At 37.7% G+C, this 141318-nt stretch overlaps 15 protein-coding genes and 1 pseudogene across 17 annotated transcripts; 11 read left to right on the forward strand and 5 right to left on the reverse strand.

Annotated features, from left to right (window-relative positions):
* Window positions 1-3889, forward strand: part of LOC125475455 — a 5186-nt pseudogene extending 1297 nt beyond the window's left edge.
* A 19182-nt stretch (window positions 3890-23071) lies between these two features.
* LOC103944631 (probable LRR receptor-like serine/threonine-protein kinase At4g31250) lies at window positions 23072-26104 on the forward strand. Its single transcript, XM_018646809.2, has 3 exons — window positions 23072-23756; window positions 24484-25065; window positions 25399-26104. Exons 1-3 carry the CDS (start codon window positions 23072-23074, stop codon window positions 26067-26069), a joined length of 1938 nt encoding a protein of 645 aa, XP_018502325.1. The 3' UTR covers window positions 26070-26104.
* Window positions 26105-26960: 856 nt separating this feature from the next.
* On the forward strand, window positions 26961-30073 carry LOC103944575. Its single transcript, XM_048580367.1, has 8 exons — window positions 26961-27184; window positions 27266-27325; window positions 27408-27512; window positions 28274-28338; window positions 28866-28944; window positions 29151-29226; window positions 29361-29454; window positions 29721-30073. The coding sequence occupies exons 1-8, from the start codon at window positions 27136-27138 to the stop codon at window positions 29730-29732; spliced, it is 540 nt and encodes a 179-aa protein (XP_048436324.1). The 5' UTR covers window positions 26961-27135; the 3' UTR covers window positions 29733-30073.
* Window positions 30074-30595: 522 nt separating this feature from the next.
* Window positions 30596-33311, forward strand: LOC103944576 (probable nucleoredoxin 3). Of its 2 annotated transcripts, none has more exons than XM_009355054.3 (4): window positions 30596-30753; window positions 31739-31849; window positions 32075-32554; window positions 32637-33311. In XM_009355054.3, the coding sequence occupies exons 2-4, from the start codon at window positions 31772-31774 to the stop codon at window positions 33216-33218; spliced, it is 1140 nt and encodes a 379-aa protein (XP_009353329.1). In that variant the 5' UTR covers window positions 30596-30753; window positions 31739-31771; the 3' UTR covers window positions 33219-33311. The 2 variants fall into 2 exon arrangements, with proteins under 2 accessions (XP_009353329.1, XP_048436323.1); XM_048580366.1 differs by having other exon boundaries at window positions 30633-30753; window positions 31742-31849.
* Window positions 33312-35764: 2453 nt separating this feature from the next.
* LOC103944572 (U-box domain-containing protein 35-like) lies at window positions 35765-39327 on the forward strand. The gene is made up of 10 exons (XM_009355043.3): window positions 35765-36012; window positions 36153-36253; window positions 36390-36511; window positions 36694-36899; window positions 36986-37043; window positions 37160-37466; window positions 37558-37659; window positions 37733-38161; window positions 38350-39108; window positions 39217-39327. The coding sequence occupies exons 1-10, from the start codon at window positions 35805-35807 to the stop codon at window positions 39253-39255; spliced, it is 2331 nt and encodes a 776-aa protein (XP_009353318.2). The 5' UTR covers window positions 35765-35804; the 3' UTR covers window positions 39256-39327.
* Window positions 39328-39545: 218 nt separating this feature from the next.
* LOC103944633 (casein kinase 1-like protein 1) lies at window positions 39546-40655 on the reverse strand. The gene has a single exon (XM_048580581.1). It carries the CDS (start codon window positions 40200-40202, stop codon window positions 39555-39557), a length of 648 nt encoding a protein of 215 aa, XP_048436538.1. The 5' UTR covers window positions 40203-40655; the 3' UTR covers window positions 39546-39554.
* A 4795-nt stretch (window positions 40656-45450) lies between these two features.
* LOC103944569 (BURP domain protein RD22) lies at window positions 45451-45924 on the forward strand. Its single transcript, XM_009355041.2, has one exon. It carries the CDS (start codon window positions 45451-45453, stop codon window positions 45922-45924), a length of 474 nt encoding a protein of 157 aa, XP_009353316.2.
* A 1956-nt stretch (window positions 45925-47880) lies between these two features.
* Window positions 47881-52754, reverse strand: LOC103944568 (RNA-binding protein 208-like). The gene is made up of 13 exons (XM_009355039.3): window positions 52612-52754; window positions 52097-52231; window positions 51637-51698; window positions 51336-51438; window positions 50915-50991; window positions 50726-50787; window positions 50525-50612; window positions 50162-50237; window positions 49808-49838; window positions 49592-49711; window positions 48973-49058; window positions 48700-48873; window positions 47881-48422 (listed from the first exon to the last, which is right to left on the reverse strand). Exons 2-13 carry the CDS (start codon window positions 52214-52216, stop codon window positions 48165-48167), a joined length of 1257 nt encoding a protein of 418 aa, XP_009353314.2. The 5' UTR covers window positions 52217-52231; window positions 52612-52754; the 3' UTR covers window positions 47881-48164.
* Window positions 52755-55087: 2333 nt separating this feature from the next.
* Window positions 55088-65679, reverse strand: LOC103944634 (DNA topoisomerase 1). 2 transcript variants are annotated; one of them, XM_048580368.1, is made up of 22 exons: window positions 65537-65679; window positions 64368-65147; window positions 63860-64278; window positions 63068-63722; window positions 62251-62337; window positions 61643-61689; window positions 61171-61280; window positions 60939-61039; window positions 60082-60174; window positions 59471-59554; window positions 59186-59269; window positions 58862-58930; window positions 58491-58550; window positions 58109-58180; window positions 57820-57927; window positions 57260-57336; window positions 57047-57130; window positions 56514-56628; window positions 56313-56402; window positions 55974-56039; window positions 55788-55883; window positions 55088-55677 (listed from the first exon to the last, which is right to left on the reverse strand). In XM_048580368.1, exons 1-22 carry the CDS (start codon window positions 65651-65653, stop codon window positions 55558-55560), a joined length of 3534 nt encoding a protein of 1177 aa, XP_048436325.1. In that variant the 5' UTR covers window positions 65654-65679; the 3' UTR covers window positions 55088-55557. The 2 variants fall into 2 exon arrangements, with proteins under 2 accessions (XP_048436325.1, XP_048436326.1); XM_048580369.1 differs by lacking the exon at window positions 65537-65679 and adding an exon at window positions 65319-65485.
* Window positions 65680-67194: 1515 nt separating this feature from the next.
* LOC103944566 (calcium homeostasis endoplasmic reticulum protein) lies at window positions 67195-70506 on the forward strand. The gene is made up of 3 exons (XM_048580370.1): window positions 67195-68232; window positions 69200-69474; window positions 69591-70506. Exons 1-3 carry the CDS (start codon window positions 67244-67246, stop codon window positions 70355-70357), a joined length of 2031 nt encoding a protein of 676 aa, XP_048436327.1. The 5' UTR covers window positions 67195-67243; the 3' UTR covers window positions 70358-70506.
* Window positions 70507-74719: 4213 nt separating this feature from the next.
* LOC103944630 (UDP-galactose/UDP-glucose transporter 7-like) lies at window positions 74720-78369 on the forward strand. The gene is made up of 7 exons (XM_048580582.1): window positions 74720-75217; window positions 75419-75524; window positions 75695-75931; window positions 76725-76833; window positions 76933-77093; window positions 77713-77856; window positions 77983-78369. Exons 1-7 carry the CDS (start codon window positions 75171-75173, stop codon window positions 78145-78147), a joined length of 969 nt encoding a protein of 322 aa, XP_048436539.1. The 5' UTR covers window positions 74720-75170; the 3' UTR covers window positions 78148-78369.
* Window positions 78370-84416: 6047 nt separating this feature from the next.
* Window positions 84417-88479, forward strand: LOC103944582 (probable xyloglucan glycosyltransferase 5). Its single transcript, XM_009355061.3, has 5 exons — window positions 84417-85805; window positions 86376-86684; window positions 86769-87059; window positions 87266-87379; window positions 87467-88479. Exons 1-5 carry the CDS (start codon window positions 85083-85085, stop codon window positions 88109-88111), a joined length of 2082 nt encoding a protein of 693 aa, XP_009353336.2. The 5' UTR covers window positions 84417-85082; the 3' UTR covers window positions 88112-88479.
* A 2701-nt stretch (window positions 88480-91180) lies between these two features.
* Window positions 91181-93677, reverse strand: LOC103944564 (serine/arginine-rich splicing factor RSZ22A-like). Its single transcript, XM_009355034.3, has 6 exons — window positions 93541-93677; window positions 93280-93396; window positions 93057-93145; window positions 92083-92326; window positions 91751-91864; window positions 91181-91504 (listed from the first exon to the last, which is right to left on the reverse strand). Exons 2-6 carry the CDS (start codon window positions 93366-93368, stop codon window positions 91468-91470), a joined length of 573 nt encoding a protein of 190 aa, XP_009353309.2. The 5' UTR covers window positions 93369-93396; window positions 93541-93677; the 3' UTR covers window positions 91181-91467.
* A 9407-nt stretch (window positions 93678-103084) lies between these two features.
* LOC103944563 (probable sarcosine oxidase) lies at window positions 103085-104592 on the forward strand. The gene has a single exon (XM_009355033.3). It carries the CDS (start codon window positions 103221-103223, stop codon window positions 104424-104426), a length of 1206 nt encoding a protein of 401 aa, XP_009353308.2. The 5' UTR covers window positions 103085-103220; the 3' UTR covers window positions 104427-104592.
* A 1146-nt stretch (window positions 104593-105738) lies between these two features.
* LOC103944585 (protein lava lamp-like) lies at window positions 105739-117203 on the reverse strand. The gene is made up of 10 exons (XM_048580371.1): window positions 116957-117203; window positions 116435-116571; window positions 115580-116207; window positions 109464-115453; window positions 107869-108757; window positions 107095-107771; window positions 106844-106985; window positions 106643-106724; window positions 106394-106541; window positions 105739-106163 (listed from the first exon to the last, which is right to left on the reverse strand). The coding sequence occupies exons 2-9, from the start codon at window positions 116483-116485 to the stop codon at window positions 106439-106441; spliced, it is 8562 nt and encodes a 2853-aa protein (XP_048436328.1). The 5' UTR covers window positions 116486-116571; window positions 116957-117203; the 3' UTR covers window positions 105739-106163; window positions 106394-106438.
* An 18444-nt stretch (window positions 117204-135647) lies between these two features.
* LOC103944586 (probable WRKY transcription factor 17) lies at window positions 135648-137424 on the forward strand. The gene is made up of 3 exons (XM_009355066.3): window positions 135648-136471; window positions 136827-136952; window positions 137067-137424. Exons 1-3 carry the CDS (start codon window positions 135705-135707, stop codon window positions 137215-137217), a joined length of 1044 nt encoding a protein of 347 aa, XP_009353341.2. The 5' UTR covers window positions 135648-135704; the 3' UTR covers window positions 137218-137424.
* Window positions 137425-141318: the final 3894 nt, after the last annotated feature.

Raw genomic sequence — 141318 nt, forward strand, 5'->3', positions numbered from 1 at the left:
TTTTGAGGTTGTTTATATGAAAGAAGGAGAAAACAATTCAGATTACTACTCTCGACTACTTGAAATTATGAATGAAATGAAAAAGAATGACAAAAAGCTTGACGATGTTCGTGTCATGGAGAAAATCCTTCGATCCCTCACATCCAACTTTAAGCATGTTGTGACTATTATTAAGGAATCCAAAGAATTGGAAACTATGAGCGCAAAAGATCTGCACTAGGATCCTTCCTAGTTCACGAGCCACACATTCAGAAGAATGCAAGCCCCACAATGTTAGAGCAAGCTTTGGAGTGAAAACTAAATATTAACAAGTCAAGTAGAGGTCGTGGACAACATAACTCATGACATGGGAGTTCATCCAACCGTATCTAGCGACAAGGTAGAGAAAAAGACTGAGGCTATGCACAAAATCGAGGTCAGTCTCAAGAGTGGAGATTGCTCGAGGAAAAACACATATCTAGTGTCACAACTGCAAGCAATATGGACATTACGCCAATAAATGTTCATATAAAAATGGTGAGCATATCAACATGGCAGAATTAAGTAGATATGCTAGTGAGTAACTTACAATTTTACTAGCACACTATGATTCCAACAGCCAATAAGATATTTGGTATTTGGATTATGGTGTAAGCAACCACATGTGTAGGAAGAAAGAGTTCTTTTTCGAACTTAAAGATGGGGCCTATGGATCTGTGAGTCTTGGTGACTCTCATAGCTGCCAGTTGAAGGCAAATGGAAGATCAAGATCATCCAGAAGGATGGTAGATAAGAATACATCTTTGATACTTACTACATACCAGGTATGAAGATCAACATTCTGAGCATTGGTCAGTTGCTTCAAAAATGGTTCATTATACATATGAAGAATATGTTTCTCACTCTCAGAAATGCAAGGAGAAAACTTATTGCACATGTTCGAATGTCAAAGAACTGAATATTCCCATTAAATTTGAGCACAAGGATTGGAAGCTGCCACATAGAGGTGATGGAAGATGAGTCATGGAAATGACATCTTCGCTTTGGCCATCTTCATTTCAATGGTCTAAAGTTGTTGTCAAGTGGAGGAATAGTTCATGGTCTACCTCATATAGAAACCACAAACCATGTATGTGAAAGTTGCGTGCTTGGTAAGCAAGCACGACTCTAATTCCCTCTTGGTGATGCATGGAGAGCAAAGGCACAACTGCAGTTGATGCACACAAATATATGTGGTACATTGGATCCTATGTCCTATGGAGGTAATATGTATTTTATTACTTTCATTGATGATTTCAATAGGAAGACTTGGGTTTATTTTCTTAAGGTGAATTCAGTTGCCTTAAGAGTTTTCAAGGAGTTTATGGCACTTATAGAGGCTGAAAGCAACCACAAGCTTGTGGTTGTCAAATCAGACCGAGGTGAAGAGTACACCTACAATGCTTTCCAAGCATACTGCAAGGAGCAAAGGATTAGGCATTGTTGGAAATGTGCCCTAAAACCAATCATATGATGATACTTTATGGACATTTCACATGTTAAACTAATCTAGTTTAATATTAAGGGCAAACATTATTGTTTGAGCCGTCTCATATAAATGTTATATGCTTAAACGATAAGTCCAAGGAATATGTGATTGGAAGAATGCGATCTAAAGAAGTTAGATTCATGAGACCATTCTTTCGTTGACACATCCTAAACGTTCCTGATCATAGGATTGTCAATTGGGCATTGACAGTCCGTTAAGATCAGTACGTGTTATGTCTTCTCTCAGGGAGAGTGACTAGTCTCGAGTCATTGGTGTGTGTGACATCAAGACAAGTACGTAGGTGCTCAATAGAGAATGAGTTCACTGAACACGATCAACGAAGAGTTCTCATATTCATGTCACATGAGAACTCATGGTTGGGATAATGCAAATTAGTCTTTTGACCTGAGGCATCACAGTTGTCTTGTGGTTAGGTCCTTAATCTTTGATTATGTCAAAGTCACTCCATTAGGAGGGTGTCCATGGCATCGTTGGGGTTAAGCCACTTAGCCATGGAGGCAAGTGAATGCGCAACAAGGGATCTCTAACCTTCAAACTGTTTGAGGGAGAATACTCTATGATATGATTAAAAATCTTTGGCCAAAGTATGAATGAGATTTAGGAATGTGTTCCAAATCACATTCAAGGTAATCATATAAGCACAAGACTCACATTAGATAGTAGACATGAATAAACTATCAAACCAAACAATGTGGTCAAGAGTATTGTATTAGAGAAAGACCGTATTGCATTTGTAATCCTAAAACTGAATAGGTTCTCCACCTCTTCTGATTAGCTTGGGTAACCATGACATGCTGCTAGGCGTCAACCATGGTTTGTGGAAGCCCTAAAAGTGTATTATCACTAACGGGAGAATTAAAAGTAAGTTTCAATTCACAATCGATTAGAAAGAGTTTTAATCGCCCACTGCCTCGCTAAAAGGAACCTAATGGATCGTTCACCGAGTAAGGTAGAGTTTGAAGAAACAACGGAGATGAGTAAGAATAATTAAATGGTTTAATTGTTTATCTAAGGCTAGGATTAATTAATATGTTAATTAATCAAACGAATAAGTTCGTTAAAGACCTCGGGTTAGTTTTGGGCTGCAAGGCCCAATGGGATTTGAATGTCAAGCCCATTAACTCAAGTTGTATGACAACTTGAATAAACAAAGGGCTTGAAAGCCCAATAAACCCTATAGGTTTGCCATGTTAGAAGAATAGGGCTTTTGGTCCATTAGGTCACTTATTTGAAGGGACTATATAAAGGACTTTATAGCCTAAAATTTACATATGGTAATTTTTGGGGAAAGGATGAGAACACAAGCTCTCCTTTCTCTCTAAAATTTAGGCCACCTTGGAGGGATCATCTAGCAATCAAACTCCTCCAAGGTCACTCATTTCTTCTTCATTATGCCTTGGTGATGAATAATTAGAGGTTCTCAATTTTGGGAACTTGGAGAAACCTTTTCATCCATCCAAATCCATGGATCTAAGATGCAAGGAATGAAGGCCCTCTCTTTGGGTGATTAGCCTTTGCTTATGCAAAGAGGAATCTACAAAGGTATTGATTTCTCAACTCACTTTGTTTTGAGTTGAGTCTTGGTTCACCTATCTACTAGGCTTTGAATTTCATGGGTAAATGTTTTGTTTTTAAGTGCATACAAGCATGATTCCGCCTTTAATTGTTAAATGCATGCTATTGATGTTGCTTAAATGAACATGTTTTTCACAAATCTTCCTTCAGGCATCAACTGATTGTTGCCTATACCCCACAAGAAAATGGGATATCGGATAGTAATAATTATACTATCCTAGACATGACAAGGTCCATGATTAAAGAGAAGAATTTTCCAAAAGAATTGTGGGCATAAACTGTAGCTTGTTTGATTTATTTATTGAATCGACGTCTAACAAAAAGTATCAAAAGGATGACAACACAAGAAGCTTGGAGTGGGTACAAGTTGAATGTTGCATACCTAAGAGTTTTTAGGTGTGTTGCATATGCTCAAGTTGCAGAAGCCAAAAGGAGAAAGCTTAATGATTGAGGTGAAAGTGTGTGTTTGTAGGTTATAGTGAAGAGTCCAAGGCATATAAGCTACACAACCCGCTAACAGGCAAATCAGTTGTTAGTAGAGATGTCATCTTTAGTGAAGATGAGACATGGAGATGGAACGACAAAGAAGTTAGTGAGGAGAAGATTGTTTCCATTGATTTTGAAAAACTAGAAGTTGTATCACCTGTTGAGCAACAACCTGCTCAATCAATCATAACAACTCCGTTACACAGAACTACAATGAGTGGTCCTACATCTAATAAAGAAAGCAGCTGCTTAACTCTAGTGAGGCTAAGACTTCTCACCGAGATATATGGACAAGAATAAGAAACCCACATTTTCTACTTATATGCAAACCACGAGCCTTTCTCATTCAATGAAGCTGTGGAAGACCATTGAAGAATAGCCATGGAGGAAGAAATACATGCCATCAAGAAGAATGACACTTGGGAGTTGACAATGCTCCCACAAAATCAAAAGGTTATTGGTGTCAAGTGAGTGTACAAGATCAAGCACATGGAAGTATGGATCTGTACAAATCTAGGCTTATAGCAAAAGGCTACAAACAGAAATATGTAATGGACTATGATGAAGTCTATGCTCTAATTACAAGACATGACACGGTAAGATTGCTAATCTTTCTTGTCACTTACAAATGGAAAATTTATCAACTGGATGTCAAGTCAACCTTCCTTAATGGAGTTCTTGAAGAAGAAATGTACGTGGACCAACCAAAATGCTTCCGAGTACAAAGAGAAGAAGATAAGGTTTATCGTTTGAAGAATGCTTTATATGGCCTCAAGCAAGCACCACGAGCTTGGAACTCAAGGATTGAAAACTACCTTCACCAAAATGAATTTCAGAAATGTCCATACGAGCATTCAATTTATATGAAGAATGGTGCAAAAGAGGAATTCTTAATTCATTGTCTCTATGTAGATGACTTGTTGTTTACAGGAAACAATGAAGCAGTGTTCTGTGAGTTCAAGCAATCCATGTTCAGTGATTCGAGATGACTAACAATGGATTAATGTCATACTTTCTTTGAATGAGAATGTGAGTTTGTAAACTTAACCGTGTACAAAAGCCTCGTTGGAAGCCTAAGGTACCCTACAATCACAAGATTGGAGATCATTTATGGTGTTGGACTCGTGAGTCTCTACATGGAAACACCAAGAGAGTCTCATTAGCTGGCTATGAAGAGAATTTTGAGATGCAGAAGAGGTACTCTAAACTATGGTCTGTTTTATAATTTTGGTGAAGGTGCAAAATTATTTGGTTATTCAGATATGATTGGGGAGGTGACCAAGATGAAAGGAAAAACACAACTGGCTATGTGTTCTTTCTAAGATCAACAACTTTCTCATGGACTTCAAAGAAGTAATCAATTGTTTCTTTGTTATCGTGTGAAGACGAGTACATTGTTGCAGCCTCAATCGTGTGTGAGGCAATTTGGTTAAGAAATTTGTTGAAATCTTTATGTCATCCATAAGTGGAATCAATTTTGAATCATGTGGATAACAAATCAGCAATCAAGCTTGCAAAGAATCCTATTCAACATTGAAGAAGCAAGTGTATTGATACCAGGTTCTATTTTTTGAGGGACCATGTGAAGCAAAAGACAATCGAGCTTGTGTACTCATCTTCATTAAGCCACTGCTAATTGAATCATTTCGGCTGTTGCGTGAAATGCTAGGAATAAAGGCGTTTTGATTTGAGAAAGTGTTGGAAGTTCAAATAAAAGCATGTTTTCAATGGTTGTGTGCTGCTAGCTATTTTTTTTCACTCATGCTTCCTGCAACTACTAAAATTAAAGTTTCCCATGTGCTGGCCGAAATTATGGATTGCAACCAATGGAATAACGCAGAGTGTGTGTGTGTGTGTGTGCGCGCGCGCGCAGAAGTCTAAAGCTACTACATGTCTTTAAAGGGTGTAAAGACTTTGAACACCTTCATTTATTTTGTATGTGTTAGTCTTTGTTTTGTTTTGTTTATTAAAACCACTTGTGTGGATCTTTATTTTCTACATGTATAAGTAAATCTTCCTCATAAGACTTTTGTAGTCAATCCCATTTCTAGCAATAAGAGTTGTAAACTCTTTTAACATATCAAGTGTGTATTTTCCAAGCAGCTTGCTTTTCCTTTCTTTTCTTTCTTTCTATATGTCCAACTTCGTAGAAAGTGGAAAATAAGTGTGAAAGGTGTGATAGAGTTCTTAAACTTATCACCCACATATTTTGGTATTGAGTTAATCAACTTTTAATTACCAATAGATGAGGTCCTCGAGCTTGCAGTTGGGGAGAATTGGTCCTCGAGCTTGTAGCTGGGGAGAATGATAAGGAGAAGAATCAAGCTTCCTAGGGAATTTTGTTTTACCTTGTTCGTGTTTGACCATGTTTGATGGACTCTCCTTTTGATACATTGGGTAGTAGTTACTCTATCTTTTGTTTAAAATTTAGTTTACTATTTTCCTAAAAAAATGTTGGTAGAAACACATCTAGAGGGTCTAGCTCAAATACAAAAGGACTAAAGCAACAAAAGGATACAACAAGAAGACGTAACTCAAAAGCAAGAGGATCGAGCTCAAATGCAAGGGTAACAACTTGTATCAAATACTTATATTACGTTTGACCCTACTATGCACTTGTATGAAATTAGTAATTAGCTGTAAATGGTTTTGATGTAGGAAAGTGGTGCACGTCACCACTTTGGAGCTGCTCCATCTCAAACTAGGCCACAAAGAAATTCTAAACTACAGGTAATAACAAAAATCAATAAATATAAAATATAAAATCTATTGTTTAGATCACTTTTGTTGCCTTAGGTTTGCTAACATTTGTGTTGCTTTGGGTCTTAAATTGAAATAGGTGAACCGAGGTGTTCATGTGAATCAGGTCATAAGAAAGGCTAATGAAATGACATCAACCCCAACATGTTGCTGAAAAAGCAAGACCATGGAGAGTCTAACTATGATGTGTTAAAGGGCTTTCTTACTATTATTGAAGAGCTTTGGTGTTGAGATTAAGTTGCTCATTTAATAGGATTATCCTGCATAACTATGTAATTGATAGGTTTCTTTGATTTTGGCACTAGATGCAAGACTATTGCATATCTTTTGTGTATTTTGTTAACTTTTTCAAAATACTCGAAGTGCAAAACTAATTGTCGTAAGAATCGTTGATTTTGTTTTGGTAAATTGGGCTCAAAGCCAATACTTTTCAATTATTAATTAGACTTTAATGACTAATTCAAACAAAAAATGTATGGAGTGAACTAGTGGACGAGAAGAAGCTAAAAAAATAGATATTCTACATTACGGATAAAATAAAGTTCATAGGAAAATTGGCAGCTCCTTACAAGTTCAAGTACAAAATTGACAAATATCCCTATACATTAAGATGCACTGTAACATGTGTAATCGTTTACAAACTGTTGGAACTTTGTGTTTATTTTAAAACCTAATTATTGTTTTTTTTTTATCAAAAACCTATCTCTCCTATTTTTGTGGAAACCACTTCCTGATTCTTTGCCCACTCTTTCCTCAGCCTCCTCAACGTTAAACTTTGATTTTCCTTCATAAATAGTAGGGTTTTTCATTAGTCAAAAGTACAAGCAAGAAGTGAAAAAAAAAAATGAAGCTGTAAACACTTGAGTTTTATGAGCAACTAAAGGGTAACAGAATTCAGATCATCCTAATTGTAGGGAGGGTCTTGACAGAGAGATTTTAATAATTGAATGAAAAATAGTGTTAACCATATTTCTTAGAAAAGTTACGTTATTTAGGTGCATTCTCTTGTCAAATGATGTATACTTATAGATGAAAAGTTACATCTTTTTAACAATAAGTATTCGAGTTTTATTTAAACTCATGAAACCATTATCATTAATATAGAAAATCAAGGTTAATTTTTACTCTTGAGAAATAGGGTTTCCTCACTTTGTTTCTCTCATTCTCCGTTTGTCAAAGTCCAAGTAGTGTCTTGAGAGTACGGAATATAAAGTTCGCTAGAGTCCGAAGATTGAAGTGCTTCGACTTCGAATTATAGATTGTTGAATCCTGGGAGACGAACGTCTACCGAACTACAAGCACAAGAGTAGGGGTGAAATTCTATCTTTAAGACATTGCATTTATGCAAGTCTCAATCTCCAAGTTTGTCAGTCTTTCTTACTTTTTCTCTACGTTGTTTATATTAATTTTCTACACATTTATATTGTGATTTTTTTTATGCTTATTATTGTTGAAATTCTTTTATTATTTTCATATTTTTAATATTGCTCAAACAATGTCTACTACAAAATCGAGTATTTTATTATGCTCGTGCCAAGAAACAACATATACCAATGAATAGACAACAAGGAACCCAGATCCTGTGCGGATCTAAAAAATCTGAGCCTAAGGATCAAATGATCTGGGCCGTTGAAATTTGATTCAACGGCTACAATTATTATTATTTTTAGAGGAGTTCCCTGTTTGTAGCCGTTGGATCAAACTTCAACAGCTAGATCTGTGTGGGTTAATATTTGAACTTTGGGCTTTATGGTTATGGAGGTCCAAGAGCACAAATACAAAGGAAGACTGGGCTCAGACAAGCTCCAACCCATAAAAGGATCTAGAAGCCTTTTTTTTTTTTTTTTTTTTTTTTTTTTTTTCAGAAAAACAAAGACCACTTGCCTTTGTGATGAATGGTAAATGACAGAAGGGCAGACAACATCCTGAAATTAATACCTTTCGAGTGTATTAATGGTAAATTAAATGGTGAATCACTATCTACTGAAGGCTATCAATAGAAAGCAAAGCTGGATAGGCAGGCTAAAATGTCTATAAAAACAACAAGAAGCAACAGAGACAAGGACACTCAATCAATCAATCAAAATACATACAAACTTTGCTCTCAGCCAAGCCTCGTACCCAGAAAACTACTCTGCATGCAAACCTTGCATCTATTAGTCTTAGAAAGCCTTTCTTTCTTCAAGTTTAGAAGCTCTGCTACTTCTTTCTAGTGTTGTAGCATCGATTCCCTTTAGTTATTTCCTGGTTATTTGTCATTTTCCTTACTTTGCAAACCTTCGTAAACATAAAGAATGATGGCTGCAAGAGGTTGAACCTTGCCCGACAAGGTGCAATCTAACCCGACTTCCTTCTATTTGTACTTGCATGTTGTGTTTTTGTTGTTTATTGCATTAACCTTCATGTTTTATTTCTCTTTCTACTTCTTTCCTTTCTAAATCTCATTTTTAGTCAAGTTTAAATTAAACTAATTAACTTACTCTTTTCAAGTAATTAACTACAATCTGAGAATTGAACAAAAGGGCCCTGGACTCCCTTCGACTTAAACATATGAAACTATGAGTAAAAGTCCTTGTTTTCAAGGCAAGAAAAAGAACTTAATGCAAACTTAACCCATTTGTGGCAGTCCATTGAATCAAGAAGTCTAAGTAAATTGGGGCGCAAGTAACCAATTTAACACACAACTAAAAAGAACAGTTTGTTTTATAAAGATAACAGTCACACGCCTAAATCCTTGTTAGTGTTGATTGTGAGCCTTAGGGCCCATACCAAAGGCCCTACAAAGATACCTTTCAAACTAACTCTGAACACTTCTTGTAGCACACCAAGCAGCAAGAAGTCGACCGACAACCAACATCAACCAAAGTGCCATACCCCTGGGGAGCCATGCGAAGGATGCAAATCTAGCCCGAACAGGATCATTTGATCTTTAAGTTTGAATTTTTTTAATCCAGAGAGGATCTGGGTTTGACATCAAGCTATGAATTTGACGGGTAGCAAGTAAACCATTCTAATAATAAAGTGTTGCGAGTTTAGAAACAGTGGAGAATCTGTTTTGTTAATTATTTTGTTAATTATCGATGTTATGAAAGACATATATACATTGAAATTTTAGTTATATTTTATGCAGCTTTTTTATTTGAGTATGTCATGGCAGCATTATGAGAATCACTGTTTAGAACAGGTAATACTCTTTAACTACTAAAGTAATAGTTTATATAGTGCACATGACTCATTTTTTTTCAAATAAAATACGTGTAATCACTTGCAAATTCACATCTTATATATATAATTACACAAGTTCATGACCTATGTATGTGTATATTCCATGAAAGTGACGTTACCGTCTACATCACAAAAAATTTTAGCTAAGCCAAGAATGAAGTTCACGATCGTCATTAACAAGAACAAAAGAGCAACCTAGCTAGGAGCACTCACCAAGCTGGAAAACTTATTAGTATACATAATAAAGAAACGTTGGATCCAGGTTTAATCCAAATAAATTAAAATTTAAATAAGACAAACTACCCAATTGATAAATAAATAAATAAATAAAAAGAAAAAGAAAAAAAAAAAAAAGAAGCAGAGCATTATGCAGCTAATTAACCTGCGACAATTACAAATATGTTGTTGGTCTATTTTACTGAGGAATTACAGAGAGGAGGCTAGTGGCAAGAGAGAGAAAAGTGAGAATTTGCTTAATTCACTACCAACAAATATGGTTCTCCCTACAAAATCTTGATGACAAACCATATTTCATCGGATAAAGGCTATTTACCCGACAAATTTTTTAGTAGGTAGGGCAAAGCTGTTAACATTTAAGGTTTATCAAAAACTTTACAAGACGGAAAAGGGTCATAGGGTAAGGTTAAATTCATTGAGAAAGTTTTTGGCACCAAAATAAATAAAATGGCTCATAATACCTAAAGGTTTGCACAATGCTTGTGTTTGTTGGCTAGGTCACCTTTACCCGACAGACATCTTCGTTGGCCACTATTTCGCATCATTGGACAAAGGCCCACGATGATGTATTAAAAAATCCAATGACAGTCTTTACTCAATGAATTTAAAAACTTCTGTCACGCAATGGCGTAATTAGGTCTTAGGCTTAATTAGGTATCAGGGTGTAGGATGACCAACCTTTCCCAACGAACTTCCATCAAACTGCCACTACTATTTGTTTCAATTATGGAGGTCGAGGGAATAGTAATGGTGGTAAAAATCAGAGGAGTAAGTGCGAGAGGAGGAAGGAGTGGTAGCTACTTGTGGGGCTTTCGCAACGTACATCTATAAGATTTCTAATGGGGCTTTCGCAACGTACATCTATAAGATTTCTAATGGTAATATTAGAACTAGTGGTAGCCAACAGTCAAACATGTTTGCATATACTTTGAGATCTCCTACACCAAAAATCACAACAACAAAAAAAAGTTTGGAGATTAGGTAATAAGACAAAATCATTCAACGGTTAGAAAAGAAAATTCTTGATTTAACGATCATTTTAACTCCGATTTTTTTAATTTTTTACAAATACAATCCTCAACCCTAGAAGAACACGATGAATGAACCCATCAATTTAAAATATTTACACTAGTGACACAACAAAAGCTTATATTCTACTTAATGGAAGTGTAAAATAAACTCTAAGTGTTTTGAAATCCATTCTTTTGACGAGACACATTCTATGAAATTAAATTCAACAATCCAACATCAAACATGTTTTCATATACTTTGAGATCTCCTATGCCAAAAAAAAGTTTGGAGTTTAGGTGAATGGACAAATCATTCGATGGTTAGATACAAAAAATCACAATTTAAAGGTTGTTTTAATTCCGATTTTGTTGATTTTTTACAAATACAATCCTCAACCCTAGAAGAATACGATAAACAAACCCGATCATCTATTAAAATATTTACACTAGCGGATACAACTAAAGCTTCCATAGAATAAACTTTAAGTGTTTTGGAATCCACTCTTTTGACGAGAATCGTATTCTATGAAACTAGTTTCCATGATCCAACCGACAAACATGTTGCATATAATTCGATGTCTCCTACCCCAAAAATCATAAAAAAAAAATTCGTAGATTAGGTAACAGGTCAAAATCATTCAACGGTTAAGAAACAAAAAATCACAATTTAATGATCATTTTAAACTCTGATTTTGTTGATTTTTTACAAAGCCCCTACGTGAGAGTAAAATCACACACTAATCATCAAATTTTGATGATCTTTTGAATTATTGTTCAAAATTTGAGAATTTTTTTTTTAAATGTGTCCGACGGAAACTGTGTATTTGTCAGGTCAACTTTCAAAGTTTCGTTGAGTAGCAACACAATTTTGTTGAGCAAAGTATAAAAAATAAAAAATAAAAAAAAATCACTGCCACCCTAGCCCAAATTTTTCCCAAAAGAAAATTTTGCCCCCAAAAAATAGGTAACCTGGTGAAGTATTTAAAAATTTCGTCGAGCATACTTTATTCCCCACCAATTATTTCACCAAAATAAAATATTTCAGAGGACCTTGCTTGACGAACTATTGGGGTTTGCCCAACGAACTTTTAGGTTTTCAACATGTGTCATAATTTCAAAAGCCTTTTCCTAACAAACCTTCAGTCGGGCAAAGTTTTAAAATGTTACAAACCCCCAGACCTTTCTTCTTTCTTTCTGCTCACACTGTGTTTGTGCAAGCTCTCTCTTTCTCTAACCTTTCTGTCTCTCTAACCTCTCTCTCTTAAACCTCACTCCAACCCCGTGAGGGGCCCGGGTAGTGGGGTGGGATGGTGGTGGTGATCTAGGAGATTGGGTGGGTGGGCGGTTACGGGGGTGTTTTTATGTGGGTAGGGTGGGGGGTGGGGGTTGGTACGGTGGGGGTGAGGTAGGGGTTTCGGGGTATTAAATTGTTAATTTGGAAAATTGTAAAACGGTGAAATTTGATTTTGGATGGTTAGTTTGTGAAATTGTAAAATTGTTAAATGGTGAAATGGTTAAATATTTGTGAAATTGTTGAAAAATGTGAAAATTGTAGTAAAGTGATGAAAATTTGTGAAATGGTAGTAAATTTAAGAAAATTTGTGAAATTTGTAAGAAAATATGAAAATTTTGTGAAATTGTAGTAAAGTTATTAAAAAGGAATTGTTATTAGCATTCCACAAATCTCATTTTGTACTTCAAATTTTTTATAATTATAAAGAAAAATACACTTGTGAGAAGTGTAGAATAAGATTTTTGGAGTGCTAATACTAGTTCCTTATGAAAATATGTGAAATTATGATTCTTTTCACAAAATGTCATCACGTTTGACCACCAGTGGCTTCCGCTTTACTCAGAGTGAGCGGTCAACCCCGAACGCCACCCAAGTGGGAACTATCGAATTGGCGGCCAGCTTGTATTTTTGCATCATTAGGGTAGATGGCCTGACCATCCATGCATCCTCATAGCCGCAGACACCATGAGCTTGTGGCAACCCCAACCTCACCCTCATCTCACCATTCTCATAATAGCCCTATCGCATAAGCCGATTGGCGGTCATGTAGCAAGTGGAAGATAATGAGTTTCCCACCAAGCTACCAAGAAAAAAAACTCAGAGGATTTATAGGAGATTGACGAGCAACCGGATCACCCGAGTCACACAGAAGCGGATCCACTTTGTATACCTCCCGGGTCACCAGTGAGTGAGTTACAAAGTCAACAATTTGTTAACTTACGACATGTGTGGCATCATCCGCACCAAATGCCCCATCATAGGCGATTCCTGGAAAAAACAAAATTCCGAGGTCAGTGCTGAAATTGACAGACTGATTACGATAGGTATAAAGCGTTTTTAATTAATTTATTTTTTCCTGTACTTAATTGTGGTTTTAAACCTTTTTTTTTTTTTTTTTTGGAATTTGAGGCCAACTATTAGTGATTACAACAAACAAAGCTTGTGTCAAGTATATGACTGAGTGTGGAGGGAACAGTATAAGAAATGGAAGTACGAGCTGCACAAAATACTTATGTGTCGCCTGAGGTAGCTCCGACAGATCCACCCAATGAATTTACGGGGAGGATGTGTGAACCAAAAAATTTAAGATAAGTTTCATTTATATTTTAATTTTAGTTTAATTTTGATAATTTTTTTAGTTAAGTTTAATTAATATTTTTTTAATTTACAAAAAAAACAAAAAAAAAAAAAGGGCGATAAATAAAGGTAATTAGGAAAAGAAGCCATACCTTCATCATTCTGGTTTTTGACCCCTATATTACTGGATCAAGGAACAGCATGTGTAACATCCCACATCGCCCAGGGGTGATCCTTAAATGTATATTCCCATCCCTACCTAGCACAAGGCCTTTTGGGAGCTCACTAGCTTCGGGTTCCATGGGAACTCCGAAGTTAAGCGAGTAGCGCACAAGAGCACTCCCAGGATGGGTGACCCATCGGGAAGTTCTCGTGTGAGTTTCCAGAAACAAAACCGTGAGGGCGTGGTTGGGGCCCAAAGCTGACAATATCGTGCTACGGTAGTGGAGCGGGCCCGGGAAGTGGTCCCACCCGGGCCGGGATGCGACATTGGTATCAGAGCCTAACCCTGGTCGCGAGTGTGCCGATGAGGACGTCGGGCCCCTAAGGGGGGTGGATTGTAACATCCCACATCGCCCAGGGGTGATTCTTAAATGTATATTCCCATCCCTACCTAGCACGAGGCCTTTTGGGAGCTCACTAGCTTCGGGTTCCATGGGAACTCCGAAGTTAAGCGAGTAGCGCACGAGAGCACTCCCAGGATGGGTGACCCATCGGGAAGTTCTCGTGTGAGTTCCCAGAAACAAAACCGTGAGGGCGTGGTTGGGGCCCAAGGCGGACAATATTGTGCTACGGTAGTGGAGCGGGCCCGGGAAGTGGTCCCACCCGGGCCGGGATGCGACAGCATGCGACTGGTCATCATTTTCCAGAGTGGAGGTTTAGAGGGAAGACGCATGCCAATTATGGCAACGAGGTCACGAACGATACTTTTGTAAGTATTTATTTCTGCGTTTTAATTGTAAATTTCATTACAATAAATAAAGTTTAAATTATGATCTTCTATGATGCAAAAGAAAGATCAGTACCTTGCCAACCTCTCATAGTAGAAACCAAACGTGCCCATGGAGGAGCTAACACCTGATCTAGAGGAGTCTCTATAGTTGCTGATGGATGAGATTTGACGATAGAAAAGCAAGGAAGTTCGCGGCCTATGAGCAGGTCGGGTTTGGGAACTCGGAGGTTTTCTTTTTCTATGAACTCTAACCCTTCAACCGAGATGTCTTCCAAACTTTAGTAGGTGGAGATGGAGTTAATGCACCAAAAAGAAGAAGTTGAGAGCCAAAGAGAATAAGCGGCGAGCCGGAGAAAAGTTGGTGTGTGCGACCGAGAATTGGTGTGCTTGTACTTTATAGGATAGCTTAGTCCTTGTTAGCTTCTGGCATAAGCATTCCCGAGCCCCTGATTGACCTTCAAGGGTCATTCCCCCTCCAGCTCAGCACCCAGCAAGTAGTTTAGGTTTATTTGTTTAGTTTTTATTTTTTATTTTTTTAACATAATTGTACAAAAAATTTTATTTTGAATGTACTTAAATAAATTTCTTTATTGTTGACATTAGTTATAACTTTTTAAATTAATATAATTAGAATTAAATATATTATTTAAACATTTTTTTAACTCTATCTTAAGAATTAAAAAATATTAGCCTGACGAACTATTTCATCAAGCAAATATTATATTATTTTAAAATTTTGGTCTCATAGAGTTGGCCCAATGACTTTTTCATCGAGGTCAAGTTTACAACATTATTTAATTTTGTGCAGGGCAATGAAATATCCTTGTCAGGCTAGATAATTTGTTGGGTCAATATGGTCAACACACATTTGCTCGACGAGCATATTCGTTGAGTTAACTCTGTTTCACCAGACAAGACTAATCTTTCCCGACGAACTTCCGTCGGCTAAAGATTATGGCAACAAAATTAGCTTTGATCCGACAAAACTTTTCTATCGGGAGAGGTGTTTCTTTTAGTAGTGATTATGTGATGTGTCTTCTCAACCCATCGTTAAAGAGAGAATCCTTGTCTTTCAAATAATATATTACAAATTTACAATTAGAATTTAGAAAACTATCTAAAAGATATTATAGAATCTCATAAGGATATTCCTAACTAATTTAGGATTGCACAAAATCTTTATATTCATTTTGTAAAAATTTTAAAATGTACGAATTTTTTAATGTAAAATGTACCAATTTTTTTTATATAACTATTGACTTGTTTAATCCATAACATACCAATATTTATTATAAAATGTATCATTGTTTACTTTAAAATGTACTAATATTTAAAAATAAAAAACTTTATCAAAAAAAATTACTACTTGATACTAATCTTTACAAAAAATTTAAAGGGAATTATTAGTTTTCAGTATTAAATTTCCTAATTAATTTTGAAATTTAACATTTAATTCTTCAATCAAAATATTCAAACCAATTATGTTCCCTACCATGGACAAGAACCAAAATTTTTCTCAAATAATTAGTATGAACTCGTTGTAGACATCAAAATTTTGGTAAAATGAATGTTGACCAATAATTAAAATTTCAACGCTCACGTATCACATAAATTTTACATGTAGCGTGTGACTCAACGAAAAATCGAAATAAATTGGAAAAGTCATCAAATAGGACACGTGTCAATACCTGGCAGAAATGATTTATTTCATCTGATTATTTAAATCCAAAAATCAAGTTTTGGAATTCTATAAATAGGAGGCCAAGGCATTCATTTTAGAAAGAAGGAAGAAAGAAAGGAAGAAGGAAAAGAAGAAAAGAAAGAAGGAAGAAAAAAAAAAAGAAGGAAGGAAGGAAGAAAGGAAGGGAAATTGATATCACACCAAAACCTTCAAGCTTCGGAACTCTAAAGCTCTCAAGCAAATCCCGAAGGATCAAGAAAGCACTCTTCGTTCTTCGTCAAATCAACCTTCAAGATCAAGCCCCAACGGCCCTTGAAGAACTTCCACCAACTCAAGATCAAGCCCCGACGGCCCTTGAGGAAAGTGTTCATCGTTCATCATCCATCAACCTTCAAGATCAAGCCCCAACGGCCCTTGAAGAACTTCCACCAACGCAAGATCAAGCCCCGACGGCCCCTTGAAGAAAGTGTTCATCGTTCATCATCCGTTCATCCTAAGTTCAAGCCCCAACGGCCCTTTGGATCAACAACCTCAACAAATCCACACATCCAATCGTTCTTCAAGATTAAGCCCAAAAGCCCTTGAAGATCCGCTCATCCATCAACCTTCAAGATCAAGCCTCAACGGCCCTTGAAGAACTCCCACTAACTCAAGATCAAGCCCCGACGGCCCCTTGAAGAAAGTGTTCATCATTCATCATCCGTTCATCCTGAGATCAAGCCCCAACGGCCCTTTGGATCAACAACCTCAACAAACTCATACACCCATTCTTCAAGACCAAGCCTAACGCCCCTTGAAGATCCATTCATCAACTGTGCATCCTTAGATCAAGCCCCGACGGCCCTTTGGATCAACAACTCATCCACAAACCCACATCGTACGAAGATAGAATCAGAGGATCAAATTACAAAGAGATTGTAACCCCAAAATCATTAATACAAAATATATATTTTGTACACGTATTCTTGTCTCTTGTGTTTCAGGAATTTCTCGTGTTTACACTCGTTTTAAGTCGGCATGCCACATGACGTGGCTACACAAAAAAAAAAAAAAAAAAAAAAAAAACTCTAGTATTGTCGATGGTTAATACAATGATGAATGTATAATTAACGGAATGAAGTAATTAGTGGAAGTAATTAGTGAAAGTGATCTCTGTTGAGCCAAAAATCATGGAACTGACACTTGGATTATCTCCCAAGAAAGAAAAACTACCCTTAGTAAATAAGCAGGGAGCATTCTCATTCACCACGCACAGCTGAGGTAGAGCAGGCAGAGATCAACGACTGCTCAAGGCACCAACGTCTGTAGAAAAGTGAAAGGCATTTATGACAGAATAATCTCTTATTCTTATCATAAATACATTCTTAATCAGAAAAGACCTATTTCAAGTAAGTAATCCTAATTCCATTTAATTAGGATATTTATGTAATTACTCTAAGATATTTATTTATACAAATATCTTGGAATATTCCCACCAAAGATACTGCCTATGGCCAGCCACCCCTAAACCTTAGAGGGGCAGCTCACTTCCTCATTTTCTCCTATAAATATCCATTTTATCTCCAAAATATAGGAGGCTTTTGCTACCCACAAACTTTTAAACACATTCTTTTCAGAATTCTAACTTTGGTATCGGAGATTCTTCCACCAAAACTCCCCCCACCCCAATTCATCGTGGGTGAATGAGGCTTTTGGCCTTATTCTTAGGTGTTATTATTTTGTAAGTGCATTTTCATCAAAGGAAGAGATGGCAGAAATTTGTATCCACAAATTGGTGATTTCATTGAGAGCTCTGATTTGAAGACTCGAAAAAGACTCTCGCTTTCAACTTCCTTCGTTCGTAGATCTATTACTACGATGACAGGAAATTCAAAAATTACAACCAATCGGACCCTTACGTTGAAGGACATGGACTAGCTAATAGAGATCACGACGTGGCTTCATCTGTCGCTCCTCAAGGTTTACCATAACAATGGCCACACCTTGCCTCCACGAGGTACCGTGGTCATGTCAACAACAGGTTACCGCTGTAGTGGCCTACAGGACAGCCTCCATGCATGAAAGGAAACCCTAGAGCAAGAGGCCTACGACGTGAGCAGCCAGCAGGCATAGACCTAGGTAGCTGCTTGGCCTCCACAACAACCCCTGGTGCCTACCACTTTCACTCAGACCGAGGCAACCCAAGCCGCACGAACTGCAATGCAAGTTGCAATCCAAGCTAGCCTGACGCACCTCCAGCTTGAAGTCAAGTAGGATAAACAAAGGCGGCCCAGCGTCCATGCACCCGACCTGCTATCATAACCCTCCAGCATAGTCTTAGACTAGTTCAACCAGCCCAAATCCATGAGGCCGATGGTTGAACCAAAGGTATTTTCACCTCATATTTCTACAGATCTGACCCATCATGGCTCAAGCTTTGCATCCAGGGTCCATTACACTTTCACTACTCAAGTAAATGTCTACTATCTTAACTCTTCTAATCCAAATGGCGAGCAACACATGTACCATCAGGTCACCAAATTGACAAACGCCTTCGTGCAGCAGACTACGTTAGTGAATCAACTCCTACAGCACACCGAGATATAACATGCCCCAGACAAGGTGTCTTGAAGTAAGACAAGGGTAAGCGACGACGTTTATCTCTAGTAGCGTCCCGGCAGGTAGCCACTTCACCAACCGAGCGACGAGCAATCAAGCAGTGTGCACTCCTGCCTAGGCCCTCAAGAAAATGCCTTCTCCCACCTAACCGCGCAGAGGATTATTCATTCTCGTTATCCTCCACTTCACCTCGGAGCAAGCAGCACATCAAACGGAAATAACCAGCCACACAATCAGGCTCGAGTTCAACTGGAAATTTATGTCATGAGCAACCACGAATTCATAAAGAAGTAGAGAGGCTTTTAACTAAGCAATTGCGCAGATTCTAGTGCATTAAGACCACAGACAAGGCCCTTAGCAGAAATGTGACTCATATAGGATTCTGGGAAGGCCCCTAACTAGTGAAACTGGGCATCGTAACCTACATCGAGTGCCAGAAAATTCAATTCCGCATCTTGGGAGGAGAAGTTGGAGATATGAAGTCTGACCAGGCCACGTCCTGACGATGCACAGTACAAATGCTAAAGGAGTCGAGAAGAAGTCTTTCACCCCCGTAAAAGCTATCGAGGTTCAGAAAGACAATCATGCTACCAAATAACAACTACAGCAGACGGATCAAGATGATGACGTTCAAGAGGACACGCCGACAGAAGAAAAAAATTGGAAGCTAGAATAGGACGCTAAATACATCATTTTTGATCCCTAGTAGCCAGAGAAGACTGCTTGAATTGGCTCACAACTAAGCCCAATAGCACTTAAACGTTTTCTCTCGCGATCAACTAGCCGATGCAAATCATTTTTTTCAAGGTCATCAAGAAGGTGCAAAGAGACAAATGAGATTGTGAGTGTGAAAAAGCATTTAAAGACTTACATAGATATTTGACATCCCATCCGTTACTATTCAAGTCAGAAGCAATCGAGGAATTATACATTTACTTGGCAATCTTAGATGTAGTAGTAAGCTCTGCCCTCATACAAGAAGAACTGGGGCTCAACTGCCAGTATTTCACACTTCTAAACCTCTCATCGATATGGAAACAAGACGCTCGAGACTGAAAAGCTAATTTTGTTGTTAATTGCTATAGCTCGAAAAGTCAAAGCAAACTTTCAAGCACATACAGTCGTCGTTATGACTCAATATCCCCTACAATCTATCCTATATGGTCCAAACGCTTTTCAACGAGGGATGAAGTAGGCATTGGAACTCAGCAAATATGGGTTAGTTTACCAACCCCGCACGACGATAAAAGCTCAGGCCTTAGCAGACTTCATGGCAGAGTTTGCTTCTGCCTGGAAGACACAACAATACAATCCAAAAACACCCTCGAGCACGCCTTGGTCGAACTATCCCTTTCTGAGAAAGACTCTTGGCACTTGCACATCGACGATTCATCCAACTACAAAGGTTCTGGAGCAAGCTTAGTTCTCATCACCATAGACGGCTCGATGTTCTAGCAGGCAATCACTCTAGGTTCAAGGCATCAAACAACAAAGCAGATTATGAGGCCTTATTGGTAGGCCTTCAAATGGCACAAGATCTAGCAGTCAAGAAGTTCGCAATCCATTCTGGTTCTCAACTCATCACCAGCTAGATTACCGGGGAACATGTAACAAAACTTCCAAGGATAACACTATACCTCGAGAAGGTATGAAAGCAACTTAAGGTATTTCAGACTTACACTCTTACATAGGTGTCCTAGGAAAACAATGCTCATGCAGATGTCCTGGTAACCTTAGGCTCCCATTTGGACAACCAGTTCAGAAGCTTTATCCTGATTAAGTTTTTGGAAAAGTCGAGCATAGAAGAAGAACTGGTAGCCAAGGTATTACATGTCAATACAACCTCAAGCTGGCAAGATCTCATCATTGACTACCTAGTCAATGGGACACTCTCTACTAAAAGATTGGAAGCTAGGAAGCTCCAAATAAAGGCGACACGCTGCTACATGTGGAACAACTTCTTGCCCGAAGATTATTTTCAAGCCCACATCTTCGTTGCATGGTGCCTCCTAACAACTTGAAAGTTCTGAGCTCGATCCACGAGTGAGTTTGTGGAAACCACTTAAGAGGTCGATCCTTAGCACAAAAGGTCTTTAACAATGGCTACTACTGGCTCACAATGCATTAAGATGCTTAGGAATTTGTTCAAAAGTGCAATAGCTTCCAACACTTTAAGCTTGTATGCACTGTTTACCAGTGAGCTCCACCCACAAACAAACTCATAGCCATTCATGTAGTGGGTATTCGACCTGGTAAGGCCTATGTTGCCCACTACTAAGGGCAGAGACATGATGATCGTGGCTATCGACTACTTCACCAAATAGGTTAAGGCTAAGCGCATGACCACCACTACTCAATTAGACATAGAGCATTTCATGTGGAAGAACATCATTTGCTGAATGGCATCTCATAATCTATCATCACTGACAATAGCCTGCAGTTCATAGGCAAAAACTTTGGCGAGGTTCTTTCATAAATATGGCTACAAGAAACACATGTATACTGCTAGATATCCTCAAGGCAATAGGCAGGTAGATGCCTCTAATAAGACAACCCTCGACTGCCTCAAGAAATCCCTATCAGATAATAAGGGAAAATGGTCAGACAAACTTCCTAGTGTTTTATGGGCGTACCGCACAACTAAACGAAAAGCAACCGGTGAAACTCTTTTCTTTTTGGCATTCAATTCAGAAGTAATTGTCCTTCTCAATGTTATCGTGTTGAGCATCAACACCCTATTACCAAGCATTGAGCAGAACAAAAATGAGATTGCCACAAACTTAGATCTGGCAGAGGAAGAACGCAAGAAGGTTATAACCATCATTGCAGCCTCCCAGTAACAGCTCCTCTCCAACTACAACAAAAAGGCAAAGATCTAGTAGTTTCAGCCTGGAAACCTAGTCCGAGAAAAGCCTTCATCACTATCCGCAAAGAAGGCTCCAAAAAGATAGATCCCATCTGATAAGGTCAGTACAAGATCGGCAAAATAGGCGTCAAGGTTAGTACTATGCATGACCTTCCACTTCACCTTGAGCCCTGATCAGACGGAATAAAGCTCGAAGACTCAAGTAGCTCGACGAGCACTACCTCGTAAACCGAGGATTATCCAGTTGTTATCAAGTTTCTACCTTTCAACTAAATTCGATATCCTTCATCTCATTTTTCAATGAAGATTTTCGAAGTTATTCATCAATTGGCTCAATTACGTATCTGCAACAGATGTCTACTTCTGCTCTCATTGAAGATCGCACCCAATCAGGGACTTACTACATGAATTGCACCCTCCCTCTCCCCCTTCTCGAGAACAACCATGCTCTCCCCCTAGGAGAGGGTAAAATACACAAACTTAAATAAGTTTTGGTGGCAATTACATTCTCTTTCCTAGAAGAATTTAAATTCCAAGTCAAAAAGGAAATCTACATCAAATTGGGACATAAGCTCTATTTCTACCTATGCAGCTTTGGATTCCCACACCTCTTGTCCTTTCTGCAAGCAGCCTGCGGGCATTTGCTCCGTGGAGCAAAAAAAAATCCCAAAAATCATTAAGCTGACACATAGATTATCTCCCAAGAAACACAAGACTGGCCCTATTAAATGAGCAGGGAGCATTCTCATTCACCACATGCAGTTGAGGTAAAGTAAGCAAAGATAAATGACTGCTTAAGGCATCCCTGCTCGTAGAAAAGTCACAGGCATTTATGATAGAATAATTCCTTATTCTTATCATAAATACATTCCTAATCAAAGAAGACCTATTTCAAGTAAATAATCCTAATTCCATTTATTTAGGATATCTACATTAGAGGGTTGGCCCACTTCCTCCTTTTCTCCTATAAATATCCATCCAAAATTCACGAGGCTTTTGTTGCCCACAAACTTCTAAACACATTCTTTTCAGAATTCTAACTTTGGCATTGAAGATTCTTCGAACAAAACCCCTCATTCATCTGGGTGCATGAGGTTTTTAGCTTTAATCTTAAGTGTTATTATCTTGCAGGTGCATTTTTGTTTAAAAAAAAATGGTGAAGATTTGCATCCACAATCTCCTTGCAAATATGAATCCGATCGGCTGAGCCAACAATGAAATAGTTCCCCGACACCATTAACAAGAACAAAACATCAACCGAACAGCACACACCAAGCAAAAGACAAACAATAAACAAACACGTTTAGCATTGCCAAGGGAAAATCAAATCCAAATCTTTTAATTAGAATATTAATGCCGGCTTTCACCCCAGCTCATAATCCCTCATAGGGAACAATGAACCTTGTCATTCTCGCACCCCCAAATCTTGTATTTCTACCTTTCCGTCTTCCCCTACTCATTTCTGTCATCACATCCACTTAACCGTATCCCATATTTTCCATCCCTCCACCATTCTTCTTCTTCTATCAAACCCTAGTTTCCAAACGGAAAACCCTAATTTTTATGATGGCACATATTCACAAAGCAACATATGATCACCATCACTGGCTTTTCATGCTAGTTTTCTTAGTACTATCATACGTTGCTTCGTCTTCAGATCCGACCGAGCCAGCCATCCTCCTCAAGTTCAAATCATTTCTATCCAACGACAGTGCTTTGGACAACTGGACTAACGCCGCACCTCCCTGCAACGGTACGCAAAACCTCTGGGCTGGTTTGCTTTGTGATGGCAACGGCAATGTGTTCGGGTTGGCTTTAACAAACATGGGTCTCATGGGGATAATCGATATAGACACACTTATGGATTTGTCTGCCCTGAAAACAGTAAGCTTCATGAACAATAGCTTTGAAGGTCCTATCCCTAGTGTGAACAAACTTAGTTCACTTATATCAGTTTACTTGTCGTACAATCAATTCAATGGTGAAATCCCAGATAATTTTTTTGTTGGCATGAATTCCTTGAAGAAAATTTATCTGGATGGGAATGAATTCACCGGTAAAATACCAAAATCGTTGGCTGATTTGACTAAGATTGTGGAAATGGATATTCGGGGAAACCATTTCAGTGGGAAACTACCAAATTTTCCGCAAAATCCAATTGCATGGAAGACTTTGAATGTGTCATACAACAGACTCGAGGGTCGTATTCCGGCCGGCCTGAGAGTTTCCGACGCAAGCACTTTCGTCGGTAAGAAATCAATTCAAGAATTTCATTTTTTTTTCACTATTGTCCACCTTTAGTTTAGAATGCTCTATTTGTTTAGTTTTCAGCCAGTGCACACATGATTTTCCTTTGAAATTTGACAGTTTTGTGCTTTTACCATTATGGGTGAACTAGGAAATTGATGTGCACGATTACTCTATTTCTTTGTCGCAATGAGAACTTTCTTTCAATATTCGTCTATCATGCGATATGATTGTTAGTGATTGATATGTATACGAATTCCATTAGAAATTCACATACATCAACAGTTGACAATCGTTTATGCGCGTGTAAATAACTATTGTTAACACTAACTTAAAATGTATTTAATTGTGCATTTGAGTTTGAGAAGGGGAAATTCGGTCTAAATGTCATGTTAACAAATGAGATATATTAGAAAAATATGTGATCGCATGACTTTGTACTTTCATTTTAGAACTAAAAGTTTGAAACATTAATAGAAAAAGAAAATCAAGACCTAATCAATTTTAAGAAGAAAAAAAGTCGTCGATTCGTTGACAAAAAGATTGAGACATGCTCCTTCATCGTTGAAACTTGATCTCCTCAAACACGATCTTTTATATAATGGAAGCACGTCGATATAATGTCATTATCTTTGTTTATTAAGCAAATTATTTTTATCAAACAAAATGGGTTCTTTCGATTTTTAGTTTCTTGGGCCTAATTATGGGTCTCTTGTGTTGACAAACAGGAAACCCAGACTTATGTGGGAAGCCACTGGCTGCATGCAAGTCCTCAAAGAAGAAAGTAATTATAATCATTGCCATCGTAGTCATCTCAGTTGCTGCAATCTTGTTCTTCATTGTAGTATGCCTCAAACGACCCCGTTCAGCACAATCAAAACAAGTGACAAGAGTACAAAACAAGCTGGGGGCCAACCATGACACAGGCGCAATGGAGGTCGAATTGGCAGCCGAAGAAGAAAATAACAACTTCAAGGACAATGATGAGAGAGGTGGAGGGGAGTTGTATTTTGTGAGGAAGGACATAAATTTTGAGTTGGAAGAGTTGCTGAGGGCCCCAGCTGAGGTTTTGGGAAGTGGGTCCTTTGGGTCATCTTACAAGGCAGGGCTTTTGAGTGGGTCCAAGGTTGTGAAGAGGTTTAAGCAAATGAACCAAGTGAGGAAAGATGACTTTTATGACCACATGAGAAGGCTTGGGAGGTTGTCACACCCTAATTTGCTCCCACTTGTTGCTTTCTATTATAGGAAAGAAGAGAAGCTCTTGGTTCATGATTTTGTTGCAAATGGAAGCTTGGCTAGTCATCTCCATGGTATGTTTGTAACCTTATTATTGTCTGTCATTACATTACTTATTAATCACAAATTTTACAAAGTTGGAATTCAAGTAGAATCTAAATGCATAAGTCGGTATTATTTATGCACAACATATATTAACAATATAATCAGTAAATGTGATACAAATAATCTATTTCTAGATTATTATACAATTAATGATTTAGTATCTACCTCAAGATGAACCCAATTAGCTAGCTATTAGTTGATTGGCCACACTCGTCCAATGTAAAACAACATTGGCTAGCTTCAACTCGACTAACCACATTGCGGATCACATCTGACGCTGTGATGTTTTGCATGCAACTCAGCTAAGCGAGAACCCGGGCAGCCGGGGTTGGATTGGCCAACTCGGTTGATGATCATCAAAGGAGTGGCAAGGGGTTTGGCCTACCTCTACAAAGAGTTCCCCGGACTAACGGTACCCCACGGTCACCTCAAGTCTTCCAACGTGCTCCTAGACCACAACTTCAACCCTCTCTTGGCAGAGTATGCCCTAATACCCCTAGTCAACAGAGACCATGCCCAAAAGTTCATGGTGGCTTTCAAGTCCCCAGAGTTATATCACAACGAACGCATGTCAAAAAAGACCGATGTATGGAGCCTAGGCATACTCATCTTCGAAATGCTCACCGGAAAATTCCCAGCAAACTATCTCCAACCGGGGAAGAGAGCGAACGCGGACTTAGCGGCTTGGGTGAACTCAGTTGTGAGAGAAGAGTGGACGGGTGAAGTGTTTGACAAGGACATGAAGGGGACGACGAACGGAGAAGGTGAAATGCTGAAGTTGCTGAAGATTGGGATGTGTTGCTGTGAGAGCAGTGTAGAGGGGAGGTGGGATTGGAGAGAAGTTGTGGACAAGATTGAAGAGTTAAAGGAGAGGGACAACGACGAAGACTACTCATCTTATGCTAGTGATGGGGATGTGTACTCTTCTAGGGCTATTTCTGAGGATGAATTCTCTTTCTCTGTTAATGCTTGAGAGAGTTTCGAGGGGTTTTGGTGGGGAAACAAAAATGTATTAACGTGTACTGGAAGTTAATTAGGAGGATTCATCTATATAAAGGCGCTAATTTGAGGAACAATGAATAACAACGGCGGACGAAGAAAAGAAAAAGCGCCTTGAATTTTTTTCTCTTTTATCCTATTTTTATTTGAAGGCTTATTTTAAATTTGCAATCAATTTGTATTAGTAATGTGTAAGTATGTGACATGTTTCTATGAACTTCATTCTTTTGAATTTACACATGAATGTATGATCTCCTTTTGATTTATTTTATCGACTTTCAATTTAATTATGAGATCCCTTAATCTTTTAAAACATGCACATTGATGTCAAATTAATCACATTTATTTGTCAGTTTCCCTACATAAATAAAGGGGAAAACCCTTAATTATCAAATTAACTAAATAAAATGATAGGTTTTACAGCAAAAAATCAAAGAGACCACATTTTTATCAAATCAACATTCACTAAAATATATTCATTAATTGACGTAGCATGTACATATCACTTACTACATCAGATCAGATGATACACAAATATGGTACAAAAATGTGATATCTTTAGTATTTTCCTTGTTTAAAGATTTAGAAGGCTCAAACTTTAGTTTTAAGTTTAAGACACACGAGTAAAAATTTTCTCTTTACCGAACACATACACAACGGTAAATGTGGAAGAAGTATTTTAAGTAATTTACATTTTTACTAAGGTTTAATTCTAAATGTATTTTCTCTAAAAGTACTTTCAATCATTTAAAAGCACTTGTCAAACAAGAGTAGGCACTTTAAGTAATTTACATTTTTACTAAAATTTAATTCTAAAAACATTTTATTTAAAAGCGGTTTGAGTTGTGTAAAAGCACTAATCAAACGAGCTATTACTCTCGGAGGGAAACTGACTAACCTCGTATGGACGAAGTAAATCTGGGATTTCCCACTTGATTGGAGATGTCTGAGCTCGCCCAGTTTCTTTCTCCTTCGTTTTCGTTTCGTTTCACTAGCCTTTAGTAACAGCTAGGGTTTAAGGAACGGAAGCTTTCTATTCAATGGCGTGGTGGGAAGGGTTCGAAGAAACCCGTCTTCTCATCGCAGCAGGTAAATTTCTTCCCCAATCTCTCTTTCCCAATTTTCAATTTAGTTTTTCTTCGCACCGCCCTTAAACCCTAAATTCTACAGATACTACTGAATCCGGAGACGACGTCGGACAATTGATTTCGCTCCGCCATCCCAAGTCCGGTATAGCACAATGCAGCATTTAATTTCTTGAAATTTTGGAAATTAGGGCGTCTTTCATGTTTTTTATTCAATTTTTTAACAGGAAACAAAATGTGCTACCTTTTTGTTAATGGGGTGGTACTTCAGGAACTCAATTGGTTTAAGCAATCCTGCACTTTTTGGTGTCTGGGTGAATATGTTACTGCAGGTTGTACCTTTATTGATTTTCCTTTCACTATATTGTTTTCTTCATTTTTTAAAGTTTAATTTTTTTGAAATTTTATTGAATTATTCTGATCATTGGCTAATTTCTGTTGCAATAACATATAGATGCTCGGTTATATACTGCCACTCCAGTTGACCCTGTCTTCATTTCTTGCCCATTTTCGAAGAAGCTAGGATGAAGGTACCCGAAACTCCTTGGTGCTTTAATCCCACACCCTACATAGGAATCTTGTTTTAGGATTTTTTTTTTTTTTTTTACATTATTTTTATCCCGTTTGATCCCAGCAGTTGTTTCATTGATTTAAAAAATGCAGAAAGGGGATGATCCTGGGAAGTTCAGGCTTTTAGATGACATAATCTTCATCGAAGGCTATCCGGGATACCATAAATTACTGTCCATTGCGGAGAACTGTATGCAATTAGTTTTTGGAAAAAAAAGGTGGGGTACTACCCATGCACTTGTAATTCAAATTTTAGGTGGAAGCTTGTAAAATTGATCGATGAACATGTACTGTCGCATGATGGCATCTTACTTTGCTTGTGAAATACGGTTTCAATGTCTAACAGAACTAATGACCTCTAATTTAAGAGGCAATATGTTAGCCTGAGTTTCAATGTACTTGTTTCGTTGGAGTTTCCAATTTAAGTGATTTGAATTCTTAAAAATTTTAGTGTCAAACATTAGAATGGACTGTGTTATAGTATTCAAGTGGATAAGGTTTTTGTTTCCCTCTTTGTGTGCAGAAGTCGGATCCTCCAAATTTTTTAGGCTGGATGATTCCAAGGTTCTGGCTTGGTTGTACCACAAGGTCTGTCTACATCTGATTTCGCTCAATTTTGATGTTTGATGATTAATGATTGTTGATGAATTACTCCCCCATCCCCCCTGTTTTAGTTAGTTTTTGGGTATGAAACCTTGTTGAAAAACAGCGTGATCTATAAAATATGTATTTGACGGACCACACCTTTCAGTTTAAGAACTGCATTTGTACATCATTCGTGCATCAAAGCCATACATGAAGGATAAGCATGGATGTTTACTTTTATACGTTTAACTTTTTGAAGATAAGGCACTTCTTATTACTTGTACGCACATGACACAAGTGACCATCAACACGTTGGTTTACTTATTCCTGCTGGTGTTGTTAAGTTAGTCTTCTGGGACAGTAACACCTCTTCCCCCAATTAATATGGTGAAGGGTAAGTTCTGGGTTTCAAGCAAGTGCAAGTGTTTGTAGCGTGTTGAGGTTATTGAATATATCCATGTATAACCATGTCTATGTCATCCATAGAATGTCGTCCAAAGTTTTTTATAATCTATGTTCTGTGGTGGCAGGTATGTCAGCTAAAACAGACAATATCCACTTTGGACCATAATTATGCTGCACGAGAAGAGAAAGACATGTACAATTTCAGTGAGAGACAATTTATTTATGGCCTTTCTGTTTTTCTCCCCTCTTTCTCTCTAGTGTGTGTTGAATTTTCATCTCTTCAATGTTGAATGGGCTAAGTGAACTCACTTGACAGTCAAGGAATGAGATGTAGCCAAAGACTATAATGGGATGGTAAAAGTAAACCATTTCATAAACAAATAGGTAATTCACCTCTTTTACTGGTGCAGTGACTGATGCAGTTTCAGTATTGGGGGAATACGTGAAGGATGAGCCCTGGTTGAAGCTTTTGATTGACTGTTTGAGGTATTGCATATAGAATGGTTCATAAATCTTATGCTGTTGACATCTGGGAACTATGCATAATGAACATCTTATTGTTGCTAATTGTGATGATTCTTCTTTATGTATTAAATCTGGATTTCTGATTGTGTTTCCAGGATAGATTTTACAGAAGCAACGAGAAAAATGTCAGATATCGAATTTCTCCCGACTGCCACAGGAAGTAACCTGGTGCCTTGTAATGGTTCACAGGTATGACCCCCAGTCCCAGACATAGGACCAGTTTTCTTTACAAATCAGAAAAAGATTAAAATTCACTTGGTTACAGGGTAGAGCCTGGACTCTTTCCTGTGAGCCAAACACACACACACGACATGCACTCAAATGTTTAACCGAGCGTTTTCAAACTAAACAGTTATTAGAGTTGATAAATGCTTTCCATATCTCATGACTAGTAAAAATTTGGGTTAATTCTGATTCGTTTTTAATCTTCATATGCATGCTAAAATTTTTGTCAGGAAAAAGGGTAAGAGTGAGATTAAGCCCACTCAAGCCGGAAGGCAAGCGAAGAAGGTGAAAATGGAGACAGAATCACATAACATCAGAGCTATGTTTACTAGGGCTTCTTCAAGAAGGAAAAAGTGAACCATTTCAAAACGATTGCGTAGATCATGATTCAAGTTGCCAATTGACCAACATGCTGTCTCCTTGTAATGCTTCGACTGTATCGTTGGTTCGTGTCACAGTGATTAGTAACTTGTTTCTCAAGTTTGATCAATTTTCTATTTGTTTTGTAAGAACTAAGCTTACTCAATAGCAACATCTGTATTTGGCACCTGATGTATTGTATCGTGCAGAACTTTTTTGAGTCTGCCGAATGTTTACTGCAATAGCTCAGCACAGTGGGCCCTGTGCGGATGGGTGACTATCAGCCGTCGTCAATGGATGAACGTAGTTCCCACCGAGGAATTCATATTCATTAAGGTTGATTGATTGACATAAGTTTTTCCGTGAAATTTTTGTTCATTAACGGATGACAGTCACATATATGCTGCCTTGCGGCGATGTCCTGCAATACAACTTGCGGTATCAACTCCGCCCCACCCGTCTGGCCCACGAGAGGTTCCAATTTGTCATGCGTTGTTAGACTCGGTCAGGCTTTGAAATCCGTCGACCTTATCCGATCGTTTGAATGTGACATATTCAATTATCTAAGATTCTAAATATTTTTTCAAATAAATTAAATTAAATTTTTTTTTTTTAAATATTTTTTTAGGATTTACCGTCTGTGTAAGAACACGTCTTTCGTGACGCCGAGGACTTACCGTTAGAGTGAGAATCTAAATCTGTGAAATGGATATACCTTCCTAATATTATTTATTCTTATTTATCCAACCTTTTTTTTATTCTATGTATTATTATTATTCCTTGGCATTTGTCATCTTTTTCTCCATACTTCTCTCTCTGAGTACTCTCTGCAGCTTTAATTCCTTGGAATTTGCATAATATATTCAAGCCAGGAGTTCAGGAATAACTTACCAAAATTGTAAGGTACACTCATTTGCTCTAACTTTGATTCACTCGAGGATTATTTTATCTGATTTATAATTATGAATTCCATAATCTTTGTTTCTGTTCATCAACACTCCCACCGGATTATCAACGTAATCTGCAGATTTTCAATTACGACGATGAAAGATTTATGGTTTTTCATGTGCATGCATGTTCGTTTGTTGAGTTTTATATACATGCATTAACAATTGACAATTATCGACATGGATGATGGTCCCAAGCATAGCTCTTAGCGAAATACTTATGAAGTTGTTGTAGGGACTACTAGGGAGCATTTGCCTTCGCTCCTCGTTCCCGAGTTCGAATTCTCCCTCCTTTTGGCCTCCTTTGTGAGTTGTAAGGATAGTTGAGCTAGAATAAGAACATGGTCTGATTCTGCACAGTTGCAAGTTCTTTATTCCATTTATGTAACACGCTTGAGGGCTTGCCGCATCGTGGGCTGCTAAGTTCTAGATCCTCCTATCGAAAACGTCATATGCAAGGCATCTCTCACGAAAGCATAAGTTTTTGGACGCCCTCCGTAGCAAGGAACCATTTGTTGGAATATTCCTTTGTCTAGATGGCATGAAGAGTTGCCAACTAAATCAAACACGGAAGTTAATAAGAAATGTGTATCACATGTGCTTTGATTTATTGGAGAATTATAAAAGAGAGAATAACTAACTAGGCGAATCATCCTCATGTCTATGTCTTCCCCTTATCCGTAGATGAATTACATTTTGGGAGAATAACAAATTACGGATTGATTCGTATCGAAAATGTTTTAAATTCTATCCCCTTGTTGAATATAGATGAAGCATCTCCGCCTCCAAAAGTTTGTAGCTTGAAAACATGATGACGTACACACATATGCGTAATGTGAAGTAGAGATTCTTGTGCAGCAGAGTCTTAGCTACTTTTGTGAATGTCACGCTTTCTTTTCGTTCCATTTGTGACTGTATCTGTGTTTTGGTAAATATAAAAGAAGGGTGGAGGCCATACGTTGCTTGTAGTTCTGATGGCAGTGCATAGCAGCAATATAGCAACCGTCCTCGAATCTGAAGGAGTTGAGTTCCTTCTATCCGGCGACACAAGGGTATGTAGTCTCGAAAAGCTTCTGTTCTTCATTCTCTTGTTTCGATCAGTATTTTTTCATGTTAATTTCTCGGTTGTTGGATGTCAAAATATGTTAATTTCACGAAAATATAGGAACGTGAGGTTCAAATAGTTTTATAGAAACCCTTTTTTGCTTAGAGGTTTAAGTTCTTATTTTGGTTATGATAATTAAAACTTAATCTTGTTTTGATTACGAGATTATTAGGTACCGTTGTTGTCATGTAATGGGAAGACAGTGTGCCTCTACTTCTCTGCAAATTGGTGTCGGCCTTGCAAGGCTCTTACCCCGCAGCTGGTGCGACTTTATGAAGTGCTTAGATTGGAAGGAAAAGAGTTTGAGATAATCTTCATATCCTTCGACCGCGATGAGGAAAAGTTCAATGAACACTTCAAGTGCATGCCGTGGCTGGCAGTGCCATTCGATGCTAATCTTCATAAAAGATTGAGTGACATGTACTGCATAGATCGCATCCCATCACTCATTTCATTAAGTTCAGATGGAATATCAATTGAGGAAGACTTGGTTGGATTAATTGAAGACTATGGAGCTGATGCATTTCCATTCACTAACAAGAGAAGAGAAGAGCTAAAGGCTGCCGATGAAGCAAAGCGTGAGGGGGGAAAAATCGAAGAGTTGTTGACGCATCAAGGACGAAACCATGTCTTGTCTAGTGATGGCAGAGAGGTAGAATTTAGCATACTTCTTTCGGTTGTTAATTTGTTATAGCTTGCATACGCGAAAATTGACATTTGATTGCCGCCTGCAGATACAGGTGTCTGAACTTGTTGGTAAGACAGTAGGCCTTTACTTTGGTGCACATTGGAGCCCTCCTTGCCGTGCTTTTACTTCCAAACTCATAGAAGCATACAAAGAGCTCATGACCTCCGGTGATCAAGGCTTCGAAATCATCCTAGTCTCCACAGACCGAGACCTCAAAGAGTTTGAACTCAACACTAGTAGCATGCCATGGCTTGCCATACCCTACCAGGACAAAACAAGACAAGACCTTTGTAGAATCTTCGACATCAAAGTGATTCCGGCTCTGGTTCTGATAGGACCGAATGGGAAGGCGATTAGCAAAAATGGGAAGGCCATGGTCTCCTTATACGGTGCCAAGGCCTTCCCGTTCACGGAAGCGAGGATCACAGAGCTCGAAGCAGAATTGAGAAAAGAAGGAGAGGCATTGCCTCCTCAATTGAAGGACTTGAAGCATAAACATTTGCTTAAGTTGGAGATGGCCAAAGCATTTGTGTGTGATTATTGCCAAAAACAGGGGAGGTTTTGGGCATTTTCTTGCGGTGTTTGTGATTACGATCTTCATCCAAACTGCGTAGAAAAATCATTGTAAAAATGGGTTTAAGAACTATGAAATTTGGATATTCTCAAAGGTACTGTAAAATATTTGTATTATAATAAAAAATTTGAAAGGTGTGTACTTCTAGCTCTCATCTCAAGTTAGTATGAAATCGTGATCTTGGTGCATAAGTAAATGCTCTTAACTATTACAGTTACGAGCCTCTTGCGGAACATGAGTTTTTATCAATAATAGCCAAAATTTAACACTCAATTTCATAAATGTTACATTTTATAAAATCTTTCAAATATAATAGAAAACTTACTTAAACAAACCTAAATACCCGCAAAATTAAAACCAAATAAAAATTAGTGGCAAAACTCCCCACCCACAACTATATATGTTTAAAATTTTAAAACTTTCTGCACATGGATTAATATTTTTAGCCCCATTTTTGAGAGCAGCATTTTCGCACCCCCTCACTCCATTATTTAGTTTTGATTGGTTAATCCGTTACAATTTTGAACTTGCTAATAGGGTTTATAGATTAATTAGATTTGCGGGGAAGAGAAGCACGAATTTAATTGGAATGATCCGCTTGTGAAAACTGTTATGGTTTTAAATCCCTGTCATCCAACAAATTTAAGGAAAATTTGTAAGCACAGTCGAGTTGGAATTTGGTTTCAATGAGTTAGAATCCTCAACTAATATGACGTCTGCTAAATTGATTGTGCAAATAATATTTTATCGTGATGATATTATATCAACAGTAACAATTGAGTTTGAGTTTTACACATGACCAACAAATTTTCAAGTCGGTACTCAATGAGTTGACAGTTGGACAACACCCGCAACTGCTCCACGACGTTTACCAACTGTCCTCGTGGCCTCCTACTTTGAACAACGATGTAGAGGAGATCTATTCAAGGGCTTTGGCTTTTCTATGCAAATAAGTTTTGGGATTTTGAGGGTATTTAGGTCTATTTACATGAGTTTTTTGCTATATTTGAAAGTTTTTGTAAAATATGACATTTATGAAATGAGATGTCAAATTTTAGCTATTATTGATAAATACTCACGGAGCATGAGTTGTTATATCATATTTAATTTTACATATTGCCACTCTGCCTAACTAGTGTTGCAATAGGGACAAATAAATGATTTGAACATCGGTGACAATAGAGCTACTCTTTTATTATATTGTCATATTCCCAAATAAAACGATATTTGTTGTAGGGGTATTTTAGTGAGGGAATAGGAAAAAGGAGCAGTATGGGGAAAAAGAGAGCATAAAGAGTTGGAGAATTTTTGTGATGTAGTTTCTCACCAATTTATTTCTTTATTTATAATAAACATAGCAGACTTCTTTAGCAATGTATTTTCTCACCAATTTATTTTTTTATTTATAATAAACATAGCAAGCTTCTTTGGCCTACAAGAAAAACAAAATCCAATAAGAAAGATGTGGAACATAATCATAAATACAACTTATGGCCATACACAAAATGTGTGAAAATTTGTACTTTTGTTTTAAAAATTAAAGGAGAGTGGAAGAGTGAGAGAGAACGTTGGAGTGGAGAGGGAGGGAGAGAGGTTTTTTTTTTTTTTTTTTACTTTTTAAAAATTAGAGATGATAAAGTTACATGTAGGTGAGGCTTAAACAGAAAACAGCAAAATTTTGTTTTGTGAAATTACATTACTGTTCTTAACTTTTTTGTTGTGATAGAAGACAAAAATATATTTTCACCCTCTTTTGATTGACAAAGAATATTTCATTAATATGCAGTTTAGATTAAGTTATCTTGTTTGAAGAAATCTTGACTCTTGACTTCTCAAATAATGGTTTCACATTGACTATAACCTATAGAGAATTGCTCAAATGAGTTGCCGATGCACGCATGTGCTCATCCTAACCATTCATTTTTGTGGAATTGACGTGCACGTTGTGAGTTGTGACTGATCTTTCGTAATCTGTGAGTCAATTTGTTGTCCGAATTCTTATAATTTGTTTTAAAAATGAATAACAATTACATTTTTTCATGCATTGTCATTAAGAATGGATCAAATCTTGTCCTTGTGCAGAGTGGGTGAGAATTTGAAGGAGAGGGAGGGTTGACTGAGTGACAAAAATATAGTCATTAGTTAGGGAGAGGTTAAAACACCAAAACAATCCGCAAATGGTGGAGGGTCTCTCATAAAAACAACCCAATTGAAGAGAGAGAGATTTATGGATTCACCAGTGAAAAATCAAAAGAAGTCTGTTATTCCCAAAAGTGCTTTTTCTTCTTCTTGTTTGGTTGCTCTCAAACAACAAAAAAAGTAACATTAAAGTCAACACAAACACAACACATACTTGAAACGCAAATCCTTCTTGTCTCTCTTTAGAGATCCTGCTGCAAAAGAGAGATAAAGAAGCTTAAACAAAGATATAAAATTTAAAATCCCACCAAAAAAAAATTTGAAAACCCTTATTAATTCTGGGATTCTAAGGCTTTGTTTGGTAGTTTGCATTGGATTTTTTGTTTCTTCTTGCTGTTTTTGTTTGGTTTTTTCTTCTTATTTCTTAAGATTAAGAAAGCACAGGAAAAGAAGAGAGAGAGAGAGAGAGAGAGAGAGAGAGAGAGAGAGAGAAAGAAAGAAATGTGGCTACCCAATAATCAAGTGGACAAGAAGGAAGCAGGGAATGGGATTGTGGCAGTGGCAATAGACAGGGACAAGAACAGCCAATGTGCTCTCAAATGGGCAATTGACAGTCTCATCAAACCAGGCCAATCTGTTCTTCTCATCCATGTCAAGGTCAAGCATTCCATAATTTCTCAGTCGCATTCTCTTTCCAATTCCACCCCAAGTACGTACATATTGCCTATGTTTTCATTTTCAGGCCAGTGATTTTTACGCTCCCGTTTTCTTCTTCTGTTGCTTGATATGCAAGTTAAGTTAAATCACACCTCAAGATTTTGCATTGTGGTGTTTGATTTTTGGTTGCAGGATGTAATCCAAATTGGGACCAACAGTTGGTATGCAAAGACCCTGATCCCCAAACCCGGGAATTGTTCCTTCCCTTTCGTGTTTTTTGCACACGTAAAAATGTGAGTTTGATGAACTTATACTTGCATTCTTGAATTATATTCATTTAGGGTTCATGAACAATTACACATCTGTTTAGGATTTGAATATTTTTATTGCTTTTCTACTTGTGTGTTATCTTTTCTTTTTCAAATTCAGATACAATGCAGAGACCTTGTACTAGAAGACTCCGATGTAACGAAAGCATTAGTTGAATACGTTACTCAAACTGCAATCGAGCATTTGGTTGTTGGTGCCTCAGCAAAAACCGGCTTTCTCAGGTAAGTACCTTCGTTTCTAAGTCAGCTGCCCTTGAACAAATTATTTACCCTCCTAGTTGTGCTATTTGATTGCAAGTTTAAATTTCTGAAACTATGAAACCAATTCTTTAGGGCGTTACGTTGCTTTGTTTGCCTTGAAATTCCACAGAACACTGTCTCATTTTTTTATAAATTTTATGTAGATTCAAAGCATCAGATATTCCAGGAAACATATCAAAGGCGGCACCAGACTTTTGTAATGTATATGTTGTATCCAAGCAAAAACTCCAATCAAGGAGGGCCGCCTCACGTCCTGCCCCGGCTGTCTCACCCCTACGCAACCCAGCTCGTAACCACACCCCAAGCCCAAAGTCAGAGCCATACGTCTTCCCTCCTTCGGGTAACAAAGGTTAGTTTCTTTCACCCTTAAGCATAATCATCTCCCACTAATTTTTTGAAAGTCAAGGAACCTTAAAATGTTGGATCCTCTTCCAGGAAATGAAAAGCCACCAGAACCGCCACGTCAATCCCACGATGAAATGGACTACTTCAGGTCAGTAGCAGCTCTCAATCTCTCCCTTTCAATGAAGATGGACAAAATGGTTTTTAAAACATAAAGCAATTTATCTATTTTGTTGTGAGAACTAACTGTAATATCATGGGAAGCAGGTCTCCGTTTACTAGGAAAGGCCCGAACGGGAAGTCGTATGCAGATCTCCCTATGCCGGATACTGATATATCTTTTGTTAGCTCTGGAAGGCCGAGCATTGACCGTATCTTCCCTGCATTTTATAACGAAAACCTAGATTCAGGAAGAGTCACCCCACCACGAATGTCCAACAGCACGGAAATAGACTTGAACCACAGCTTTGAGTCTGTGCAGTACTTTGGACGGAGGTCCGTGGATGTCAGCTCCTCTCCACCCACATTCTCTTCGGTTTCTCAGGATAGTGATAGGTTATCCTCTGCATCAATGGTAAGAGCATCTAGACTCTATTAATTTACGAATTTGTACTTCCAGTTAAATTTTGTTACAATACAAATGTTTTTTGTCACTCGAATTTCAGGAAGACATGGAGGCTGAAATGAGAAGGCTAAAGCTGGAGCTCAAGCAAACTATGGAAATGTATAGCACTGCCTGTAAAGAGGCACTCTCGGCGAAGCAAAAGGTAGGCGAAATTCTATCAACATTTTACAACTTCGTGATTTCACATAGGTCTGATAATTGATGTTATTTTACAGGCTGTAGAACTCCAGCGCTGGAAATTAGAAGAAGAAAGGAGATTGGAAGAGGCGCGGCTAGCTGAGGAAACCGCAATGGCTATTGTAGAAAAGGAGAGAGCTAAGTCCAGAGCAGCCATTGAGGCTGCTGAAGCGGCTAAGAGGATTGCAGAACTGGAAGCACAAAAAAGAATCAATGCAGAAATGAAAGCACTCAAAGAACACGAAGAGAAGAAGAAGGCACTTAGCGCTCTGCAACAGTCGGATGTCAGGTATAGGAAGTACTCAATTGAAGAGATTGAGGCTGCCACGGAGTTCTTTACAGAATCCCGCAAGATTGGAGAAGGAGGTTACGGTCCTGTATATAGGTGTAATCTTGACCATACTCCTGTTGCAATTAAGGTTTTACGTCCAGATGCCGCACAAGGAAGATCACAGTTCAACCAAGAGGTATGAAACAAAAAGGCGCGTGTTCTCTTTCCAATCAGTTTGACAATATAAGATACTTATGCTGCAAGACTATGTATTTGGACCCCCAGTTTGGTTGATTCTTGTATTGTCGGGCTGTCTGACAAGGGATTATAAATTTGGAAACATTAGTTTTTTTTTTTGGTTGATTTGCTAATTACTATGAACAGGTTGAAGTATTGAGCTCTATACGGCATCCTAACATGGTTCTTCTGCTGGGAGCCTGCCCGGAGTATGGATGCTTGGTTTATGAGTACATGGCTAATGGGAGCCTGGAAGACCGTCTTCTTCGTAGAGGAAACAGTCCAATTCTCTCTTGGCAACTTAGATTTAAGATTGCAGCTGAAATTGGGACAGGCTTGCTATTCCTCCACCAGGCCAAACCAGAGCCACTAGTCCACCGCGACTTAAAACCCGCTAACATCTTGCTTGACCGCAACTATGTGAGCAAGATCAGCGATGTTGGCTTGGCCAGGCTTGTGCCCCCATCTGTTGCTGACACTGTGACGCAGTATCGCATGACATCAACAGCTGGCACGTTCTGCTACATAGACCCTGAGTATCAGCAAACCGGCATGCTTGGTGTTAAGTCTGATGTGTACTCTCTTGGGATTATGTTTCTGCAAATGATCACAGCCAAGCCAGCAATGGGATTGACTCACCATGTTGAAAGGGCTATTGAGAAGGGGACTTTCGAAGATATGCTGGATCCATCAGTGCCAGATTGGCCGGTTCAAGACACATTGAAGTTTGCCAAGCTGGCTCTCCAGTGTGCAGAGTTGCGACGAAAAGACAGGCCGGACCTTCGAAAGGTTATCCTGCCAGAACTTAACAGATTGAGAGGGATTGCTGAAGAGACAATGCACCCAACACTGATGGCTGGTGGTCATAGCCCCTCGTCCGAACACAGCCAAGTTTCTGTGCAGCTAGTAAGTGTATATGGACAATAAACATAGTCCTCTTTCTCTCACTAAATCCTACTTTGAACCCTGAAAATTGTCGAATGCGATCTAAAAGGTGTTGATTGGGTTTTGCAGGAGGGGAGTGAACCAGAAACAAGATCTGCTGAGAGCTAGGAATAGCCAGCAAACAATCACTATCATCTCAAACCGTAGACTATTTAAGAAAACATGTCTAAGGATTGTAAGTAATTAAGCACAACAAAAAAAAAATTGTACAAGTTTTGTAGATAAATTGACGAGTCGACGAAACTCAGCATGTATGTGACAGTTTGGTTTTTGGTATTCTAGAGTAGTCAATTACTTATGATCAACTATCAATTTCTTATATATTCTCTTTGTCGATAATTGATACGAGTATGAAGATTGAAACAACCAAAGATCCATAAAGACTACATATTAACACCAGGTTGAAGTTACCGGACGTTTAAGCGAGTCCAATCAAAATCATAGTCGAACTGAAAACCTTCACGAACAAAAAGGTCACGAAAGAGTCTCTTCAGAGAAGCATAATCGGGTTTAGCATCAAACCGCAACGACCTACAGTAAAGGAAGTATACCGAAAACTCTGAAGGGTAACCAGAGCATAAGGACTCAATAGAAGTTGACATTTTCTTTTCTACGATGTTCTCATCTTTCTGCATTTTTGTTCCCACTTTCAATCCCTGCCAAGGAAGACTTCCTCTTAGAAAGTACATAAGCACATATCCAAGTGATTCCAAATCGTCGCGGCGGCTTTGTTCAATGCCAAGATGAGTATTTACGCTTGCATACCTTGCATTACCTATCAGACTTTTATTCTCTCTGTAAGGAATATGCCTATGAGTTGAAGGGTCTCTATACTTCTTAGCGAGACCTAAGTCAATGATGTAAACCTGATTCGCTCGTCGACCCACTCCCATTACGAAATTGTCTGGCTTGATGTCGCGGTGCAGGACTGCTTTCGAATGAACAAACTCTACTCGATCTAGCATTTTATCTGCGAGCATGAGAACCGTCTTAAGAGAGAATTTCCTGTTGCAAACTTGGAATAAATCCTCAAGACTAGGTCCGAGTAATTCCATGGCAAGAAAATTTTAGTCTCCTTCAGAGCCAAACGCTCTCACGTTCGGAATTCCAGGTCCTCCATGCACTACTTTATACAACTTCGATTCATACAGCAGTTGTGGATGCTTCGTCTTGCCACTTTCGAGCTTAATAGCAACCTCCTCGTTTGTCTGAATATTAATACCTCGGTAGACCTCTCCACACGATCCCCTACCGATCTTTCTAACAAGTTGAAACCTTCCACCCACCAGAGGCTCCATATCCCCCTAAAACCCTACGACGGCACAAAAACCCTAGCCCTAAATCAAATGCTTAAGACCGAAAACAATTAATTAATGGTTTTGAAGGGAAATAACGCAACCAAAAAGACGGAATAAAGGATCCTCAAAAAGAGAGAATTCCTGACGTAAATATGAAGCATTAAAACCGTAATTCCCAAGGGAACCTAACGATTCTAGGATTATTAAAGGGTTGTTGAATTTCATGCCCCTAAACTGACACCCAAGTGCTAATTTGGGGCCTGAAGTTTTCTTTCCAAACCAATCTGTGCTTCCTACTGTTGAAAATAGGCCAATGCACTTTCTTTTTCCTACCTAATGTATGTTTTTAAATAAGATGTTTTATTAAACATAATGACATACATAGGATATAACAAATATCTATTCAAAACTCAAACGTGAATATCAGAAACTAAAGTTGTGTCTTAATTAAAAGATGTACATCGTGATTAACATCATGGGGCATAAAACAAAAAAAAAATTACAAATATCAGCACAAACTATGAAATACAAAGTCTTTCAAATCAGTGTACCATTGTCTTCTTACAATTTTATCCAATACGCGGTCCAAAATGTCTATGTGAGTAAATCTTTCCAAATGATGTTAATACCTCGGTATATCTTTCCTAATGATCCGCTACCAATCTTCTGGCCAAGTCGAAACCTTTCCCCCACCTGAGACTCCATACGCCCAAAACGCAACGGAGAGAAACCCTAGCCCTAAATCAAAACCCTAAAACGAAAAGAACATTAATTGATCAGATTTCAGAAGAAAACATCTTAATTACACATTGGATGACTTAACCATCAAAACCCTAATTAATTAGAAAGTTTAATAATCATTGATATTTCTTGATTAACAAGAAATCATTGACCACATACTTTACTTACCCATAATGGATATATATATATATACACACACATATACATACATACATACATACATACATATATATATATATATATGTTGAAAACATTGGCAATGTTGAAAATATTTGGCAGATTAATGAATGCCCACACAGATTTTCAATACCCACACAGTAATGTAGCCTTTGGAAATGAAGGAGATTGTATTTTCAAAGTGTGTGTGCTAGAGTTGCTTTATAAATAGTGCGCTCCGTGTACTATCAAAATACAGAGAAAAAGAAAGATAAATAACATCAGTATCCATTCATCCCTCTTTTATTTGTCATCCCCTTGTGTTATAGTTACAGTGTAATATTTTATACTTGCTTCGCTCCTGTCACTAGTAAAGGTTATCTCTCTAACTTTTACCTATTTATAACAATTATTTATAACTATATATATATATATGGGAGCAAAGAAAATTATTCAGTCCTTGACTTTTCCATGTTTAATAATATAAAAATTAATAAATACGAAGATCCCACCCAAAAATCGTATCAAATACCCTACAAAATAAGAAATTTGATCAGCATTCAGCAACTAGCACCTTAATCAATATTTGAGGGTTTTTTTGTTAGCACCTTATATAGGACTACACTCCTAAAACTCCACTTTGATTTTATTATTTTTGTCTCTTGAAAGTCAAATTTTGTTACTTAAACCCTTATAACTCGATTTTTACTTCATTTTTCCTAAATTCTATTCAATTAGATAATGCCACATGATTAAAGCAAAAGATAAAAAAATATTTATTTTTAGATATGTGTGCATGTCCACTTTAACCCCTCCTTCCGTTGTCTTCCTTGTAACTCCTTTCAAACTTCATCGTCCTTCATCTTCTTTAACGAAATTTATAAAAAATACAAAATAATGTCTGACCCTCTGTATACAACAGCTCTGCAATTCTAAATTTGAGTTGAGTGTCATTTTCTTCTTCTTTTCTACTGTCGTTTATAGAATCGTCTCTTTCTTCTAGAGTAAGCCATTTCTTCTCAATTCATTCCCTCTTATCCAAATTGTTGATATGATTGATGTTAGAGAATTAGTTTCCACTTGGTAATTTGAGCTTTTATCCCCTTGAAATTACGAATTTGACAATGGATGGAAAGCACTTTTCTTATGTAAAAATTGATTGAGCAGCCTCCCTTCTATGAAAGAGGGGTTTTGCTGCCCACAATGCCACAGCATAAGGTTCTTTTAAATCTTAGGTTGTACACTGTTCACTTGCTGCCACAATAAATACCCAATAAGTTTTCCACACCAAATTCGACTTGTTGGGCCTTGGACATACCCAACAACTGATTTCAGTCCAAAATATCTCTGAGTTTAATTTCTTGTTTCATCATTGTATCCATATGTCACAAGAATTCTTTACTTTTCTCACCGTGCATAATTTATGGGTGGTGTTATTAGTACTCTTAAAAGTCTTTTTGCACTCCTTAAATGTATTTTCCTTCATATATTCACGAGTGCAAGGTAACATTTTTGGTAGGAATAACACTTGCATTCCCTCTCATGGGGGAATGCACATATTCCACCAAATACAAATAACGTAGTTTCACTCTAAAAAATTTATAATCGAAACCATTCAATTTTTTAATCTTCATTTAAAGAGCATCCCACAACAAAACATTCAAATTGGAGATTGTTTAGTCACCAAATGTATCAAATAAACATGGGGATGCAAGTATTATTCTAATTCATTTCAATTATATATTATATATAAATATACTAATTGAGAGTGTACGTGTAAATTTAATCTTTGAAGGTAAATTTGTCATTTGAGAAAACATATTTTGATGCAATCGGTAAATTTTGGACGGAATATGAGTTGAACTATTTGTTTTGAATAAACGATATTATCTACATTAAGGAAGTGAAGGAGTGGTTAAGTCTCACAATGAGCTATCAATAATGTACTCCAAATTCAGTTTTTGGGCCTCTAGCTAAAGTGAGATTCATATTTGAGTTTCAATATGAGATTTAAGTCCAATGTGGAGCTCATGCTAATAAAGAAAAATGATACTTAACCAAGAAAATAAAATTTGAGTTGTGAGTCTAATATACATAAACAAATTACCAAAACTCTAAATTTTTCTCCTCAATGCAAAAGTATTAAACCTATAAGTTTTTAGACTCATATAGATGTATGTCCAAATTTTAGTTTTACATTGAAGATACTCTTTTTGATTGTTTGAATAGCTAGGATATAGGCTGATACAAAGATTTAGGTTTGGAAAATTTTATCATGGTTAACCCACAGTTATTCTTTCATATCTATGTTAAATACTACTATCTTTAATGATAATTGCATAATAGGTAAATCAAATAATTTAAAATGACGTTTTACTCTAATGGTGGAAAGAAAACATGTTTATCCACTCTGGTGTGGGTTTAATCCTCGCTTATTCTCCTTCTCCCTAACAATTAACTACTCAATCCACTAACACTATGACTGTCACATCCCGGCCCGGGGGGGACCACTTCCCGGGCCCGCTCCACCACCGTAGCACGATATTGTCCGCTTTGAGCCCCGACCACGCCCTCACGGTTTTGTTTCTGGGAACTTACACGAGAACTTCCCGATGGGTCACCCATCCTGGGAGTGCTCTTGTGCGCTACTCGCTTAACTTCGGAGTTCCCATGAAACCCGAAGCCAGTGAGCTCCCAAAAGGTCTCGTGCTAGGTAGGGATGGGAATATACATTTAAGGATCACTTCCCTGGGCGATGTGGGATGTCACAATGACTTTACTAGAAAATTTCATATTTAATTTTTAAGTTGGGTATAAAGGAATATAAAAAAAAAAGTTGGGTATAAAAGAAACAAATGCTAATTTCAAACAAAAAATTTAAAATTTGATTTGATTTTTAGTTTTGGGGTGTTTGGGTCAATTGAAATAAAGTTTTTGATATATGTGAAAGTTTTCATAGAGTAAGGTGACATATACCATTTATACTTGAAAAATTATTATCCACCCTTTAGCGTAAATATAATTTATATGTACTAAAAAAAATTGTCCATAAAGAATGAAAACTCCCCATGAGATAGAACCTACCTACTTCCTTTACAAAAGAATTCTGCCACGAAATTACATCCTTGAAGAACGAGATTAATTTCCAGCCACTGCATGCTCTGCGTTTGTAACGTTCCATTTTAATGGAGGAGGTTTACACGAAGCAATGGGAGGGTCTGCATGTTGTACACCTAATCCAGACAACCAAACTTACATGTGATGCATGCATCTACATCAGTTCTCTCTGTTCTTCCCTTCCCTATAAATCTTCAACCAATTCGCTTTTGTTATCATCAACTAGCAAACTCTGAGTTGCAAAAGATAAAGCATCTTAGTGTTGTGATGGAGTTCCGTTTCTCAAAAATGTTTGCTTTTCTCACTGTACGCATAAGCTAGCTCCATCTCTAGTTAATTAATTTGGATATTATCCTTTTAATGTTTACTAATTTCGTTGTTTTCTTAATTATCTGTGACTTAATTAATGATGGTTCGACTTCAACTGTTGCAGCTGACCACACTGGTGGCAATGGCAAGTCATGCTGCGGCTGTCCGGCAGCCGTTGCCTCAACTTTCCTACTGGAACTCCGTCCTGCCAAACACACCAATGCCTAAAGCTTTCAGTGAACTTGTCCATCCTGGAGGTTTGTGTGTGTGTAAATTATTGAAAATTAATAACAAAATGGTTATAAAACCCGGCCTCAGCGAAAATCGTCTGAGAATCTCTTCCATTTTGTTTGATGAGAAGGGGATCGACTCTGCGGTTGGGCGGGACACGAAACGTGATGATTTGCTAGTTGTATCTCTGGGGAAGCCATATTTCACTGTTTTTCCAGGGCGCAAGTCCTTCTCCATGAGGACTAAACCGGCGCAAGGGCCAAGAGCATCGGTGGCTTTGTCAAGTTGATTCTCAGCGCCAGCAGGACGGAGAAAGTTCTTGGATACTAAGTCTGCAGATTTAGCAGCGTAAACCAAATTAACGCAGCAAAGTACATGCGAGGGACTACACATACGCATACATGTTGTTATATAATTAGTACGTGTCAAGGAAACCATTGATTATTGCGAAATGCCAGCCATGAAAGGAGAAGAAAGATATTGTGCTACCTCTTTGGAGTCACTGGTTGACTTCGCCACCTCCGAGCTCGGAAGTAACATCCAAACAATGTCGACGGAGGTGGAAAGAGGAGCCAACAATGATGTGGAGCAGACTTACACGATAACCGATGGAGTGAAGGTTCTGGCGGAGGACAAAGTCGTTACGTGCCATAAGATGAGCTATCCATTTGCTGTGTTCTTGTGCCATGCCATAGAAAAGACAAGGGCCTATATGGTGCCTATGGAAGGTGCTGATGGGACCAAGGCTAATGCAGTAATCATTTGCCATCGAGACACATCTAAATTTGCACCAAACAATTGGGGCTTGTCACAGCTCCATCTTAAACCAGGAGAAGGTCCCCTCTGCCATCTTCTTTCCGACGGACATCTTACCTGGCTTAGAGAAAAAAACCTAGATGATCAATACATCGTTTCAGTTGCCTAATCATCGTACTAAACGACTATCAGTCAGCTGAAAAAGAGTCCATAAGAATAAGGGAGTTGTATCTGCTTCTGCTCCATGAAAATAAATAAAGGAATGCCTTGAGAATAGGCTAGCACAGTTTCAAGAAAATATTAGTTTCCAAAGAAGAAAAAGACGAAATTGACTGAAGAATAGAATATCTTTCTCACCCTCTACTCCTTCGATTTCAGCTATCTTCAGCGACGGTGTGATGATTCGCTGACAAATACATTTCCCAAACTAAACATGTCCTTCTCTTTGCACTTAATTTCCTTTTATATAATTTTATTTTGGTGAAACTATTATGTTTAAGCCAAAATGAGGCACAAGTGAATACTTATTCATGTGAAAACAATGCCCGGGAAATGGCCCTATTTTATTTTTCTAGCATGGCCACCAAAAACTCAAGAACCGCCTGGTATCCTACACTCTACGTCAGGTTATTGAGATTTGAATCCGAAATTGATGACAGAAGAAACTTTATATGGGCTTATAAGAAATTAGGTTGCTTTCTATATTGCCAATTGATTTTATGTGGAACCTCAACTTTCTTTATGATATCATAGCAAGTTGTCCTTTGTGTGAAGCTTAACACCACACGTGCTCCACGTCACCTAGTTTGTGTTATCAACGTGTTTGGCTTAAAATTCCTTACATGATGGGGCATGTTGAGATTGAATCTCACATTGATAGGAGAATGAACTTTACATGAGCTTATAAGAAGAAAGGACCTTCAACCCAACACACAAATCAACGCTTTATGCAAAACCTCTCACAACTTATGTGAAACACTAAATACTTTACTAATTATTAGCACGAATTCCATCTTGTTAGACGGGTTTGAGTTGGCAACCAAATGACAACGACTGTCTGGTTATGCGGATTTTCCTGAAGCAACTAGCAAAGGCAGCTATCTAGTTAGACAAAACCTAAGTTGTAGAGTTACTTGCCTTAGAAGTTTTGGTTGTCTCGTTAGACAGGGAGTCTCTCAAGCTCTATTGACTATCTATCTTAAGTCTCAGCCGGTGAAGAGTGTTTGGTTTCTTTCGCCGAAAGAAGTCACTTCATTAGCTTTCTCGGCAAAGTATTACTTTCAAGTTATTCAAAGTTTGACACATAGACAGTCAAACCAATATTGAACCTCATAGCAATTGACATAACCTTGTCTTCAGGTCATAGAACCCAAGGCGAAGAGTGTTCCTTTCAACATTCACCACATTCAAGATTACCAAAAGTGCTTCTAACTATGTTCGGTAGAAAAAGATAGAAGTCTTTATGAATTCAAAAAAAAATAAAAAAATAAAAACACTTTAAGTGCTTTAAAAGCGCGTGCTCTGACTTTTTTTTTTTTTTTTTTAAGAAACACTTCATATGCTCTTTCATAGAGCACTTGCATTTTTTATTAATTTCAATATGCTTCTAATACAAATGCTTTTACAATAAGTGCTTCTTAACATAGTGTTTTTCAAAAAAGCAGTTCGGAACAAGGATAGTTCATCATTGTAATCTCTTAGTGCGGAATACTCTCTGGCAAACCTGGGTTGAAATTTTCTTTTGTCGAGGCCCAAATAAATGTACCATTTTCTCCATTGTACTTAATCATGGATTCACGGTTGCTTTTGAGATAAATTTAACGTCAGAATGTGCGTGGATTGGTGACAACTTTGTGGGTTGGTCACACCTGTGTTTATACTTGCTTAATTGAGGAAGCTTAGCTGACAATGTTAGCGCTTTGCCACCTTCGAGAAACTGACAATTTCATACATTTGCATGTTGCTGTGAAATACCACCTCTTTTTCCAACCGATTGATTTGCAGTTTGATTAATTTTTTCCGGAGATTTTTAAGAAATGATCAAGAAAATAAAAGGAACTAGTTTTGAGTGACTGCTTACATCGAGAAAAATAAAAAATCCCCATTTCATAACAAATCCCACAAATTTAAAAAGAAAATCACATCGCTAATCACATATTACATGATACAACATACATAGGAGATCAAAAACTCATGTAACTGAAGATGAATTCACAATCTGTAACCGGAAAAAAAATAAAAAATAATAAATAATAAAAAAAAAAGAAGAAAAAGACGGGGACGCACAATCTCGTTTGTAGTAACGCATAGCACACGCGGACTGACTGACGACGTCCAAGAGAAAGAATTGGCACAATGCAACCAAACACAATAGCAACTCTGCCGAAAACCCACCGCCGGCCCCTAGTGTTAACGATAATACATTAGCTGGTGACCGGATGAACTGTTAGGATACGCATCGTACATAGGTTGGGATCCGCCAGAGTTCAATGCCATGGACGTGGCAGCAGCCTGACCCATGGCAAGTTGACGCTGATAAGCCATCAAATCAGCTGGAGAATATCCTTGGTTAATACCAGCAGTAGGAAGAATCTGATAGGGCTGGGCAGGAGGAGGTAGTGGATTAGAAGCTATCCCGGCAGGAGTTGGTTTGCTACCCCACGAGCACTGCATACACGGTCACACAAAACAATAGATGTTTCATCAAGACAGATATACACTGTTTGTAATTTGATTTACCACCAGCAAAAGACGTACAGTACACATCGTTTCAAATGGTGTCACTGTCAACACGGGATTTCAATTGTAGGTCAATTGAATGCATCGCAACCCACTGAAAAGCGTCAAGTGTCATGTGCACATGTGCAATGAAGAAAAGTATGAACGACGCAAAGGAACTGCATGACCATTAAAGTTTACAAATCTACATTAGAGTTTCTATTACCTTCATGGACTTTCCATGAACTATCCTGCCATTTCCAATTTGAATAGCCAACGCTGCTTCATCATGAGTGTTGTATCTCACAAATCCAAAACCTTTATCCCTCTGCACACGTACTTCCTCAATAACCCCAGCCCCAAGAGCATGAAACTGACTATGAAGTTCAGCTTGAGTAACCTGAAAAGGAAGTTCAAATATATAAGTCATTAGACCACCAACTTTAAGGCTTAAAAATTAAATCCAAATGTAACGTAGCCAGAATCAATGTTTAATCACCTCATGGGAGAGGTTGCCAACATAGACAGTTGTGTATGCTTGATTGTTTTCAGGGGCCTCTTCGTTGGAGTTCTCTTGACCTCCATCTGCAAAATAAAGTAACCACAAAAACAAGCCATCCACATCAAGTCTTGTCTGAACTTCCCACTCAACCCCAGTATCATAAAGTTCGGCAACATATAACAGGGTCAACCATAAATCGAAGAACTATCTGCTTTAGCCAATTATTTAAATTGCACTAGAAAATGCAAAGGTTAAACACCTATGGTTATATTAGACCAACGCGAAGGAAAATTTCACTGACAATGTCGAACTCACTACTGTCAGTCTTTGTTACATGAGACAACCAACACCAGGCTAATCTTATATGTTTATATTTCATCATACAGCGGCAGAGGAAACGGATTCAAGTAATGAAGGGCCTACATCTTGATCCCGTTTTAAAATTTCATATTTTCTCTTGAGCACAATCTTTAAATTTCATATTTGCTCCTTTGGCACAATCTTATCTCAAATGCCACAATCATTGAAGTCCCAGAAGGCCAAAACAAGAAATCCCGGGCTTAACACAACATCATAAGTACTGTGGGCCAACCAAGTCAGAAACTTTTCAAGCTACCTGAAGATCCATTTGTAAGCATAACAGCATTTTGATTGTCACTACTCTGCTTCTCTTCACTAGAACCAGCATTTTTGGTTGCCCAGTTGCATCTTATTTGCCTATTTCCAAGCCATTTACCTGTCCAAAACGCATCAACCATAGCACTACTGGTATTACTATGTTTCAACATCGATGAAAACTATGCAACATGACGCAACATTTTAGATGTGTTACCTGTTAAATCATTTATAGCACTCTGAGCATCCTGAAAAAAAATTTCCAAGAGGCACTTAATCAGTTTATGATGTACCAGAGTTCTAAGAATGTAAAATCAACACTTGATAAACCAAAATATGGTGTCATGTTAATACCAACACTTTTTGGTACACAAAGTAGCAAAAATGATACGGAAAAACCAATTGCACTAAGCGTTGGTTTATGCATTTCATGTGCACCACTAATCACACGAAAGAGTGCAAAAAACAAGCTACCTTGATGTGATTCTAGGTTTTCAAACAAATGTGGGAGGAGATTTTCGGTGGGACGAATCTCACCAAAACTCTAGTTCTACTCACAACAACTTAATACCTGCTGTTCACGGAACGAAACAAAGCCATATCCCTTTGAGCGGCCAGTTTTGTGATCCCACATGACCCTTGCATCACTGCAAAAGATAAAAAGGACAATAAGAAAAAGTCTTGTAAACCTAAAAGCAGGACATTTGGAATTTAATAGGTGATTCACACTGTTACACACCCAGGTGGAAACACAAATAAGTGGAACTATTATATTTCTACACCAAGTTTCAGCCCTGAGCCTTTAGTCCGTCAGTAACATGAACAGTGGATGAAAGCAATGAGGAAAAACTAAAACATGCTACCCTAGCACCTGAGATACAAATTTTATAAACTTGAAAACAGAAAACGATAATAAAAAGAAACAGGAACTCACGAACAACTAGGATAGACCATGAAGCAAGCAAATAAAGTTGCATCTGTAACCTCTGGACTAAGATCACCGACAAATATATTGAAGTGCCCTGATCATTGTAAAATTGCATTAAAGGAATGAACCCTAATTAAATTGTAAGAACCCGTAAAAATAAAATAAAATTGTAAGCACAGCAGTAGAACAACTGAAGCTCAAAGCAACCTGAAGTATCTCCCCTCTGGCTATTGGCATATGCCCAATTCACCTTAAGAGCCTGACCATAACTGCAAATCAGATTTAGAAAGACTAATGAATATAATCAATCCTCGAAGCTATTGACAGACATACATGATCGAAGTAAAGAAAGGCAAGAGAATAGCCACACTTGTTCTAAAGTAAGTGAATGCTTACAGTTGGCGTCCATGCAGATTCATTATTGCAAGGGCTGCAGAATGTCGGTTAAGGTAGTCAATAAATCCATACGACGACTGCAAAAATATATATATACAGCCACATCATGAATTCGTTAAGGAAAATCAATTTTGAAGTTAAAACACAGGATTCCTATTTTGTTTGCCACAATTGACAATTTCATCAGCTAGTTACATTTTTTGTTTAAGAAATACATGATGTCACAAGATCAAAGTGTAAGCACTTGTAGAATCATTTCATGACTCTTAATGGGTAACCAATTGGCATACACTAGATGTCTTATGGATGTGTCAGTTTATCGCATATATTTCCATCTAACTGAAGGAAAAACAGAACCTTCAAAAGAACAATGACAAAATCATATACAATGATTCAAAAGAACCTGAATCATGTGATGTACCTTATCCTTTCTGATGAGCTTGCATCCTGCAAGAGGACCAACACTCTGGAAGACTTCAGCAAGAAGCTTATCGGTGACATTTACATGAATGTTTCCAACATAGCTGAAACCCACCATCAAATAATAAGCCTTAATTCAAAAGAAAATTATCCTTTTGAATATGAAATGGTATGAACTACTTGAAGTTCCGCTGTCCACTTCAGCTAAAGAAACTTCAAGTAGACAAACATAAAGATGAATGGGAAGGAAAACATAAAATTCCAGAAATAGAGTAAAAAGAAGACCGCTATCTAACACTTACACACTGTTGCACTGAGACGGGTCAAATCCGGGAGGCAGATTTCCACTAGGGATAGGCTCCATCTGCACATTGTAAAATGTAGAAGGAAGATAAACAAATAATCCCAGAAAATCTAAGACCGTACCACAGATGATGCTAGCCCCAAATAATCTATGAAAGGGCACCAAAATCCCGAGAAAATTATGAAACCAAAGAGTTCAAAACAAAATTCTGGCAACCAAAGGGTATATATAAACTTAAGCCCCCATTAAAAAACAAATGTAGTAGCAATATATTACTTGCTACTCTGTTGAATTACATAAGGTTTGAAACTCTGAATGAATCAAGTGCAACCCAACAACCTAAATCATCTAAGTTTGTGATCAAAGCAGGCAAACAATAATTTCTGCACAGACAAGGGTGAGAGAGGGAGGGAGGGAGGGAGGGGGAGAGAGAGAGAAGGGAAGAGAGAGAGAGAGACCTGAGACATGGCAGCAGCGAGCACACCAGGATGGTACATTTGTTGTTGCTGATGATGAAGAAGGGCTTGCTGCATTATAGCTTCTTCTTGTTGTTGCTGAAGCTTCAATCTTTGTTGCATATTACACTATACTCCCTAATTTAATTATTATTTGATAATAAAAAAAACCCCAAAAAATAATCAGAAAAACAGAGGCAGATCACCCAGTAAATCCCAATTTTCAATTTCAAACAACATAATCAGAGCAAGTGCAAGAACATAGAGAAAAACCGAAAGAATGAAAAATAAATTGAATTCAAACGTCAAAATTCTAAAAGGTCCCAAACTTTCGGGGGTTCTGAATAATTGAACTATTTTTTCACTTGAATGTGAGAAATTGGAGTGGCAGATAAGATAATTCATATAAATCGAAACCCAGAAACAAATATAAATTAAAAATATGGAAAAAGAAGGGGTTAGAGAGAGAGAGAGAGATAGGGGAGAGAGAGAGAGAGAGAGAGAGGGAAGATAGGAACCTGAGGGTAGAAAATGGAGCGAAACTCGGTGTGGCTTCTTCTGTGTGTTGTTGTGTCGGAGCAACTTTCTCACAGTGAAAGGCTGAAAAGCACACGACTAAGGTTCGGGTAGAATAAGAATGAGAATTCCTTCTCTTTGTTACTACGTTTTATCGTGTAATCAGTTTTTATCATATATTATTTTTATTTAATTTTATTTAAAAAATTTACAATAATTTATAATCGCAGAATATATAATAAACAAATATAATTGAAAGATATGCAAGATTCTCATAAAAAGAATCCGAAAAGAATTCTCATCTGTAATCGTAGAATAAGATGACTGTCCCATTAATCATTGTTTTTTTTTTATTTTAATTATATTAACCTTTTCTGTCACATCAATATTTATTTTATTTATTCTGTCGCTTTTGGCTTTTTGCGTTATATACGCCATTTCATATCGCCGTTTTTAAAATGATTAAAAAAAAAATTAATAAAATACTTCTGAAATTAATTCTTAATAAAAATAAATGAATTTTAAAATAACATTTAAAATGTTTTCTGCAAAAAACATCAAGTGTTTTCTTCAAGAAACACTTCAACTGTTTTTAGAGATCAATTCCACTAAAATCGTTTTTAGTCATTGTAAAAGCATATTTAAATGAGTCATTAATCGTATTTGATAGGCTAAAAATAAGTACAAAATTAACTTCCTTTATTATTTTGTTCTCAAAATCAGGTTGGGGTTCAGTTATGGTTCGGTTTGGGCTCCCCAATTTGAAAGAAATTGCGAAGGATGTAGCATTGTAGTTTGCGAACTCAATTCTCCCTCGAGCACGTTTAAATGCACCTTAAAAAAAACTTGTGTGAGGCTCAGGTTGCGTAGCTCACGTCCACTTTACAAATGTGGATGGAAGAACTAATGAAAACTTGATGTGAATTGGAGATTTATAAAAGTGTAAGAAAATAAATCTTAGTCGTTGAATGCTAGACTAAGAATTTGACAGTCAAAAATAGTGGTGCGTAAGATACACCAAATAAAGCACGCCAAACCAATCTGATTTTTACACCCTTCAGATAAGAATGGCAACATTTCGGTTTGGGGACAGAAATACTATATCCATCCCCATAATCATAAAAATTACTCATATCGATAACCGCAAATTAACCATTGGGTATTATCCATAACCATACCCACCAGGTAATGGATTCCCCATTAGTTAACGAGTATATCCATTTTCGTCAATACAAAAAATATATTAGTTCAATTAAGACATTATAAGTTAGTAGATATTAATTTCGTCATTAAACATTTGATGTATAAAATAATCCAATGAATGGATCTTGTTGAGTATAAAAATTAAAACACTGATGATGTTGGCTTGTCTTTGATATCTCATATAAGAGCAATTTCACCCCTAAAGACTTTGCACCAGCACCCAGCACATTTATCCACTTAAGTGAACAGTAATAGACCTCAATGAATAGTAATAAGCCAAAGCATCTTCACCCCTAAAACAAAAAATAGGCTGGTCAATTTTATTAAAATATTATTATTTTTTATTATAAAATAATAATAAGTAATTATTTTATTTTTAATTTCTGACTTAAATTTTTTTTTGGGGGGGGGGGAACGTGGACCGTTGATCTGTGATCGGACGGTCCAGTTAAAAAGTGAATTTCAAATTTTTTTTACCGTTGGAAATCCAACGCCAGAAATTGGGCCACGTTGCCCCCTTGGGGGAGATGTTAGTGCACCTGCGCTGCTGGGTCCCACCTCTGATTTTGTTGTCTACTACCTCGCACCCATGCGCCATGCGCTAAGCGCAACAACACAAATGGCCTGGTCCCAAGGTCTATCAAAAATGGTCTGGTCTGGAGACCAGCTTGGGTTGGGTGCCAAGAAAACACATGGGCTAGAGTGAATTAATAGGGTGCCAACCTGGTTTTTTTACTGGGTGCTGGGCTATTCCACCTCTGGTGGAATTGCATTAAGCACCATTGAGTTCACATTGATTTTGATTCAAAACTTTACTTTCCTACAAAATGCAACTTGTGTATTCTCAAGGTAATGGTTCAGTGAATAATGGATATACAAATATATATACAGGGGTGTGCTATCCACACACCCTTGTTAATTTATGTCTGTTGATCTTCTACAATTCATTCAATCTGACGGCCAAAAACCAAAAAGATGTAGAAGAAGTAAAATAGGATGTGTGAATATCACACCCACATATATATATATATATATATATATATTATACTTATATTATTTACTAATCAGGTCGGATCGGTTATGAATACAGTTTGGGACCTCTATAACCATATCCAAAACCATAACTGAATAATATAAAATGTTTTTCCCCATATCCAGAGTATACCCAAACTTTCATAGCCAAATCCGTTCCATTCGGACGGTTATCCACGGTTATTGGGTTTAACGGTTAGAATTGCCATCCCTAGCCTTCAGAAAACCAAAAATGGAATTACATTTATGAAACAGTTCAGTAAATTATTTGATTGATCAAAATTCAAATGCCATAATTCGTAACAAAGTATTAAAACATTCCAACTTCTATATACTCTACAAACATGTAAAATTCCCGCCGGCGACTCAGATCAAATCAATGGCCAATTACTAGCTAAACTCAATACCGTAATCCTATACGGTAATGAAATACGCTGATATCTACGGTATACAACAAGCAAATGCACAAATTCGATAGTACAAAATGGTTTCATTCAGTCCTCAATCATAAGTAAATCAATGCAGGTACGTGCACAAACTAAGTTGTTTCTTCAGTTTGTTCAGCATTTCTAAATTCGGAGCTCGTGCATTATGTGCATCCACACCCCACTTCCTGCCGAACGAAGTTCTGCATCCCATGTTCGGTTGAACCACTTTGAGAGGGACAATTGGTGAAATGTTCATATGAATTGATATGCAAAAGGTAGTGATCATCATAGGGCTGCTTGGGCTTCTTCAATTTGTTTTCTCGTAGGTCGACCGCATTTTCTTACATCCTTACCAGACAAAAGCTTCAATGCATCCTTGAGGGTGATTTCAGTGGGTTTCATATTCTGCATGTGTAATTAAGATAACCCAGATCATTAAACTAGGTAAAATTTTGTGCAAGGTTGATCAAAAGTCCAGACGTAAAATTCTGAATGTATAAAAAAAAAAAAATTACCTTAGGAACAGAAGCAATTGTGCGCCGATGTCTAACTGCAAACCCAACCTTTGCCACCTTTAAAATGACTGGTTGTCCATCCGCTGGATGGTCTCCCTGAAATAAATCAGGGAAAGGGAGAGAGAGTAAGTTCAAGGATGAAGAAGAGCAGGAAACGGAATTCAGCAATCAGAATGAAGAACAAACCAAAGTCACAGGATATCGCAGCAACTCCAGCGCATATTCAAGGGTAATCGAATTCACATCCTTTATCTGAAAATTTCATGTGAAAATATGGATTCAGATTTCAAATAAAAGCATGGTAAATCTTCGATACATGTGCATGCATACAAAGACAGAAGGAAGAGAAAAAAATAGGAGCAAAAGGCAAGTAAAAGGCATCAGTAAAAACATCTACTATGAAGGACAGTACATATTTAAGTATTATGGATATGATTTTGGACAATAGTTGGCAAGAAGATGTGTAAATGAACAGAACAAGAATACAATGTTCCAATGTGGAGTTACTATAAAACTTCAACATACATGGGATACGTTGGCTCTTTTAGGTGCGTTAGTCTTCCTGTCTTCACCAAGTTGTACATAGCATCCGTAAGGACCTTTCTTCAGAAGAACCTGAAAGAGTACATAGTTTTTTTTTAGTGTAAACATAACTTGTAAATGATAAATTCAAGAAAAGCTACTACTCCATCATAAATCAACAAACTATCAGAATTCAAAGCAAACCTTTTCATTGGAGCCTGGACTTAGACCTAGCAGTTTTGGTTCCTCCACGCTGCTGTTCTTTTTTGGACCATCTTCTTCTTCTTCTTCTTCACCGTATAATGTCTTAGCAATGTATCTATTTGCAGCAACAAAAGGAAACATTGATCAATTATGGATAGTGGATTATCTTTAGCTGCAACTAAGACAAATTTAGGCCAACAAAATACAACTTGAAATTAGAAGAAAGTCAGCGTTTTCAGTTTGTTATGTTATAGAAAGGAGCCGGGTCTGATAACTCAATCTTTCTTTTCAGTTTAAATGACCTGGAAATACAGTCAATTTACTTGCCGGCTTTGCTCGTATATGTAGGCACACGGCCACGGGCAATGAAACTGGTAATTGTTTGTTACTCTGAATTTTCCTTTTCCTTTCCTGTCACTTGTTATGTTCTTCGTATTGAACCCTAATTATACTGCTACCAGTAACAGAATAATCAACCACAATATTGCCGCACATGCATGAGATTAAGTTATACCATAGGTTTTCATACTCACTTGCACTTCGGGTGTTGATCACAACCTATAAAATAGCCTGCACCGAACCGACTCACTTTGAAAATCAAACTGCCTTCCATACAACTGAAACATGTACAAGTTAAGATTGCAATAAGTATTAGAAAAAGTGCTCAAGAAAATACTTTCAGCGTGAACATAAATTATACAAGACATACGGTATATCAATTCGTGTTAATGATAGCATATGCATACCATGGGCATGTCCTGCTTTGGTCGGGAAGAGAAGCAAACAAGAAGTCTCCAAATTTTTTTTCCATCATCTTCTCTACCTGTGATATTGAATGGCTTATTATAAATATGAAAGTTCTAAGTATAGGTATTTTACAAATGGAGGCTTGATTTTAACGGAGACCAAATAATGCAGCATAATGAATTAAGAATATTTTAATTTAACTTCCTATTTTCTTGTTATCTTCCTGTTCTTATTACTTTCCTGCTTCAAGTAGGTTTAGGATTGCTTTCCTGTTTCTAGTGAGATTGCGGCATTATAAATACATGCTTTGGAATTCAGTTGAGGTGGACTAGACAAGACATGAAGGATTAATTAAACAGATTTTCTCCCTGAGTATTTTTGTCTCTCTGTCTTCCCTTCCGTCGGTATGATTTATGTTCTAATCATTGGTCGTCTTCTTGAAATCTCCTTGTTCTGTCTATCTATTTCTCTTCTCTTGAACTCTAATTCTCTCTCTCTCTTTCCAAATCCCTCTCTAATTTCTAAATTCCTGTTGATTATTCTATACACCAAACCTTACCTGATGAATATGAACAGTGCTGGTACGCTCACAATAAGTGCTGAATCGGGTCCAATAATCTTTTAAGAGGCCTTTCCATTCAGTTAAGCCAGCAGACACATTATCAAGCTGATGCAGAAGCGAGAGACGTAGAAAAGAAGTCAGTCACCCGTAACATCAAGTACATCGAATAATTAACAATGACAGATGGACAAAATTGTTTGACGAAAGAAATGTTATATGCTATATCTTTTATATTTCAAAATGAGTAAGCTTATACTGAAAAAGATTATAATCAATATAGATTTACCTCATTCTCCATGTCAGCAGTAAAACTGTAATCTGTGACCTCGGAAAAATGGTGGCAGAGAAATGCTGACACCTAAAATTAACCAAAAAAATAAAATAAATTGGGAGGCAACAAGGAATGTCAACATATCTCATGGACTCAGCAATTTGAGAAATCCCATGTTAACTACACCCTTCAACTATGAACTAACGAGAAACGAATGAAAAGACAACCAAGAAACCAGCAAAAAATAAGATAAAATGGCACAAGTTAGAAGTGACCAATATTAGAAATAGGAGGATAAAGCCACATAACAATGGACTTGCACGGATCTATAAGAAAGCATGTAAAGATCTTTGCCGTTTCTCTGATTTCCAGTAACTCAAAAAGAATGCCAACATACCATACGACCACGAAATTCTGGATGTAATACACGGCTTTTAACTGTCACGTAGTTTCTATCCTGGCACCACAAATCAATAAGTCGTCAAAATATTGTCAGGTTAAAAATCATAATAAAAAGACCAGCCAAAATACTTCCTGGAGATTGTTGACAAGAGAACGTTTTAGAAAAATTCAGAAAGAATTCTCAAGAACATGCTTATTGTAATGCTATGAGATATCTAACTTTCCAAAGTACATGGTACAACTATTAAAAGGGTTTCTAAGAATATGAGACATAACGTAACTCAAAGTTGTGCACAATTTCCGTCAAAACAATACATTAAAAATTATGATCAAAGAAAACCCAACAATTTGAACACCTTCAATTACCTGTAAAACCTTCAAAGTGCTAGCATATGTTGAAGGTCTTCCAATCCCAAGCTCCTCTAATTTCTTAACCTATGGAACACACCACCACAAAGATGAGACAACCAAAGCTAAAAAATAAGTACACCAGTTATAACACAAACTTAAAGAGCTTGTTATAATTAAACTTCCCATCTATGGAGTACATTCAAATGGTAAAATACCTCCGGGGGCGGCAATTTTGAAGTAATTCCTATTGCCAATAGTTTCATAGTCCCCTTTCCCAAAGAAAATAACTAACGAATTCTAACAGCATTTCTTGTATAATGTAAAATTATAAAATTTTACCAGTGTTGCCTCAGAGTAGCGGGGAGGAGGTTGAGTATGGTGCTCCTTGAGTTCCACTTTACCAATACATAATGGATCCCCGCGCTACATAAACAAAATAAAAGACTTAAGAAATGAAAAAAGCAATGATAAATCTCGTATGGAACTGAACACAATCAGAGTTATACATTGTCGTTCAATACCAAAGGCTCTTATCCTGAAATTTAGACGGGGCATGTGCATCCGAGCATATGTGGGTAGGGGCAATGGGAAAGTGACACAACGTAAATTTAGGTCCAAACTTACCTTCAAAGAATTAAGAAGTACAAAAGGTTCATCATGACTCTTCCCTTCCTGTTCTTTATATTTGACTGCTTGAGCTTCCACATCCTAAACATGAGAAATAAACATGCTCAAAACTCCACATATGCATGCAACACACTGCCAATTTAAGATGTGGCATCAAATCAATCGCATCAAAGTGAAGCTACATGAATAAAAGGGAATTTACTTTCCAAATCCTGACATCAGAACTGCCTTTTAAAAACAAATAATAACTTGCAATTATACGGATTTGTGCAGTTCCCAGTTTGGATCCTATGACTAATGGATATGATGAGTTCATGACACTAAAAGTTAAATCGGCATATAAGATCGTACAAGTAGCAGTATTTTAACATATCTTGGGAATTAAAGTGTATATCCATATAAAGAAAAACAAAGCAAAAGTCATACCATAACTGAGGAACATTAAGAAGATTCCAGTGTTTACCAAAACAAAATAGCAGATTCAGTTACTGATACTCAACGACTCCAACCAGTGAGACAATTTTAGAAATGCAAATGTGTTATGACTGTGGCACACGAGCCAATTGCATACGTTTGCAACAACACTAAGATGGAAAACAGAACTATACCTCAAAGACAGCCTGATATCCAGGGAACTCAACCCTTGAGCACGACGAGCGGAAAACAATGGACTCACCAGCATTTCCAATATCGAGTTGTATCTGGTTAGATTTATGGGGAAATGAATTAGGAAAGAGATGGTGAATTTGCATTACATGTATATATGAATGGAACATAAGAACAAGGATATGAGGAAACGTCAACAAGTTAATGCATGTTCTATTTGACAAAGAATGTGTTGCTTTTATCATTGAACTTTGAATAAGTTATCTTTCAATCACGTGTACTCTTCTCAGCAAAGTACATGCTAACACCCAGGAATTGATTGAAATAGCATCAATTAGGTCTCCCTGAAATCCATAGTGAATAATCAAAGAATAGGAAGCAAACTGTGTTTTCCTCTCTGAATTTCATCCTATATTCAAGTTTAAGAAAGCAGAACAACTGTGATCCATTTTTCTCAGAAATAGAGCAATCAAGGTTCCAAGATGCAGTGTTACTCATAAGGTGTAAATTATTGTGTTCCCACTCTGATGACAGTTCAGATGCAGACCACGCACATACTGAACTTTATAAGATAAAAACAAATAAAAGAATAACAATAAATTATAAAAGAAAAATACATAGTTTGAGGACAGTGGAAGTACTGCCTATAACAAAGTACAGCAACATATATTGAAGATATTCTAGAAATGTAACTACTTGTTCAAAAGGAAGAAACAACTTGGAAATAATTATAAAACATATTTTTGCAGCCTGTATTAATTGCGATAATTGACCACTGGATAGTAATAGTTATAAGGCTATTTGTTCCCATCACTTAAATGAGAAGAATTTTCATAATTTTATATTCTAAGTTTCTAACCTGCTCAATTGTAGCAGGCTCCATCTGACATGCCACTGTCCGACACCAAATTAGAGTGTACAACTTCAGGGAATCTTCATCGAGTATCCCATGAAGCAAAGCTAGATTCCAAGAAGAAAATTTTAGTCAATTCACTAGAAAGAGCCTATGAACAGATGAACTGTACATCTGAAAAAACTTGCATAAAAAAACATGAAGAAACTTTAATGTAGCATGCAAAATTGTTAGTTACATGGCAATCTTCGAACATCAGTGGGTCTAATTGCTTCATGGGCCTCTTGAGCATTCTTCACTTTCTTAAAAAATTTGCGTGCAGTTTCTGATGCAAAATTCTGTCCATACCTGCATCAAAGGAATATTGTGTGTAATGAATAAACATATAGATCTCATTGCACAAGTATAACCACAAATAGCGAAAACCTGTAGGTCACAACTCATCACAGGAACAAGTATATATATGAACTAAGTTTTGAAACTATAGGTCATTTAATCTCTTGCTTTCAATGCTCTACACCAATGGTGATTTTCAGACCTTACAAAGCAAAAAACCTGTAAGTTTTGAATTGTAGGATAGAATAAGCATAAATTAAATTCCAAATAAAATGACAGCACAAAGACATGAACATGCATATCATTATTCTGCATTACATCTAAATTTAAATTCCAAATAAAATAGAAGTCGAAATAACGTGTATCAACAGAACCTTTCAATGACCATGGAGCGCACATCCTTACAGGCTTCATCAGAAATCTGCAGAAATTAAAAGACTTCGGTATTAGAAAGAATGATAGATGTCGGCCTCAACTAGAGATGAACTATACATTGAGACAGTGTAAATCAAGCGCACACATGCAAACAATCAGCATACATTCTAGTAATTATCATAACAAAGAAACGAAGTACAATTACAATTCTAAGCAAACTCAACAATTGAAACTTAGCAGCCTTGGACACTGACACTACGCCATAAAATCCATCGTTTTACATTGTGCAGCATAAAAGAAACCGATTTGCAACTGAGGAATTTTAAACACAACAAACCATTCCGCAAGAGCAGTTCAATTGAGTTATGAAAATAATTAACTAGAAAGAAGAATGTTATAATCAAGTAAAAATCCTATTTCAAAATTTTCCTTTTAAGATTACATTGGTTCAGGTCATCCCAAATCAATTGAAAATTGATCACCTAAAGAGAAGGCAATAGAAATGTTAAAAAGGAACCATCCACCAAAAACATTGACAGACAACATGAAACTCAATCAAGAATACATACTGTAGGGAAAATATTCATGCAGCCAAAAAGATACCTACATGTAGTCCATCTGTTCGGGTGTAAGTGATCAGACCCGCTGCTTTACCATCAGATAACTGAACCCCCTCGTAAAGTTTTTGTGCAAGCTGCATATATAATGTATCTTCCATTAGCCAGAAAGTCTGTGTATCTATATGATGCATATCCTTAAAGCAAATATATATGTATATTCTTAAAGCAAATATATATATATATATATATATATATATATATTATCAATTCAAAGCATGAATCATAAGATTAACTGCATCGAAGAAAAGACTTGTGGCTAGAACAGAAGACGAACGTTGAAGTAAAACTTTTACAACTCTTTCTGGTAATGGAAAAATGTTACTTCATTTCAGGACAACATCTGCTCTTACAATTCCAATTAGAAAAATAGAATCAGAGCAGTTAGTTCACCATTAGGCTGGTTTTGTTTTGTGCAGACATCTTTCTGCTTTATATGAAGATAATATAACTATACGATAACAGTACAGAACATAAACAACAATGTTTCAAGTGATACAACATTCCATATGAGCAGAACTGATATGGAATGTTTGACATGTAATGTCTAAGGTGATACCACTATGGCTGTGTATCCTTAGAGTGATACAACATTCCATATGAACTGGATAACAGCCGTTACAAATCTGGGCATTGAAATTGATGTAATAGTGGAGAAACTTATACTTATGAGCAGAAGAACAACTTCAAAGCTATTAAAAACATTATACTTTAAAGCAAGGATAATGAATAAAATATATGGATAATTGTCATTTTAGCTTTAGAGTTTAGATGGAAATCAGAAGATAAATGCTCTCAAGCCCGCACCTTCATTGTATATGCTGCATTGAAATGCAATTTGTTTGCAGCATCCTGCTGAAGTGTGGATGTTATATACGGCGTGGGAGGATTCTTCCGCATTTTGCTTTTCTTAGAATTGACAACTTGAAAATTTTCTGAATTAATCTGCTGTTCAATTACTTTAGCCTCGGTATGAGAACTGATAGAAAATTGATTTAACTTCTTGGAATCATAATGGGTCAAGTGTGCTGGGAAGGATGGGGCATCCACTGATGAACCCTTATCTTTTTTCCTCAATTCAACTGCAGTAGTCCAATATTCCTGCGGTTTAAATTCATCAATTTCCATTTCCCTATCGCACAGAAGAGCCAATGCAGCAGATTGGACTCGCCCCGCAGACTGGCAACCTGGTAGTTTCCTCCATAACAGTGGTGAAATGTTAAATCCAATCAAATAATCAAGAGCACGCCGTGCAAGGTAAGCATGGACCAAGTTCTCATCAATTTCTCGTGGAGTTTGCAGCGCGCTTTTGATAGAGGCCTCAGTGATTTCATGAAAAACAACCCTGGCTACAGTAATATCTTCACGTAAAGCACCCTGTTGTTGCAGCATCTCAATAATATGCCAAGCAATAGCCTCTCCTTCACGATCAGGATCTGATGCAAGAATAAGAGTTTCTGCTCTGATGAACAAGGTGTGAGAAATAAGAAATTCAGAAACATAGCTCCAAAATGATTACCATAGACCAGAATATCCTAGCTAGTATTGTTAGTAGCTTGTAGCTAATTGAATCAGAATGAAAATGATAAGAAATCATACCCTGTTAGTGCAACCTTTATAGTTTGCAGATGAGTCCAGGCAGCAGATGGAACTTCCCACACCATACTGAACTCATCATCAGGCCGTACAGATCCTGACCTAGCAGCCAAGTCCCTTACATGACCATAGCTAGGAAGAACTTCAAACATGTCACCAAGATAACCCTGAATAACCTTCGCTTTTGTAGCAGACTCCACCACCACAACAGTTTTCCCAGTTGCGGGGTAAAGCGGCTTCAGTGTCATTTTTCCATGAGGTTTCACTTTGCCTATTTTTTGTGGTAAAAGTTTCTGTGGCGACTTAGTATCTGAATTTACCAATTTTCCCTTTCCCATAGAGTTCCCGCCTTTCTTCTTTGGCTGGGGTTTTGTTGAAGAACCATCAGCAACTTCTACTGGAGTTTTCGCAACGAGGTTCAACTGAAAGACTGCAGTGTTAGTTAAAATATTGTAATGTAAAGATTTTAATCCTAATTCTACTAAAAAAATTATAGTTACTATTTGCTAACCTCTGAAACCTCCGCCGACTTTTCGCCTCTTTTGGTACTACCAGATTTCTTCGGTTGAGAAGTAACCTTAGAACTGTGTGTTGTAGCAGCTTCTGCAGGAGGATTTGCGGCAGAAATTTGTTCTTTAGTTTTCTTGCTTTTTGACCTCTTTTTCCCTTTGACTTTAGAGACCTTGGTATCATTACTTATAGGAGAATTGGAAACCAAAGATCCCAATTTTCCAGCCCCCTTCTCACTTCCATCTTGCTGTTCGGTTAAAGCTTCTACATCAACATCTTTGGAGATGCTAGAATCAGTAGCTTTGGTTTTAATTTGAGCTGCTAATGCCTTTTCCCGTTTCTTGCGTTTGTTAAGCTTTCTGAAAAAAAATGTATTTCCACTATTCCGGCCATCTTGGACACCCACACTCTCTCCTTTGTATATAACAGATGCAACTTGAGAGAAAAACCTCTTGGGAAAAGCTCCCGCGCTATGATTAGTTAAACCTAATCTGCAACTATTCTTAAAAGAGACACAACTGATAATACCAGCAGGCCCTAATGAATTAAGCGAACCATGTTCTAAATGAGAATGAATGGTAAAAGCACGTTCAGACCCATCACTGGTTCTTCTGAAAGAATGAAAATTTGGCCCAAACTTTGAATGGTTGGCCGTGATCATGGAAGAAACTCCGGATTTCTTTAACCTGAGCTGAGAACAATTTCTGTATACATTTGCTGTCAAATTCAGCGAAGATGGTAAGCAAGCACATGGATAAGCCTCAAACGCCCTCCACTGCATCTGGAGGACCAAAAGTTGCACGTCACGATAAGATTTTTAGGGAACAAGCATACTTGGACAAATATTGAACACACATACACACACAAAAACAAAATCAAATTCCGAATATCCCAGTGTTGCATTAGTTAGCACAACCAACATAATTTAATCAAACCCAACAAGAATCTATACCTATGTTCGTATTCATCGGTAAAATGCTCCATTAAGTGAAAAAGTTCCATACTTGAGTGTCCAATCAACCAAAACAGACCATCATTTTACACCAAATAAACAACCCAGAAATATAGCCAGCTAGAAATGGTACAAATTGGTGCGGGGAAAGGCATGAACTTGAAGCAAAAGATGGAAAAAAATAGAGAGCATGAAAAATGAAAGGGAAAAGTGGGAACCTTGGCCATGGAGCGGCGGAGACGGAGGGCGGAGGAAGCTAAGGTGTTTGAGAAAATCAAGGAGGAAGCGGGGACGGTGGACAGTGAAACGGTCCGTTGAAAATGTATCATCGCCATGCCAGTTTCATTTGCTTAACGCAAACAAAGATAAGAGTGGAGTTTCGGATGTTCTGTTATACTGTATGAGAGAGAGTGAGAGATGGAGAAGGTGAGGCTACGAAACGAGGGTTTTGACCAAAGGGTTTTAGGGTAGGTTTTCGGATTCGGGTGATGATCCGGGTACTGGCCTTTAATTTTGTTCCCATATTTTGGCCCATTCCGGAGGCAGAATTTCTTCTTTTTGGGTTTCTTGTGTCAATTAATCATGTTATTCGTCTTTTTCATTTTCAGTCTAAGTTACTTTCGTTAAACAAAAAGATTAATACAAGGAAAAGAAAGTCTGAAAAACAGCTCAAAACTTAAATACACGCCTAATAAAATAACAAAAAATAAATTCAAAATAAATACCTAAAATAATCCAGCTGAAAAAATAACATAAACCCTAAAAACGGAGAGGAAACTAGCAGCCACCACCAAGTCAAACGCACCTCCATCGCAAGGCCACTGCTATCAAGAGAACAAACCAAATGGAACAACTGGATCAACGGAAAATAGGGGTGAGCGAGCCACACGTAGAGTGATCGCTCCCATAGTGTAAGTTGCCCTTTAACAGCCACTCAAAACCCGTGTGTCATCGAGAAGAAGTACCTGGGTCGAGTAGCAGTGGTCGGTAGTTGAGGACACGCAACGAAAAGAAGCATCAGAGCAAGAGAGGTGCATGAGGGTTCCGATATGAGACAAGCTCATGGAAGTTGAAACAAAAAAATAAAGCAAAAGTAAAGCAACGCAGGAAAAATGAGAAACAAAGGAGGAGGAAGGCTTCCCTCTCCGCCCTGCGTCTACACTGCTCCATGTCCGTGTATTATTCGACAAATATGTTAAAACAATACTTTGGAAAATTCAGCTATTTTAATTTAATATTTAATTATTTATATTTTTCAATAATATGTTAAAAGTACATATAAAAAACATGAATTTTATATGGAATATTATTGAGAAATGTGTGAAAATAACGTGAAAGGTAAGTATGTACCTATATAATATGTGTATGATACGTTGAGGCTTTAACAACGTGTAATTTAACGATTATCAAAGCATATATAGAAAATGAAAATATTTTAAAAAAATATGTACATACTTATTTAATGTACGTATTATATGCATATTTACTAACTATGCTAATCTTTTTTATGTCCATTAAAAATTGATTGTCTCGGACATTCGATGAAATTGGAATTCATAAAAAATTAAAAAAATTAACGAAAAGTTCAAAAAAAAATAATTTTAATAAAAAATGACAAATAAAATTATAGTAAATAATACAAGATAGAGATAAAAATGTAATTTTTTTATTCAAAATAAACAGTACTGAGAGTATCACGTTAAAACTTCTCAAAAAATTAGCATTAGCATGGCCCACGCTTTGTCAAATTGTACACGATCGTTTGAAGCCCTAAAGTAAACCCTGGTGGATTTGAGCTTTCCCCCAAAATCCCCAAATCAAATTGGCGGAAGACGAGATAAAAGTGAAATTAGGGATTCCTAGCGGAGGCAGTCTATCACTCAGAGACAACACGACTTCCTACTGTTTTCACACTCAGCGCTGCAATGGATCGGCAGCCTCACGACTACGCCGCCTCCGCCATGGCCTACGCCCAACAACAGCGCCAAGCAGCCACCAGCCTTCAACAGCAGCAGCAGCCACAACAACCGCCCCAACAGCAGCAATTCGGGTACCCGCCCCAAACCCAACAGTTCCACGGAGGCCCACCACAGTTCGTGGGTCCCCACCCTTCTCTGCAGCAACAATTCCCTTATCATCCCCACGGGCCGCCGCAAGTCCTTCCCCACGCCCCGCCTCACCCCCACCACCTCCCTCCTCCGTCCTTCGCTCCCCACCTTCCCCCTCCATTGGTTCCCTCCCCCTTCCACGCCGGGCCCACCTACGACTCCCCCCAGCCTCCGCCGTCTGCTCCTCCGTCCGACCCGGAGCTCCACAAACGGATCGATAAGCTCGTCGAGTACTCCGCCAAGAACGGCCCAGAGTTCGAAGCCATGATCCGGGAGAAGCAGCAGGATAATCCCGAGTACGCTTTCTTGTTCGGCGGCGAAGGCCATGGCTATTACCGCTACAAGCTCTGGATATCGACCCGGGCTCCAGGCGGATCTTTCAACCCAGCTGGATTCCCACCCGGGTCGATGCACATGCTGCGCCCGTCCCCAAACCCCATGATGAACGCGCCTCCATCTGCGGCAATGATGGGCGGGCCTCCGCCGCCTTATTTCTACGAGCAGCAGCGACATGGGCAGCAGCCGTTCGGAGTGTACGGGCGGACAGAGTACGACCAGTCTCCATCCAAGCCCTTCAAAGGGCCCTCGGGACCGCTTCCCTCTGAGGTTGCAATGGAGCTTAACAATGTGCTTATGACGCTGAATGGGACCAAAGAGTCGATTAAGGGAGCGAAATTTTGGTTTATGCAGCGGTCAATATTTGCGCCGGCATTGGCTGACGCTCTTCGGGAGAGGGTGTTTGGCTTGGATGATTCTGAGAGGCAGCTTCATGTGATATACCTTGCAAATGATATTTTGTTTGACAGGTAATTCCAGTGGTGCATTGTTCATTTGTTGCAATTACAGAATTCTTGTTTGCTTTTGCCTGCTTAACTGTGATTTGTTGCTTTTGCTCGGATATGTTTTGGGTCGAGTCCAATGGAATGCAAGTCCAAAAAGATACATTTTTTGTTTTTTGAGCTGTGCCGGCGATTTTAGTGGAAACATTTACTTGTGTGATAGTCTATTTAAAATCTGGATAACAGCCTACACTACATCTCACAGAAGAATCATATTTCCATGAAATCGTTGGAAGTTTTAACAACATTAGTTGTTATAGTTCTTACTTCTGAATAACACAGTTAATCGATGGGTTAGTGCTTGGGTGATGTTTGTTTTCCATTGTGTACAAAAATAAGAAGGATGATGGGTGTGGCCTTTGAACATGTTTGTACGGAGACAGAGGCTTTTCTTTTCTTCTTTTTTTTGTTTTTTGAAAAAAAAGGGGGGGGGGGGGGGGGGGAGAGGACAATTTGAAGGTTGCAAAAGTCGCTCACGAAGCTATCCAACTAGAACTTGAGGGGGAGTGGGGGTTGCACTGTTTTGATGTGTGCTAGCTGCGGGAAATAAAAAAGCAATGTATACTTTTTTCGTAGGGATGATGGGTGAACGTTTTACAGGGATATATATGTGCGTGTGCCCTTTTCTGTTGCCACAGGGGCTGGCAGATCAACAGATCATCTATAAGTTTGCCATAACTCTTGTTTCTTTACAGTATGAAAGAGCTGGTATTGAAAAAGCTCCGTCTTTCATACAAGTCTCTGTTTTTGTTTATGTGCACTACAATCCTTCAAATATCTAGCCTCAAGTCTTTAGTTTTCTGAGTGTACGGTGATAGTGTCATTAAAGAATTTAGAGGTTTCTTTTCTTGTTTGCCTTTTGTTTTCTTTGGCACGGTTGGTTGATGATAGTCCGAATAATTCTTTGATCCCTTCTTTGCCTTTAAATTTACAGCTCGCATCGGCGGACTGTTGAAGGCCTTGATAATGAATCACTTGCTTTCAAACCTATCTTAGGTTCCATGCTTGCAAGGATTTATCATAACCCTCAAATCACAGAAGACAATCAATTGAAGTTGCAGCAAATTTTGCAGTTATGGGCTTCTAAGAACATTTATGATCAGGATACTATTGATACATTTAGGAATGAGATGCTTGGTGGACCATCAAGTAATACTTTTACGGGGATTCCAAAAGACCTATCCACTGCTTCAGCAGAATCAGCAGCAGGTAGGCAGTAGGCTTCTGTGTTGTATGTATGTCTAGGCTACTAAATTTCGGGCGACTGGGCTCTATAAACTGGTTTGTCCTACACTTTAATTATCTTTTTCTTTATTTTGATGCAGGATTGCCACCACAGACAACAAACCACAATGCATTTCAATGGCAGACGGATAGGCAAAGTTCTGTATCCAGTTCACTTGATCAAGATCACCTTGATAAACATGCAGTTCCTGGCCAAGGCATGCCTCTGTCTATGCCTTCCCAGCAATTTCTTCCGAATTCAGTCCCTCCTGTTGCTTTTCCCGGGTCCATGCCCATAACATCTTCCGTTCTACCAGCAAACCAACAACCCCCACCCCATTTACTGCCAGGTCAACCTGCTAGTGGTGGGGAGAAGTTGACGCCATATCCGTTGTTCCCACCTGGTCTTATTCCTGAGATGGTCAGAAAGATGCAGATTGGCAGTGGTGTGCCATACTCGCAGATGAGCCCTTTGGACATTCCAACTGTTATACCTCCATCCACTGTACCTCAGTCAGAAATTCTCGATAGAGTGTCGAAATTCTTCAAGGAGATTGGAGAAGTTAACCCTTCTGAAGGGCCCCTTCATAATTCAGATGGCAGGGACGAGGATGATTACGAAGGAGAGCCTGTGGCGCGCAAGGGTGGAGCTTGCATCCCTCCACCCCCAAACCTGCAGATAGACCCTGAGACGGGGGCTTATGCTGATGGAAGTGTAGATAGAAAGAGTGGGTCGGGAAGGTTGGGACTAGGGGCCACAGCTAATCCAAATGAGGCAAGCCAGTACGACGATGTTTATTCTTCTTACAGGAAACAAAGAAGCACCAACTACCACTCATCCATGAGTGCAAGAGCTTCAGCGAGGTGAAAAACAGACCTGATTAGGAAATGCCAACTTCTTCCTTCTTTTTTCGGGTTTTTGATTTCTTTCGGTATTGTATTAATGTTAATGCATGCAAGAAATAGTACTGCAAACATTTTACCTGACTAACAGATAAATTCAGAATCTTTAGTTCATGCAAAGTTTCCTTTCATTCGTCTATCAAACATTTTTTACTTTGATCCTACGTGACAACAAAAGAAGGAACAGAACATTTTTTCACTTCTGCAGTGATCGGACACGGTTCGGGTGGAGGAAGGGGAGAGACCAGAATGAGTATTACTTCTATGTTTTATGATTTTTTTTTTTTTTTTTTTTTTTTTTTGGGTCTATTGACATAACGGGAAGGTTTTGGATAGGAATTTTTCACTTGTTTGTGAATTTGTGTGATTCCACGGCAATTAAATTGCTCTTCGTTGTGATTTTTCGTTTGCCGTGTCCTGCGTACGTCCATGATCCATTGTTACAACTACGGATGTGTTGAAGAATATTTGCGGGAAAAGGAGAAAGGGAGTGGGTTGCGGGGCTCGTAGGGGGGTGGGGGTTTATTACCTTTTCTTTTTTTTCCCTTTTTATTCTTATTATATATTTTCTTTTACAGTCCACGTGGCAATATATCATTGGACTCAATGGGAGTATAGCACTCACATGTATGCCTTGTCAGCACATTCACTATGTTGGGGTGGGGCTGTGGTGATGGGGTGGTGATGATGGTAGTAGAGGTTGCCGTCATGTTGAAGGTGGTGTGGCTGGTGGTCATGGTTGGTGATGACGACAGTAAAAAGATGGTCGTAGGACGATGTGGTATGGTGGTGATGATGGCATGATGTTCATGCCAATGACAGTGGTGACAACGATGATGACAATGTTAGTGGTGGGACTTGAGGGATGATCATGGTAAGATGGTGGTGATAACATTATGGTTGATAGTGAAGTATATTATCAAAAAATGAAAAATAATGAAATCCATCAAAATCTTAGGGATAGGAATAGAATTTGATATGACAATAACCCTACTATAAAAGCACTCAAGTCCATGATTTTTTAAATCCCTTAAATCAATGAAATTTTGAATATACCTAGACTTTTATAGACTCGCAAAAAGTTGTAATTGAATACCACAAGATTTAGTAGATTTTTTAGAGAGAGAGAGAGAGAGGAAATAAAAAAAAATAACTTTATTTGTTGACTCCTTAAAAGTTGTATTGAATATATCTAGATTTCCGAAAGAAGTAAAGTCCATCAAATTTCATATACAATACGCCCCCCCTTTAAGCTTCAAGGAGAATATTTGTATTCGGGAATCCTTTTAGGCAGGGGATGGTGGCGGAGGAGTTTGAACTTGTGACATGGTGGGAGTTGAAAAATTATAGGAATATATCCCAAAATGGAACAATGTCTTAATATTGGGATAGAAATAGGACAAACATGCCATACACAAGCCATGCGCACCATATACAAAATCAAAATTACTAACATACCCACATATAGATACTAAAAATCATCACCCCATTGCATCACTGTTCTCATTTGGAAGAGAGAGATGTCGAGAGAGCTCTCTGAGCTCTGAGTTTCTGGGTTGAGCTCAAATCTTTGAGCTCCGATTTCAAAGAGAGAGAAGTCCAAAGAGTGGCGAGAAAAGTGAGTTGGGTTTTAGGTTAACCTCATAGATCTGATATCGAACAAAGGGATGCAAGAGAGAGGTGAGAAGAGTGAGCTGGGTTTTGTACCATATTTTCTGTTTTGGCCAAAAAGTTCCATTTTTTCCGGCAACTAAAGCTTCGGCAAGCATAGTAAGGTAGGGTGTTTAGTTTCAAGTTCCTTCATCAATGATTTATGGAATAAATGAGTTGTTTGTAAGATAATTAATACTTAGAAGTTAAATTTGGGTTTGTGTTTCATGTTCAGGTGTTTGGGTTGTGGAATAAATTTCAAGTTTTGACGTACTAGAAAACTGTGATGGAACAATTTTTTGTTCAAGTGTTCAATTGCAGAAATTTGTAATGTGCATCTGGTGTTCATGTGGTGTGCATATGGTGTGCATGACTACATCTTAATATGAGAAGCGGGGAATGTTCACTAGTTATGATGCATGTATGTTGTGCCCCGGAATTTAGCAAGTATGATCGCAACCTAGTTAGCCTCAGAGAAAAACAAAATTAGGAAAAAGCTTAGAGGACGTTAAGGGTCATGCGTGTCCATGAAATAACGATAACGAGTATCATGTTTTCCATATGCTCGGTTAAGTGGTGGTTAATATACGTAACAAGACTTTTCAAACTATTACTGTAACCTTATATACATAACAATTATGTTTTAATTGTATTCACTATACCAATATGTTGCCGTTAAAGTTTCTCCCGCTCTGTGCATATTATGTGCATGTGGTGTGCGTATAGTGTATATGGTGCATGTTTACATCTTTGATACTCTTGGCGTTAACGTAGTTTACTACTTTTTCTTTTTATTCAGAGCCAGGCCCTGCAAATACGAAAAAAAGCGAACAAGTTCGTGAAACAATTTTCTTTGATTCAATTGGGTTCCTTTGTGCCCATTCAAACTTCAATTTTCAAATCCTTGAAATATTTGAACCCAATCAAATTTGATACCAAATTCAAATTAATGAATCTTCAATTCTTCATATAAAGTTTAGTGTTATTTATCTGATTGCGTCATTTTTCTGATTTCGAAGAGAGAGATGTGAGCTATGAGTTTTTGGGTTGAGCTCAGATCTGTGAGTATAACATGTGCATGTCGTGTACATACAGTGTATAAGCAAGCTTCATATGAAGAGAGCGAACGACTAAGCGAAACAATTTCATCCATATCCTTCTCTCTTCCTTCTTTCCACTCTGATTTCTCTTTGTTCCCTCAAATTTATCTCTTCTCCAAAAGGCAACTGACCTTTAATACATTTTTTTCATTTAATTGCAGCAAAAGCCAAACTCTATTTTAGTGCTTGTAAATTTGGATTGAGAGAGGGAGCAGAAGGAGGGAGAAGATAGAAGAAATGAAAACCTACATATAAATCAGAGAAATGAATATTAAAAAAAAAAAAAAGTTAAAAATTGAAGGAGTTGGGTCTCCTCCAAGAAACACCAAACTAATCACTTCAACTCCAAAAATCCATCAATCAAAAAGCAAAATTAAGTAAACCCAGTTCACAAAACCTACAAATGAAAAGGTAAAAATCGAAGAAGATGGGTGGGTTAGGGAGAGCTCTTGTGCATATTCGAAATATAGAGAGAGCAGAGAGAGAGAGAAAGAGAGAGAGCTTGGATGAAGAAGATGGGTGGGTTAGGGTTCTTCGAATTGGAATTGGTCAAGATAGATTTTCTCTATTTCTCCTCTCTATTTCTCTCTCTATAAAATGAGAAATGAAGGCTAGAATTTCTGGATAACCCATTTATATGGGAGGACAATTTGGTCATTTCAAAATGTCGTGTGCATGTTGCATGCATATTTGAAATGTCATATTTCTGTCCCAAGATAAAGAAATTGTCCCATTTTCAGGAATTTCCCAAATCATACTATATTCACATGACAATCTATCATTTTACAATGTAAAATGACACATAATTGGTTACATTATAAATTCTCAATCTCATATAGGGAGAAAAAGTAGAGTAAAATTAGGCAAGACTAGTTTTTCGTCAGTAAGGACGTGTATGACACCAACTCTTCTTTGGAGAGAAAAATACTATCGCACCCATAAACCCCTCGCCCCTCCCTCTCTACTAAATGTTATTAATACAGTAAAACCTTTATAAAGTTATAAAGTTGGAGTGTAGTTAATAGAACAATATTATTCCTTGACTCATTTATACTTAATGAACGTTTATTTCCTAAATAGGATTCTTGAGAAGGACATTGTGAAAACACCAAAGGTTTCAAGTCAAGAAGTTATAAACATGCTTGAGAAGAGAGAAATATTTCACCCTGTCATGTGACAACAATCAAGCAGACTCACTAGCTTGGAGCATCGAACTCAGGACCTTCCACATTTTGGCTTCAACTAAAAGGTGTTCATGTTTACGAAGTTACTTACTCGCAAGCTCAAAGACATTGCATCAAATCTAAAAATTAAAACCTTATCCCAAACAACTTTAGAAAAACATTTTAGTTAAGCTTTTAATTGTGATATTGCATAGTATTGTAATCTTTAATTTTTCCCATGTGAAAATGTGTTTTCCTAATAAGAGAACAAGAAAAATTATAACTTGTTACAAAAACGTATTAATTTTCCGACCAAAAAAAATTTACGATTCCGATATAAGGTTTTAAATTTTCCGACGAAGGAAAAAGGTTTAATCTTTCTCGGAAGTCGCAACCGAAAATATAAAAACGTAAAATTTGAAAACGCAGTGCTTCCCTACCATGCTCCAATCTTTCACATTTCCCATTTCTCGCTTTCCCATTTTTCACATTCACTTTCCTCCCTTTCCGGCTTTCCGTTACAGCGTTACTCTCTCTCCTCCATTTTTTTACTCCCTCTCTCCCCCTCCACACTCTCCTCACTCCACTTTCTGGACTTCCTGTCTCTGTGTTCGCTTCAAAACCCCATCTCAGAACCAGGTTTCATTCGATGCAATTTACTCTCGAATTGGATCGGTTACGTCGTACATCAGTCCTGGGTCCAATCGAATCCAATTCCCTGCTTTCGAAATTTGGGTTTTCATCGATTTAAAGTTTTTTGGTCAAACAAGAAAAAATTGTCATGTAGCTTTGATCAAACAATAGCTCCCACTAAGCTCATTTGACACTGATCCAAAACAAAGGATTTGTGTTTTGAAGCTTAGATATGGCCATGGAGAAACGTATTGAGACAGAAGCTAGCTCGTTTTTGAGGTTGTCCTTCTGTCTGTCCCAAGTTGTTTTCTTTTGGGTTTATGTTGTTCCGACAAAGATTTTAGCTTGATGATTACAACTGTAAGCAAAGAACATGGTAGCTATGTTAAAATGTATAAATGTTTCAACATTTCGATGTTTTGAATCAAAAAATTGTTGATTGATTTTCTTAGTCTTCTTGTGTTTGAACGTTGAATGCAGTTTGTCCGCGGCCTTGTCGTATGGGGCTGCTTCCATGGCAATGGTTTTTATCAATAAAGCGGTTATTATGGCGTACTCACATTCAATGACCCTTCTCACAATGCAGGTAATACTTTAACAATTCGAATATCGGTCTTTTAATTCATGAGATTAAGATACCCTTGCTTGATTGTTCGCAATGACCCGTCTTTTATTTCTTTATTGTCTTGGTAATTTGCAAGTGTTTTCTGCTTGGTTGTGCATAATGAGCCTTCTTTCGTTTCTTTATTGTTTTAGCAATTGGCAACTGCTTTGCTTATACATGTTGGTCGAAGAACGAGATCAAGAGGACTAGAAATGTCCACCGCGAAAAAACTTCTCCCTGTGTCGCTTTTCTATAATGCTAATGTAGCGTTTGCTTTGGCCAGTTTGAAGGGAGTTAACATTCCCATGTATATTGCAATCAAAAGGCTCACACTGCTTGCTGTGCTTGTAGCTGGATTCTTCTCAGGGAAGGGGAGACCCCCAATACAGGTAATGTCTTGTCTTTATTTGATCAGCTTGTACATTGTTTGATGACGTATGTCTTATTAAACTTAATGTTTGTTTATACATTTGATAGGATTCGTTATGCTTCTTTTTTTGTTTAGTGTTAGTGTAAGTTAAACCTAAATTTGTTCTTTCCCCAACTGGAATATGAGAAGGATACTATTTAGTCTTTGAAACGTATGATGTAAAAGTTCCATAAGAAAACCTACATGATTGACCAACACTATAAAGTAGTTTAAAATGGAAGCTAGATTACATTAGTCTTTGATGTGCTTTCTTTTGGTTCTGACTGAGTGGTCTGCAATTCATAAGCTAAGTTACGTTGGATGAGAATAAGTAACATCTTGTGTCGGATTCACATTATTACGGGCAAGTCATTTTCTCATTGCTTACCAGAACCGTTTGCTAATGCAGTCAGCTTTTCAAAATATAATTATTTGTGTTGGGAAGGGTCTCTGTGATGATAGCTTTCACTTGCTGCTTGGTGATAACAAAGATAAATCATCTGTATTTGGCATAATATTTGGAACGAAATGTCTTGTGACATAATGATACTTTCCTTCATAAATAAGTTGGCCTTATAAATGTAGATAAAGGATGCTTGATTTTAAAGAGTCACCCGTCAAAACTTATTGAAGATGAGAAATATAATGCTAAAGTCCTGGAAAGATGCATCTTCGTTACCACTAAATTTGACAATACTGAGTTGCATTTAATTTTATTTTCTTCTCTTTCATGTTTTAGATTTGACAATACTCAGTTCTCTTTCATGTTTCAGGTGTGTCTTTCAGTAACATTGACTGCAGTAGGGGTTCTGATAGCTGCACTCGGAGATTTTTCATTTGACCTTTTTGGATATAGCATGGCCCTTACTTCTGTTTTTTTTCCAGGTTGGTTATGATGTTTTTGTTCACCGACTGGTTTGTGCTTTACTTGCTTCGAATTGTATGTTATGGAAATTAAGCTCATACAAGCACTTCTTATTTAGACCATGTACCTTGTGTTGGTGGAGAAATCTGGTGCTGAAGATGGGCTATCATCAGTTGAGATCATGTACTATGACAGCTTTCTGTGTCTTCCGTTTTTGAAGCTTCTCATTGTAGCTACTGGAGAATTTCCAGATTCTTTATCATTACTAATTGCAAAGGTCAGACTTTAACCTTTTCTTTATATAAGTATTTGAATCATTCTCTTTTTATGTGGGACTCTATTTTGTATTCATTCTAGTAACTATGGAAACAGTAGATGATTGACTGCTTAAATTGTTGGATTTGTATCTGGAAATGGATTACTGTCTTTGACATCTAGTACGAGGCATTTTTTATCCAATGTTACGATAAGAAAGACTTAATACAAATTAGATAGCATAAAAACAAGGGATTTCAAGTTGCAAATTCCAGCTGACAACATCATTGACTATAAACATGGTTCTTTGTACATATTAGTTTAGCCCATCGAGAAGTCCTAGTTTTCTTTTGGCCTGCATCCAGCAATATGAACTCCTAGATTGGGGGTGATATCAATTTCAGCAATATGGTGGGAGCTGGCGATACGCCTCGCTCCACTAATTTTTCTGATTTTGTGTTTGTTTGAATTTACCTTCGGATTCTAGATTAGTGGATAAACAGTTGCATTGCTGGCTGTTCATATAAGTAGTAACCATGTGAAGATTTCTTCAGGGGCCTTGGGATTATTGCTGTGGCACTGAGTTCTTCTTAGAAAGATCATGCATTATATAACTGACATGAAATTTTCTGTTTTTGCAGAGTAATTCCTTATATTTTCTGGTGATCCTCATTCTTTCATTTATTATGGGCATTGTTCTCGACTTCACCATGTTCTTATGTACGATAGTCAACTCCGCTCTAACAACAACCATCGTTGGAGTCCTAAAAGGGGTTGGGTCCACGGTATGACTGAACTACCTCATTTTCTGTAGGCTAAATGACGATTTTGGGAATTAAGTTTTATTTCATCTTATTTTGAGACAAATATTTGTGAGAAAATTTGTTTATACGTGTTTCTTTGCTTCTCGGACCCTTGGTTTTGTAGTACTGGGTGGCGTGCAAGTACATGTTTTGAATGTAACTGGACTAGTTATCAACACAGCTGGCGGAGTTTGGTATTCATTTGCCAAATATCAACAGAGGAAGAACAAGCCCGCAAAGTGGATTGCAGATGTGGAGGCTCATCGTAAATAAAGTTGATACCAAAAGATTGCATATGGTTACTAACAGCTCCTTTCTGTTTGTACATTTTGCTTCTTATCTTCATCAAAACATGGCAATTAGTTCAGGTACTGTTTGGTACGTGGGACGGGACGGAACAGAGTGGGACAAGGTGTTCCGTCCCACGTTTGGTACGCCTAAAACAGGTGGAACGAGCTGTTCCACAGGACGAGTTTTGGGTGAATTTTCGTTCCACCTCACCCCCCTAGAACGACTCGTTCCACATCCGTGGAACACAAAATTATAACCTCTCCGTCTCCATCTTCTTCCTCCTTGTTTCCATCCGAGGGCATCTTTACTTCCGCTCCGTTCCGTTCCGTCTTGTCCCGTCCCATCCCATTCCGTTCCGTCCCGTTCCGTCTGCATACCAAATGATACCTGAATGACAATGATACACGGTAGAAATGTTTAAACATGTTCTGTTCACAGCATGTCCGAATTTGTTACTGTACTCACATGGTAGAGATGTTTCTTGATAAAACAATACATCATCCGTCGGTTTACATAAGCTTCCGGTTTGTTTGCTTTTGTCTTCTGTTCAGTGTTTAACCAAGAAAAACTGATTCCATTCGTTTTGGGATGTTGAATGTAAATGAAAGCTGATTGCTTTTTCTTTTTGACAAAAATGGACTGATTATGTCGCATCATTTTGGGTTACTGATTTAGGTCCTCGTATGATCGTATCGTATGAATTTGGATGCATTCCTCGACTCTACTGAATCTTGAAATTCAGGTATTACAGAAAGCGAGTACCCCGTTTCATGTTCCGAGAACGATTATTATCCGTCGAGACAAAAAGTCTTCCAGGATTCAGGATCTGGGAATGGGTCTTCCGGCTCCTCCATGCACATGCACTTGTTTTCCTGTTCTTTCCAATGCAATTTTCCGACTCAGATCAATAATTTCCTTTGTTTTTCTCCCATGCTTCAATAATTGCTTGTGGCTGTGTAAGGTGTTGATTGAAATTACTATTTGTTTTTTTTTTTCGTTCTAATACAATCGATATTGAGGGAGGCGGTTTTCAAATTCGAGACCTCGTATCGCATGCATAGCAACGTAAGAGAATGTAATTAACCAACTGAGTGTAAAATCTTGTTAAATTCTTCTTCTAAATCACTAAACCCCTTATGGTTTTGATACTTGAGCAAAACCACTGGGGTTTCTTTTACCATTTCCATTTAAAAGGATTGGGATTTAAGGCTTATCATCTCCCCACCGCGCCCAAGTGAATTTGGGGTGGCTTGACCGAGAGCTTTAGAACTTTAGAATTTGGGTGGCTTCACGATGAGAAGAGATTTTTTTATATAACCAAAATATGAACAGATAAATCACGCGTCATAATATATGTGGAGACTGACAGACCGTATCTTTCTCGTCCCCTTACATAAATTATTCAATTTCATTAATATTTCCAACTCAAGCTTTGCTGTGCAGGCGACAAAGCAATTTAATCGAGCTTTTTTGGTGGCCTTTTGGGTGCGCTTTCAAATTTAATGCAAATTGTGCTTTTCCTTGCCTACTTGTCTTCTTTGATTCCAACCCAAAACAGCTCTTTTATGCAAAGTTTTAAAGGCATTAGGTAATAGGGGCTAGTCAGGGGACATGTAAAGAGGGATATATGTAGTTACATAAACTATGAGTGACATCTAACATGTCATGACTACCTGAATTAGTAGAAGTATAAGTGAACTAATTATGATACTTTTTTGAACCTTGATTGAAGTTACAATGCAATTTGATTCTTTAATCATCTATATCCTGATCAAGATTTAAGTGATATAGATTTATTTCAAATTACATGTAGTCATCTATGATTGCTACGATGCATCTCACGTTGAAACAATTCTTACAAATAGTGCTTGATCAACAAGTACTTTGGCCGAAGATTTCTAACATGGATCTTCAAGTAGCTTTTTAGAGATATCTCTTTCTATTGAATAGTTACCAGAAGGTGATACATTCCTTATTGTGCATTCATGTATCTTCACTCATACATATGAACCGGTGTAGGTGAGGCCTAGGCGGTCCTAGACGGGACCTCTTTCTATTGCATACTACAACCATATGCCTTGCGCCTAGGTGAGGCCTAGGCGGTCCTAGACGGGACCTCTTTGTACATTACTTTTATGTGTGAATTGGTTATTTTTGTTTAAAATAATTTAAATTCTTTATTTTTGTTTACATGTGACAAAGGAATTAATAAAGACACACATTTATGTTCACACATGCTCATTTAAAATCATTCGTTATTTTTGTTTTATTTAATTAATCTATGACTAAAAATAAAAGGAGGTGTGTGAAAAACAAAAATAGTAGGTGAAAATTTGCTCCCAATGATTTTTGCACTTCTGTTTATATTTGTCACTTGATTTTCTTTTAATTTGTTCAACAAGTAGTTAGAAAGGTTGTCCGCCAAGATAAAATGAATGTGCCAAAATCATTTCCCTAAATACAGGGCCAGCCCTGAGAATTTTGGGGCCCTAGGCGAGTCTTCAAAGTGGGACCCTAAAGTTCTCGGACCTCCAACTCTTTGTATATTGGTATGTAGTAAAAAGAATTCGCTAATTACATAAAAAGTCTATTTCTTTATCAAATATCATTAAAAATTAATATCAAAAGGAAAAAGATATACTAATATTACTTAATATTACATGTCACATGCCTTTAGAAGCAAATGCACTAAGTGTAAAAAACAATAAAACTTGATTGACGAATATAATAATTCAACAATGCCAAGTGGTTCTCTTGTGTTCTTTCTAATATCAACACACACTAGTGAATCAAATTTTAGAATAACCTAGTTTAACAATAAATTTTTGAAAAAGAAATTTAAATTTAAAGTTATGGTTACCTCAAATTACAATCTTCAGGACTAAGTGATAGTTGCTTAAACATTCAATAGAAATAGAAAGATTGGGAAGTTGAAAGAAAAATGAGTACAAAGTTATGATTATTCTGGTTTTTGTTATTTTCAAAAGCAAAAGAAAAAAAATGCATTTGGACAATTGAGGCCATTAATTTCACTAGCCTCTTGTCACACGCGTATGTGTGTGAGAATTGGCCCTTGTTTGTTTTTTTTATTTAAGAAACTCAAGTTTTTTCTATTTATACTATTTTTATTTAAAATATTTTTGAAAATAAATAAGAATTTAAATATAAACCACCCACTAACATGATGTTTTGTTATTTTTTTTTCTAAAGTTGAAAATTTTAAATTCATTCAAAATTAATATTTGTTGAATTATTTTAACTCTTTTTGATTCTTGTAATTTTAAAAATTTTAAAGAGCAATTTATCTTTAATTTCATAGATTTGAAAAAAGCAAAAACTAATGCCTACAAGGTGTTTTGAACACACCACCCCATTGAAAACAGAGTGGAACGGTTTCCACTGCACCAACGAAATAATTACGATGTTTCTTACGTTTTCTTTTTTTATACTTTATATACAGGATGTATAAAAAACTTTGTTTGGAGGCCCTAGGCGACCGCCTATTTCGGTTACCCTCAAGGCCAGCCCTGCCTAAATATATATAAATAATTGTCACTTAATACTACGGTCTAATGATATTTTTCTTCACTTGTAAGTGATATGCCTTAAGTTTGAATTTCGAGAATGACGAGTATGCAACCAATTTATTTCTTTACTCTTATAGTGTAACTATATCGTCACATTATATATAAATATATATATATATATATATCGAGTACATTTTTTTTTTTCTTCACAGAATAACATACCGTGACAAAGAGTCATATATACATAATTAGCCATCACACTAAATACATCCAAGTTTGTCATGAACTGATGTTGCAAGATTATAAGGTTGAAGATTCGTGATCACATAACCAAATTCTGTCGAAAAAAATCAAAACACAAAATAAATTTGGTGGGTTGGCTCACGGGGCCAGGATCTGAATCTTTAGTAAATAGAAAATCTCATGTAGACCTAAGCGTTGCATGATATGATCACACTCATATGTTTCATGGGACATGTTATCTAACTATATCCAACTATAATATTTAAAAAATGGGCAACCACAGGTATTCATTTTTTCCTGGTCCCAAAAGGCTATGAGAAATTTCATCATACCTGTGGCCACAATCAAGCAGACTCATTAGCTCGGAACATCAAACCTGGTACCTCCCACATTCATCACACATTTTCTCATATCTTGCATATTTGTTACAAAAGTATTATGACACAATCAAATTATGAATTAAAATCATAAAGAACCGTGTCTACTAATTAACAGTATAACATAAGTTCACATTAGTATAAAAACTTTAGCATCATACTAGAGACAGAATCAAGCCTGGCTGGATTGTGCTACGACTAATTTCAGACTAGAAAACAGTTTTGATAAACAACTTCATGCTACCTAATTGCAAACTAATCCGACCGCTTAGAAAGCTCACTTTTCAACCAACTATATATGATATTTGTGGACATATTCACGATAATATGATGTCTTGTGTAATATAAAAAGCGTTTGATCTAATTTACTATTGTTTCTTTTTTGTTCTATAATTAGACATGTGAATTCAAAGTAGCTAAAGATTTACATGGATCACATAATTAATAAAAAATTTGGAATAAAAAACTGAAAATATGATAAAAATAGCTAGGGTTTTAGTGAATACAAAGATGGATAAGAAATATGGATGGAAAGAGATCTGGGGAAAAGGGTACGAGTTGTAATCTCCAGCTCACAGTATTGTGATCACATCTCTGAGACTGTTGAGATCACATGCATGGAGGCACAGAGATCTACTAATAATTGAGATCATCATCTCCACAGTTTTTCTGCATGAAAACAACAAAACTACGAGTCTACTACTTAACTAGTAGTAGAATGTGAGACTAGTATATTTTATTAAGATGGTACGTACTCATCAGATTCAGAAGACAAATAAAATAAGGGCGGTGCTATCACACAATCCTTTTTTATTTTTTACACAATTTATTTGATTTTTAGTCTTCGAATCGAATAAATTGAAGAAGATTAAATAACATAAATTAACATGAGATGTATAAGAGATAAAAAAAAGTATATGGATAACACCACTTTAAAATAATTTTTGTGGATTTTAATTCTCAGTGAATCTTGATAAGCCAATCTAATGTTAATGTGTCAATGGATTAGCGTACAATAAAGTTCAATTCCTTTCAATATAACTGAATAAAATTCAACTTTACATATGCTGTAAAAGAAAATATGTCTTGAATTTTTTGTTCTTTCGGCGAAAGAAAAAAAATCAAACATTAAACATCTTCACGTTAACATATATTACAAAATTTTTTTTTTTGTTGTGTGTGTGTGTGTGTCAAAAACAGCTATTGCAAGTTTGGAGGGAAAGAAATCTCATTTAAATATGAAAGTAATCAAGTTTGGAGGGAAAGAAATCTCGTTCAAATATGAAAGTAATCAGGTTAATTAAGGTATATGAAAGTAATCAAGTTATTTAACGTATATTATGTTTTAATTAATCAAGAAGTCAACTTAAATCAATTGCAAATTATCATTAACAATTTGCCTACATTATATTAATGAGATGACCATTTGTTCTTCATGATAAAATCATACCATAAATAGGTGATGTTTTATTGCAGTGGCGAAAAACAATCATGTTTATACATCCAAATATACAAGTTTAATCCCTACTGATTGCTCTCCTCCTAACAATCAACAATTTAACCTATTAACGTTATTGTTGTCAAAAGAAAAAAAAATTCATACAATAAAATTTTGCATTTTTTTTGCAATCTTAAATCAATTAAAATTTTTCATTAACAATTTGCTTTATTGTATTAAGTAATTTGACTAATTGACTAAAATAGGAAAAAAAAAATTATCCAAACTAGTTAACTAATTAAAAGGAGAAAGAAAGTATAATATGCAAAAATTAAAAAAAAAAATATTTTTCTTCCTTTAAAAGAAATGAAATGTGAATAAGTTCACATTTTCACAACCTAAATAAAATAAAATCTTTTTACAACCACATGGGTGCGTAATGGTGCATTGGCTTTTTGTAGGGGCCACTTCATATTTAAATTAAAGAACAAAAGAATATTCTTAAATATAAGCTTTAATTTCATTGCCAAAGAATAATAATAATAATACAGTTATTATTTTACTAAAACTTTCTTACATTGAAAGTGAGAGTTAGCTGGTATGGATTATGGCCTGTTTTTGACAGTTGGTGATCTGGGTTTCCTCCCAACTGTTCCCTTGACTGAAATTCTCTTTCGTTTTTTTTAACAAGGCCACTAATTGTCTTAACTCTCTTAATCGTGATTAATGACTGACCATGTTTAGCTCCTGATTTCTCTATTGAATATTCAATTACAATAAAATGCATATTTCTCATTATTTCTTAGGAAGAAAGAATATTTTTTGAGCAGATTCCTAGTCCAGAATATTTCACCAAATGGTAAAATATTCGGTAGAATTTTGTGGAGTATAAATTGAAGGGTTGAGCTTTGATGGGTTTACTTGACAAGTACCCCACCACATGGTGTTTGGGCTATTTACAGCTGCAGCAAACAGGCAGATTATACCTTCCCTCATAATGTGGCCTTCCCTTGCTCTCTCTCTGTTTTTCTAGGGTGCCTTTGAGGGAATACAAAGAACCAGAACAACTCACTTTTTCCTTTTTAACCTTTTATTGCCTGCATTTTGCGTAAAATTATGAGCTTTCATATGGGTTCTTCACCCTTTTGAGTTTTTTGAGTTTTCGTTCGTAAAGTTTGGTTTTTTTATGGCTGGTTCTCAAATGGGTTTTGTTCATTTCTTTGTTTTCAGATCTGGGTTTTAGTGATTTTTCTTGGTTTTTGTCAAATTTTGGAAATTGGGTCCTCAAACTCTTCAAAGTTTTGAACTTTTTCTGCTATTTAGTGTGAGAAAATGGCTCCAAGGTTGGATTTTTCCGGTTTCTGGGCAAAGGAAAGCAGGAAGGGGACACCAGTAGTGGTGACAATGGAGAACCCCAACTTCTCTGTGGTGGAAATCGACGGTCCAGATGCAGCATTCAGGCCAGTTGATAAGAGCAGGGGGAAGAATGCAAAGCAAGCGACATGGGTTTTGCTTCTCAAAGCTCACCGCGCAGTCAGCTGCATTGGGTGGGTTGCCACCCTCTTCTGGACACTTCTCAGTACCATTAAGAAGCGGTTAATCTTCAGGCAAGGTGTATCCATGGAGAATGGGAAGCTGGGAAACCAGAAGTTACTTTTTACTGTCATTAGAGTCTTCTTATTTACTTCCCTTGCAATCCTGGCATTTGAAGTTGTTGCTTACTTCAAAGGCTGGCATTATTTTAGGAATCCCAGTTTGCACATTCCTGGAACTTCTGATATACAGAGCTTGCTCCACTTGGTTTATGTTGGTTGGTTGTCGTTTCGGGCAGATTACGTTGCACCTCCCATTCAAGCACTCTCTAAATTTTGTATTGTTCTTTTCCTTATCCAATCCGTGGATCGAATGATACTTAGTTTAGGTTGCTTGTGGATAAAGCTCAAGAAGATTAAGCCTAGGATTGATCGGGAGTCTTTGAAGTCGGAGGACGTTGAGAAATCGAAATATGAGTACCCCATGGTTCTCATTCAAATTCCAATGTGCAATGAGAAGGAGGTAATGAATTGAACTCTCTCTCTCTTTGCTGTCTGTTTTGTTCTTTAATTTATTCCATTATTTTGTTATGTTGCTTTTAGCTGGTGGCTGTTTGATTCACTTTGCATTAGTTACTAGTTCTGGATATATATTTATGCTTAATAATCTAGTTGTTCCAACAAACTTGCAAAACTTTGACAATGTGTGTACTGTCTCTATTTAATAAAATGGGGAAAAAAGTGCCTTTGTCTTCTTAGATTCAAACAGAATCGTATAAAACTCTGAAACAGTCAAAGAATTGACAGTCACTATCTAGAAATCATCAAGAATCATCATTATTATAAAGTAATACATCCTTTTACGGAAGATTGTGAATTAGAGTCACACTAGTCAAATTTTGGAACAAAAATGTATAGGATTGCGACATTGTTTGGACATTTTATTGAAACTTAATAGTTAGCGAATGGTACTTTCGGTAGTACATGATGGTGACTCTGAAAAACTGAAGCATATGAAACTAATTGGCAACTGCAAAAAGTCTTGTAAGATTTTTTGTGATGTTATAAGGTTTTCTGGCCTGGCCTTTTGCAGGTGTATGAGCTGTCTATCTCTGCAGTCTGCCAGATTGATTGGCCAAAGGACCGTGTTCTGATTCAAGTTCTTGACGATTCTGATGATGAGAGCATCCAGTGGTTAATAAAGACAGAGGTTGCTAATTGGAGCCAAAAGGGTATCAACATTATCTATCGGCATCGTGTTGTTAGAACTGGTTACAAAGCCGGAAATCTCAAGTCTGCGATGAGCTGTGATTATGTGAGAGACTATGAATTTGTTGCAATCTTTGATGCAGACTTCCAACCCAATCCAGATTTTCTTAAGCAAACGGTGCCACATTTCAAGGTGAATAATAGCGACATAATATTTTTTCAGTGTGATTTTTGGTCTGAACTCTTCGAATTTAACCTATTTTACGTTCTGTTGCAGGACAACCCCGAACTAGGTTTAGTTCAGGCTAGATGGGCCTTTGTGAACAAGGAAGAGAACTTGTTGACTCGTCTCCAAAATGTTAATTTGTGTTTCCACTTTGAGGTGGAACAGCAGGTTAACGGGGTGTTTCTTAATTTCTTTGGTTTCAATGGAACTGCTGGTGTTTGGAGAATTAAAGCCCTTGAGGAGTCTGGAGGATGGCTAGAAAGGACTACTGTAGAGGACATGGACATAGCTGTCCGGGCCCATCTCAATGGTTGGAAATTCATCTACCTTAACGATGTGAAGGTAATCTTGGATTATAGTTTTTCCGTATCCGCTAATACAGGACCACACACATTTGCATTTTATCTGTATGAAATGCTGCTTCAATTACATTTAAGTAAATACCACATTCGCATTATGCATGCGATATGTATGTTTAGGCAAAATCCAAATGAATTTAAGGGAAGGAAAAGAAGATGTTTCAAGCCTTATAGCCATGCAACTTTCAGGTACTATGCGAAGTGCCTGAGTCCTATGAAGCTTACAGAAAGCAGCAGCATCGTTGGCATTCTGGTCCTATGCAGCTATTCAGATTATGCCTTCCAGCGATTGTAACTTCCAAGGTGCCTTGAATATCAAAATTCTGTTATTCCCTGTCTCCCGTTGTTTATAACATGTACAATAATTTCTTGCTTTCTTGAATTCTGCAGATATCCGCATGGAAGAAAGCGAACTTGATACTTCTATTCTTTCTGTTGAGGAAACTTATCCTTCCTTTCTATTCCTTCACCTTGTTCTGCATAATTCTTCCACTAACCATGTTTGTCCCGGAGGCAGAGCTTCCCGCATGGGTCATCTGTTACGTTCCTGTTTTCATGTCGTTCCTCAACATTCTTCCATCCCCTAAATCCTTCCCTTTTATTGTTCCTTACCTTCTTTTCGAGAACACAATGTCTGTTACCAAATTCAATGCAATGGTCTCCGGGTTGTTCCAGCTGGGTAGCTCTTATGAGTGGGTTATCACGAAGAAGACTGGCAGGTCATCAGAATCGGACTTACTTGCTGCTGCTGAAAGGGAAACAAAGATGGTAAACCAATTACCAGTCCACAGAGGAGCTTCCGAGAGTGAGCTTTCTGAGTTGAACCGAATTATGGAAGAGAAAGAAGTAGCTCCCAAGCCTTTTAAGAAAGCTAACAAAATATATCGGAAAGAGCTTGCTCTAGCATTCCTTTTGCTCACCGCCTCTGTCAGGAGTCTGTTATCTGCTCAAGGTGTACACTTCTACTTCCTGCTCTTCCAAGGCGTGACCTTCCTCCTCGTTGGTCTTGATCTCATTGGTGAGCAAATGAGCTGATATTTCATGGCTACAAGAGAAAAATGGAGAAAAAATCAAACACATACACACATTGAGGGAAGTTCAACCCCTCACGCCGCGGGAATGGGCAGCAGAGTTACCCTTCGGTTCAGTAACCCAAATTACTTGCAGTCCACCGTGTGAACGAAGAAATAGATAGGAACTTCACATTTTCGAATGTTATTCCTCTTTTTTTTTTTTTTTTTTAAAGTTTTCCAGATAGGGCATTGATCAGTTTTAATGTTCCACGGGTATTGGATTGTTCTTGTTCATCTTAAGAAGGTTTCCCTGAGGCTTGCAAAGGCAAAGCAAGCACCTTTTGTAATTAATTTATCTAGTAATTAATTTATAATAATTCCTTTGTCTCATCGTCTAAGCAAGCATTTGCTTTATCGTCAAATCACAGTTGGAAACATATACCGAAGTAATCTTCCAGCATAAGAATTTTTATACACATATCAAACTATGATTTGTCTGTAATGAGATTTTCCGCTTTTCCACTATCTGGAAATAATGGAGTGTATGTGTGTGTCCACGCACACGCATGTTGAGATAAAATTCAAGTGTCGGCAGGCAAACTGCAAGTGAAACAAAGTTTGCATTTTTATGGTATTTTGTGGCGGCTGAGGATTTTGGTTCTTAACTTTCAAGCTTTTGAAGTGTCCGTTTTCGGGCCACATAGTTTTTTGGGGCCAGAGATCTTTGGTGGGCATGTACGTGATTCTGGGTCCATGCTGTAGTTGTAGGATAGTGCCCTTGGTTGGGAGGTCTAATTAGACAGATACTGTCACCACTCTTTCTAAATTTCTACAGAAGAGAACAGAAATTCTTTGATTTGACAAGCCACCTGTTTTGAGTCTGCCTCAATTACATTTTACACTCTTCAAGTTTGAGATTTGAGGTAGTTTTCAAACCGGGCTATAATATTTTAAAATTTTCACATTATGCCTTGAGCTTTTGAAATTGTGTTAATTATATACCTTTTGAGTATTTACACGTCTAATCCTTTATTATATTAATGTGTTTTCTTGTCAATGACGTGTAAATGTGGCTGATTGTAAGTTAATGCATTGCATGAAGCTTCTGCTCACATGCAACTAAAGAATCCAAAATGTGATATGAAGTTCAACGAGAGAGAAAAAGTAAGAGTTCAATGACAGATGCAGGATATTCTACGCTATATTCTTCTAGCCTGCAGACGAAGGATTCAAACTTAAGTTCAAAGATGAGCACATTACTTTAGCGAACATGGCTAAGCGTCTGCAAATTGAAACGAAAATTAAAGTGAAGAGTTGAGAGAGAGAGAGAGAGAGAGAGAGAGAGAGAGAGATTGATCCAAGGCTGAAACTTTGGGATGAAAAGATGTGCAGAAATCTCAGGAAGCGACAGAACGTGAAGAACATGAATGTTTATATAATTATATTAAACAAAAAGCGGTGAGAATTCAATTCTATTTCTTAATTTGGTGATCTAACTTGTCATATGTGCTCCCTCTTATCTACGTAGGTTTGAATTTACATTTTTGTAGTTTAAATTATTTGTTTTTATTGAAATAATAGTGCAGGAGAAGAAAACCGAACGTAAAATTTCAAATGTAAGAATAAATTTTTAATCACTTGAATTATAAGTGAGCACCTCCAATGAAGATGTCAAAAGATAAACGTTAATTGTTAATTTGATGACTGACATAACAATGTCAAATTTTCTCTTTTTCTAACCGATATGTTTTTTCAATCCACATAAAGATAAAAATTTAACAACCGTGTAAGAGGAAAACACAGATATATGAATAGCACCATCGTTTCTTAATTTAGGCCCGATTTGTTGTATTATAATTTTTTTTTTATTACAAAAATATAGTGGATTATATATTCTACTCATACACTAAACCTAAACGCTCAACAAGGGCTGTATTGTAAGCTTTGCATTGGAGACCATAATTGATTATATTATGGAGAACTAAATACCTAGTCATTGGCACTTCTAGGTGACTTTCTTTAAGTGCTTATAACAATTAGCATCCAAAACCCAACACAGACAAAATCGGAGAAAAGAGGCCCAAACTCATGACCCAACCTGTCGCTCTTAACCGATTGAGCTACAAGCCTCTTGCATAACACTATAATAGTCGATTATTGCAAATAACGGATAGACCGTCACGTTTAACTTGTCATACCGCGGCCAATTCGACAGTCACGCTTTACAGGATTTGGCTTTAAAATATATAAACGCATTGTTGCAAATACATGGATGAGGAGATACCAACAAAAACCATACTCGCATAAAGAAAATAATTGAAAGCATCATTTTCTGAAATCATCTTGAATTGCTAATGCACAGCGTCACCAAAATCATAACCAAATATATCGAAACAAAAAGTAGAAAATAACAAGAAGCTTGTAATGTCTATATACTTAGCTATAAAATAATCCAACGCAAAGAAAGAAAAATGTTACTTTCGGTGTAGTCGTAATTTAACTTGGAACCAAATTTGTTTTTCTGTATTTTTAGATCAAATTGAAGATCAAATCCAAGAATATAGGAGCTTTGGGACTAAGAAACTATTGTCACTGCCAAATCTCTAAAAAGTAGAATCATGTAGCACACGCAACGAACTCGTTTATATATTAGAGTACCTGCATAAACAACTCTATCGTTCATGAACAACCCAAAGTTCTGAAGAACAGATGTGAGTACCTGCACAAACATTCGGCGCGTACCCCGCTGCTCGATCCTTTTAAGTAAAAGTTTAAACAAATGCATTATAGTAGTTTGAGAGAGGCGCATAGCTACCGGCGAAGTTCAAGGAAAATAGAAGCTCTGCAGATAGCAGGCCGGGACCCACAACCATTCAAAAATTGAAGATCCCACTAGCAGGGCAGTGAAGAAATCCCCGGGAGAGTGCAGAAACACAAAATTGAAGCTCTAGCCGGCTGGGACCAACAACCATGCAAAATTGAAGATCCCAGAGCAGGGCAGTAGTGAAGCACAAAAATCCCAGGGGCCAGGGAGTGCAGAAGAACAAAACCAATGAAGCAGAAGAACCAGACGACACCTCAACACAAAAAGCACAGAAAAAGCATAGAGTTTTAGCAGCATTCTCAGAAACACTCTTAAACAAAGTTATAATGTTTAAGACTCTACCTTTAAGATCCTTATCCCTACGCCTATTTTGCAAAGGTAAGTAAAACGAGCTAGAGTTAAGAAAGGAAGGAACTTAACCAAATCAGAGAGACAGTAGAGGCTGAGGGCGTCCCCCAATTTAAACATAGTTGTCCTGATGTCCAAGCACACTAAACAACACTTAATCCCAGTATATCTTCTTAAACAACACCGGCTACCCATCCATGCACTCCTTAACTCCTGCTTCGGCGGCGATCCTTTAGACCATTGCTGCAAGTATTCAGCACCATATTTCAGAGAACAAATAAGCAATGGCAACTGTTACACAGCTACTGCCATACTCTACCATCCAATATTGGAACAGTAAATAATGTCCGCATGCATAAGACATATATACCATCATGACATGAATGAAATGGAAAATCATCCTTCCAACACAACTAGTTTCATGCTGTAGAATAAGGGTTTCATAATCTTGCATCAGGATTTGCTAAAATGTAGTGCAAGGAGCCTTACCCATTGGCATATGGCAACTCCTCCCGCCCACGGTATGGTGGGGACCTGCTGCGGCTATTCCCTCGTGGTGTCAAACTGCGACGCCTAGGGGATCTCCCACGAGGACTGTAGCTCCTGCTTAACAGTAGAGAGATGTCAAAAAAGGTATTAGATAAGAGAAATCATCTCCAACCTAGATATAACAGCTGCTATGAGATATGTTTGTGAACTTGCATCCAGCAAGCCAGCTTTCAATACCAAATACACCAGAACACAATATTGTTTGATAACTGACTACCGTGAGAAAAATAAAATGGGAATTAAGTAAAGAATATACGGCAAAATGACATCACCTGCGACCATAACTAGGACTTCTGCGATAGCGAGGGGGAGTGCGGCTACGACGCCTTCCACCACCACCTCCACCACCACCACCACCACCACGAAGACGACATTCACGAGCAAAATGGCCAGGCTCACCACACTCATAGCACTTCAAATCAGAACCGCCAGAGCGGCCACGACCACCTCCACCACGACCACCACCACCACCACCTCTAGAGTTGTGTGAAAGCTCAACTCTCCAGTTATTCTTACCTGTTCCAAAATAAAAACTCAACATTTTACAGCTCAAAAAAATTTAGAACACCAGAAAACAAAGAGAAAGTTTTTACAGCCAGTAATACCATATAAACTACTCGATGAGAAGGCTTAAATTGAAATAAAATAAAGCCATTGTATGAATCGTTGACAAACAAGTTGAAAATATAATTCCAAGGAGGGCATGAGACCTCCATCCCTTAGGAAGGGACAGCTAGCCTGGGCTAATTAAAAGTTCAACAAAAGCCAAACCAAAGACCCATCAATGCATAAGTAAAGGATTAACATCAAAAAAGAAACGGTGTATCATAAAAAACAAGACCGCAGGTCACAATTCTAGAAGAGGAAAACAGAATACTCACAACTCAAGCAACGGTATCAATATTGTTCAACTAAATTACACGTTATATGATGAGCATTGTTTTGATTGAGATATCTCACATCTCAAAAAGTTCAGAAATTTCAATGAAGGTGACGACCACAGTATATAGAGAAGAAACCTAGACCTAGTTGAACACGCATAATTCGTGAAAAATCACAGGTTCCATAAGGAAGATTTTGAAATACGCATCTCAAAACAGATACCATCATTCATTGTTCAGCTGAATTATGCTGCTTCACAAACAAAACGTTCCGATGAACTTATGCTTCTCCCTAATGGCGGATTCAAATGATATAAACTAAGAAAACCCCGTATTAAAAATCAACAGCCAAGTACTAAACATACCATCTATTTCACGGATTGCATCCTCTGCATCTCTACTGTCATCGAAGTCAACAAAAGCATAACCCGGTGGTCTCCGAGCAACCCACACGCTGCGAAATTAACAACACAAAAGATCAACAACCATCCTCCATAAAAATAACACCACTTTACGAATCCGTGCGTAAATTACTACAAATATTATAACAAATCAGACAGAAAGGTCAAAAATTTAACAGCGAATTACCTTCTAATATTTCCAAAAACACGAAACTCGTCTTCGAGCTCTCCCTCGGACACTCGAGGACTCAAGTTTCCGACGTACACACGAGACATTCTTCGAATCAAGCTGTAAAATCACAAACTAAAAAGCAAAAGCAAAGAACACATTTTTCAAATTTAATCAGAAATTAACAACGATTAGTAGTGAAATTTAGGGATTTGGGGGATTAAGAATCGAACTGAATATAAATCATGAAAGGGGAAAGAGTAGGAGAGAGATCTGAACCTTGAGCGTTGCCGAAATAGACGGAGAGAAACCCTAGCAGCAGCTCCTTTTTGGGGGTCGGTCACTCAGGTTTTGGATTTTATAGGAGGCTAATTGGTCAACGACCCCTCTAAAGTTTAAAATCTCAGATTGGCCCCTCAAAGTTTTTTTTTTTTTCAATCCGCATATCCCCTCAGATTTTTTTTTTTTTTTCCCTCTTAGTATCCCATGTAATCGCATGACACATTATTTTATGAAGTATAATGCGTAGATATGCAGTATCACTCTCGCAAACGAGGTTTTTAGGTGAGCGGGATTGTACCTTTCTGTTCTATTTTTGACATACCCATAGCTGACATGCTTAAGGATGTACTCAAAATTTTTGTGGAATTTGACTCTAATGAAAGATGTTCATTTTTCGCTTCAATAATTTCTCATTTGAGATATTCGACATGTATATCGTGAACCAAATTTTATTATTGATGCTCTTGCTTCATGTGGTTGTATTCTTCCAAATACTTGTATTTGTGGGTCTAAAGTTGATTTATGATAACATGCAATTGAGATGCCTAATTTGGAAGACAATGAATATGATTTCATTTTCTTTATCATCGTTCAAAGATCATCTTTAAACACTGATTTGATTTGGAAACCATTTAGTCATCCATATAAATCAACTATTAAATTATGAAATTATTTATTAACTATTAAATTATTAAATCTATTTGTAATTTTTTTTAATTTAATTAGACTTGTGTGACCCATTTATGTGTCACATCAACACATAATAGAGTTTTTGATAGAATTGTGACAAAATGATTACATTGATTTGAGACACTTACTTGAGGGACTATATTGATCAATTTTCAATTTCAGGAACCATTTTGATGTCATGGGCAATTTCAAGGACCATTTGTGAGGAAAAAAAATGACTTATGGAGCTCATTTATGTGTCACATTAGCACTTAACAGATTTTTTTAATAGAATTGTGACGGAAGGATCACATTGATTTGTAACACCCATTTTCAGGGATTATATTGATTGATTTTCAATTTTAAGGATCATCTTGATGGTGATGATCAGTTATAAGGATCATTTATGATAAAAATCCTAAAAAATAATCACTCCATTTTTTGCTGTTAATTTTTTATGGTAATGGTGTGCCTTAGGAGCCCAAGAAATTAGAGCGGTATTTGCATAAGCCTAGATAAACATTTTGCAAAGAAGGCCCAGCCCAACACACGGCGAAGAGCAGTGTCAACTTATTAGCCCAGGTTCAAATAACATGCACTTGTATCTACATTGCTCAAGACCCAAAGCTCTGTACTGCAGCTCATAATTTATTTCCATCGGAAACCCCAGAACTATAGACATCAGATGAGAAAAAAGAAAGAAGAAACAAACCCTAGGTCCTAGGGCGAGGAACGGGAAATAGGGAGAGAAGAGTATAATGGTAATTGCAAAGGTAAATCTCATGATCAAGGACCTTGTAATTGAGAAGAAAGTTTTTAGTGTGCAGGGAATACGGTATGGTACATCAAGTGTCATAATACAAGTGGTTGGGAAAAAAATATTCAAATATCCAACCACTTTTATTATGACATTTGGTGTACTGAGTCATGTGTCCAGCACCTTAGAAAATCTCTCGTAATTAATACCATAACTGTAGGATCTTCATTCAACAATTCTCTTAGGTCTTGTTTGGTATTCTTTTTTATTTAATTTTTTTGCTTTCAAAAACACTACTAGAGGGGACTGATTAATGCAAATCCATTCCAAATTCACCAAATCTCCAAGCTTTTACTTTGCTGTATAATCATGTTCATCTGAATCGTCTCTAGTGATTTGTGGAGCCTTGGGTCATATAATAATTAAGCTCTTTTGAATTGGATGCTTCAAAGCTAGCCGAAAAAAAGAGTTCCCCCAATTGCTTTCGATCAAAGATTCAATCATAAAATGTCTTTGATTCCAACAAGAAGACGAACAACTTTCGTTTGTGTTAAAATTTGAGACGGCGTGTAGATTTCTTATATTTATTTTCTTTTTCATCTTTTTTTGTTTTGTTTTGAATAAAGGATATTTTCTACTCTAAGGGGAGGGGATGAGCTTTGCCTCACAATAGACTAGCAATAATGTGATTCAAATTCACCTTTTGGCGAGAATCGAACTTAAGGCTCTCACTTACAAGTGTAGAAAAATATCATTAGACCGTAGTACTAAGTGGCTTTATTCATTTAGTTCAAAGTACTTTTATAAACTTGTTACTTTGGAGTTTGGAGTGTAGAACAAACTAACTCTTTGCCATTCACACACTCACTTTTACTTCTCACACATCCATTCAATTTTTTGGTCGTCGGATTGAATGAATAGATTAAGATCAATGACCAAAAATTAACAAATATGTGTAACAGACAAAAATAGGTGTGTGAATAGCATTATCCCTTGCGAAAGATAGGATCAGTAAACGGAAATTCACTAAGATTGAATTGAAGTGGGATCTTCAATAGTGGTACTGAGGGTGTCTTTAGAGTATATCTAATTAGTATAGCTATCATTCTTCTCTTCTGACATGTCAATGGAATTTCAATCATAATATAAAAGAAGTGATACAAAATTTCTTTCTTCCTTAGCATTTCATGCTTAAGCTCTTCAATCCTTAGTGCAAGCACTATACATAGTTAAAACTAATTTTATTTTATTCATTAAACTACTTTTTAATCACTTTCACTGAGGAAGAACAAGCCAATTTGATATGCGTTGCATCTTTTGCGGCTGCTCCACCCCTTTCTTCCCTTTCTTTCTTTGTTTTCTTTCTTTTGTACTCGTGCTTTTTGGAATTTAGCTCTACTTTCTATAGAACATTCTATTTGTCCATTTCAATTGAAAATGATCATAGCATTGGCCCATTTCAAACCTTGTCTAATTTCAAAGTACTAGGTTAGACTCTTGTGAAAAAATAACTTATCTCTCATGAGTGTATACGCTCATTTCATATAATTTTTCTTGTCTCAAAAACAAGATAAAAGAATTTCCCGTCACAAAAAGTAATCAAATTTTGTAATATCGTGTCTGATGCAATACGTTGCTTGAGCAAACTGTTCTTAAATCTTACGAGGAGACTAATAATCCTAAAAAAAAAAAACAAAACAAAAAAATACATTAGTCATCATTTTCTTCCTAATCAAAAGATACATAACTCGTCACAAAATATTGAGTTTTATGCGTCCGACGTCGTGCATTGTACGTGTACATCACAAATCTTTCTTTCAAATGTGAGTGTTTGACGCATAACATTGCATGTGTACACATTACAAATATCTCTTTCAATCTTATGAAGAGTCTAATCATCCCCAAATGCATGAACTATATCTCTTCAAATCATGTGAAGCCATGAAACATGACATCAAATCAGACAAGAGAACACTGTGAAGTTTTCCATAGTCTTTCAAATCGTACATGTGGCATGTATTTTATATAGTTTATCATGAATATTAGCTTTCTATTGCACATTGTGAAGGCCATTACCCAAAAGAAGAAAAGTTGTAGCATGAGATCATGGATTGCGACCAGTGGCGGATCTAGGATTTTAACATCGGATGGTCCCAATTTAGAAGCTTTGAAAAAAATTAGACGAAAAACCTTGAAAAATTAAATGATGAACTACTAACTTTTCGTTTACACACTACATACTACAGCTTGGAATCATTTCCAAAATGAACCACAAGGTTTCAGTTTCAGCATTTTATACCTAAATGTTTTTATTTTCAGTTTTTATGACTGGTTTAAAACGAAGCAAACGATGCAAGTGATGCATTGTTCTGGTGGTTAGAGTTTTCTTATTCAACCACGGCGTCCCGAATTCAAACATTCTTTAGAGTTTTCCTATTCAACCACGGCGTCCCGAATTCAAACATTCTTTCTTCTTTTATTGTAAAATAAGCATAGAAATTGTCTTCTGTAATTAGAAAACGAAGCAAACAAATGAAAATAATAAAAAATGAATAAAACAAAGAGAAGAACATACACGCAAACAAGATGAAATTGATATCAATTAAAAAATAGATCAATAAAAGAAAGGAAGAATGAGGAAGCGGTAGAGAACAAAAGGATATAATTTCAACTAAAAAAAGAAAAGAAAAGCAAAGACGTAAAATAAAGTGACGTGGCTTAATTTTCTAAAAGCTAGAAAACGCCTTGGTCCAAAAGCAAATGGCCATAAAGCAAACACTTATTAAATGACAGGATGAAACGACGCCGTATTGTTGGAGAGACTTTTCAGTGTGATCGTTACACGAGACGGTACATCACGTGTTCCTAGATAAATAGTGGGATATATGTGTTAAAAGGTTTTAAAATTTTCCATCACTTACATAAAAACACGTTGTATACCATCCGTGTTCCTGTCACAACTAAAAATTTCTCATATTGTCGAGCGTAAAAAGTTGAAAAAAGCTGTTTTTCTTCTTCCTCCTCCTCAGGTTTCCCTTTTTGGTCTTCTTTCCCCGCGGGCACTACCACCAAATGCCCAGATATGGCTGGTTTGGTATTGTTGTGCTTTGAAAAAAAGCTGCTTCTGCTGTGCTGTGAGAATAAGCAGCTGTGAAATAAAGCAGCAAAGTGTTTGGTAAACTTTTTTGTAAAAGTGCTTTTGAAAAAAAAAAAGTAATATTAGAGTGTTTGGTAAACTTTTATGTAAAACAGATGTGAAAAAAAGCCGGTTTTTCAAAGCTGGGTTTTGCAGCTTCTTGTTTTTGGCTTTTTTTCATCCAAAACTGTGAAAAAAAAGCTGAAGCTGAGTGTTTACCAAACATAAAAACAGCTCCCAGCTTTTTTTGATAACAGCTTTTTTCAGAATCACCTCAGTACCAAACCAGGTCTTAGATGGTCCTCAATGGTCTTCACAGCCAACTATTCTGACTTTCGGATTGTCCTAGGACCATCTTGGTCTCTTAATAGATCCGCCCCTGATTGCGACAGAAGACAAGAGAACAAAAAATTCCACAACCAAGGCAAATACCAACCATGCAATAATAACGTGTTACCTGACAAAGCTGACTTGTTTAGAGGTTGTGAATGGCTTAAGTCCCTTTTCAAGCACAAGTCGCCGCCCATGATATCAGAAAAATGAAGGGTTTGTGTTCACTCTCCATGACATCATTTCAATCTTCTTTGGGATATTATTAAGTGAGCTTGTATACTTATTGAATTATATATGCTCATCGGGCATTCGGAGAGCGTAAGATGAATATCTGATAGTGCTAATAAGGATTCCTGTATTAAATCTTTTGATCATTATGATACTACGGCTCAAAGCTTTGGTGCATACATGATTTTATCTATTTATTTTTTTCTATGTGGGAGAAGTGGCCTTCCATGAACAAATGAGTATGTCAAACTTGTCACTTTCTTTATAATGTGGCGAGGCTTTCTGAGATAAAACTTTACATTTAATGTGAGCAGCTTGTAACTTGTACCTTAAATAGTTAGAATCATTTATTTTTGCACTCGAAGTCTTAAATTCCATTATCCTTTCCTAAACATCACTAGTAGAGGTCAACTAGGCCTTGCCCATGCTTAACTAATAAATGTTCTCATTGATTAAAGTTTTTGGTTTGGATTCATATCAATTAAGAATGAGATAGGAAGGAAATATACTCAATTTTTTTCTCCATAAATTTTCCTGAGACTTGAATATAATGATTTGTCATTTAGTACTATGGTCTAGTGGTATTTTTTTTCATTTATAAATAAGAGGTCTAAATTTGAACTTGGCGTTTTCTACCAAAGATAAAGAAAGGGTGGTGAAAAATAAACTCTTTTTTTATGTATCTCGGTGCCTAAGATTCTAGGACAAATATTTTGTGCATTAACTAGATCTCTCTACAGAGCTGACATGTCTTATATTCAATTATTGACAAATGCAAATTCGAACCAAATTATTATGATTAACCCTATTATGAAGTTTAGCCCACTTCCCATCCCTTGGCACACATAATATCAATGTATTAAAAACATAATAATTTTAGGGTAATGTTAGGAAGACTGAATTTGTATACAAAATCTTGTAAACTAAATGACATAGAAGTTGACGATTGAATTATTACTTAAGCGTTCATAAATATGTTTATTTCCTATTGGTGACGCATCATTTAAGTTACAAATTTTATCTATAAATAAATTTATTCTTCCTAACATTACTCTTAATTTTATATTCAATACGTTAAAAGTGGCACAATTCGCATGATCATTGTCCAATTTTTTTGTGCCCATATGTTACTTGCCGTACAAGTCGCATCAATGATCAATTAGATGAGCATGCTTCTACTTACTTATTTCAATCTCATATTAAATTAGACGAGGAATGTGGGTTTTCTTCTGCACTTAAGTTTGAATTTCTCTATTCGTAGTTCAGATTAAACTAGAATATGATTCAAATAAAAAAAATTAAGATAAATTACACAAAACTATCTCAACTATGGATTGAACTACAATCTCATAAATATGCTTATTTCCTATTGGTGACACATCATTTAGTTTACAAATTTTGTCTATAAATAAATTTAGTCTCTCTAACATTACTCATAATTTTAGAGAGCTACTAGACTCACCCCATTATCTTATTTTCCCACCCACCTTAAAAAGTTAAAAAATTAAAATGTTATTTCCTGTCACATCCCGGCCCGGGGCGGATCACTTCCCCGGCCCGCTCCACCACCGTAGCACGATATTGTCCGCTTTGGGCTTACCATTCCCTCACAGTTTTGTTTTTGGGAACTCACGAGCAACTTCCCAATGGGTCACCCATCATGGGATTGCTCTAGCCCTCTTCTCGCTTAACTTCGAAGTTCCTACGGAACCCGAAGCCAATGAGCTCCCAAAAGGCCTCGTGCTAAGTAGGGATGGGATATACATATAAGGATCACTCCCCTGGGTGATGTGGGATGTCACAATCCACCCCTCTTAGGGGCCCGACGTCCTCGTCGGCACACACGCGACCAGGGTTAGGCTCTGATACCAAATGTCACATCCCGGCCCGGGCGGGACCACTTCCCAGGCCCGCTCCACCACCGTAGCACGTTATTGTCCGCTTTGGGCTTACCATTCCCTCACGGTTTTGTTTTTGGGAATTCACGAGCAACTTCCAGTGGGTCACCCATCATGGGATTGCTCTAGCCCCATTCTCGCTTAACTTCAGAGTTCCTACGGAACCCGAAGCCAGTGAGCTCCCAAAAGGCCTCGTGCTAGGTAGGGATGGAAATATACATTTAAGGATCACTCCCCTGGGCGATGTGGGATGTCACATTTCCTTACCCACTATTATTTCCAAAATAACCTTTAGTATATACATACATATGAAATTATAAAATTGTCTCTTAAAAAAAAACAAATAATATGTAAATGAAAACCATTGAGGTCTGCAAATTCAAATGGAAATGACAGAGGTATCCAAATTCAAAAGAATTCGACAACGATAAATTCAAAAGTACAATGGACAAATTCAAATGATCTATACACAAATTATTCTTCTACCTTTTCAATGGAAACATAATCTTCTACTTCTTCCGTAGAAGCGTCATCTTCCACCCATTCAATGAAAAAGTAATCTTCTAAGTCCATTGATATTTTTTTACTTTCTCTAAATGAAGAGAGATGAAAATATGAGTTAGGGTTTAAGGTAGGCAAATCGTCTCCCACGCCCAACTTTTTTTTTTTTTTTAAATTAAACAAAATAAGATAATTAATGTCTTTATCAATCATTTTGCAAATGGACAAATTTGTAATTAAAAATTTCATTAAAAGATAGTTGGAAAGATAAGATATTGAGATGGAAATAACATCACTCTAATTTTATATTCAATACGTTAAAAGTGGCACAATACGCATGATCATTGTCCAAGTTTTTTGTGCCCATATGTTACTTGCCCATATGTTACTTGCCTTACAAGTCACATCAATGATCAATTAGATGAGCATGCTTCTACTTTAATTTTTATGAACTTATTTCAATCTCATATTAAACTAGAATATGATTCAAATAAAAAAAATTAAAATAAATTACACAAAATTACTTCAATTATAGATTGAACCATAATCTCATACCTCATGTTTTTCAAATTACAATGTCATACCTTATCTTTCAAATTACAATGTCATACCTTATCTTTCAAATTACAATGTCATACCTTATCTTATGAATTTATTATAATATTAGAATCCTGTTAACTTTTTTGTTAATTTTTTTGTTAAATATCAACGTGGCAAATGTGGACCCATATTTTTGCTGATAGATGTCAAGTTTAAGCCACGTAGACCAAAAACTAACATAAAAATATTGAAAGGGTCACTCTCTGTCCTCCCAACCTTCCTACCGTGCACAGTCTGCACCTCATTCGTCTATCTCCTCCCATCTTTGTTCTTCATCTTGATCAGCCACAAACAACAAAAAAAAGGGGAATTTTTTTTTTTCGTTAATCTCCCAAAATTCCTTGGTATGAACACCGATCAGAGCAAAACCCACATCCCATAATCCGATTTCGAGCTCCAATGTCTAAGGACCCATCCTAGACCGACCAAGAATCCATGCCGTTCTTCGAAGCTTTGAAGAAGTTCAACCGTTTGAAGCCATTGGAGGCTTGGAGCAGTCTCTGGGCATTCTGGATTTTTTCCAGTTGCATGATTCTGTGCACAGAGTTGTGGTCGAAAGGTATCAATTCCCAGGCCAATCAGAGCGGTTCATGTGGTTGCAGAGTAATGGGTTGGGTTAGGACTGGAGGGTTGAGTTTCTAGGAGAAGAGGGTGGTGGGTGTGATGTGTTTGAAGGGGACGGTATGGTCCCCACCGTCAAATCGAGAGAAACGAGGGAGCCGCCGTCAAATTGAGATAAATGAAGGAGCGAGAGGTCTGAGATGGAGAGGATGAAGCAAAGAGATCCAGAGAGATGGACTGAGATCAGTGAGATCCGTGGGAGGCAGGACGTGGAGCCCGAGATGGTGTTTGAGGGAAGTGAGGATCGAGATTTGGAGCGGCAGGGGAGGCTTTTTGCTGGAAATTGGGGATTAGGGTTCTCGAGAGGGTGGAGGATTTTTGGCTGGGGCCCTGGTGGGGCGCACGCAGTTCACGATTTTATTTTTTTTAATTTTAATTTTTTCAATTTTTTTTTATTTTGTTAAAATTTTTTTTTTATTCCACGTGGAGGAATTAAGGAGTTTAGTTAGGCGAGGAGTGGACCCCACATGTTCTATGTCAGCATTTAAAAGCAAACTTAGTAGAAAATTTAACAGATGTCTATAATAAATTTGTAAGTTGATGTATGAGTATGACATTAAAATGTTTAAAACATAAAGTATGAGATTATTATGCGATCTAAAATTGAGTTGTTAAAATGTAATTTACTCAAAAAATTTATGTAATAAAAATGTTGGTTTCTAATTTTTGTTGGTTAAATTCCAAAGGTAAATGTTTTTAGTTTACTCTCTCTTACCAAAATTAAACAGTGGCAATCTCGAAATTCAGAGCAAAAAGTTGGCGTGTTTCACCAAATTCTCACGTTAAAAATGAGCTCGCACTCGCTCCCGTAATCACTTCTCACAAGTGACTGATCCCAAGAGAGTAGCCCACCAAATTCCAAAACTCCCACGACCGCCTTCGTCCTCTTCCTCCTCCTCCTCCTCCTCCGGCAATCGCCTGACACCTTCCAGAGATGGAATATTCCGGCGATGAGTTCGACGTCATCGTAGTCGGAGCCGGCGTCATGGGAAGCTCCACCGCCTACCAGACCGCCAAGCGCGGCCACAAGACCCTCCTCCTCGAGCAATTCGACTTCCTCCACCACCGCGGCTCCTCCCACGGCGAGTCCCGGACGATTCGTGCCACGTACCCGGAAGATTACTACACGCCCCTCGTCCTCGAGTCCTACAAGCTCTGGCAGCAGGCGGAGTCCGAAATCGGCTACAATGTCTACTTCAAAGCCAACCAATTGGACATGGCCCTGGCGAACGACAAGTTTCTCCTCGCCGTTGTAGAGAGTTGTCGGAAAAACTCGGTCGCGTTTTCGGTCATGAACCGGGACCAGCTGCACCAGGAGTTCTCGGGTCGGTTTATGATTCCGGAGGATTGGGTGGGTGTTGTGACGGAGCACGGCGGGGTTATTAAACCCACCAAGGCGGTGTCAATGTTTCAAACGCTCGCTTTGCAGAACGGCGCCGTTTTGAGGGATAATATGGAGGTGAAGGGTGTGGAGAGAGATGGGGTGAGAGGAGGGGTTTGGGTATCCACAGCAAAAGGGGAGAGGTTTTGGGGGAAGAAATGTGTGGTGACGGTTGGGGCTTGGATGACAAAGTTAGTTAAAACGGTTGGCGGGATCGAACTGCCGATACAGCCGTTGGAGACCACCGTGTGCTACTGGCGGATTAAGGAGGGGCACGAGGGTGCTTTTGCTATCGGAGGAGACTTCCCCACCTTTGCTAGCTATGGGAACCCCTACATTTATGGGACGCCCTCTTTGGAGTATCCCGGTTTGATCAAGGTCTCCGTGCATGGCGGCTACCCGTGTGACCCCGATAAGAGGCCATGGGGTCCAGGGAACCCGCTGGCTCCGTTGAAGGAGTGGATAGAGGGGATGTTCTCCGGCGTGGTTGACTCCGGCGGGCCGGTGGCTACACAGTTGTGCATGTACTCAATGACCCCGGATGAGGATTTTGTGATCGATTTCTTGGGTGGGGAGTTTGGGAAGGATGTGGTGGTGGGCGGTGGGTTTTCAGGTCACGGGTTCAAGATGTCGCCGGTGGTGGGGAGGATTTTGGCTGACCTTGCGCTTACTGGGGAGGCTGAAGGAGTGGAGCTGAAGCACTTTAGGATGGCAAGGTTTCAAGAGAATCCCAAAGGCAATGCCAAAGACTTTCTGTAAATGCTTGTAACAAACCTCTGCAAAATTTTTGTACAGAAAATAAGACAAAAGAAGAGTGTGAGCGGGACGAACTCAGAAATTTCTTCTAGCGGGGCAATCGAAAATAATTAAGAAAACTTTATTATAGTATGGTTATGCGCAATATGATATTAATGATGATTTCAAATGATGATGTATCACAATTTTAATGTTACAAAAATTTCAATATAGTAGTGGAAAGTGGCAAAATGATGAGAAAAATATAAATACATGAAAGGTGGGAGAGGGTTTTTTTGGTTTGAATGACAAAACAAGAGCACTATTACTCATATGATATTTGATATGGAGTATAAGTAGAATGAATATATATTGAATATTAGATATATATATTTTCTTCAAAGATAATCCGTTTATATTATATAATTGTAGTCTGTAACTAAGCAAACGAGAATCAAACTTAAAATATTTCACTTAAAAGTGAAAATGAATACCATTCACCGTAGTACTAACTACTAAGTGGCTTTAAATGTAAAAAATAAAAAAATAAAAACCAATTTTAGGAATAGAAAATTGGAGCTTTTTTTTTTTTTTTTTTTTTTCCCCTAGTTGTCATTTTGATAGCTTTTCTAGTTGATTTGTCAAACAATAGATTATGTTAGATTAAATGTTAGATTAGCTACCGATGAGGTTTGAATCCACGCCGTCATGTAAGGACTCAACACCTTTCTACTACTGTGATAAAAGACCACTTGCAAAAATTGGAGCGTTTTGACCCGATTAGAGGTGTGGTCTATAAACTAACTGAGATTTCTCTATGCTCGGAATATAAGCCGGTACAGCACATGTCATAGTATATAAATGGAGAAATGTTTTTTTTCCAATCACCCCTTCACTTGTATTATGATATATGGTGTACCGACCAATTTTTCCAATACACTACAAAATTTCTCCTCAAGCAAAAACATGTGAGTACCGGTCCCCTTTTCACAACATAAAACAATGATCCTTTTAGGTGACAAATTAAAAACTTCCGTCTGGTTGAAAGTTCTAATGTTGTTTAGCAAAGAAAAAATCATCGCTCCACATTATAAAAAAAAAAAAAAAAACTAATGAAAATAGCTTAAAATTTTTGAGTTTTAACAATAATGACAAAATAAAGAGTAAAATGAATAGTACCAAAACTGACTTTTTAGTGTAAAAATGTGATTTTTAGTTAAAGTGAATAGTATTGTAAGGTTTTCGTTAAAACTCCCTATAAAAAATTCATGAACCAAAGCTTTAATTAGGTCAAAGTCTCGAATATGAAATATGAAATAGTCGAAATTCTGAAAAATTAAAGAACAAAAGCATTAATATATGCCTGAAAATTTACATTACACGACAATATCGTCATGACAAAGTACTAGGTTGGAGCATTTTGTTACACAGCTAAATTCTCTCCAATTATATAGAGAGAACCCTATTGTAGTAGCAGCTACGATGTACAACCTTTTGTGGTTGGGTATTAAGAAAACAAATGAACTATGTTTGTTTCCCTATCATCGAACTTTCTTTTCTTATTAGGATGCAACCAAGCTTCTCAGATTCATTCGTATAAAAACTGCGAATCGGAATCGCTCGGTTGTGGAAAATAATCAATGGATCTAATCGCATCTACGGAGGAGAAAATAAATAGCAGATTTAAACTTCCAGCTTAATACCCCATAAAGCATTACCATCGTCGGGACACAAGGACTCCAAGCCCTTCAAAATGTGAACCTGCATCACAAGGAAATGCAACGCGTAAGTTCTGAACTTCGCAAACACAAAACTATAACATAAAAATGAGCAGTGCTTTTCACACTATCGTTTTCTCCTTCTGCACCCTTCCTTTAAGTCTCTCGATTCTCCTTTGGTTTATTTAATCCAAATATTAGTTTATAGGGAGAGTGCAGGGGCGTAGAATAACGAAGGACAGAAATAAGCAACTAATGAAGAATCTTTCTAACCACTTCTGGCTTTTCAAGAGAATCCTTCTAACCGCTTCTGGCTTTTCAAATTGCAAAAGTTGCAAGAAGCGCATGCAGTACAGCCCAATATAATATAATGCCAAGACGTAAAACAGGCTTCCGCATTAGAGTCCGATCACAAGATACCCTGAAAGGTTGTGTACACGACGATTTAGTTCTCACAAAATCTAGGTAAGTTTTAGATTGAAATATTACCAAGAAAAGAAAACAAGGACTGGATATGCTTACCAAAGGCCATCAACCATGTTAGCCACGGGTCTAGTAAATCTTGGAACAATTCTTGAAGTCGTGAGTGACTTGAAACCATGAACTACAGCCGAAGAAAACAAATGTTAAACCAGTAAGAAATGCCTTCAGTGACCATCTGACTTGGTATTGAAGGGCAAAGACCAGTAAAAGATGGCAGCAATTATATCAGCATAGGATTACCTTTATCGTCCTCTTCATCTTCCAACCTACTACTGCTCCCAGAATCCATATCTATGGCAATTGCAACTTGGTCATTATTGCCCTTGCGCAAACTACGGACTTGAGGTGCAATGGAGGTCCCAGCTTTCACCCAGTTGTTTTTCTATTAAAAAAATCCACAAAATAAAGCTTTTAATGACATTACAATACTCTGACAAAGGGCGAGAGAATGTAAGGTGGTAAATAAATAAACAAATATATAAACATCTCACCGCAGGCTCGACCTCAACAATTTCAGAGGTGCTGCTAGTTCCCCGACCAGAATCTTCCACACTGTCAAGCAAATTTAGCCGTGATTCCTTCTCATGTAAAGACTTCTCAAGAGTTTCTCCTTTGCGTGTTAATTCTTCTACCTTACTCCTTTCTGCTTGCAACAGTGTATCCTTGCTTTGAGCCACAGTTCGTAGATCCCCCAATTCTGAAATAACTGAATCAATCTTTTTCTTGAATATTTCCTTGTAGTCAGAAACTTGATCACTGTTCTGATCCCCATTGTGCAGCCCAACCCGAGCAATATTCATGTCAAACCATGTTAATAACTCATGGATCTCTTCTGAACTTCTCTTGTTGCTGGTTTGTGATGCAACAAGAACATCATTCGTGCACCTAGTGACCTCTTGCCTTAAGAAGGATATCTCATCATCCCGTTCTTGCAACTGTGATTGGAGCTTTTCCACCTCACCAAGGAGGCTTGCAGACAGATGATGTAGTTCATCAAACTTACTCACAGTGATGGAAAGCCTTTTCATAACCTTCCCGCGGGAAGTTTCAAGGTTCTCCAAATCTAGGTTCTTTTGTTCCACAACCTTTTCCATTTCCTTAATCCTGGAAGTGCGACCTTGCATCTGCACCTCCTCCTCATCAAGTGCTTGCATTAGGTCCTCAATTTCTGCAATCACAAACAATTTTGATAATTGGTGATTAGTTAATATAACCACTTCAAATTTCAATCAAATATAAAAACTGTAGTAGACTCAATAACTGACCTTGATCTTTAGCAGCAATCACATCAGTCAGTGATCTGACCCTCTCTTGTAACTCGGTAGAAGTAGCACGGCCATCTTCTAATTCATTCACTCTCTGCTCCAATAAGTTACGTTCACCCTTCATCACTTCTATCCGTTTCTCCAAATCATGCACCAAAGATTTTGAAGATTGAAGATCTGTTGAGTAACTTGTTGCAGCTAATTCAGCTTGCTTGATTTGACTTACAAACTCCATGCAAATCCTTTCCTTTTCAATGTCCTTCTCCTGAAGCTCTTTCTGCAACTTTGAAATGGTAATCTTCAACTCCTTTTGGCTACCTTCCACAATTTCCGTTGTCAGAGAACCAAAATCACTCACAGTTGACAATAGCCTGTCTGTCACACTCCTGACACATTCCTCAGAGCGAAACTGGTCTTCTCCACTAAATGAAAGTCCATCCTCAGAATAATTTGCTAATTTCAATCTCATCCCTTGTTCTCCAGCAGACCAACCATTTCCAACCAATTCAGCTTTTCTTCTGCCCATTTCCATAACTGAACTAGTGCATGCTTCAAAAAGCAAGGCAATATTTCGGCGCAAGAAAAGAAGCTCATTGTCCTTTTCCTTTTCAACCCTTTCCACATGCAACAAGTCTCCCTTCAAGGCTTCAAATGACTCATTTTTGGAAGTTAATTCTCCACGAACAATTGCCATTGATTTAGATACACTGCTAGCTTTTTCATGTAATGAAATTGAGTGTTCATCTAATTTTTCTTTAAGCACACCAATCTCCATCACCAGTTCTTGCAGATAATGCCTTACATAAGTAAAGATTTCAATTATAAAACTGTCATCAAATTGGCCATGCATGTTGGAGTCTGACCAAGAATTTGTCGAAACAAAGTTCTCCTGAACAGGGAAGCCAAAATTAGAAGATGAGAAAAAAATGCCCGAACTTGATAAAAAAAAAAAAGATAATAAGAGAGAAGAATGATTCACATCAAATTTAAAGACTATGATTGTTATTCAACATATAACAGTAAAAATATAAGAATAATAGTCATTAGTGATAGTCATTAGTGATGATGATGATGATAATAACAGTAATGGTAATGATAAGACTAACTATAATCCAAAATTTGGATACCAAGTGACGTGACCCTATTTATCTTCATTCTTAATCCCACATACTGTCATATGAGCCCCAATTACTTTTAGCGAAGATAATGGCATTCCATCTGTCGCATCACTTGCTATCCAAAAAGTTGGAATTTATAAATAAAGCAGACCTATAAATAGACGAGAGAGAAGTACATATACATGAAACAATTCTTCAATAATCATTTCTCACTTAAGAGGTTTCATTTCTAGTTTAACCAGCTTACTAGAGTCAACAAAGCATACATTTTCCAAACAAAACCACTGCACTCGTCTGACTTTAAAATGAAGGTTATTTGAATTTTCGGGCATAGGGAAGGTACAACAGAATTCAAACAAAGGACCTATAATTGGTAGAAAATGACCTTTGACAAGCCATATGGAATAATACGAATATTTAAATACGGGCATATAAAACTGGAACAAATAATCATGCGTGTGCACATAAAAAAGGTACCTTGTCTGACTTGCTCGTGATGAATCCACTGCTTGTAGTGAAAAGGGGCACATCAACCACATCGGTAGCACTGCTTGATTTGAGGCAGGAATCAATACCAGACTCCAGGTTGTGCAAAAATACCAAGTCCTGGTGAAAAATACCAGCCAATAAACTACTAACATCATGAAACCCCTTCCTAAGTTGATCTACACCAGACTTTAGTCCTGAAAATTCAGAAAATTTGTGTTTTCTTTCCTCAAAGTGAGCAGTAGAAACCATTTCAAGACGTGAAAGAGCTTCGAGCTTGGCGGCCTCTGCAAGATCCCTTTCCTTGGAGAGTATAGCAAGTTCACTTGCAGATTTTGCTAGTTCTTCCTGGAGACCATCATTTCTCTCTTGAACCTCATTCAGTTCTGCAAGGAGTAGCTCTGATGCTCTTTTTGATTTCCTAGCTTCTTGTTCTGAAGAAGCCATATTCGCACGCAAATCACAGCACATTTTCCCGATTTGTTCTAACTTAACAACTGGATCACCAGAATTATCATCCTCTGCAACGTCAATGTTTCCTAGAATATTAATGATTAAGCTCAAAGTATTTCCTTTCTCCTGCAAATTGTTCTCAGCTTCTTTCAAACAATTCCGCAAGAATAAACTCTCAGACTCTAGGGCTTCTACTCTCCCTGGATAAGAAGACAAATCCCTGAACTTTCTTTCATATTCTGCCAGTTTACCTTCGCCTATCTTGGTCTCAGATCTCAAGCGTTCCACCTCAGAATTGATCTCATCAATATTTTGTTTCAGACTGTCACGCTGTTGCACCAATTGCTTTCCTTTTCTAACTGCAACGTTTAACTTCTCTCTAACAGAAGCTGACTTCTGCTCCTCCTGATTAAGAAGCCCTTGCAACTCATTCACTTTTTTATCTAGCACTTCTAACTCACAAGCCAAAGACCGTTGCTTCTCCACATATCCATCTCTCTCCTCCTTCATGTCCAAAATTTCACGTTGAACCTCCTCCAACTCTTTCATCAAAGCAACTGTATCTGATTCAGCAGTATCAGGTGTACTTGCGCTTCTCGCTTCAACAACCATTGCTTCAGAATTCTCAGTATGAATACCATCGGCTGCAACCCCAAACACTGGTTTTTCTGAGGAAAGAGTTGCATAATTCTCTAAAAGCTTATTCAGTAACCCTTTGAAGCACTCAATGCTGCTTTCACCAGAATACTCTGAATTTGTTCCAGGATCCTGTAATGCATCAGTAACCAGACCCTGCAATCTTCTTATGTCATCTTCTAAGCTGAGAATTTGCTTCTCAATCCCACACAGCTTGGCTACGTTCTCCTGCAAATCAGAAACTTCCTCCTGCAGTTTTTCATTCTCAAGCTCAAACCCAGCTGCCTTGGCTGAAAGTTTATCATGATCATTGATCAGAAGCTCCAATCTTTGAGAAAGATTATTTCTCTCATCAATAAATGTTTGAAGGTCTTCCTCAAGGTCAGATGTTCTCCTTCTTGAGTCTTCCAAATCAGCAGTTAGCGTTACACAATGGCTCTCAAGGTTAACAACCTTCTGCTGGAGAGACATATTATCACCCTGCACCTCCGAAAGTTCTTTTCTTAACCACTCAATCCTATCCTCCGGCTCCAAGGACCGCAGATGCAATGGCATATCAATCCTGTCTAAAAGTTCCTCCCAGCTCTGGACTAAGTTGTTCCTTTCCATTAAAGATTGCTCTAACATTTCATTCTGTTCAGCCAACCCATAGAACTTACTTTGAAGTTCATCATATTTTCTTTTGAAATCATCACTGGAATCTGAACTTGGCTGTACATCATCTTTCCAGGAATCCATAACAACAAAACCAGCATCAGATGAACCTCCTCCAGCAGAACTCTTCTGATCTGAATCTGTCTGAGGAAAAGTGTTACCAGTAACTGACCTGGCCAGCCAATCGATCTTTTCAATAATCTCTCTCGAATGAAATTGCTCTGGCAGATCAAGGTCTTCTAAAATCTCTTCTATTCTCTGAAGGACAGAGTCTTTGAGAAGGAATGATTCTCTTAATGCAGTAGCAGAATTGCGAATGTATGAAAGCTCAGATTCCAGAGCTTCCACACGCTCACCAGCTTCTGAATATGCCTTGAGCTTGGTTTCAACCTCAACAAGCCTGGAATCTTTGAATTGCAGCTCCTGTAAGAATCTTTCCAGTTCACTAGATTTCTCTGCAAGAGACTGCTTGAGACCATCTCGCTGGACAATCAAGCCCTTCCCCTTGGAGACAGCAATGCCAAGCTTCTCTCTCAGGGAAGACACTCGCTGCTCCGATTGTTCAAGTTCATATAGTTTCTCTTGTAACTCAGAACGAGTAACAAGAAGGGCTTCCTCAACCTGACGTAAACTTTCCCTGAGAACAATGGTTTCACTTTCAAGCTGAAAACACGAGGCATTTAACTGCTGTATTTCTTCCTGCATTGAAGTAGATTCCATCACCTTGGATTGAAAACCTTCTTTAGATAAGCCTACCTGAGCATCAGCATCCTTGTACTTCTGAACAAGACACGATACCAATGATTCCAAGCGTGAAGCAAGCATTTTATCTGCTTGAAACTCAGCATTTTCCACTTCTAGCACACCTTCAATATCTTCTATTAACTTCTGAATAGCACTTGAATCCAGGCATCTTTGTTTCAATTCCTCAAATTCTTCTGTTCTAACCATTAACTCTGAATTTAGCTTCTTGTTAACAGATTGGAGTTGCAGTCCCTCGCTCAGAAAATTCTCCAGCTGTTCTATGATGGTTTCATAAATACTATAATCCAGAGGATGAGGAAGCTTTTCATTTTTCAGGTTCGTCTCACTTTCATCCATAGACCCATGCAAAACTCTAAGAAGTTTGCTAAGGTTGCCGTACAACTTGTGCAGCATATCACTGGCCAATTCATTCTTTACATGGAGATCGTCACATTTCTCATTCACTTCTTTATGTAAAATACATAAAGCCTCATGGTCTGTTTGAGAGCTTTTAAGTTTCTCCTTCAAATCTTCAATAACAGTGATGGCATCATAAACAGAAGCAACGAAATGACTTGTGTCCAAACAATCATGAGACATTGGTGTAGTTGTGCTGAAACCCCCAATAGACTCACCAAGCTTTCCAATCGCTTCAACAACCGGAACGAGAGTGGAATTCCAATGCTGCTCAAGTATCAAAATCCTCTCTGCCGCTTCCTTGTGAAAATTTTCTAACTGATCAGAGATCTGAGATACCATGTCATTTGAACTCAGATGTAAATCATGCAATCGACTCTGCAATTGATTAATTCTTAATTCATATCTATGTAGCTTTCTTCCAACTTCCAAGTTTTCAGCTTCGAGATTAGTAACTTGTAGTCTTAAGGACTCACAGAGAACCAAAAGCTCACTGTTTCTTGTTTCAATGCTGCCCCTATGTTGTTCTAAAGCTTCATATAGGACACAAAGTTCAATATTGGTAGCTTCCAATTTCTTGTTATGTTCCTCCAAGTCTTCATACTGATCCTTCATCTCTCCGAATGTAGCATTAGCAGTTTTCCTACCACCTCGTTCCTCCTTGAGCAGTTCACTGGCATTTGCAGTATCCAGAAGCAACTGCTCAAATAATGCTCTCAAGTTTCCAGTTTGCTCTCTTACTGACGCAATTGAGTCTGCTGGTGATTGATTGTCAGTTAGACCTCGTTCCTCCACATCATGTTCATCAAGGTGCACCTTTGACTCGAAGGCTTGAATCAGTTTTGAGACTGGAGGAGTGGAGACTTTATCACCTGACCTATTCAACAATTCTGAACGAGAGCAGATGCCTTCAATTTCCTGTACAAGTTTGTTCATCATTTTCTCTGCCTCTTCCACGCGTCCCTTTAGTGCTACAAACCCAACGGAATCATCAAAAACTTCCCTCCCAAGACTCAGAACTGGTGAACCTCCACTGCCATCAGATGAAGGTTTTTCCACCATAATAAAGGAGCCTTCACTATCTTCCATCCCAGGAACTTGGTGATATTTTTCATTTTCAATTTCATGCCTCCTGCTCTGCACTTCTGAAAGTTCAACTTGATCCCCACCTTCCCCAGCCTGGGATGCAATTTTGATTCCACTCGTATCAACCTCTTTCATCTTAGCTTTAAGTGTGTCCAGACTGCTAGTAAGAAAGATATTTTCTTCAGAGAGTTGTTCAAGGCGTGTTGTTGTTTCTTTTTGGTCAACCACAAACCTCATATGTTCTTCATGTTCGGCAGATAACCGCTCTTGAACAAGAAGAATTTCGGAAGACAATCTCTCAATCTCGTGGGCAGAATAATCCTTCTCCTCCTTGAGCTTGTTTCTCTCCTCTGTAACCAAAACAAGGTTTCCATTCAATTTTTCATTTTTTACCTGCAAATCCAATACTAAATTCTTACTGGCAGCCAATTCTATAGCAAGTTTCTCATTCTCATAGACAAGATGATTCTTCTCTTCCTCGAGCTTCTTACTCTCCTCTGTAACCATAGAAAGGATTCCATTCAAGTTGCCATTTTCTACCTGCAAAGCCAATACTGTGTTCTTACTGTCAGCCACTTCTATAGCAAGTTTGTCATTCTCAGAGGAAAGATGCTCCTTCTCCTCCTCATACTTCTTTCTCTCTTCTGTTACAGAACTCAGACTCCCACTTAAGCTGGATATTTGATCCTGTAGAGCTTCCACAAAACTTTTTCCATCAACTAACTCTGCTGAAAGCTTCTCCTTCTCGTGAAGATAACGATCATTTTGCTCCACAAGTTTCTTTCTATCTTCATCCCACAAAGTAATACTCCCATTTAATTTCTCATTTTCCACCTGTAAAGCTGCCACCAAAGACTTGCAGTCAGCTAACTCAGCTGACAGGATCAACAAATCCTGCTTTGACCTTTCCAGGCTGCTATGCGACTCAGTTGCTCTAGCAGAAAATTCTTCTACCTCTGCCCTTGCAGTTTGAAGTTGGTCTTGGAGCTCCTCCTTCCCACTAGCAACAGCCTGGAGTTCACATCTGCACCCTGCAAGCTCTTCAGCAAGGCATTGGTTCTTCTCACGGACTTCATTTAGCGAAGCACGAAGAAGAGATGTTTCATCAAGTAACTGATCACGTTGGCAATCAAACTCCACTTGCACCTCAGACTGCTGCACAAGCTGCAAGTCACTGATATCTTTTGTCAAATGTGTGAGAACCAATTCTTCTTTAAGTTGCTCAAACAATTCCAGAAATCCATGTTCTGACACAATCAAATTGGTAGTCCCCTGAGAAGCACTAGAAACTGATTCAACTGACTTAATAAGAACCCTGAACTCTTCTTCACTAAGCCTCCTAACTACTTCTGTGAGCTGTGAGAGACTGATTGAGCTGGCATCTGCAACAGGAGACGCAGTCCATCCTTTATCTGGAAGCACCATATTGGTTCCTGGAGGACTTTCAAGCCCACCCAATGGATGTTTCTGATGATGATCCTCCAGAAGAGACCTATGTTCTTCCCTGCCTTGCCCAAAACCAGATCCAAATTGCACCTCGGACTTTGCTTCAAAATAAGAGCCTGGAACATCTTCTGTTTCCTGCCGGTCATCCATAGCAGCACTAACAACCAAAGATCCATCTGCCTCAGGTAGAGCTAAAGCAGATACTGGAAGTCCATTAGACATGGTTGCACCAGTTGACAGAGATGATTCATCTGCCTTGCCAATCCGTTCACCCATGGAGGACTCGAGATCAGGGAAAGTTTCAGCAGTTCTATCAATCTCAGATAGAGCTACACTTCTATCTCCTGCAAGTTCCACTTCTCGATCAGATGCTTCATCCACTTTATCAGTTTGCTCATCTATGGAAGGTGCTTGGCTAGAGAAACTTTCAACACTTTTATCAAGCTCAGATGAAGAAATCTTGTCATCTCCTTTAAGCCCCATTTCTGCTTCTTGCCTACGATCACAATTTTTTGCATCCAAACCATCAGCTTCCTGCATTGCCCCTACCCAGCAACAAATGAGATTCTAATTATACATCAAACCCATCAGTTTTCCTAACCTGCTCAATTAATCTCCTGAAGAATCCCAAAGTAATACAAAGTTTAATAACAAAAGGAGAAGGGCACAACCTACATCTGTTACCTGATCTTCCCTCTCCTGCACCAAGGATGTATTAATACTCTCTTGCGAAGACAAAGGCTCCTCATCTCTACCCCTTGTTTGATCAATATTATCAACTGAAGTAGGTTGAGTGGACACATCAACCGGCATAGACATATTGGCATCTTTGGCTAGCCCTCCGGAATCCATGACATGTGAAGTGTCCAATGAACTAACTCTTGCCTCCTCAGCATCAGTGCCTGCAGTACTCTCCCCCTCGTTCGTGGCGGAAAAGTTAACATCATGCTGACTGAATCCCACCTCCTGTGATGCTAACTCAGCATTTTTGTCAATCAAAGTTTCGACTGCATTTCCCTCATGTGTAATGGGAACTGCCAAGGGAGCAGCAGAAGCAACATCAATGTCAGAAGCTGTAGAAATCTCCCCAGAATGTGACCCTGACGAGTTGATGTTTTCCAGATTAGCATCTACACAAGACTCAGTTTCTCCTTCAGGGGCCTGTGTCAACGCTGTAGGTTTAGTTGCACTAGAGACTGCATCAGCATCAGCTTCATGCTTCTCTGATTTACTAGACTTCTTTGTGGATTTTCCACTTCCACTGCCTTTACCATCTTTTTTCTGGCGAAACTGTTGAAGCTGCCGGCAGAAATACAAGATTATATATTAAGTTCCCACAGCTCATTTGCACTCTCCAGTTGATTACTAAGACATTGAGGAACAGAGCAGAAAATAGAGTAGCAAACCTATAGACACGTACCATACAAAAAAGTTTTCCAAGTAAAAGGATACAGCTCAGACAAGTTACATTTTATCGGGAACCAAAAATTAGGTCACAAGATACATTGTCCAAGCGGTCAGTGTACCTTTTTTCGTCCGGCTGAGAGCAGATCGGTACGGCTCTTGTTCTTGTCCATCCGATTCCGATCCACTCCGTTCTTGCTCCCCACTGTGACTCCACGCCAATCACCAAAGCAACGTCTCACTCACCATATAATCCTTCCTATAAACCATTAAACACAACCACACCATTACATTCGATAGAACTACAAATACTCGTGCTGAATAGAACTACAAATACTAGAAAATAACAAAAATTTTCAAATTTCAAAACTCGAAGTTTCGTGCTGATTTCCGGCAAATGAGGACCACGCAAACACTAACTATGTTCAATTTCGATGACAACGACATTCTTATTCAATCTCCTTTTCTCGGCAGCCAAACAGGAAACAATATCATATGAAATCGGATTCGAAAAGATCCAGAACCTAATTCATTCACACTATAATCAAACAAATCTTAAAACAAGCAAATCAAAACGACGAAAACAGTATGAATCATACAATATAAAACGAGTAGATTGGAAAACTGATGGGAAGATATCGTACCTGGATGTCGCGGCAGCTGGATCGGCAGGCCGTCGCGGTTGATACGATTGCTTCGGTGGTTTCGAATGAAGGTTTGCTTTTCAATGGTGCCCTCTCGGTTTTTCTCTATCGGCGTCACTGTGTGTGTATACGGGTCGGTCCCCCCTTGTCCCTTGGATCTAACGCAACCTTCGTTTTCGTTCTGTGTCTGTGTTACGCCATGTGATTTGCCTGCGCAGGTGAAACGTCGATTTGGGAAGACAAGTGAAACGTCGCTGTGTTATAATATAAGGTAAATCTCAATTACTTTCATGATTTTCAACATTTAGTACATAGAGTTTTTTTCGTTTTAGAATTATATCTAAAGTGTTAATTTTTGGGATAATCTCATACATTAAGTTTTCTGTTAGAACTTCTATTAACTGATGACATGGTGCACAAGTAGATAATTACTGAGCGCCACATGTCAATATGAACCCACTTCAATATTAAAAAAATACAAAAAAAAAAAAAACACTCATCTTCTACCTCCCCCAACCGCGTCCCTTCCTTCTCTCCTCTGCAACCCCCACCCTCTCTTCTCTCCCTACAACCCCCAACCACCCTCCCTCCCTCCCTCCCTTCTCTCCTTTACAACCTGCACCACCCACCCTCCCTCATCTCCTCTGCAACCCGCACCACCCACCTCACACCAATGGTACCACCCACCTACCAAATCAAAATCATAGCATCGATGGAACCCTAGCCGTTGATAAGTTTGATTGTCCTTTTCATTGTAGGGCTCTATTACTTAGGATTGTTTTGTTTTGAATAAGTTCCTATTATGTAGGAAGACTAGTTCTACATAGACTATTTCTTCATGCACGTTACCACTTTCTGTTAGTGTGGATAGTGGGCTGTTTTTTAGGGTTTCATTAACTATGTAAGGCTATATAATAGCAAACGTTTCTATTCAATAAACAAGTTATTCTCCCAGTTTACTTGAGTCAGTTGTAGTATTGCTCTTGGTATTTTTGTTCTGGTTCCCAACAAACTGGTATCAGAGCCCCTCACTGGGGCCTGAGAACCGAAAAGCTGCAGCTTTTGAGTGACTTCAAACACAAGAGAGAAAGAGAGGAAAAATGACTTCTGAAGGAAGCTTCGTACAGCCTTCCATTCCACGTTTTGATGGTCATTATGACCATTAGAGCATGCTCATGGAAAATTTCCTTCGCAGCAAGGAGTATTGGAGCTTGATTGAAACTGGTTATGAAGAACCAGCAAAGGGGTCGCAACCTATATCAGAAGAACGACAGAAAGAGCTTGATGCAATGAAACTCAAGGATCTCAAAGCAAAAAACTATCTTTTCCAGGCAATTGATAGGAGCATCCTAGAGACGATGTTGGAAAAGGACACCTCCAAGAAGATCTGGGATTCCATGAAGACGAAATATGAAGGAAATGCACGAGTGAAGCGCTCAACTCTTCAAGCCCTACGGAGAGACTTTAAGACACTTGAGATGAAGGTTAGTGAAACGATCACTAACTATTTTGCTAAAGTGATGACAGTAGCAAACAAGATGAGGGTGTATGGGGAGCCTATGACTGACGTCACGATCTGTGAAAAAATCCTGCTGTCTCTCACGGACAAATTTAATTATATAGTTTGTTCGATTGAGGAATCTAGGGACTTGGATGCAATTACCATTGATGAGCTTCAAAGCTCGTTCACTGTACATGAGCAAAAGTTTCACAGAAACAGCAGTGTGGAGCAAGCTTTGAAGGCAACAACTGATGCCAAAACTGAGGGAGGTTTCAACAATCATAGAGGACGAGGGCATAGAAGAAGTAACTATAGAGGACGAGGACGTGGAAGAGGAGGCCAAGAGGTGTTCAACAAGGATACGGTGGAATGCTACAAGTGTCATAATCTTGGACACTTCCAGTATAAATGTCCTAAATGGGATAAGGAAGCTAATTATGCAGAAGTGAATGAAGAAGATATGTTGTTGATGTCATATGTTGAGGTACATGAACAGATTGATGCTTGGTTTCTTGACTCCGGATGTTCCAACCATATGTATGGCGATCGGGATATTTTCACAAACCTAGATGAAAGCTTTGTTCATTCAGTTAAATTGGGGAACAACAGTATGATGAATGTGGTTGGCAAGGGAAGTGTCTCACTGGTTTTAAATGGAATCAATCATGTTGTCAATGAGGTGTACCATGTTCCAGAGCTCAAAAACAATCTCTTGAGCATAGGAAAACTTCAAGAAAGGGGCTTGGCTATATTAATTAAAGAAGGAGCCTGCAAAATATATCATCCGACGAAGGGTCTGATTATTCAGACTAAGATGAGTAAGAATAAGATGTTTATACTGCTAGCTCAGACTTCAGTCTCTACAAGTGCCCCACCAGAAAGGTGTCTTCACACAAGCTCGCAGAATCCCTTTTATCTGTGGCATCGAAGATATGGTCACCTAAGCTACAAAGGATTGAGAACGTTGCAATTGAAGAGGATGGTTTGTGGACTTCCTCAACTTCAAACCTCAAGTATCACATGCACAGACTGCATTCAAGGTAAACAACATCGTAATGACATGCCAAAAAGAAGTACATGGACAGCAAGTCAGCCTTTAGAGCTCATTCATGCAGACATCTGTGGACCCATCTCTCCCATATCAAATAGTGGAAGGAGGTATATTTTATGTTTTATTGATGATTTTAGTCGTAAAACATGGGTGTACTTGTTGACAGCAAAGAGTGAGGCACTGCATTGCTTCCAGTTTTTCAAAAGAATGGTGGAAAATGAGAAAAGGCTAAGTGTCAAGTGTCTACGGACAGATAGAGGGGGTGAATTCACCTCAACTGAATTCACTAATTTTTGCAAAGAAAATGGAATCAAGAGGCAGTTAACCACTGCCTACACGCCGCAACAAAACGGAGTGGCTGAAAGGAAAAATTGAACTGTCATGAATATGGTTCGTTCTATGTTGTCTGATAAGAAGCTCCCAAAAACGTTCTGGCCAGAGGCAGTGAACTGGACTATCTATTCTGAATAGATGTCCCACATTATCAGTGAAGGATATCACTCCACAAGAGGCTTGGAGTGGAGTAAAACCCTCAGTCGAGCATTTCCGTGTCTTTGGAAGCTTAGCACATGTTCACGTTCCAGATGTCAAGCGAGGTAAATTAGATGATAAAAGTTTTCGTTGTGTTTTATTGGGAGTTAGTGAGGAGTCCAAGGGATATAGATTGTTTGATCCTATAGCCAAGAAAATTGTTGTGAGCAGGGATGTTATTTTTGAGGAAGAAAAACAATGGGATTGGGATGTGAGTTATGAGGGACAGATCATGTTAGATTTAGAATGGGGAGAAAATAATGAAAATAGTGAGGGAAAAGAAAGGGTGAGTGAAAATGAAGATGAAAATGGCAGTGGGGTTAGAGAAGAAAGAAATGTGGATGAAAATGGCAGTGGGGTTAGAGAAGAAAGAAATGTGGGTGAGAGCAGTGAAGACACACAGGGTTATGAGGAGAGAAGTTTTAATGAACTCGGCGAGGATGAAGGGAGGGTTTATGAAGGAAGAGTCAGACGCCCTCCTTCTTACTTAAGTGATTATGTCATTGGAGAAGGGCTAAGTGACGACAAGGTACACATGGTTCAAATCGTGCCAACCGAAGATCCTCTTTATTTTGAAGAAGCGGTGAAAGAAGAGAAATGGAAGCAAGCTATGGACAGTGAGATCAGCTCCATAGAGAAGAATAGAACATAGTCTTTAAGCGAGTTGCCGACTAGAGCAAAAAAGATTGGCGTCAAATGGGCCTACAAGACCAAGTACAACGAACATGGGAAAATTGACAAGCACAAAACACGTCTAGTAGCCAAAGGCTACTCACATAAGCATGGCATAGACTACACAAAGGTCTTCGCACCAGTGGCAAGAATGGACATGGTGAGGATGATTATCGCCTTGGCAGCACAAAAGGGTTGGAGGATTTTCCAATTAGATGTCAAGTCAGCATTCCTTCATGGAGAACTGAGTGAAGATGTCTATATTGAGCAACCAAGGGGTTACGAGAAGGAAGGAAGGGAGCACTTGGTCTACAAGCTACACAAAGCATTGTATGGATTAAAACAAGCTCCACGAGCTTGGTTTAGTCGGATCGAGGCTCATTTTATCAAGGAAGGTTTTCAGAAGTGTGACAGTGAGCAAACGTTGTTCACAAAGAAGAATGAAGCAGGAAAGATCATCATTGTAAGTATTTACGTTGATGATTTAATTTTTTCTGGTAATGACAAAGACATGATGTGTGAATTCAAAAGGTCCATGTCGAGAGAATTTGATATGACTGATTTGGGAAGCATGAGATTTTTTCTTGGCATCGAAGTACTTCAAAGAACAGATGGTATTTTCATATATCAAAAAAAATATGCCCTGGAGGTTCTAAAGAGATTTGGAATGTTGGAAAGTAATGAAGTAAGCAGCCCGATTGTCCCAGGTTTTAAGATCAGTAAGGATGAGAATGGAATTACTGTGGATGAGACATACTTTAAGCAATTGGTGGGAAGCTTAATGTATCTCACTGCCACAAGACCAGACATGATGTATGTCACCAGTCCCTTGAGTAGATTTATGGCAAGACCAACTGAGCTTCATCTACAGGCTGCAAAGAGAGCTCTTCGATATTTAAAGGGGACGGTGAATTATGGTATTCAGTACAAGAAAGGTAGAGATGATAGACTGTTTGCTTTCACAGACAGTGATTATGCAGGAGATGTGGAGGATAGGAAGAGCACCAGTGGTTATGTGTTCTTGCTAAGTTCGGGTGTTGTGACATGGAGTTCAAAGAAGCAGCCTATTGTTACACTGTTTACTACAGAAGCAGAATTTGTAGCAGCTGCAGTGTGTGCATGTCAAGCAATATGGATGAAGAAGGTGCTGAAGGAGCTTGAGTACAACAATGAGGCGTGTACTCTAATTAGATGTGATAACAGTTCAACCATTAAGCTGTCAAAGAATCCAGTGATGCATGGTCGCAGTAAACATATTGACGTGAGATATCATTTTTTGAGGAATCTCACGAATGAGGGTTCGATTGCTTTGATTCACTGTGGGAGCGAGGATCAGGTGGCAGACATAATGACCAGGCCGTTAAAGGTTGATGCTTTCCAGAAACTTCGAAATATGCTAGGGGTTTGCGAGATTGCTAGTATAAACTAACTGTTTGATGACAGTAAGTTTAAGGGAGGGATTGATAAGTTTGATTGTCCTTTTCATTGTAGGACTCTATTACTTAGGATTGTTTTGTTTTGAATAAGTTCCTATTATGTAGGAAGACTAGTTCTACGTAGACTATTTCTTCATGCACGTTACCACTTTCTGTTAGTGTGGATAATGGGCTGTTTTTTAGGGTTTCGTTAACTATGTAAGGCTATATAATAGCAAACGTTTCTATTCAATAAACAAGTCATTCTCCCAGTTTACTTGAGTCAGTTGCAGTATTGCTCTTGGTATTTTTGTTCTGGTTCCCAACAGCCGTAACCCCCCCCCCCCCAAAAAAAAGTTTTTCAGTTTCAAATCTCAGTCTAAAAAATAAAATAAAAAAGAAAGAGAAAAGTGGGATTCTCTCTCCCTTTCCGTTTTAGGGTTTCTATTTCTGCCATTGCCACGCACGTTCGTGCATTCTTTCCGCCATTGCTACCATTGTTTGCTCCGAGCTCATCAGAACTTTCGATTGCTGCCAATTGGGATTCTCCAATTCGGTGTTGTTTTTGGTAATTGCAAGGTGTTTTGTTCGGACTTGGAGGAAGGCTTCTTGTACGAACTGTGGTGTAGGTGAGGTTCATCTGCTGCTTGATTTTTTATTTCGATTGTTTGAAGTGGTTGATTAAGCACTTATGCGAATTGCTCTTTAGGTGGTAGGGTTTTGGATTGTGGTTTGCACATTGATGAATTCGATTTTTTTTTTTAATTTTGTTTTGCTAAGTTTGGGTCCGAACAAAATTATCATCACCCTCCTCGCTATCCCTGTCGATCAAATTAGAAGCATCCTCGAGCTCTCCGTCTAAATCAAAATCAGCCAAAATCTTGGTCTGTGTATCTCATTCTTTCCACCAATTCCCCAATCAAAATCTTAGTGTGAGGTGGGTGGTGCGGGTTGTAGAGGAGATGAGGGAGGGTGGGTGGTGCGAGTTGCAGAGCAGATGAGGGAGGGTGGGGGTTGCAAATGAGAGAAGAGAGGGTGGGGGTTGCAGAGGAAAGAAGTCAGGGACAGGGTCGGGGGAGGTAAAAGGTGGGTGTTTTGTGTTTTTGTATTTTTTTTAATTTTGGGCCCATATTGGCACGTGGCGCCCAGTAATTGTTCACGTGGCGCCACATCATCAGTTAACAGAAGTTCTAACAAAAAACTTAACAGATGTATGAGACTGTCCCAAAATTAACACTTTATGTATGATTCTGGGACGAAAAAAACTTCATGTACTAAATGTTGAAAACTGCGAAACTTGAGGGTAATAAAGTGAGATTTACCCTATAATATAAGTAGAAAACATGATTGATATGGCCCACTGTAACTAAAAAATTATCCATTTTGATCCACTTAACAAACCAAATTCAGGTCGTGACCAGGCTCACAAGACCCACTCTAATGACAAGTTTATATAAAGGAAATCAGGATCGAAAAACGAAATTGAACTCTTACTACATCACGCTCCAGTGTTTACCGAATGTTGGGGAATCAAAAACTTGGTGAGACCCACGCAAATCTAACTCCAAAATTTGGAGAAATTGGATTCCCTACATTTAACTAGTATTTGGATTTCGGATTGCTAGGGAATCCAAAATGGATTTTTCCTTCTCATTATACCCTCAATTATTTGTAAAATTTCAAGATTTCCCTTTACATTAACCCTACACCACCAACCGCTGCCAGTTTAATAATAATAATAATCTCTACTAATTAATAAAACACTCATTGTCAACCAAAACTCTATGAAATTACCAGTTTAACCCTCTAATTAAAATAGAAAATGAATAAAAAAATATGGGGCATAAATGTAATTTCATACAACCAGATTTTGCTATTTTTTTTTTCTCAAAACCTTACCTACAAGTAATCCTAACCTATCTATAATTAAAATATAAAAATATAAAAATATAAAAAAACACACTTTGTATGTGCCTATATGCTAGTAGTAGTAGTAGTAATAATAATAATATAATTGAAATAAAACTAAAATTTTAAATTTTAGTTTGTTTAATATTTGGCGAATAGAGGCCTTTAACATTTTTTTTTTCTATTATACTTTAGTATATAAGATCATTTATTTAATTAAGAGCATTTTAGTAAGGCTTTTTCGTTAAAATGTTCATGAGATTGAAATAACTCCTTACTTTGACCCCTAAGATTCAAAATCGATGAAATTGATTTCTGAGTTTATCTACCGTCAAACATTTTAGTGTTTTTATTTGAATTATTGACTAGTAATCGAGTAATAAGTCTCTAATGCTCCTTTTGGACTAAAATGGCTGGATCCGTAGACGGCCGATGCAGGTCCAATGAAACAAGCCCAATCAGTCTTCATAACTATAAAATGTTAGAAGACCAAGAGGCCTATCAATAAAGCGTTGTCTTTTGGTCGGAAGGCCTAAAATAAAGCAGATGGATTATGGAGTGCTTATTCCACTTATGACCTACTTTCACAAAAATTATAATATGATGCTTGGAGAAAATTTTCAAGTGTGGTGGAAACACGATCCAGTACATCAAGTGTTATAATACAATTTGTTAAATTTTTTTTTTATTCAAGTTTCTAATTAGAGGGTTAAACTGGTAATTTTATATGATTTTGGTTAACAATGAGTGTTTTATTAATTAGTAGAGATATCATGTAGTGTTTCCTGACTCCCTAAAAAATCTCTTCTGATCCAGAAAATTCAACGCCTACCAAGATGCTAAGAATCATATATTATTGTATAATTTGCACGAAAATCAAGCTTTATGTAATTTAATATCCAGTGTTGTGTGAACTAAAAGCCGTATAAAAAATAATGAAAACAAGCAACTAAGGATGTATTGACCTATAGTTAAATTATATATAAACAAGTCACATTGCTGGTTGTATGATGCTTTTAAGTACTCCAAAAAACCCTTGTTATAATAATATTATCAAAGACAACCCACGTTATTTGACTTTTTTTAGATTTTTAAAAATTTGTTATGGGGAATAAAAATATGGCACCATTAGGTGTGCTTATCTTCAAGTGTGAGGAGCATCAAATATTGAAAAGATACGAAATTGGGTTTATTTATGTCCATACAAAATGTTTCTAGCAAAGAATCAAATCATGTGCGTATCAAGCATGTCGACAAGGAAATAATTCTTTTTTATTTTGGTCGTCTTAAATTTATAGATTTAATATGTTTGTATGCAAAGTCAAATATGATATAATGGATTCGTATTGAGATTGAAGAGATTTTTGGAGTTTTTTTTATTAATACAGGGTGAAGGAGAGTTCGGTTAAGTCATATAATGAACAACTTAATTTGATGTTGAGTTCGCTATCCACGAGATTCGAACCTAAAACCTCTCATTTCTAAGTAAAGAGATTTTTGGAGTTAAAAGAGGGATTGACTCAGAGGTTCCTACAGTAGGTTGATTTGTAGCAAAAATTAACCAGTCATACTTCTCTTTCCAATTTGACAAAAGAAAAAACTACTCAACCTACATAGAAAAAAGGCTTAAATATCAAAATGGTCCCTATGTTATAGTCATATGACCAATTCAGTCTTCGTGTTTTGGATTTGACTAATTTAGTCATCGTGTTTATCTTTGTTAGCCAATTAAAGATATTTCATTCAACATCTGTTAAAAAATTCAGAAGAAAGATTATAAGAGATATAATTACCTTTTCTCTTTATAGAAAAATGCAAATCAATAAAAATTAACACATATAAGAGGTAAAACTTCTAATCTGAAAACTTAAGATTACGACATAGAAAAGAGAGGGGTAACATTAGGGAGGAGGTCGGGGAGTTGGGAGGAAAATAATTTTTCTTTTTATTTTTTATTTTATTTCATTTTTAAATATTTTAAATCAAATAAATAAGTTTATAATAAATTTTAAATTATTTTACATAAATTAGAAGGCAATGTCTTTAATTGGCTAACAAAGATAAACACAAGGACCAAATTGGCCAAATTAAAAACACAGAGACTAAATTGACCTAATGCCTAAAACACAGAGACCATTTTAACATTTAAGCCTGGAAAAAAAGCTAGGACTTACCAACTGATTAGGAAAGTTTTCTTACTAAAAAAAAAAAAAAATTAGTAAAGCTTTATGACTCATTTGGAAGTGCTTTTAAAATGGCTAAAAGTGTTTTTAGTGAAAATGATTTGGAACCAATTTTTAATAAAAATGCAAGTGAATCTTAGAAAAACACTTAAAGTGTTTCATGCAAGAAACATCAATCATGTGTTTCCTGCAAAAAGCACAAATGATATGTTTCTTGTAGGAATCTGTTTAAGTGTTTTTGGAACTTAAAAATATTTTCTCTAAAAAAGCAGTTTCAGTCATTTCAAAGACATTTCTAAACAAACTCTTAGACAGTTACTCAACAAAAATTTCCTTTGAATGTTATTTCCCCCCCCCCCCCCAAAAGATAGACTTTATTAAATTTCTAATTGAAATGTTTACATCTTCAGTCAAGATGTTAAAAAGGAACTCGGGACCAATACGATCCCATCTCAAAAAACCTCCAATTTTTTTAATACAATCTCATCTCAAAAAAACTCCAATTTTTTGAATAAATGTTGCAGCTGAATTGAATGATATATATATATACCTTAAGGGGTGAGAATTTGTGTTAAACCACAAAATAACCAGTCCTAAGAAATTGATATTGTACTTGCCATTAATAAAATTCAAACTATGGTATCTCACTTATATATATAGAAAATATTATTAAACCGTAGTTTTAAGTAGTCCTTCAAATGTTATTGGATACGTTCACAATAAATATTATAAAAATATAGTACATCTACATTTATTTTTATTTATTTTCCACCAACATACGTTGCAGTGGATCATAATTCAAGAAGGATGGTTATTAAGATTAGTAATAGTATGATAAGATCAAAACCTTAGAGGACCCTACATATTGGAGACCATATCACTCGTGATGAATTAAAAAAATCTATACCCATCACATCGTTTCTTTCTGGCATGAACCCTTGATATAGTAGAACACACTTTCCATAAATTATTTATAGCAACTCCACTCTTTAGCAATCGGTAATTATTGTTTTAGTGAATAATAAAATTTGAGTGTATCTCTACTTCGTAAATGAATTATTCAGCAACTAGCATTGAAATTATTTCTTTTATAAACTAATAAAAAGATATATAATGTTAAATTTGGATAGGATTTTTAATCAATCACGTTATGCCACGTGTCATTATCCAAAATTCTAAATTTTGGGGAAGAGTATGGTTTCTGAATTTTGTGCAAGAGTATGGTTTCTAATTTTGTGCAAGAGTATGGTTTCTAAATTTTGTGCAAGAGTATGGTTGGGTACTTATAAGAAAAATTTAAATTAAAAAAAAAAAGATTTCCATTTTTCTATATTTTCTTTAATTTTTAACAATAATTTACCAAATTAATGTGGACTGTTAGATACAATTTTTCTGTAATCTTACAACCCATGTTGTGCCTGGACCCATAATTTTTCCTTTTTTTTTTTTTTTTTTTTTTTATCCCTGTCATGCCTGGATTAATATGAAATGTTGGATTAGACATTTATTTTTGTCAACATTTGAAGTCCAACGGTCCAAATTTTTTATCGGTGGATCCAACAAAAAGAAACGCGCCACATCGCCCCACCCTTAGTGCGTTGCAAGTTGGGCCACACCGACCTTTTTTTTTCTACCAACGTGCCACCCACATGCACATGTTGTGCCGACACAAAAAAAAAAAAAAAAAAAATTAAAGCGCGGCTAAAGTCAAATAGCACTCGGGTGCACACATTAGCATGGATTGCCAGATGGCTTGGTCTATAAAGCTTGGGCCCACATACTGCCCGACTTTCTGGAGTGAGTTGGAGATGGTTTTTTGGGTTTTGGGGGAATCGATATCGATTATCTAAAGTATATGGATAAATTACACAAAACTACCTCAATTATGGGTTGAACCACAATCTCATATGTCATGTTGTAAACATTGCAATGTCGCACCTTAACTTATGAATTCGTTGCAATGTCAAATCTCTGCTAAAAAAAAATCGTTAATTATTCTGTTAATTGATGACTGGGTGGACATGGGGGCCACTTCCTTGCCTAATTAAATTAAAAATTAATAGATTCAAGATTTTTCTAATCTGAACAAAATTTTAATTAAAAAATCTCTCTTTCTCCCACCAGACAACTCTCTCCGAATTCCTCCGATCCCCGCAACCACAACACCAACTGTCGAAGCCTCCATGGACATTAAGACCTTTTACGACAACAACCTTGCCGTCATCGTCGTTCGGCAAAGGCGAGAGCGTGGTGGGTGGTTCCGGGCGATCGAGTTGCTTCGCCGCCAGGGAAATGATTCTGATTGGTTCTAGGATTTTGGTTGGACTCGATCTAGAAACTAGACCTCGACAAGGCTCACGACAGATCTGAGGTAGGGGATTGGAGGCGAAAATGATGCGGTTGGGTAAAGGGTCATACGAGATGATTGGGGAGGAGAAATGATTGAGCCGATGCAGCTGTAGCTGAGGCAGTTGTTGGTGAGGGAGATGACTCGGAGGCTGGCGAGCCGGTCGAGCTGGGTCGATTTCGTCCTTGAGCTTTTGTTGGGATTGCGCCGTTGTGAAATTGTGGTCGAACATTTCCCACTTAAGGATGGGTGTTGAGCCCAACCTTGGACATGAGGGATAGGCGGATTTGAGGTGATTGGCAGGTGGGGGTGGCGGGGAGTGTGGTTGGGTTATGGTTTTGGTGGTGAATGAAGGAAGAGGGAGACGATTGAATGGGGATGTTGTTTAGGCGTTGACCCGCCAACTGCGCCAACAATCTAATACCAAAATCGGTAAAACATGAATAAGAAGAGGACCTTGAATTTGATGAAGAGGTGAGTGATTTGGCAATGGCCTTGCGATTGAGAATGCAAGTACGATTGCGGTAGGGACTTTGGAGTAGTGGAAGACATTGCTAATGTGGTCATCGTTGTTAATATGGTTGTCGCTGTTGGTGGAATCGAGGGTGGTAGGGATTTTGGAGTAGTGGAAGGCATTGTTCTGGGAGGGAGGAAGAACTCAATGGAGTCTGGAGAGGAAATGTTGTGGGCTGATGGTAGGGATACGGCTTAGGGGTGAACGAAAGGGATAACATAGAATGAGGGAAGAGGGGGCCCACAAAATTATTTGTTTTTATTTAACTTTAATTGTTAAATAAAATAATAAATAAATAATTATTGATTAATTAATTGTTTATTCCAGTTGGCAAATGAGTGGGCCAAGCTCCTGCCTCGTCATCATTTAATAGCCAAATTAACAGAAAATTTAATGGAGGTATGACATTGCAACGAATTCATAAGTTGGTGTATGACATTGCAATGTTTACAACATGAGGTATGAGATTGTGGTTTAACCCATAATTTAGGTAGTTTTGTGTAATTTACCCAAAGTATATCAATTGGGTGGGGCTGGAGTTGTTCTTATGTATATCAATTATCTAAGGTGTGGAGTGTCACATGATTGTTAAAAAAACATTCTCCAATTTTATTCACCAAAAGAAAATATTGGGTTTTGGATCATAGTACTTCTTTTACTCATATGAATATAAAAAATTTACACAAACTTACAAATTAATCAATAGATGTGATCAAGATTTCAATACACTATTACTAAAATCTGCATAAGCATGGAACTATACATGTACAAGTAGTTAGTTAAAACCCTAGCCATATAGACAAAAACCAGAGAAAAATTCTCTGTCGGGGCTGCTGCTTTGGCTTTGAGGTTGGCGGCAATCTTCTTGAAAATCATTCTTAGTTTCTTCTTTCTCTTTTTCTGTTTACTTTGTTTGGTGTAGAATTATCCCTGTGAAATGTTGTAGTTGTCATGATAGTCGTCGTCTTTTGGCCCACGCACATAGTTTACACAAGATTTGGGTCTAGTTACCAATCTCGATATAGAGTTGAAGCTAGAAGCCATGGAAGATGTCAGATTGTGCCGAGATTGGAATTGGCCAAAACAACATTATGGGTTTAGCTGGTGCAATGATATGGCTCTTGGATATCCAAAGGATATGGAGCGGCGACATGATTTTATCCTTTTAGTTTGTTTTTGTTTAATAATTTCCATGAATTGTCTTAGAGTTTGATTTTGATTTTTCTCTTTAGGATAGTTTGCTAGTTTGATTGAGAGTTGCTTGATTCTAATTTTTGTTTTGGTGTGCTACCCCTTTTGGATCTATGTGTAAAAAGTGGAGCTGTTTGATTTGCAAGATCTTCTTCACTTGGTGTTCTGGATCTTGGCGGTGATTAAGTGATGTGATCGACCCATGTCCGTCGTACTCCTTATCCCAATGTATGGTTTGAAATTTTGTTCACACATGAATTTCATGTAACACAAGGTTTAACGATTCTCTTAACCTATGTAATCTTGTGGTTCATGATGAGTTCAAACGCTACTCATTGCTTTGCGATTAGTGATACTATATTGTAATATTTTTAGATGGACCATTTAGGGATTGAGTTATTCATGATATGTATTGTAATACCTTTTTTTTTTTTTTTCAATTAATGAAATATCATACTCTTCTTCAAAAATGTAGTTAGTTAAACTTTTTTTTGTCTTAACGATATTTGACATTGAAGAGCAGTGAATCTAAGTTAAGTTACATAATTTAGTATCAAATTGTCATCTACAAGGTTGAACAGTAAACTTATAAACCGTAGTATGAAAAAGTTTCTCAAAGAATTTTTTTTAATCATACTTTAAAGAGAGTTTTGTAGAGAAGGTGAGAGCAAATGAGCAATTTTGTGTTGGATACCAAATAGTTCTATGCAATTTCATTTTGGACTCAAAATCTGTTTTTGAGCCTTAAAAGTTGGATCTGAATTGGATACCAAACAAGCCATAAAACTCAAAGTGTTTTCAACCCAAATAAATAAAACCAAAGTATCAGTCAACTCTTATCACATGATTCAACCGTTAGACGGTTCAAAGAATAAATTGGATGGGTAACATTTTTTAAGAAAAGAAAAAGGTTAGTCAATGATTTTAAATTAACTTTTATGGGATATCTAATTTACTTGAAACAAATACTAGGACTGCGATTGGTCGCACATTCAAATTCCTGTCTTTTTCTGGTCATGTTTGGTCTTTCTTACGAAAGTCTTTTGCAATTTGTTTAGAAAAATTATTAAGTTTGATTTTCACTGAATACAATTTGAATTAAATAATTGTTGCTAGTTTTTTGTGCAGTTTAGCCCATTTATTAACTCATCAATGTAGATTATATCGTATGTATTAGAAAACTATTATCTTTTTAAATTGTATTTTAGGCATCAATAATTTTTCTGTTTTCCTAAATATAATATCGATTGTTTTCAAAATTGAAATATGTTGATGTAGGTCAACAAATACTATTTTTAGGAAAATGATTACTATTCAAGTTTTACCATTTCAATTCAATAGAAACATGTTAGGCATTTTCCAAGATTAGGACATCTAAGATTTGATTGGTTTGACTTGAACATCCATATGCTCTAGGTTCTAGTTAGTAATTATAAACATATTTTAAAAAGGACCAACTAGGGTTGGGCACGGGTCAGGCCGGACCGGGTAGAGGGATTTTGAGTTTTGGAACCGAACTTAACCCATTTCAAACGGGCAGATTTGGGGCAGGTCCACAGGTCCAACTTTATTTTTTATTTTTTTAGCACGGCAGCACTGCAACAGCACATGAGCTATTTCACTACGTCCCCGGTGAGTGGCGCCTCAACCCCTCCACGATCACGACTTTTAGATACGGCAGCTTATGTAGGACCTCATCTCGCACCTTCTATTTCGTTTCTCCCATAACCCCTTTAATCTCTGCAAACAACTTCTCCTGAACTTGTGGGTACTTGACTACGTTGGCTATGATCCACTGCTGTGTAGTGGAAGTTATGTCGGTGTCGGCGTTCAGAAATTCTGAGCAGAGGCTGACCATTTCTCCCTCCGAAAGCTTCAGCTTTTCGTTGCCGTCAGGAAGCTCGAGGTTCAGCAGCGTATCAGTATACGACAACACAAATTCATTGTCTTTGTTGTCGTTTTTGTTGCCCTGTTTTGCTCTGTTTTGTCGTGCTCGAATCAGAGGGAATTTAATTCAACATAAGTTTTAAACTCAGTTGATTCAAATTCAATTCAGTAAAATATTTCAAATTGGAACATAACAGAGGTCAAGGTTCAAGAATCCAACAAAATCCCTAAATCTAGAAAACTCTAATTTAATTTTCAGTTCTAAATCCCTAAAATGTAATACCTTAAAATTGAAGAGGACTATGAGCAGAGTCGTGCGCTGCAAATATGGGCTTAAGTCAAATATAGGAGATGACTAATTCATCGTTTCGAATTGTTCGACTTCGTCGGTTGTCCCTTTGAGTTCGTCAAAGAGAGAGAGAGAGAGACTAATTTCCAGATAGTGAGTCAGGAGGAGAGATCGAGGTCTAATGATGATGGCAACGGACGGAGCGAGGAAGACATGAGAGAATTAGAAGGAGAGATCGAGGTCTCATGATGATGGTGGCAGCGTATAGAGCTGGGATAGGATGGTGGGAGCGAGTTTGGAAGAGAGATCGAGGAGTCGGGATGAGAGAACTGAGAGGAGTCTGGAAGAGAGAATAAGCCTAGCTTTGACAAAACCAACAGGCAAATAAGAAGAGATCGAGGTATATTATTCCATGCTAGAAACGGGGCCGGGCCGGGGGCTCATTCCTTCATATTTTAATATCCGCCCTACCCCGTTTTGTGTATAGAAATTTTGGACCCGCCCTTTACCCTCCCTGAACTTGAATTACCCGCCCCAACCCGCTATTTCTATACCTGTTTGCCCATCCCTAGGACCAACTAGTAGTTTCGTCACGGTACTCTACTTTTTAAGGGTGAATAGGTTCACAAAGGCATTTCAGCCTTCTCTAATCACCACCTTGTATTTCACTAATATTAAGAATCGAATCTGAATGTACTATGTGGAACACGGATATGAAAGAACCAAATATTAGATTGGTACTATTTGCTCACATTATTTGATTTAATATATGCTCGTAAAGATTGGTACTATTTGCTCACGTTATTTGATTTAATATATGCTCGTAAACAAAAATAATATGTGGAAATCACTTATCTATTTCTAAATCAATTTCTGCTTCCATGTCGACCTTTACAAAAGTCTTAAGCATTGTAAATTATTTTTAGAAACATATCAATAGCTATACAATTATTAAAAACTCCCACAAATTCAAAGTATTGACTTTTTTTGTTTTAGGAAGACTTGAAGCATTAAAAAATGTGGAGCAACATTTCATCTTTAAAACATGCGTATTGCTAACTCTTTACATAAAGTCTTGGCCAAGACTGTAAAAAATTAGTCTAAACAACTTGAGTTTGCATCAACTTCGATTTGTGTTTGGTTATCGAAGTTCAGACTGTGAAAAAGTACATGCTGAATTCAGTTTGATCAATTACAAAATAGTTCACATTTAAAAATTATTATGCTCAACTCGTAATGAGGTTTGGCTTATCCTTTCAGTTTGCAGGTTTATTGGTGATAATTTTCAGTTTTGTGGTGCAAATCTGATGTTGTATATTGTCAGATGTTTCTGGTTTTCGAGCAACTGCAGTGCGGCAAGTGATTCCTCACCAAGGCTTTTAGGAGGGCATTTGTTTCACCTTCTTAAATGGGACTGGACTAGCTAGGATTATTATCCCATGTTTAGTATGCTTGGGGACTAACTTAAATGAGACTAACCCGGACTCGTGTAGACTCCGGGCCTCGTTAGATCGTCTAAATTAGTCCGACGTTGAACCATGGGATTGCTAAGAATGCCTTACTCACAACGCTGTCTCCTTCATCGTTCCTCTCCCTCTTTCTGTCTCTCCCTCTCCCTCTTTCTCTGCTCTTGCGCGCTCTCTCCACTGCTCTCGTTCTCTCACTAATGCTTGCGTCATTTCCCTCTCTTCTCACCCCGAACCCAGATCACGTCCTCTCCCTTTCTCTCCTCGTCCTGCTCGATGTCGAGTCGATTTGCATGACCTAACCCAGATCACGTCCTCTCCCGCTCTCTCCTCGTCCTACTCGAATCAAAATGTCATTGTTGGGTATACAAGGAATGCAGCTGCGATTTCGATTTTGATTGAAATTGAATTTTTGATTGTTTGTGTTTTGGGAGCTTTATCAATTCAAATGGAGGAGAAAGATGTGGTTGCAAGTAGTGGAATTTGGACGGAAAGCTTTATCAATTGAAATGGAGGAAAAGCTGTGATTGGAATCTATGGAGTTTGGACAGAAAAAAGGAGAGGGAAGAGAGGTTTCAAGAGTGTTGTATAACAGGAAAAAGAAATAGAAAAAGAAAAAAAGAATTTATTTTATTATTTTTATTATCCTATTTCTTAGTTCGATACTGCACCAAACGCTTCACTAAGTTCTGCTTAGTCTAGTCTAAGGCAGTTCAGCTTAGTCCCTGAAGCTAGTCCAGTCCGAGATAGTCCGGTGCAACAAACGCCCCCTTAAGGTTTTCTTTATTAGCCACCTTTGGGCCTTTACTGTTTGAACCCTTGTGGAGGATTTGTTCTTGGGTTGAAACCGTTTCATGTTTATTACCTTTATGTACTATTTTATAATTTGCTACTGGGAAGAATCTTTACTCATATTGTTTGCATAAGTGACATATTTTTTCTGTAATGCAATATGTCTGTTTGGATTTTAATTTATAAATTTTCTCTACCTTTTGAACCCCACCCCCCCCCTCCAAAAAAAAAAAATCGTAAAACTCATGAAGAGTTTAAAATTACATAGAACAAATTTATCATTATGTACTTCTCAATCTACTAAAACAATGACATGTATTGAAAAAGAAAAAGCTTACATATATTATTATTTTATTGAAACTTAACGCCACAATAGCAGTAACACACGTTATATAAATTCTTCTCCTACTCATAACCAAATAAAGAGCGATGCTAAAGAGACTATTTATTTAAATTATTTTTCGTAAACCATATGAGGTAGTTGTTAATAAATAAATTATAACTTAATTATTAATTATTTAATTATTTTATATTAACGACACATCATATAATTTACAAATATAAAATTTGATTTACGTAAACAAAAGTCACAGTTCACAAGTCATACAAAAACACATAACCAAACAGTAGAAACTTTATTAAACTCCAAGGTCCCCCTCCTCCTACATTCACCCGTTCCCCTCTTCTGGTCTGGTCAACCTTCTCCTTTGTTTTTTATTCCCATCACGAGAAAGTATAATGAAGTCAGTTTCTAGTTGTCCCACACTCACATTTCCTCCCTCCCCCACTCCGGGACCCACCACTCCCCACCCCTCAATACATATCTTCAACCCCATCTCAGCCGTCCGATCGAAATCGCACTTTGACTCTCCCTCCCTCGCCCTTATATTTTCCCCACTCCCCCATCACCACCCAACCTCCACCCAAAATCTCAAATACGGGAATGTCCTCTTGAGAGACCTCCCCAACCTCGCCGGCCGGAGATTCTCGAAACCCTTACAATGACGGTGGAGCTGATGAACTTCCCGAAGATGGAGGATCAGAAGGCCATCCAGGAAGCCGCATCGCAAGGATTGCAGAGCATGGAGCACCTGATCCGGTTCCTCTCCCACCAGCAGCAACACCCAAACAACCAATCGGCCCGCCTGGACTGTACGGACATCACCGATCACACCGTCTCCAAGTTCAAAAAGGTCATCTCCCTCCTCAATCGGACCGGCCATGCCCGGTTCCGACGCGGTCCGGCTCAACCGGTTCAGCCCGTCCACTTCTCTTCTTCTCACCCCCCACCTTCACAAACACTGAGCTTAGCTCCGGCTCTAAATCTTTCTCCGACTCTAAATCTTACTCCGACTCCGGCGCCGGTTCCGGTAACTGCTCCTGCGGTTGTTCAGCAGGCTTCGATCGAGTCGAGTTTCGGCCAATCGCAGCCGCACAGCATGACGCTCGACTTCACGAGGCCTAATGCCTTCGCCTCGAACCCAAAGAGCGCGGAGATTGAATTCGCAAAGGATAACTTCAGCGTCTCGTCAGGCTCGTCGTTCATGTCGTCGGCGATCACCGGAGATGGCAGCGTTTCGAACGGGAAGCTGGGATCGTCGATCTTCTTGGCTCCCGCTCCGGCCGTGTCCGGCGCGAAGCCTCCTCTCTCAACGGCGCCGTTTAAAAAGAGGTGTCACGAGCACGACCACTCCGACGACACGTCGTGCAAGTTTTCCGCCTCAGGATCTGCTTCCGGTTCCGGCAAGTGCCATTGCTCCAAGAGAAGGTAAGCGTTATTCATTATCCGCGCATTTTAGTTTAAACTTCCTCTCCCCAGCTAAAATACGCACCTCGTATCCGAGGAAACGAGTTGACTCGGGCGATTCAACTCGGTTTTACTTGATGGACCCGATCGTTGTCGGGTCAACGGGTTAGGTTGCTGGGCCATTAATGGTTGTAGCACCCTTTGACGCTGACACGATAAGATGCGCCTGGCGTATATTAGAAATTCAACCTTGGAATAGTAATAAGTTTCGTTTTTCTCCGCGCGTGGGGAAAGACTTTTTTTATTATTTAATTTTGACCGACGACTAAAACTAAAATAAATAACTAATTATTGTTTTTATTTTTTTGTAATTCAGGAAAAATCGGGTGAAGAAAACGATTCGCGTGCCGGCGATTAGTTCAAAAATCGCCGATATTCCACCGGACGAGTACTCCTGGAGAAAGTACGGTCAGAAGCCGATCAAGGGCTCGCCTTACCCAAGGTACTGAATTTAAACATCAGCCGTTGATTTGTCATGAAATGAAAAGTGTGAGGGTGTATGATATGATCGGACGATGAGAATTGAACCTGATGTTAGATGGTTTTTGTTTGTCAGGGGATATTACAAGTGCAGTACGGTGAGGGGGTGCCCGGCGAGGAAGCACGTGGAGCGGGCTCCGGATGATCCGGCGATGCTGATCGTAACGTACGAAGGGGAGCACCGTCACGCGCCGGAGAGCGTGGGGTTGGTGTTTGAGTCAACGTGAGTGAAAGTGGGTAGAAAGAGAAGGAAAGTGGGTAGAAAGAGGGGATTTGTCACTGCAGTTGAGAGGAAGGTGGTGGAACTGGAATGGATGTAACTACTTTTTATTTATATATATATATATATATATATAAATCGTGTAGTTTAATCAAATGGATAATGGGAAAATATTGAGGGCGGAATCAATCTGTCCTAGCGGTGTTTAATTTAATTAATTATACTTATTTCCAAATTATTTAGTTATTTTTATTTTATTGCATTTGGTGGGAATATTATTTATCTCATCTTAATTTGTGATTAGTTTACGGGTTACGAAAGTCAAAAAAAATAGATCCGTGATCAGGGAGGGAATCATGATGACTTAATCGAATGGGGGACAGTTGGTGGAATATTAAGACTAAAGCTATGTGTATTAAAATTGTGTTGGAAGTCAAAAGCTCCCCTACCGTCCAATGAAATTATATAATTGTGTGGGTGTTAGGCACGAAGGCACTAAAATTTGGGATCATATTGAAGTATGATCTATTCCTTGATGTTCCACCGTTCGAAATCATCGTTTTCTTTTCTTTAATTGAGTTAGGATACATTGACAACTACACTGTCATATAGTGTTATTAGTGTAAGTATAATGGATCAGTTTTTGCGCTTCTGACGACTTGTCTGGTCAGTTTAATTTGAGCAATTTTATGTTAGTTGTTTAGAGTTGAACACAAAATTTTAACATTTCAAGTCATACTTGGAAAAGTCATTAAACTCAGCTAGGAGGCAATGACTTTTCCTTGTGAAAAGTGGTAAAGTGGTTTGGTTCGGTTCGATTTCATTAATTTCTCTTTGGGAAATATCAACCTAAACCATTTAATTGTTGTGATTGGTTGAAATTTTTTTTTAATTGGCGTTTTATTCAATATTTGTCTACCCTGTCTATTTTCGTTGATGATGGTTCAGCAAAAGTTGAAACTTGTTAATGAAGCTGGGCTATACTCATGCTGGAAAATGAGCTGGACCACAGTGCTATACCAAATGGATGAAGATTAAGAAATATCTTGGGCGTATGGACTTAATCTAAATTAACTTGAAATGTATCTTCTCACAATAGTGCATAAGGAAAGTTTGTAACGAAGGTTAAAAGGTGCGAATAACTTTGAAAATTGCAAGTGGTGGGTTGCCCATGACAAATAGGCATTCATCCTCGACCGGTCGACCCACTATGTCTCAGATTTAAACATTACCTCCCTCTATGTGGTGTAGATTAGATAATAATAATAATAACGCTTGTAGTGAAAATAAAAAAAACTTAAAAATTAGTGCGAAATGTTGAAAAATAAAACATGAAACAGAGAGAGATGAGATAAAGTGGAAAAGAAATCAGAGTATTTAACTATTTATTCTTCTCATTACATATATCCCTAAAGTGAGCATCTACATAATAAATACTATTTACAACATTTTCCCTTGGATGTCACCAATCAATGATACTTGTCTCGATAAAGTTTTGCTTGGAAAACCCAGTGGGACAAAACCTAACCAAAGGAGGAAAAAAAAAAAAAAAATCTGGCACCACAATAGTGAAACATTGATATGATGTTGCTAGGAAAAACTTAGTGGGATAAAAACCTAGTCAAAGGAAAAAGAGCACATTGTGCTTTTGTCCATTGTAGGCTTGTAGCGCATTGTCAAAAACTCCCTCTTATGCATAACTATGCTAGATTAGTGACTCACCCTAATTATAGTAAGTCTTGATTTGACTAGTTATCATTGTTAAGTTACGAACTAATGTGACTTCAATCTTCAATAAATTTAACTTGAGTAGAACTTGATCCTAGAAAGTGCGGAAATTTACTGAGAGTTGACAATAGCTTTTTGTATTTAAATGTACAAGCTGAAAAAGAGTACTTTACTAAATTTCATGCGAATATAATCCATGTATACAAAATAGCTTCATAGGGGCTTCCAATAGTACTATAGTTCTGTAAACTTTTTCAAAAGTATGTTAACAATATAACTTTGGTTCGAAGGTAACAAGAGTACTCATTGAGGCAGTTTATACCAAATTTATCTAGAATACAATGTATTGGTATCGAGTACCTACTTTGAGCTTTATGCTCTTAAATGAAAATCTTTGAAGAAGAATTTCATGGCATTCTTAATTCATTAAGAAATTACTTTGACAGATACACAAACTTAAAATCTCAAGTAGTATGCAGTCTCCACATGCCACAAGTCTCATGTTTAACATAACTATACTTACAGAAATGCAATTGCCCCTACTTACAGAAATGCAATTGCCGCTACAATAGGAGACTATGTTTCTACAACCCAAAAAAAAAAAAAAAAAAAAAAAACCTTATGCCATACAGTGATTTTAATTCACTTCATTAAATACACCCAAGGATGCTTTTGGGGTTTAAACTATAGGTGTACTTATTTCATATGTTTCATTGCCTCTCAAAAATGGAATTTGCCTTTTTTTCAATTTGGTGCTTTTATAATTTGTCGACTTAATTGGAAAACATGACCTAATAGTCTTTGATGATATGAATAGTGATAGGAGCATATTCATGCGACTTAATTAGCTTGTTCTCGTGCATTTTATGTTGTGTTTACTTATCTATTTTAGTGTTTAAGGCCACTTTTGTGTATTTTCAGATTATAAGGCCAAAGTGTGCAAGAAGATGCAAATTGGAGCCTTTTGGAGCGAAAGAGGAAAGAATGAGTTGAAGACGTGAAGAAACGACGAATTCCAACTCCAACGATGAATTCTTACCAAAACGAGGAATCCTACTCAAACAAGGTTTCCTATTTTAGGAAAGTTAACCCTAAGTTTCCCGTTTTGGTAACCTTTCCTAATCTTAAACGTCCGTATTTTCTAGCCACTTTGAAGTCCTTGTAGGCGCTTTAGGACACAAAACGAAGGCCCTAGGGCCCTTAACATCCTTTGCCGTGGACTTTAGCCCAATTCTTTTCCCTTGCCGTGCAAGGGGGGGCATTTAGGCCCAAATCCATGCTTCTAAACCCTAGCCCTCTAACCTTGCACCCATTCTATCCTAATTTCCATTCAAGCCGTGACCCCTCCCCCATTTATCATTCACCCTAATAAACTAAAAAATCATCCTAACCGCAAATGCCATTCATTCCATTTTTAATCAGCACCATATCATTTTCTTTATTCTATCATCATACACACTCATCATCCCATCAACATAATAGTCCCTAATTTATTCATCCATAGGTAGCCACCATATTCATTTCAGCCGTGGCCTCCCATTAGCCACATAACCCTAATATTCTAAAAACCATCCGCATTCACTTTTTGTTCCCATTCCATTATTTTTCAGCCACCATCTACCATTTTCTTTATTCCCCATTCATTCTTAAAACTGGTGGATCTTTCTCTCCAATTATTTATTCACAAAGTGCCGTAGCCACCATAAGCTAACATCCCATTATCCATTTCATCCGTGCATTGCCATTAGGGCTAATAAACTAATAAATCATTCAGCCATACATATATTCCATTCTCTTCATAATTCCAAGGATAATCCGTGCAAAAACCATTATTGCCGTGTATTATCTCCCAATTTCTCCCATTGCCGCAGCCATTCCTCCAACCTTTCACACCATTCCACACCATCCTCCATCACTCCACCACCTTGCTGCACCACCTTATCACCATAGATCCATCCCTAAACCAGAAAATCAACCAAAAACACAAGAAAACCAATCTGCCGCAGAAGGAGAAGAGGAAAGAGGAGCTTCGACGCGCACCAATTCACGTGGATTCGTTGGGCGTTCTAGGTGTAATCAATCCTTTGTGCTTTATGTTTAAATTCATTTGTAATTCTCTTTTTGTGAACATGAGAGGCTAAATCCCCCTAGTTAGCTAGGGGGTGATTCGAAACCATGGTTATACTTGCAATATGAATTGATTACTTTTGGTTGGGATTTCATGAATGTTGGATTCAATTCATTTAACTGTTTGATTGATAACTTGTTTGTGTATGTTTATTAAGAGTGCACGCTTAATGTTCATGCATAAATTTGACGCTAGAATATAAGTGAGTTTCACCTAATAGTTATGAACTTATATTCACAAGTAGTGGATGTT

Source organism: the organism of the source record quoted next, unplaced genomic scaffold, assembly GCF_019419815.1.
Source record: "Pyrus x bretschneideri cultivar Hongxiangsu unplaced genomic scaffold, Pyrus_bretschneideri_v1 Contig15, whole genome shotgun sequence".
In the NCBI taxonomy this organism is placed as follows: domain Eukaryota; kingdom Viridiplantae; phylum Streptophyta; class Magnoliopsida; order Rosales; family Rosaceae; genus Pyrus; species Pyrus x bretschneideri.

Coding starts and splice junctions, on each gene's coding strand:
- LOC103944569 (XM_009355041.2), top strand. CDS start 45,451: ATGCCAGCCATGAAAGGAGAAGAAAGATATTGTGCTACCTCTTTGGAG.
- LOC103944631 (XM_018646809.2), top strand. CDS start 23,072: ATGATGGCACATATTCACAAAGCAACATATGATCACCATCACTGGCTT. Junction 23,757..24,483: donor CGACGCAAGCACTTTCGTCG/GTAAGAAATCAA, acceptor GTTGACAAACAG/GAAACCCAGACTTATGTGGG. Junction 25,066..25,398: donor CTTGGCTAGTCATCTCCATG/GTATGTTTGTAA, acceptor CATGCAACTCAG/CTAAGCGAGAACCCGGGCAG.
- LOC103944564 (XM_009355034.3), bottom strand. CDS start 93,368: ATGTCTCGTGTGTACGTCGGAAACTTGAGTCCTCGAGTGTCCGAGGGA. Junction 92,327..93,056: donor TGCAATCCGTGAAATAGATG/GTATGTTTAGTA, acceptor ATTTTGGAACAG/GTAAGAATAACTGGAGAGTT. Junction 91,865..92,082: donor AGTCCTAGTTATGGTCGCAG/GTGATGTCATTT, acceptor ACTGTTAAGCAG/GAGCTACAGTCCTCGTGGGA.
- LOC103944633 (XM_048580581.1), bottom strand. CDS start 40,202: ATGGAATTACTCGGACCTAGTCTTGAGGATTTATTCCAAGTTTGCAAC.
- LOC103944566 (XM_048580370.1), top strand. CDS start 67,244: ATGGATCGGCAGCCTCACGACTACGCCGCCTCCGCCATGGCCTACGCC. Junction 68,233..69,199: donor AATGATATTTTGTTTGACAG/GTAATTCCAGTG, acceptor TTAAATTTACAG/CTCGCATCGGCGGACTGTTG. Junction 69,475..69,590: donor TTCAGCAGAATCAGCAGCAG/GTAGGCAGTAGG, acceptor ATTTTGATGCAG/GATTGCCACCACAGACAACA.
- LOC103944634 (XM_048580368.1), bottom strand. CDS start 65,653: ATGGCGATGATACATTTTCAACGGACCGTTTCACTGTCCACCGTCCCC. Junction 61,281..61,642: donor CGCTCCATGGTCATTGAAAG/GTTCTGTTGATA, acceptor CCTTTGATGCAG/GTATGGACAGAATTTTGCAT. Junction 59,270..59,470: donor TACTTCTTAATTCTTTGAAG/GTAAGTTTGGAC, acceptor TTGTTTATGTAG/CGCGGGGATCCATTATGTAT.
- LOC103944585 (XM_048580371.1), bottom strand. CDS start 116,485: ATGGACAAGAACAAGAGCCGTACCGATCTGCTCTCAGCCGGACGAAAA. Junction 106,986..107,094: donor TTGTTGAGGTCGAGCCTGCG/GTGAGATGTTTA, acceptor TTTTTTTAATAG/AAAAACAACTGGGTGAAAGC. Junction 106,725..106,843: donor AGATGAAGAGGACGATAAAG/GTAATCCTATGC, acceptor CTTCGGCTGTAG/TTCATGGTTTCAAGTCACTC.
- LOC103944582 (XM_009355061.3), top strand. CDS start 85,083: ATGGCTCCAAGGTTGGATTTTTCCGGTTTCTGGGCAAAGGAAAGCAGG. Junction 87,060..87,265: donor TCTACCTTAACGATGTGAAG/GTAATCTTGGAT, acceptor TGCAACTTTCAG/GTACTATGCGAAGTGCCTGA. Junction 87,380..87,466: donor CAGCGATTGTAACTTCCAAG/GTGCCTTGAATA, acceptor TGAATTCTGCAG/ATATCCGCATGGAAGAAAGC.
- LOC103944563 (XM_009355033.3), top strand. CDS start 103,221: ATGGAATATTCCGGCGATGAGTTCGACGTCATCGTAGTCGGAGCCGGC.
- LOC103944575 (XM_048580367.1), top strand. CDS start 27,136: ATGGCGTGGTGGGAAGGGTTCGAAGAAACCCGTCTTCTCATCGCAGCA. Junction 28,945..29,150: donor GAAAGACATGTACAATTTCA/GTGAGAGACAAT, acceptor TTACTGGTGCAG/TGACTGATGCAGTTTCAGTA. Junction 29,227..29,360: donor CTTTTGATTGACTGTTTGAG/GTATTGCATATA, acceptor TTGTGTTTCCAG/GATAGATTTTACAGAAGCAA.
- LOC103944572 (XM_009355043.3), top strand. CDS start 35,805: ATGTGGCTACCCAATAATCAAGTGGACAAGAAGGAAGCAGGGAATGGG. Junction 36,013..36,152: donor TCTTTCCAATTCCACCCCAA/GTACGTACATAT, acceptor TTTTGGTTGCAG/GATGTAATCCAAATTGGGAC. Junction 37,660..37,732: donor CACTCTCGGCGAAGCAAAAG/GTAGGCGAAATT, acceptor GTTATTTTACAG/GCTGTAGAACTCCAGCGCTG.
- LOC103944630 (XM_048580582.1), top strand. CDS start 75,171: ATGGCCATGGAGAAACGTATTGAGACAGAAGCTAGCTCGTTTTTGAG. Junction 76,834..76,932: donor CCTTACTTCTGTTTTTTTTC/CAGGTTGGTTAT, acceptor CACTTCTTATTT/AGACCATGTACCTTGTGTTG. Junction 77,094..77,712: donor TATCATTACTAATTGCAAAG/GTCAGACTTTAA, acceptor CTGTTTTTGCAG/AGTAATTCCTTATATTTTCT.
- LOC103944568 (XM_009355039.3), bottom strand. CDS start 52,216: ATGCAACAAAGATTGAAGCTTCAGCAACAACAAGAAGAAGCTATAATG. Junction 50,238..50,524: donor ATGGTCTATCCTAGTTGTTC/GTGAGTTCCTGT, acceptor TATCTTTTGCAG/TGATGCAAGGGTCATGTGGG. Junction 49,712..49,807: donor TGCTATAAATGATTTAACAG/GTAACACATCTA, acceptor CGTTTTGGACAG/GTAAATGGCTTGGAAATAGG.
- LOC103944576 (XM_009355054.3), top strand. CDS start 31,772: ATGGCAGTGCATAGCAGCAATATAGCAACCGTCCTCGAATCTGAAGGA. Junction 31,850..32,074: donor TTCTATCCGGCGACACAAGG/GTATGTAGTCTC, acceptor CGAGATTATTAG/GTACCGTTGTTGTCATGTAA. Junction 32,555..32,636: donor TGTCTAGTGATGGCAGAGAG/GTAGAATTTAGC, acceptor TGCCGCCTGCAG/ATACAGGTGTCTGAACTTGT.
- LOC103944586 (XM_009355066.3), top strand. CDS start 135,705: ATGACGGTGGAGCTGATGAACTTCCCGAAGATGGAGGATCAGAAGGCC. Junction 136,472..136,826: donor TGCCATTGCTCCAAGAGAAG/GTAAGCGTTATT, acceptor TTTGTAATTCAG/GAAAAATCGGGTGAAGAAAA. Junction 136,953..137,066: donor AAGGGCTCGCCTTACCCAAG/GTACTGAATTTA, acceptor TTTGTTTGTCAG/GGGATATTACAAGTGCAGTA.